This window comes from Rhea pennata, chromosome 1 (assembly GCF_028389875.1).
Source record: "Rhea pennata isolate bPtePen1 chromosome 1, bPtePen1.pri, whole genome shotgun sequence".
Classification (NCBI taxonomy): Eukaryota; Metazoa; Chordata; class Aves; order Rheiformes; family Rheidae; genus Rhea; species Rhea pennata.
In genome coordinates, this window is record NC_084663.1 from 48,777,201 (window position 1) to 48,921,379 (window position 144,179).

Below are 144,179 nucleotides of genomic sequence, written 5' to 3' on the forward strand. Positions count from 1 at the left end.
AGCCTGCCTGCCAGAGCGATAGTACTGCATTCTAACTGGGGAGCGCTCTAAGATTTCCTAAGCTGTGCAGAATTACAAGTTTCCAAAAAAGACATGCCTTTCCTATTACTGCGTGAACTCTCAAGCACAGCTATATAGCTTCCTAAAGTTATATCTGCATTTGAAGAAATATTAAGACCCACCAAAATCTTTATTCTCTGAGCTAAGGAGTAACACTCTTCCCACAGGTCTTGTTACCAATCTTACCACATACTAAAATGTTCCATTTTCATCAGTGTCTTGTTACACTTCTTTTCACACCTACCTGCAATGGCAATGATCCCCATGACTTCCATCCAGTTCCGCATACCAGTATGTAGCAGTCTTCCTGATATACTGCCTTTGGACTGTCTGTTGCCAGCTGAAGCTTATCTCATTTGAACCTCTTTCCTCCCCTTAAATCCTCCCTCATGATTTTTTTTTCTCCACTGCTGCTGACAACTACACCCTTTCCTCTCTTTCAGACTCTCACACTTCATATAATCTTTGACCCCTTCTCCCTCAGTTTCCACCCTACATATGAGTCCTTGCAAAGTATTGGCCAGATACGGTTGGGGTTTTGTTTTGCTTTGTTGTATTACATTTGAGGATATTTTTTTTTTTAACATTTAAAAAGCATGCCTCTTTATCAAAATTTTAAGGCAATGAATTGCTTACATACTGATAATTCTGGTACCAGGTAGTGTAACTTTGTCCATTCTAATTCTGATTATACAGATGCCAATGCCCTTCAAGCAGCTCAAGAGTTCAAAGTTCATTCTTATCCTGTCAAATAGGGCAAATTGCACTCCCCATCAGCCTGTGAGGTCAGTTCAATCTTTCATTTTACTTAAAGTAATAAGTTGAAATTCCTTATACTTCAAGGTCAGCATACTGCAGAGCAGCTGCAAAGCTTGTAAGCAATTCCTTCAGTTCATTCATGCTAGCTCAAATACTTCTCTTAGTCTCTTTTCATAGCACACTTTTTAACTTTTCTTTTCAAGGTTGTGCTAAAAGCTCTCAGTAAGATCGTATCTTACCATTTATTTACAATGCACATACACAGTGCAATGACTTCTCCATAGCTTTTAGAAAGGATCTCTGAGACAGATGTAAGTTTGCTGTTTTCAAAGATTGCACAGAAAAGATTTAAGACCAAGGCTAGGATAGAAATCCAAGTCTGCCAGCCTAGAGGCTCCAGAACACCAACAAGATTATTTTAGCTGTAGTCATCAGCACTCAGACTGGGATCCTCAATTAATCAGTCCTCTGAGAATAAATTTTAGGCCTCTACTTACTCACGTTCTTCTCACCACTGACTAAATCTTGCTTGTGTGTCACTAGTGAAAATGCAAATATAATCCACAACAAGTCCACTATAGTCCTCTGTCTTTGCTTTCTGGGCTGTAAATGGTGTATTATACAGCTTCCTCGTCACTGCTGCTTTTCCCGGCTCTGTGTGCTTTATCACTGCATCTGTTCTCTCCCACTAGACCTGAGTTTGCTCCCAACTGATAAACATCATGAAAGGTTTTCTGGGATTTAGCACCTCCTCAAGAGCCAACCTCGGGGAAATCAACAGCTGAAAGAAAGAGATACCCATGCAACTGTATGGGGATGTTTTAGCAGAAGACCACCTGTACTCAACTTTTGGTTAGTCACTGCCCCCTTTTTTGAGCCAAAGGGTTGTATAATCACGCACATCTACGCAAATATTATACGTAAAAGGTCTATAATAGGTCTATTTCATTTCAATAGCTCTCCTTCTTGTGGTTTTGGCTGGAACGAAGTCTGATGATGGACACATCTAGTTTTAGATAGAAGAGATTTATCAAACACCCTTGCATGGAAAGTGTATGTTGTACATCATCCAGTTGGATACGCCTCTAATTTTCTCTTCAGTTCCAAATCTAAAATAGTTTTAGAGGTCAGAGTAGTGTCTACTGTTTTTTCACAGCTGCAAAGAAGTCACTGACATGGTAGAGGAAACAATTTTCACAGATGTCTCCATGCTAATATGAAAAAATACAAAAAAAAAAAAAAAAAAAAAAGGCCAAAAACTCATGATTAACTTACTTTAACTGTTTCCCTCCTGGAGCCTGTGCCTGTGTACACAGCAGGGTATGATGGGGTGTGGGGGGAAGGGGTGACAGTGCTATGTATAAAGTGATGGGTACTTGTAGAAAGTCAGCATTTTTCCCATATGGAAAGAGAATCCCCAGGAACTAGGTTCACAGAGTGAGCAGGTGATTGGTGGATGAAAAGGTACAGATATATAGTCTCAAAGATGTCTGTGCTGATGTTTGTGAGGGAAGACTGGCTTCAAGAAGATCAGTTTGTTTCCCAGGGACTGGAAATTTTGTTTTTCTTTTATAAAAAAATCTGTAGTTCAGAGGTCCAGGAGGTTTTCTAGGGTGTTAGTGGAGTAACGTATTATTCCTAGGACTTGTCAAGTACTGTGACAGGTGACTCATAAATCACAAGTCTCCAAACAACCACTGAAAGCATTGGGCATTAGTTTAAATTGACAGACTTGAGTGCTTGCGTGCCTCTGTGCCTGAGATGGAGATTGACACAAGTTCATGCAGCCATTCACATTCGTAAGTCAGGAGACACTTGATTGCTTTAAACATTCAATCTGAGAGGCTGGAATGATTTGAGTGACCTGTCGTCACTTTTAAAGTCCCTAATGGCTTACCTCAATTCAATCCACCATGTTCACCACTTCATTGGATGTGATGTCCTTTCATCACAGTCAGTCTCTGCTGCGCAGTTGCACAATTTTCAAGTAAGCATTTCCAGTTTTCTCTTATGCTGATCCTCATCTTTGGGAAGAGCTTCCAATAATTATACATAAAAAATCGACATCATTCTCCTTCCTCCTAGAAATTTACCTCTTCTTCCAAGCCAGTTGAAATATTAAGAATTAGTTTATTTGTGTCCTGAAACCACTACACATGACATTAACAGGTAAGGTATCCTTATTTCTTTCCTATAAATATTTTTTTCCTATACTATAAATATATTGGTGCAGGGAGTGCATTTTTGGTCTCTGTGTGTTGTGCCTAATAGAGCCAAGTCCTCGTCCAGCACCAGGCTTTCAGGCATAGAAGTATGCATACCAATGAAGATAAGCATGCTTTTTGCTGTTTGTGAGAGTAGAAGGAACATATTCTTCTACATTTGTTGAATACAGAGCTGCAGAATATATCAATATAGCAAAAGATATTAATTTAAATTTAGTGTAGTTTGGGGGGTTTTCCCCCTCTCTCGGAGAATGGAACTGTCTGGAGTTTAAATTTGTTCCATTTACCCAGTATCTGTTAATGTCTTGCCAACAATAGAATAAAGGATGGAAGAGTCTATTTTTCATCTTTCAGGTGCAACAAAATTGCTCTCCAACAAGTAAAAATACAGAAATTCACCTCAGTTTCTTCCCTAGCAGGCAGATCATTAAGCTTCCTGACAGGAGAAAGCAGCCTGTTAAATGTTGCTCAGCAGCATGCCAGAGCTTCAAAGAGATAGTACTTTCTTTCTCAGGGGGGTCTTATTCTTAAAGTATGCACTCATTAAAAAAAAGAATTTGACACAATGAACTCCTGAGGCTTCAGAGTTAGTGTCTACTAAAAATGTAAACAAAATCTATCTACTGGCGTTTTCAATCAATTAAATCAGTACATGTACTATTGAGAACATGTGAGCTGATCCTAAAAAATAATAACCTTACAATGGTCCTTGCATCTATTAAGTTCAAAGGAAAAAACAACACATCACCAACAAAAAAACCCCCTACAAACTCCAAGTTGACTAATGAACAAGTGCACAAAAACTCATCTGTTAACAATATCAGCTTATAAAATCAACTAGTTTAATGCATGTGAAAATATGTAGGAGGGATCACACACCAGCAGAGCTATTTAGATTAGAAAAACTTGTGCTTCAAGCAGAGAAGTTTTTGATCTATGATTAAAAAAATATTGGCCATAATTTGACTTCTTTTGTTAATAGCTCTCATCTCAGCTAACACATTGTTATCCTCTCTCTTGTTCTTTTTAGACATAGCACAAAATCAGATCCAAGCCTTAGTCCAAACTTTGGGAACGTCATATCCAAATACAGACTGTGCAACTTCATCATTTCTGATTATTTGGTTTTTTAGGTTTGGGCTTTAGTTTTTATTAACTATAAGTATTTCTGGTTTTACTGAAGTTCCTGTCCAACTCTGTTATGTCCATTTTAGAGTAGTGACTGAGGACCTCTATGCTAATTCAGCCTGTCTTCTCTCTTAGTCTTCTGTTGGATCTGTTGTACTCTCATTGAATTTTACTTCACTGATTTTATCTCATCTTCTCATTCACCACAGGAACAAATTTATGGATTTCTTACACAGCTATATTTACTTCACTTGTGTAACTTTTGTACTGACATCCTGAAAATTCGCATTAGATATGAATCATTAAGAATGATCTTCGTCATTCATAGGACGAAGGACAAGTCATCCTTACTCAGACCTCTCATTTCCTGTTTTCCTCTTTGTCAGCTCACCAGTAAAAATGGCACTAAAGGAAGTCTTCCAAATCATTCCACTTTTGTGGTCTTCTCTTTGCCAAGTATCAAGGCATAACTCTTGGATGGTGCCAAATATATGTAAGTTGTCCAAGTCGTTTTCTATCCAACAATTAAGAGATTTTGAAGCAGATCTGCATGAAGTTTCTCAAAGGATAAACACACAAAATGTCTCTGAACTATTCATACAGTCATGCACAAACACCTTTTTCTCTTTGGCTATACCTGGTCTGAAAGTTGGACAATATACCACAGGTATCCAAACATGAGACTGGAATGTCATCTCCCTGAGAATGAAATGGTTGAAATGACTTCTGTGACTGGAACCAATATACAGTTCCACCAGTTGGGTTGTGGTCACTAAGTCATTTGACTTTAAGAAGCAGCATGGTATATTTCAACCAAGGTCAAGCATAGACACTTAAGCAAACCCTAAAGATATTGACCAAAATTCCATCTTACTACAGAATACTATGAGATGTCACGGTGAAGCTAGAAGAAAAGTCATTTGAACCATGTCTTTCCTTTGCATCAGCCCTTATATCCTCTTTTTCAGCACCACTCTCTAGGACCTAGAGTTGGATTTGTACCGCTATATATAATTGTCCTTTTCTTTGAAGTTTAAGTAAAAACTTTCAAGCCTTCCATCACTTTGTTTTTAACCTCATATTGTCCTTCCTGAACAAGACATCAGTTTAAATACTGGATTCAGCAGATCCTGAATTATTTTTCCCTTTGGAAGAGTAAGTAGCATATTAGTGCCAAACAAAAAGTGATAAAAGGACTGCTTCCCAGATGGCATTGTAAAACTAAAAGCTTTGTTTTGTCTAAAACGAGTTTGCCAAATCCACCAGCTGCACCTAATGAAGACAGTATTGCAGCATCAGTCTTCTTGAACCTGTATCTTCCAAGGTGGAAAGGATTTACCTTTCCTTCCTTACTGCTTCAGGCTGTTTTTGTTTTTATTTTCTGCTTTTTTTTTTTGTCTGTTAGGATCCATGCTGATGGAAAGAAAGTTTTTTCCTCTGAGTTACATTATACCACAGAGATATAAAATGATAGCCAATGTGTGCAGTCATCTGAGCATTAGTAGACTCATTGCTAAAACTTTGGGAATATGAAGATATTAAAATATGTAAATAAGTATCAGTGGAAAATTATCTATAATATCCATACAAATCTGATAATAGAATTTGAAATCCTCTCCATATTAATGGTGCATAGCAAATTGAACATACCCAAAATAGTCATATTGAAAATTAATGAATAACTATGCATACATATTTTCAAGGTAGTTTTGAAGTCTCTCAAACATAAAAAGGTACTAGCCAGAAGTGAACTCCTACTTTCTCTCATTTGTGAATAGTATATCCAAGTATTAAGCAGAAAGTTCCAGCTTGTGATGATTAAAGTTTTTAAATAATTTCACTTCAACTATTTTTGTTCATTTTCTTATGTTCCAAGCTTGGGGACAACATTTCAGTAATTATGAATCTAGACTTAATTTCTATTTTGTGTTATACAGATTGACTTGTAAAAGTTGTTATTACGGCTGTACAAAGTACAAAGGTATGACTCCTGTGTGAGACAGATGCTTATAAAACCTTTGAGCAAAAAATCAAGGTCAATGTTACTGCTTCAGTAGGAAATTTCATTTTGAATGGCTTTCTTCCTTCTAATACTTCCCAACAGCAAGTTGTTACAGAATATAAGTAAACCACAGTCAATAAAGAAACAAAAAGTACTTTGCAAAACACCCTAATCACAGAGCATTATTCTCTATTGATAAGTTTAAAGTATGCCTGAAAAGGGTAAGTATTTAGTGTCATAAACATCATCAAAACATCATCATAAACATCCTCAAAAGGGGATTCTCATTTTTAGCTGTGACAGATTCATCTTTAACAGATTTTAAGATTAAGAGAATTAGAAATGAAAGTAAAAAATGTATCATCTGGCTTCAGCTGCTATTGTAATGGTCAAAATAACATTCTATATTTTCTTTTCAGTTGGAGGATCATGTCTTCTCTTTTGATTTAAAAATATAATATTTTACTACGTCACACAATCTGTTTCAATTTCTATGTACAAGGCACAGTTTTCTTCACATCACTTCAGGTCAAACACAATAGTTGCTCAGTGATAAAGCTGCAAAATTAAACTACTAGAAATGGATTGTGACTTGGAACATGGAACAGGAAAAAGGAAAGCAGGAGCTCAAGGAAATGCCACATTTGCTGAAGTGCAGCATCTAGCAGAAGGTTATGCCATGTATCTAACTTCTGGAAGAACATAGGATATAGAAGAAACCAAACCAGAGTATGTCAACATATGAGAAGTACGCATACACCAGCAACCTCTTAACTTTCTCTAAAGCTCATGGACTCACTTCAGTGTGAAATGGATCAGCTCCATGAATTTAGTGTGAAATGGATCAGTTCCATAATTGTTGGAAAGATTTCAGGGTAGATATTTGAAAGGTACTTAATTGGTGACCCTCTCATCTCTTTCTGACTCTCTCACTTCCTTTCCAAGTCCCAGAGAACTATAATTTCACTGAGATATTAATTTCTGACCTTTTTTTTCTCTTATTAATGTTCTTCCTTTAATAACTGTGTTGACTATTCCATCATGCCACACTGATATATCCGCAGATATATCATTTCCATAGCACGTTCCTGAATGAGAACCTTAGGGAGCAGAATAAACAAACAAAATCTTTGCAGAGACAAGATGCAGTCCATGATACTTCCCAGTGCATCACATGTGCAAGAATATGTGGCTGGTCATGCCCTGTGGATGGTCCTTCCACTTGCAGGTGTCATACCTTTCTCCATTTTCTCAAGAGGGTGATGATTCAGGATGATTCACGTGTTGCCCTCTGGCTTTCCCCTTGTCTCTGATTACTGCTTAAAAACGCTCAGTTCCACGTCTTGAAATTCATTTATGTCCACTACAATCAAGATTTATGGAAGCAGTTTTCATTCCTTTGATGAATAACTTTTCACTGGCCAAGATCAGAGTGTAAGGTTTAGTAATGATGGCTTATTCTTTATTTTCCAGAGAGCAAATTTTGTTCCTTCTGCTATTCTCTGAGGAAAATCTGCAGAAATGGATGTACAATTCATAGGCATAGGGGTGCTTAGTAAAACAGAGAACATTTAAGAAATATTCAACAACTGACATAGAAATCAGACCTCTTCCTACTTTCCTACTAAAATATGTTTTATCAATGCAACATGTTCAGTTTGTTCATATTAGATTTAGATTACTTGAAATTTCTGGTTACAAAATAGCACAGTTACGCTAAAAGGTCTAACAAATCCAAAATATAAATAGAATGATCCTCTAGCTGTAGGAAAATTAAGATGTCTGTGTTTTTTTGTGGTTTATAGGTGAAGGTCAATTCTGAGGAAGAAGTTATTGTACATAGCAGAAAATTTTGTGTATCTTTTGACTGTGATCCCCTGTATGAGTTTAGTAACCACAGGGACTGCCTGCAAACAGTTCTTTCAGCTGAAATACCTCCATTTGTTGATGATTTGTGTTGTCAAGTCAAAGAGTTGCAGGATGAAGTCAGCAGACTGTGAAACGTGCGAGAAAGTGAGCAGGAGACAGACAGGGTGTTCTTAGAAACTGTACTGCTCCTGGAGTCCCTATCCCCTGCAGCAAGGGATTTGCTGGAGGACTCTGTGAAGAGTGAAATAGTACAGCACAGCACTGTTGATGAAGGCTGGAAACTAGTAGCTTCTCGAACAAAAAGAAGAAAGGCCCCTAATCCTCCTGTAGACCTGGAGTTACAGTTGAAGAACAGGTATAGTGCTCTCCAGGATGAGGAGAACCCGGACCTGGCCTCAAGGGAAGCAACTGGGCTGCCTGAGCCTGTGCCTTGCATGACCACTCGGAAGAGGCGACGAGTGGTTGTAGTGGGTGATTCCATGCTGAGGGGGACAGAGGTGCCTATCTGCCGACCTGACCCCTCCTCTAGAGAGGTTTGCTGCCTGCCGGGGGCTCATTCTGGATGTCATCTCCAAACATATGGAAGAAAAGAAAGTGATCAGGAGTAGCCAGCACGGATTCAACAAGGGGAAACTGTGCTTAACCAATCTGATAGCCTTCTGTGATGGAATGACTGGCTGCGTAGATGAGGGCAGAGCAGTGGATGTTGTGTACCTTGACTTCAGCAAGGCTTTTGACACTGTCTCCCATAACATCCTCCTAGAGAAGCTCAGCAAGTGTGGGTTAGACGAGAGGGCAGTGAGGTGGATTGAGAACTGGCAGAAAGGCAGAGCTCAGAGGGTTGTCATCACTGGCATGCGTCCAGTTGGAGGCCTGTGGCTAGTGGTGTTCCCCAGGGCTCAGTACTGGGTCCCATCCTGTTCAACTTATCCATCAGCAACCTGGATGAGGGGACAGAGTGCCTCCTCAGCAAGTTTGCTGATGATACCAAGCTGGGAGGAGTGGCTAATACACCTGAGGCCCATGCTGACATTCAGAGAGACCTGGACAGGCTGGAGAGTTGGGTAGAGAGGAACCTCCTGAGGTTCAACAAGGGCAAGTGCAGAGTTCTGCACCTAGGGAGAAATAACCTTAGGCACCAGTACAGGCTGGGGGCTGACTTTCTGGAGAGCAGCTCTGCAGAGAAAGACCTGGGAGTACTGATGGATGATAAGTTAACCATGAGCCAGCAATGTGCCCTTGTGGCCAAGAAAGCCAGTGGTATCCTGGGGTGCATTACGAGGACTGTTGCCAGTAGGTTGAGGGAGGTGATCCTGCTCCTCTACTCAGCCCTGGGGAGGCCTTGTCTCAAGTACTGTGTGCAGTTTTGGGCTCCCCACTACAAGAGAGACATGGAGCTACTGCAGAGAGTCCAGTGTAGGGCTACGGGGATGATCAGAGGGCTGGAGCACCTGCCCTGTAACGAACGGCTGCAAGAGCTGGGCCTTCTCTCAGAAGAGAAGACTGAGGGGAAAATCTTACCAATGTGTACAAGTACCTGAAGGGAGGGTGTCAAGGGGATGGGGATAAACTCTTTTCAGTTGTCCCATGTGACAGGACAAGAGGCAATGGGCAAAAAATTGAAGCACAGGAAGTTCCTGAACGTGAGGGGGAATTTCTTCCCCGTGAGAGTGACAGAGCACTGGCACAGGTTGCCCAGAAAGGTTGTGGAGTCTCCTTCTCTGGAATTCAAGGTTTGCGTGGATGCAATTCTGTCTAACATGCTTACATAACAGGTGACCCTGCTTGAGCAGGGAGGTTGGACTAGATGATCTCCAGAGGTCCCTTCCAACCTTACTGATTCTATGATTCTATGATTCATTTCATTTGAAGGTCTAGCATTAAATTCTGCTTGGCTATCCATGGATGTTCCTAGAGAGATTGCTGTAAAAATACTGGAGTTAATTTATGCTGTGGCAGATGAGTACAGATGCAGTCCCTGGTGTCTGTGATCTAAGATGAAATCATGAAATAAAGCCATCCTGTAGCTTCAGCCTTAACAGTGTCTGATTTAAAGCTAGTACTACCATCTAGTGGGCTAAGAAAAAATTGACTACTACTAATAAACACATAGTCAGATTGTCAGAATTTAAGTATTGAGATTTAGGAAATAAAATGAACCTGGCACAAATTTTTTATTAATGGTGACATACTTCATCTACACTCAATTCTTGTATAGATTCTTCCTAACAATTTGTTATGCTCTGTGTTCTGGTCCTTTAACTCTGTTAGTTTTGCAGTGGCCTATACATCTGCATAGAATTGTTTAACTTTGGTTTAGAGTCCTTATTCTCTTTCTTTTCCAAAATCTGTATCACAGGCCTTAACTCCTCATTCTTATTGTACTGTAGCCCAAGTGGAAGCACAGCAGATTGAGTCTTCCTTTCAAATTCATAACGGGTATTTTGTATTTTTATAATTTTTTCAGCTATTTTAGATTGTCTCACCTGTGGGCAGCTTTACAGCTCTTGGTTATGTAGTATGTTAGTCTTAAGAATGACTTAATTCTTGCAGTATGGACTGTTTAGTACACTATGCACTGTAAAATGGAATAAGAACAGGCTATTTCCAACTATTTATCTTACTTTTTATGTGACTTTGGGTAATCAATTTTATCAGAATGTTCCTCTATTCTCCTATCTGTGAAAAATTGATGAAAACATTTGCAATGATTTTTATGAGAAATCAGAATTAAGCTTTGATAACAATTCTTCACAAAAGTTTCCATTTTCAATGACCTCTTCCTTTGTTCCCTTTTAAAAGATATTTATATTTCTGTACAAAAAGCACTACATAAACATTATTCAGCACCTACAGTGTTAGTGACTGATAATTAGTTTTATACTTCTAAGTGTCAGATAGTATCTTTCAAAGATAACGGCAGTATTTCATCAACATTTCTGCACGCTATCCAATATTCTTGTCTGATCTTTCGCTTCTGTCTTACTGGTAGAGAATCACCTATCTCAGGAAGACTGTGCTGTTTCAGTAAAAGGATTTATGCGCAAAAAGCATGACTAAAACTCTCATTCAGAGCCCATCTCTGTTTACTCAGCTTGTGGAACCTGAAAGGACTTTGCATTCTTGAGTATCTTCAATGTACCAGCAGTGCCTGAGGATTTCTCAGACAGGCAAACTTTAAACCAGTTTGTTTAAACTTCCCAGGGCAAATCTTACCTCATGCTAATTGACATCTGTTCACTTTCAGATGGAACAAGGACAATTCACAAATGGCTATGTATCTTCCTCTGTACAGCTTATGCAGTGGTTAATAATGAACATCTCGCATGTGTTTTGAGGTTTTATGGGACTTTTCTCAGTAGTCATAAAGTAGCAGTCAAATATAACACTTAAATGTAGAGGAGAGACAAGATTAAAAATCATCTGAAAGAATACTATTGCAGAAGTCAACAAAACAACTGTGAACATTTGGATTATTGCTATTAGATAGTATTTGAATTGTTTGGCAGTAACAAGGAGGAGGGAGACACAGCTTGTCCAATAAAAGACTTAAAAACTACTCATCTTCTTTACTCAAATGAAATCCAAGCTTATCATACACAAAATAAAGGAGTTTAATAAAAAACAAAATCTGTAGGTTGGCAATCCTCTGTGTTGAACTGCAAATTTTATTTTTGCTAGAGCAGGTTTTACAGGCTTCAGTTTTTGAGTACCACTGTTGAAGGGACTGTAAAAACAAATCAGTTAACAGTACTCTTGGCCTCAAACAGTAATATAAGTCCCTAATAGCAGGCTTTTTCATGCATCATACATAAGTTATCCTACAATATCTATGTTCTGGTCATAACCCGTCACTTAGTGGGTCTAGGATCTAAAAACTATGTTCTTTGCCTTTTATGGCTGTGTGCTTGCCTAGGGGAGAGCAAGGGTGACATCAAGTGGTCTATTTAGTTATCTGTACAAACAGACTAAACAGACCAATCCCACAGTGAACCGAGATCTCTCAGAGCCCTCTGAGAGATCAAATGATGCCTGTCAATGGTTAGATCAGTTTGAGATTGGATGATTTCCAACATGGGTTCCAGACTGCATCTTTTAATAAATCATTTCCAATTTTCCATACATACAAATTTAGGATTAAGAAACAGAGAGAGAGAGTAAATAATAAGAGGCTAACGGAACTTTTTGAAAAATGACTTTTTATCAGAAGAAATAATAATGTTCCTTGCAAAATTCACCAGCTTCCCAAAAGTGGATGCTCAAGCCTGAACTGTCAGTGATCTAGGAGTTCTGTGGATGTGCCACTTATATTATATACAAAAAATATTATATAAATATATAATTGTATCTATAATATACTATATAAACTCCTTCCCAGTTTTGCAGCTAAAAAAAAAAAGCTATTTTCTTTGTTTCTTCCATTTTCTTGTAGGTTTTGAGTATTTGGATCAGGGCAGGTGTTATGTACAAGCATGAAGAGGACGTTCTTTCAGAACTTATTTCAGCTTACATCACTTATATTAAATCTCCTAACCAATATAATACAATATTATAGAAGGTAACTTGAGCATTCATTCCATATTCACAGAACTGCTAGAACTGGGGACACTTTATCGAGAAGAGATATATAGTGAATATATACCTAAAACTCATTGGCCACATCTATTCTACACTTCATTTTGGGAACAGAAATAAGCATAGCATTTCTCTTGATTTACCTGCCTTCCAGCCCTGTATGTGACTCATAGATAGCCTTCAGCACCTCTAAGACCATTCGGGCATTTTCTGGCATAGACAACAGCCATACGTGTGGGGTCTTCTATGTTCTGGAGGGCACCTTCCAGCAGCTGTGTTTTAGGGCAAGCTAGCTGTAGATTTTCATGATCCACAAAAGACAGAGCAGATATTATACAGATGAGGCAGGATCTTAAGTACTAAGTCACTTAGTACATAAGACTTAGACCTATGGTTTTGGAGTTATACTGAAGCCTACTTTTTCACTGTGATGTAACAGAGTTCCACTCAGACATTACAGATACAAGAACTACTGCTGTTACCTTCCCTTTCAGAGAAAGAAAAGAGAGAGAGAAAAAGACAGAGGAAGAATTTGGCCTTTATATCTTAAACAGCTTTTCAAAAATTTGACAGAGATGCTGTAATAGGAAAATAAGGACAAAATACAAGTCTTTACAAATAGGTTAATAAATTACTTAAGAAAAAGGAAGACAAACTGATTGCAGAGCGTGAGTCCCTTCTATTATTCCTGTTTATATCTCCAGTTCTATAATTTCAGGATAAGAATCTCTGACAAGTGGACTGACTCCAACTCTCCTCAATATAATACTGTAGATTAATTAATTCATGAAGATTTGACAGTGTTTCTACATCCATTCAGCACCAATCTGGCCTGCATTTACTTTATCAAAATCTTGTCCGATCATATGACATTCTGATAAACTTCTGATGTCAGGACTGACAAAAAGCACTTTTAGTAAGATCTGTAAAACAAAAGCTCCAACTAAAAAAGCAGATTATGCATGCAGCTTCATGCATCATTTCTATCTGCCAATGGCAATGCAAAGAGTATTATGAGCCAGATCCACAAAATTATGTCTGTGTCCAAACTACTTGGTGGTATCGCTAGCCTGATTTAGGCAGGTAGGACACCAATAAAATGAGGAGGGGTCATGGGGTGAAGTAGTATCTTCTATTAAACCAGCTGATGTCACTAGAAGAAACAGATGATCATGAGCCTTTCTTCTGACTGAACATCGTGTAAAGATTTAGGCATCCTAAGAACAGAAGCCAGAAAACAATAAGCTCAGTGGGCAAATGTCTGTGCTATAAAGTTCATGTAAGTGTCTTCTCTCTGATCCCTTTGGGGTGTCAGCAGGTGCCAATTTCAAGATGATGGTTTACAACACAACTCTAGATCTTTCCCCTTCATATGAAACCCAGCAGAAGAAGACATACCCCTCCTCTTTTCACAATGCAATTCATTGGCGAGATCTCTTGTCCAGCATGAGGGAGACCTAGGTCCCATTTCTTCTGGTGCCTGGGGAGACCTGAAGGTGAATGTCAAAGACCCCACAACAATGCTTTGGCAAGAAGAATATCCTTAGCTATACAGGAGAAACAGGGCTCCAAGTCTGCTCTCACAAATGCTTGAGTATTCTACATTTAGCATTCAATAGGGCTTGAGCAGAAGTCAGGCCACTCCCACCCTTGTCCCTACGCCACAGATTGATGCTTTCTCTGCTCCAATAATTACTTAATTACTGCCACATGGAGAAGTTTCAACAGATGGTCTGGAGCTGAATAAATTTTATTCCTGTAGGCCAAGCATTCAATGAAACTTGGACCCCACATCCTAATGAGCCCTCTAGCAGCTGAGCGTATGGAGCTGGCAATAAGCCCTGAGCTTTTTATTGGATGCTAACTTTTGTGGGTGCTTCCTGTGAATGCCTATCAAGACTGTGGATAAAGGGGTCCCTGGAGCTGGAGAGCAGCTGAGCAAGAGTTTTAAGAATCTAAGTTTTATATCTACATACCTATAAGGCAGTTAGATAGTACATAGGTACCTACGTCCTGTTATTGACCTGTTAACAGCTAAGGCGTGGGCATACTTGCACCTTAAAAGCAGCTGACAGTATTTAAGATAACTCCTTTATACCAATGAATATGTAAGGATTGTCCCATATCTGATCCTGCCATTTTTTCAAGTTTTTCTATATTCCTTCCTTGCCCTCCTGAACAAAGCAGGAAGTATATTAATAAATTTTAAACCCTAAGAAGTCATTATGATCATCTGGTCTGACTGGCTGTATAAAATATGTCAAGGTACCTGACCCAATGATTTCTACAAAGAAAGCCACAGGCCAGAGACAGGCATGTAATGTGGGACAGATTGGATCTAAGGAACAGCATAGCAATACATCAGAAGAAACTGACAGGATAAACAAGGCTGTGGGAGGCTAGCCCAAGCTGTCAGAGTAATCCTGTGTGGCAGTTAAAACAGTAACATTTATTTCAAGACTACCTTAAATATCATAGCTATCCACAAGCAACTTCCAGGGATGAAAATGAAATTCATCTTACATGCAATGACAATAACCATATCAAAAAAGACTGAGTTACCATAACACTTTTTAAATATGTTTAAATTGGACTGTGATATAGAGAAAAAGAGGGGGAAAGGATTTGATATGAATACTTGTTGGATGCAATGATCAGCATATTCTATCTCTGTACCATTATCAGGGTTACACAAGATATGAATGAAATCAACTCAGCATGATCTGAAAAGCACTGTGTAACAGCTAGGAACTGAATTTATGTAATATAGCCAAGGGATGCATTTATATAATAAATAAGGGATAATTTACATACTACAACCAAGGGAAAAGAAGCTTAATTTTAGCAGACTGTGTGTAGTAAATGGGCTCAGTAATTGAGACCAAAATATGACAAAACAGCATTACTCTGTAACGTGGAATAACTTAAAAAAAGGAAACCAAAAATAACAAAACAACCAATAATGACAAAAAGCTCAGGACAGGACAAGAAGTCTTAATGCACTCAAAACAATGGAAGAATTAAAAAGTGAATACATTAATAAGCTGTTTGTGTATTTTTACAGATTAAAAAGGCACATAAATCCACACCGAACTGTCTTGAGATTTTCATCTAAAGTAGGATTACTTTTTGCTTCTGTTGAAATGTTTCAATCCATTTTATTTCTGACTTTTCATATATTCTCTAAACACTCAGACAAGAATGAAGGTGTAGGATACTGTGAAGTAAGTCGTAAGCTCAGGAACTGGGTTGAGTAAAAGACAATTCCACTCTGGGAACTTTGAAATTTTTCATTTTCTTCACCAGTTTGTTGAAAATAGGACATTTCAATTACCTACATGAAAACATGACGCCAAAATCTCTCTTCTCTTCTGTAGCTGGTGCATATCTGGATCCCCACAGCACACTCTGAGAAAGCCCTTCCCAATGCTAAAACATATGGTGAGAATATTTGGCCCTGTCAAACAAACTTCTGCAGATGCTGCTTCCATGAGGGACGAGGGGCATCATGCCCAGAGAAGAACAAGTACGTCATTGTAGTGAGCTGAGTTTTCTTTGGCGGAGCGATTGTTACTGCAGACTCAAGACGGAAATTGGCTGGAAGTCAAGGATGATGCTGGGTCATGCTGGACCGGCTGCAGCTCAAGGCACTGGGCTGGCAGCAGCACATATGCCTCAGCAGGCAGCTAAAGCAGCTGCCGGAATGGGGCTTGATCCAGTGACCAGCTGGTCTCATGGCATGGAGGCAGTAGAGATGTGGAGACAAACTGTCTTCCCTGTGGCAGGGATGTTAATCCTGGACAGAGGTGGGGTAGACAGCCTAACCTCACATGTTTCACGATCTCCTGCATCCATTATCAAGACTTGTGACTTTTAACAAGATTTTGTCCGGTAGGTGTCTAATGTTCGTAATGTTAGCGTTATTTAAAATGTAACATTTGGGGCAGTGTAACGTATGGGCTGAAGAAAGGCAGCTGCACTCCTGCTGTTGGTGCATCCTCTGTCCGATGGGGATGAGAGGTCCCTTTGGAGCCCTTCCCCGCCTGGAACCTGGCCCAAGTCCTGCATCAGGCAACCATCCACCAGTGGGGAGGTCAGCATCCACACGAGGGCGGCAGGGACAGCTAAATGCAAATAAATCTGTCCAGAAAGCCCATTTTCATCGAAAAACTCTCTCTGTAGGAAATTAAAGGAGAAAAACAGAAACATACAAACTTTCATGGCCTGTTATTAGTTCAAACACTTGTGTTAATAAGAAACTCAGTTTCAGTTGTTGTCATTTCTGTGCAAAGTACCCTTTCCAGATAACCATGATCTAATGAAAGATAAACCATCCAGATGCTTTTGTATAATGAAATAAAACGTAAGAGGAACTTTTGATTCTACAAACACTGTAACAACAACAACAGATAGTTGGCAGAGGAACTTAAGAATCATTGAAAATCTTCAAAAGGAGGAAAACAAATCCAGTAGGGTCAGTCTGAAGTATTTGAAATCCAAAGCAATCACCTGAAATGTGCTTTTCATAATATAGATTTTGCTGGTTCATCTTTTCACATCCTGCTTAGAGCTATCCACATAAGTAATGCATGCATTAGCTAGCTAGAGATACATATGCAGTCATATGTATAAATGCGTTTTATGTAAATTGTCTGCACCGTACAGCTTGACTTTTGTGTCTTTGATCGGCTGATAATCTCTAAGTATATGGATTTCAGTAGGCCAAATAATTTTATTTCTTCTGGGAGTACTTTTGGCAAGTTTTCCATGAGTAGGAAATGAGTTGGAAAACACTGATGAAACTTCAAAGCAACAGCTTAAGGTGATCTTTCATTTCATGAATTTCAGACTGTCTCTGCTGTTTAAAAACATGCTGAGTTCTTCCTCCTTAATGGACTTTAATTTAAACTATGAACAGGAGGAATTTATGAAAATTGCATGAGATGTGTGAAAGATCCTGCCAGTTCAAAATACAGAGCATTTTCCAACTTACAAAGATGCTAAAGGAAGTATTAAAACCTGAAATGCTGTACTACTACTGTATTCATTTGTGCAAATAAATGGACATTGAATCCTTTTAAATCTCAGAGTCATATTGCTGGGGGGGGGCATTGTTCATTTGTTTGATTGCTTTCTTTTTAAATTTTGTTTCAGTTTTGTTATACATCTCCATTCTTTTCCATGTCACTTTCTTAGCAAAGAGTTTGCTCTCCTGCAAAGCACCTTTGTGACAAGAAAGTTCTGAGCTCTACTAATGCTCTCAGATAACCCTCACATGGCTACCATAAATTAGGGACACTGCGACGGTTGCTGTAATTCATGATAGGAAGGGGAGCATTCTACCCAAAAATCCAAAGGGCACAAATGCAGTCTTTTCCAGGGCTTAAATTCTAAGACAAGGTGAGACACAAGCAGATATAACTACAGGGAAAATGAAGAGCATTCTCAGTAGCTGGCTCTTTAAAAACATTTTAAAAGGTCACTTGAATTCAGAGCTGAAAGATACGTGGAGAGCATTTAACTGCACCTTCCTCTTGGAGTAATCGATCCAGTTATTAATTGTCCAGTCATTAAGTGGAGCTGTGCAAACAGTTTTACACATCAAGCAGGGCCAGGATATATTTGACTTCCTGAACATTCTTTCCAATTACATTTCTATCACATTTAGTGTAATCATTATTCTTAAAACTGTCTGCTTCCTTTTCAGAAATGACTGTCACTTCACAGCAAAAGCGCTACTGAGAATCACAGAAGAGAAGGCTGCATTTATGTAACTGTTTTAATTTTTGGCTAACCACCTACAAAGCGACACATCAGGCTTTGAACTAATTGGTGGTCACAGAATACATAAAGTGTATGTATGTATGTATGTATATTATTTTATATACATAATAAGTATGTATTTATAATGTATGTAATATATAGTCCTATTTCAAGCAAAAGACAAATCCAAAGAAAGTTTTAAAAATGAACAGTTAAGAAACTACAAAAATATGAATTGTTTTAATATTTGTTCACTTGATGACGGCAGTCTAGAAGCAAAAATAAGGACACCACTGCAGCTCTGAGAGAACAATCCTTTTTTTCAGGGCACTGTAAGAACACGGGATCTATTGACCTGGAACAAGAAGCAAGAAAAACAAGTCCAGTGGCACTGCCCCCAGCAGCAGTTACACGCTGATGTTTCAGGAGAAGTGGGAGGCTTGAAGCTAGCACACAACAGTGAGTTTGCCAGCTACACAGCACCATGGGGACAGGGACGGATTTAGTCTTCAGCTCAGATGTTACCTTGCTATGTCCAGTCTGTACAGCTGCTTCTCTTGCATGGTAAGATACGGTTTCTCACAACCCCTATCAGACCATGTACCGTTTCTGCCTACAGCCATCCGGAGATGGAGGAAGTGTACTCTTCGAGATCCGATTACCCTTCTCATCAGTTCACAAAAAAAGGACAGATAAAGCAAGAAGGAAACGGAAGCCTTAGGTAAGAGACAAAAGGCAGGTTAATTATTCTCTGTTTAAAATGGTATTGGTAAGAAAGAAAGAGAGGAAGTGAAATCAGATCTTGAAAGCAGAACCTGCTTCTGTGTCCCCTCAGCAAAGGAGAATGAATGGGTCCAGGAGAGGAAAGATACCGCATCTGTCAATATTTGGTTTAACAAGAGAAACAACAACAAAACAAAACCCCTACACACTGTGGAAACAAGTGTTATTCCTCAGGCACATTTTGACAGGATTTAGTAGCATTTTTGTTAACAGACAATAGCATTGAGGAAGCAATGCACTCCGAACACCCCCTCATGGAGAAATGGGCTCAGAATATGACCTCAAACTCTGTGAATGGGAGATAGCAGTAACTTCAACTTCTAACTTTGGGATAAGAACTGACTCTATGGGTTAGTCCACCCTTGGACACAAGCCATGAGACAAGGCCAGAGACATGGATTCCAGCCTTCACCTTTTTCCATGATCATGATTCTACCGTAAGTGCTATTGAACCCATCTCCAGTCCTTAAAGCACAGGGTATTATCACACTTTTACAAACGGAGAGAATAAGATGCTGACTAGACTAGCTGGTGAGGCCAGATCTATTGACTATTAGGGATGGGGACTAAACACACATCTCCAGATTTCTTCATGAAATGTGCCTTCACTCATCAAATTACTTAATTAAAAGACTATCCCTATATGAAAAAGAAGAAAAACTTGCTTTTCAGAAATGGTTCAGATGTGGCTCAGAACAGAGGAAATTAGCTTCCATGTTACTACTGCTTCTAATTCTAGTATCACAATGTCTGAATGCCCCCCAAAATCAATCTCCTCTTTTGTTAAATACTTATCAACAAATGTTTTTCCAGCTGAAGCTGTACATAGGCATGGAATCTTGCAAGACACTGCTGAAAAACAGCCCAATTTGGTCAGTATTAAATCCCTTCTTAAGCCTGCCATAAGTAACAGCTAAAAAAATCTACGTTCCCTAACCTCTTTCAGAGTATGGGATGTTACCAGTAATAAGGTCTCATGGTGAACAGTGTTGGCTTAAGAAGAGGATTAGGAACCACTGACTTGTCAGTTATAAACTCCAATTTGCTGAGGACTCCATTAAAGGAACCATTTTCAAGGCAAGCTATTGTAGGTTTGTACAATTAAGGCTGTAATCAACAGTAAGCCAGGTTTACTCATCTCTTACTGCTCAACTGGGAACACCAACCAGGTGAGTGTGTCCTTAGCTGACTGGAACAAATACTTTTGCCTGTGAAACCAATTATTATATTTCTATTGAAAGACTTTGAAAATAAAATGATCATAGGGTATCACATTAGTTTAAAAATGTTATGACGTATTAATGCTTCTCTGAACTTTTCACTCCTTTTAAAAGCAGCTCAGAGAAAAAAGAAAAGCAGCTTCCAGAGCATTTCAATAGTGCATTAAGTTATGTATTCTACATCCTAGAGGTGAAACATTTTTAGCATTTATGGGAGCTCTGGGGTTCCACTCCTCAGACTGAGCTGGCTATTAATACATGACAGAAAGCATCTGTGATCAACTGCTCTGAGGGCTTAAGACTTGAAGCATCCAAAAAGCCTATGCATAATCTTTCACTCACATGGCTGATTGACCACACCACGCTTAAGTCAATGTGATGTACATGCTGTAATGTGACAGATCCAAAATATATAATGTACTATACATATTATGTGATCTTAATTAGAAGAATGAGGGTCTTTTACATGACAATTTTCTTTCAGAGAAAGGCATAGGGCATCAAGGAATATTAATGTTAGCATCAGTTATCATAAAACATACAGACAAGACTTACTTTAAGGCTTGTGAATATGAAGTACACATTAAGAATAGGATTATGCTATTGCTAATGGGAAAATGATTGCCATTCCAACTTTCTTCTAAACTGGGGCATCACTATAAACTCAGCTTGTTAGAGAGAGAATAACAGTCTGATCTTATGTCGGAAAATGCCTGGGCCATTTCTATTAAGCTTCATCTAAATTCATAAGCAAACCAGAATAGTGCAGGATTGCACCCACGCAGCTGGCTGAAAATTAGGCTGTTAACACGCTTTTCTGAGTCATGCAGACCTCATCACATTGTGGTCTATACCCATGAGTGTTCTCACCCCACGTTATTTTTTGCTGGAGCACTGGATCAAAGCTGTCTAACTGTCCACTTCTGTCAGCATGGGAATACATCTGGTTCACACTTGGTTTCAAGAAGGACATTATTTTCACCACTTTGTTCTTACTTTGAATACTATGATTACTCTTTCCTAACGGTCAGTAAGACTGGCACCTACCAGTTAGCAGTTTTTCTCCCTTGGTACAGTGTCTGCAATAAAGGTATCAAGCTCATAAGCAGTAAAATAATGTAAGTGGTGTCTAAAAGAACTCTGATTGGATGAAGAGAGGGGGAGGGGGGAGAGGTGTTATCACAATACCTGGCAAAAGCAAGCACCTTGCCAGCCTGGCTCAGAGCAGTGCATGGAAGAAGATGCTGTGCTCTCCAAAGCTTGGCCTGATGAAAGCTCCTGGGAGGTGTCTGCCACTCAGACTAGGCAGTCAGTCATCTCATCCTGCCGTGGGGACGTATCCCTGCTGCACAACCCGCCTTTCTCAGTTAGCCGCTTCCTTTGGGAGCCAGGTGTGTCTTCTGTTGGGAGAGCTTTGCATTAGAGATCTGATACCACACTACTGAGCAACCAAATGACTTTCCTTGTTCATTTCCCTAACGGAGGGGAAGTCACAACATGGGAACATAGGTGTGAGACACTGTGATCTGGAAAATGATTTTCAGTGATAGATGTCCCTTATACCTCAAGTGTGCTGACTCAATGTTTTTCCCAAATGTGGGTAAAACAGCCACATAATTTGCATTTCTGTTTGAGTACACAGGAGGATTCGCTCTTTCCTCAAAGAAACTAGAAAATACTGTTGTCGCATGATCAGATAGTAGACTCCACATACTGTAATGGTAGTGGAAGAACACGGAGATGCAATCCCCTTAGCTCACCTAGTAAATCTTTCCCTGTTCTCACATGGTCAAAACACATGGTCTGAAACACAAGACGTTGCTTCCAGAAACAGACCATAACAACAATTTCCATTATTGGCTAAAGTAACAGCTGAGGGGAATGGACATTCACATCCTAGGACATAATGAGGATTCACAGTGAATTGAGGTGAATTTTGTCAGGTTTGGGCTAAATCCTTCATCTGTAATCAACTCAAATCACTTGAAACAGAATGAGTGCTTGTTATTTGCCTCCCTACTATTACAAATACAGTTTACAATGTTATTTTCACTACAGTCCATCTCAATGCACAGCCTTGGGTTGTGGAATAACAGCAGAAATTGCCCTGAAAAAGTCATTGATGTAATTCAAAATCTACCAGAAATAAAATGGGAAAAAATTAATTTTGTCAAACTCAGTGATCAAGTGAGCAGGGGGCAATGCCACTCGTGTGTCTGGCAATGGCCTGTGAGAGCCACAACATTCTCTGCAGAGAAAAATGCAATTCTGAACAGCATGTTATATGATTTTAACGTCCAGAATTATACATTGCAATGGGCTGCATCTTGTCCTAGTGATAATCCCCATGAGTCCAGTGTTATTCGGATATTTCAGTCTTCCGAATTCATTTTCCTTCAAATGGATTGCTCAGTAGTAATGATTATTCAGGAGAAAAGTGGCAGACAGGGTCAGGCAGCAGTAGAATGAAAAGTGAAAACTTGAAAGGTGCTGGATGAATATTTATGCAGAGCAATCTTCGCTCTCACATTATGGTGCATAATGGGATCAGCAAAGCTAACGGAATTCACGCTGCGTGAACTTCCTCTGTGAGAACTTAGTTTAATCTGTACGTAAGACTGACAACCCGTGAACACAGAGAAAATGTTCAATGACATGTAAAAACTTGATTGAAATAATGTTTCTGACTATATCCATCTTCTGGCAATGACAGAATAAACACCATTTTTCCAGGCAGATTTTAAATCCACAAGCCGCTTTTTTGAAATGACATCCAAACATTGCTGTAGCAGACTTTGTTCTTTTGTTTCACTGCTGATTTGGTACGTCCTACTGGCAACTGAAAAGCATCTACAGCATCTATCATTCTTGTAATGAGGACAAGAATTTCAGAACAGCCTGACACTGACCATCGCTGAAGAGCTGATGGCTACGAAGAGCAGCTGGGCAAAACTTCTGCTCCGATACTGCGAGATCTTTCAGGGAATACTTTTCATTACATAATGAATGGCTTCTGACTGACTTGGTACTATCTGTATTATTTTTCAAGATTTTCATTTGAAGTGTGCAAAAACTGACTTCAGTGCACACTGACAGTGAAATCTATCCCTGTGCTGTAGGTACAGTACAAGACCTGTAAATCAGTTTACTCGTTTTGGGGCTGCAAGTTTATTGTGCAGAGGACTCCATTTCATTCACTCTTCGTATTTTTTGTGAGGAGGTTGCTAGAAAGTCCAAGAAGCTACTATGAATCATAGTTATGCATGAACCTCCAAATTACTCGTTAATTGGAAAAATGAATTCGGAAGACTGAAATATCAGACTAATACTGGACTCCTTGGGATTATCACTAGGACAAGATGTAGCCCATTGTAGCTTGCTTATCAAAATCAGGTTTTAAGATTTCTAAAATATATTGATGTTTTTACTGCTTTAAGTCTCAATTTAAATACTGGGAGACCAGTTTCCCCTGGCATATTTTAGCATTTCCTTTTCTGTCCTCAGGGCTCTGTTTCATCAAGGTACTTCACTGCATGCTTAGCATACGTCTAATCCCTTTGAATTCAAGGATATATGAAAAAGTGCTTTATGGAATTTAGCCCTATGCAAGAAACTTGGGAAAAAAAAACACACAAGTTATTCGAAGTACTTTAACCCTTCAAAATTATTCTGTTTCAGTATTATTCATGACTTTATGTCTGATCTTTTCAAAACCTGCAAATCCATTATTATTCAATAGTGAGTAACAACCTATCAGGAATACATTAACCTTAGTCATAATATTGTGTGACTTTATTAAATATACAAAGAAACCTCAAAAAATACTGAATTCAGCCCAAGCTATCCATCGTAATTAGCCCTTCTGCGGCTGATTTGTTCAAGATGCTACATACTAACTGTGTGTACAGTAGTTATTTTAAACAGGCACATCAGTCATGTTCCTTTCACCATCTGGGCAGGTTTAAAGTCTATGTTCACAGGCATCAGAAAGCAAAACTGCGATCATACAAGAGGCAGAAGTCTGCAAAACCACTCATGGCAGTAGCAATTGTAACTAAAATAGCTTTTTAACGTAGAAGTTTTTGTGTGGAAATCTTCTTTGAAAAGTACTGTTCATAGTGTTTTTCTCTTTTCCCCCTCAAGACAGCTGGTTTCGAGCACTCTGTCACTAATTCAGGCTTCAAAGCAACAGCGTTTTAACACCCTGACCGCACTGCTCGCCCTCGCTCCACGCGCCATCACCTCAACGCTGTGTCCCACTACGGCCGCAGATCCCTACGCAGCGAAGCGCCTCCCCACGTGTGCTCGGCCACGCTAAAAATAGCCCCGGCCCCCTAACAACTGCCTTCCGATTGGCTGCCCGCGCCGCCCTACCAGCCTATGGCAGCGGCGGCGCTCAGCGGCGGCGGGGCTCCTCGTCGCGCTGGCGGCTCTGGTCAGAACAAAGCGGCCGGCGCTGACAAAGGAGCCGCCGCTGCTGCTGGAGGGGTGAATCACCCGTCAGGAGAGGCGCGGCAAGGCGAGGCGTGCGCACCGAGCTAGGGGCTTTTTACGCAGCGCAGGGGCAGTTGTAAGCTTGTTCGCAGGTGCGGTGGAGCGTGCGAAACTCCTCTGGCAAGTGTTGGCAACTGTTGGAGTGCTGTCACTTCCCTAAAACTTAAAAGCTCTCCTTTAAGGGGCGTACGTGCCGCTATAGCTGCAGAGGTGCCGTCCGCATGACGCAGCAGTTCCACCACCGGACCGGGAGCGGATACCCCGCGGTGGAGCCGTCCGGTTCCGCTCCGCTCCAGTCCGGCCCAACCCGACCCTCTGGGGGCCGCTGTGGCCCCACCGTACGTGGCGGCGGCGGGTGGGCGGGGCGCTGGGCGTCACGCGCTGGCAACGGCTGGGAGCGTCTGCCAGGAGGCTGAGGTGGAGTAGCGGCTGTGTAAGCGGGTCGGCTGCCTTCATAGCCATCATCTTTTATTTAACCCCCGCTCCTCCCAGCCTTCCCCGAAGAGAAGCAGAACTGTGTGTATTACCTATTGCTTTTACGATGGACACAGCACTCTCTGAGCGTGTAGTATTTGCACGTATGCTTTCCAGTAACTGTCCAAGCCTTTGAAGATATGTTACGAGTGGAATGTGTTTATGTATGATGCAAGGCTGTATGTTCATGTGTGTATTGAGGTGCCAGTCCCTGCATGTTGCCCATTCTTTGATTATTCATTTCTTTTTTTTTAATCTTGTCTAACCAAACATGAAGGAGCTCTTTAAATAATTAGCATTTTACATATCTCTTAAGAAAAGAAACAACCAACTTATATATCAATCGAGAATACCCACCCAGAAGACAAGTGCTATCATTCTGTCTTATGCTTGGCAATAACTTTGAACAAAGAGAAATCTCGGCCCTGATTCATCAAGCAAAACACTTGAATGTCTGCTGAAGTTCTTTGTCATATCAAAGCTTCAGGTGTGCCTGGAACTTAGTTTCCCTATAATGAAGATACATCTGTTTCATTGGGACACTCTGTGGAAGGTTACAGAATACAATCTTTGCCCTAGAAGATTTTGTATCTGAACCTGTATCTGTATCTGACCGGGATCCTTCACACACTTAAATGTGTGCTTATCTTTGCTACAGTGGAATTAGTTATGTCCAGAATGTTAAGCACATTGTACTATTTTTTTTGCAGGATTTCTTTCCATACTGATAGTTTAAAGCAGCAAAGATACTTTCGTGTAAATTTAACCCCTTTACAAATACTTATGACTATTCATTTTCAAGCTATTTTCAGATTATTTTGCAGATTCTAAACACAGTTCCTGGCATTCTGTGTATGCAACAGTGCCTGTGCTGACAAATTTGTATTTTAGGGAAACAACAGGTAGTTAAAAGGTCTATAATGGACTAGAGATGTAATTTTTTTAATGGAATTCTCAAGAATCAATGTTAAAACAATTACATTGGAGGATTTGGCAAGTGCCTCCAAATCTAATTTCAGATAAAGTATTTATTCAATATATAATAAATGTCTCAAATATTTTCACTGAAGAAAGGTACAATTTTTATATGTAACTGCAATTATATGCTTGTATATTACATACATACATACATACACATAAGATTTGACTGATATCTGATGACTCATTAAGTGTGCTGGGGGGTTTGAGAAAACAAGCAAATTCTGATCTGCAGGATGTCTTATTTAAGCTCTAAGTAACACCTCTGAAACTGTTAAAAGATCTCAGGATTCCAAGAGTGTTTTGACTCCGTCATAATTTTTTTCTAGACCTGCTTTTCCTTGGGTTCCATGAGGATTAGGCATCAGAGAGATGTGAGTCCAAGTTTACTGAAGATAAGAACTGTAAAGAAGTGAAAATTTTCTTGTGAAGAAATTTGCATGTTCAAATTTGCATCGAGTCTGCTCCTTTATTCATAATGGCAGGAAGAGGTAACCTGTTCTGTGTTCTTATCTAGTTTAAGTTACACTTTGAAATGTCTAAAAATTTTTATTTCACGTTCTTTTACATCAAGCACAGGTAGACATTGGTATATCAACGAGCTATTCCTTATTTTGTCCATATAAGCTGTCTGTGTCAATTTGTAATTTACGTATTAATTGCTTGCAATTTTTTATAGCAGAAAAGTTTACAACTCACAATTCAAAAGATTTCTTAATTATGAAAGAAAAGAACCTCCTGTCAAAGAACATAGCCCATAACTATCTACCACCAAGTGCTAAAACATGTGAAATGAATGTTAATTGCTGGGAATAGAAGGAAGCTGATTTCATGGTATGGCTGTGTGAGGCTTTTAGCATGAAGAAGGAATGTATTCTGTTAGCTTCAAATGCAACAGTATTTTCTGAATGGTGATGACATTCATGAGAAATAGCATCATAAGTCTGGCACAGTTGATTCAAAGATGATGCAAGTTACATACAGAGACACCATTCTCTGTGTGGGTTCTAGATACTTCCTGAGGGCTTGTGTCACCCCATGAAACCAATGGGACTTTTCCAGTGTGCACACAGTAACCTTTCCTGTCTCTGGGCAGCAGAACAATTTTTGTGTTTTTTAACCAGCCCACCATCTGATCATAGCCTTATCCCCTCCTGTGTCATCACCTCACTGAGCAAGAATGAAGGAGTTAAGGCCTTTTAGCAGGATAAGGGTTCATGTTTCTCTCAATTTAACTGAAATATTTTTCATGCAAATTGTAAATGGGAAGGTTCTTTAGATTGGCTGTGTTGCTCTATAGGAAAGTGTGTCTGGTTTTGGTTTTGCTGTGTGCAGCTGCAAATATCTCCAAGTTTAAGAAAGTGTAATAGCTTGGAAATATGTGTCTAAAGGCATTTATATTGACATTTAGTATGACAGCTCCAGACTTTGTATATTCACTTCTTCCAGATTTATCATGACCTGAGATAACTTTTTGTATTATTCCTTCATCAAGAACATCCTCAGCTTGTATTATTATTACAGTTTGCTTATCAAACTTTTAACTGTTTTATTTATTTACCGCTTAGTCATGGCCTTATTTCTGATAATCTCAATTTTTGTTACACATTTTACTTTCGTTTTTCATTTGCTTCATCTTAAACACTGCTTCTTGTAATGTGGGGTATGCCTTCAGTCTCTGTCTTCTATAATTCTTGAAAAACCAATTTATGGTAATATTTCTTGCTGCACATGCTCTGTTATATAAGTATTTTTTTTTGTTGTTGTTGATTAAGATGCATGTTTTTTAAGGGCATCTGTTCAGGGACTGAGCTATAATTTCTTTTCTTGCAATATTTTATGTAATATTTTTCTAAGATGCCTGGATTATGTTTTCTTTTCCTTTTTGCTCAGCCGATGCCTTTGGGCTGGGGACTTCAATTATCTTGCTGTCTCTAAGACACTTACATAATTAGGTGGTTTTCATTTTCATTCTAAATTTGGTGAGTATAACTGAAACACTGGAAAGTGCATCAGCTTCAATATGAAGAAATTCAGTCATTGAGAGAAACTACACCTAGAAGAGAGACGTGCTTGAAAAGAGTCTCTTAATAATCAATAAATGAAAGTAAAAATAAATAGAAATGGGGAGAATTGAGTTTACTGTCGCTTTTCCAGTCCATTGCTTTAAATGATACACTCTTGTAGCTTTGATGATCCCCAAAAATAGGGTGTTCCAAGGAAAATTTATAGATGTGTTTCTAATAGTTAAACATATTTCTCCAAAGATTGAACAATAGAGGGCTGAAAGGACACATGTTTTATAGTTTAGTAATTTTTGATGTTCAGCATTTTAAAGATAGCTTCTTTATTTGTTTTTCCTAGTTCTAGCACTGCCCTGATTATGCACATTTGTGTTTGTATGCATACATACCTTTAATTTTCATTATCTATTTAACTAGATGTTGTATTTTCCCTTTCAAGGTTCAGGAAATGGGACTGGGAGATATTACAGGATTAAAATTACTTTGAAGCAAGAGAACTTTCTTTCTTACATGCTATTCCCTTCACACCTGTTACTCTTTCAAGCAAGCAGTGATAGTAAATGAAAGTAGAGAATACTTTTCAGCTGCAGTGCTCTGAAAACCCTGCCCAGTTCTTTTGAGTGTTATTTGGTATTTAGTCCCTATGACTACCCTTTCTTCAAAAACAGAAGTCTAAAAATTAGCTGCTGAGATCTATTGAGCTCAACAGTTACACTCCTGCTAACTATAAAGGGAACAGATTAGGCCTTTTTTCCAGCTTTATTAGGAAACCTTTTCCCTAAATCCAGCAAAGTGACCTGAGGCTCAGTACTTCTAAAATAAGGTCATTTTGTAAATCTTCTAAACATGAATTCAGAAGCCTGTTCTCCAGCTCTTCACTGTGGAAATGTTAGTCTTAATTTCTGCTGTGAAAAAGTGTTGAAATACTACAAAGTCAGGGATTCTAGAATTTAAAATATGTATGTGTGCTCCAGGGAAGATCTGTAATGCTATGAGTAAAATGCGTTTTTCAGGCCTCTGGAGTGTGATTGTGTCATACATATATGTATGAAGCATTATCTGTGCAGCCTTACAGTGTAGGACATGTGACTGGAGTTGTAGTGACTTCTCCGGAGCAGTCAAGTAAATGTACTTTCAAGATACGTATATGTGTGCTTTCCATGGAAAGCCTATTTTGAAGTCTGTGGAATTTTGTTGTCTGCAATGGCTTTCAGATTAGAGCCCAGACAAAAAATGTCTTCAAGCAGTTAGAAGTCCTGTTTCAGTCAAAAGCTTCACATACAGTCATGTCACCAGCATCAGTGGGTGTTCAGGCAACCGTTTAAGTTCTTTGGTGAATAACCAATCTGTCTTGCTGGAATGTCAGTTTAAGTGCTACTGTGAGATATTAACATTTGACAGAGTGGTGTGGCATGAATACTTTGAATTTTAATATTTAATACTAAACTAATAAAAGAGCTATGTAACATCTACAAAACAGGTATGTTTTGGGGCTCATCCTTAACGTACTACACATTTCCTGGAGCATGGTGAATTGTGTATGTGTGCCTGCATGCTTGTGGATATAACAAGGAATTTGATCATAGAGGAAATTGGGACAGCCAGTCCTTTAAAATGGTTCTCTTCCCTTCTGTGAGCATTAGACATGGAATTGAGACTTTAAGAACATGTTTTGTGAATATAGTGATTCTTAAGCTATAATTCACATCCACAGTTATGATGATAAAAATATGGAAGGAAGAGCAAAGCCTGCAGTTTAGAGCGTAAATCAATCTCCAGATACATGGAAGCATCAGAGTGAATGCCTATCCTGGTGGTCATGAATGCCTGGCTTCTAAAGGCTCTTTAAATCCTCATGTTACAGGAGAAAGAATTAAATGGGTCCGGGGTCTAATTTTGTAAAACAGTTCCTATTTTCCTAGAGTTTTCCAGAATCGTTAATGAACGTTGGGCTATATAGAGGGACGAAGCATCAGAAATTTGAGCCGGCAGGAGTAGAGCTGTGCTTCTCCAGCTACACTTCATATGGCTATGGCATGTGGGCCATAGCTAATCTGTGGAATTTCTGTTAAACAACAAAATTGGTAATGTTTTCACTTAGAAGTTATGAGATCAGGCTACATGGCAATCCATGAGAAACTTAAAGGACTGCTGATTGTTCCTTGGCTCCAAAACTTGAGGAGCTAGTTTGAAGAGCTAAGGTCCTGTGTGATTATTCAAGACCCTAACCATATTTATGTCAGGCTACATTTCATATCAGAAATGAAATAACCACAATCGAATGTTTCTCTAGTTTTTCCAGAAGATGTATTTTGCAATTGTTTTTGTTCCGTTTTTCAACATTCAGTGAACAACCATTACTGGCAGAGTGCCAAAAAGTCGTCAGTAATAATTCCTATCTGAGAAGGGAGAAGATTCATTATTGATCAAGACTTTATCTCCTCAAATGGAGGTTATTATTTTCACTGGAGTCAGGAGTCATACTGCTTTGATGAGGAATAAACTTGGACCTTATCCAGATATTGATATTTCTGAAGTGATGATCTGGCTCTAAAACTGGCCATAATGATGAACAGCTCCACTATACAGATGTTATTTCATGTGCCTGTCATTAGTAATGCTTACAGCTTTTGAATGCCTTAAACACAAGAGCCTAGTGGTTTTAGGCTTAATAGATTTTTTATGTGAGAGACCCTTCATCCTTTAAAATAATGTTGTGAGTGGATTGCTTACTATTCACAATCATATAAGAAAGTTACTGTTCTTAAAGTTAGGATTTTTTTAGTTACTGCTTGTGCAGAATTTGCTGCCTTGGGGAAATGTGCAATATTGGAGTATTTTTATATAAAGAGATAATCTGCATTGGCTTTCTCCACATTAGTTCAGAATTTAATATTAAGATCAAAATAACAAATGTCCTCGTCTGAAAAATTCCTAATTTTTCATAAATCTCTCTATACAGCTCATTTATCAACATTATAGGCTAGTAAGAATATCTACTTCTTCTCTGAGTAATCCAGTTTTGATGGTCCAAAGTTACTTTTCCATCCACTGAAATGACTTCTAAGAAAGTGAAAATGTCGCTGAAATACACAGTGAGTAATGGAGTCTGGATCTGATGTAGTGTTTCTGACTGCCAAACAGTGTGTCTCTTCTACTACATATTCTTTGACAGGTTGTCTAGCGCTGAAAGAACATTCAGATACTCGCAGAACTCAGGCAGCTGAGAAGGATAATTCTCTTCCTCAAACTCTAGTAGTTCTCTCCTCTTTTTTTTACTCACATCTTCTGTTCTACACCTCCAGAGCAGTAAGATTATCAGGAGAAACCTCTCAAAAGAGTAGAGATGATATGTAGGTTGGCCTTTCACAGTCCAATCAATATCATAGAATATCACAATATTTAAACTGAGACTCTTGATAAAAACTGCCTTGATTGGAATGCAACATAAGCAAGGCCAAAATGATGTTGGTCAGACAACAGATGTGATTTGAAAGCTAAGATTTTTTCCCTTTTTCTATGTGGGCACATATCCTACCATGAAAAAGTTGTGGGATAATATTCCTTTCACATTGTTTAGGAGACATTTCATTTTCTTTTAGTTAAAAACTTGACTACTTCATGAATTGATCGTTTCAGGTGAAATGCTTCTCACTGACTTTGGATATCTGCTTTATGGAGGCCTATTCTAGGTGACAGTTATCTTGTTTTGGTGTACATATTTAAGTCAAATAAGATTTGCTATTGCAGGGAGTCATATTAATAAGCTGAATCTCATCTTTCACAGCTAGTGCAAAATATGATTGCATTCCTCGTTTTATACGATTTACCAGGAACACTTTTCTTTCTTTTTGATTCTCATAAATCTGTTTGTGATGAACAAGCCTGTTCAAGGGTTTGTTCTTCAAGCTCATTAATAAAAAGGTTGGCTCACATTGTTCTAAAGCTACTACTGTTTTATCCATCTGGCTTCAGTTCTCTCCTTGTTTTGTAAAGATCTTTTCAAACCCTCTTATTGGAAGAAGTCTTTTTTATTTCCCATTAAGTTCAACTAAATATAACTAATTATAGGATGTTTATTAATACTTTCAGCATTTAAACAACAAAATGTCTAGCTATACTCCTATCTACAATCTCAATGTTTTTATGTATTTTTCATTCATCTTACATATATTTTGGTGGTAATAGTAATAGCCTGGAGTGTGTTTTACTATTTGTTACATATTCAAGCATATTTCTAAAGTCAACTGGCAGAGTCATCACATAACAATATTTTTGCTATTTACTACATTTTATTTGGCATGAGGAACAAAAACCCCAGACATATTTCTAACTTTAAATCCCTTGTTTAAAGCATTTTATGTGTAGTATGCATTCTATATACCTTTTGGCCTGATTGATAGTATTTTCATGTTTATTTTTCTTTCCTTATGTTAAATTAAGATAAATTAATCCAACTTAAAACTGTTCAGTAAGAACATGTATTAATCTTTGTATTTAGATGCATAATAATGAGACTTCTTTCATCTTTTTTGGCTTTATTTTTGCTTATCTAGAAGTACTGTAGTATTTTTTACATGCTTAATGAAATCTAACCAAAATGAATTTCTACAATGCCTTGCTTCCTTGAGTTTTGCACTTCACACACTGCAGAAATTAGAATACAGAAAAAATAGAAATCTAATACCAACAAGATAAAACTAGCACAATTCAAAAGAAGATTATTACATTGCTGAGCTGTCACAAGTCCAACAAAAAAAAATGAAGTGACTCATCTTTTTTCATATGCACTGCCTGCATCAAACATACATACATAATTATTTATTTGTGTGGTTCTGATTCTTTAGCCAACTGTTGCTACTTTATAATGTGGTTTAACCACTTAAGGATTTTGTTCAAAGTGTTCATTTATAGTATTATCATTGAACCACAAAAAAGCATTCTAGGCTCAAATATAATTAAGTTGCATGCAAGTGTTGTCTGTTATTAAATCTTACTTTGTATGAGTACATCAGTTCAAAGACAGCTGTCCTGCTAAGATAAGATAAAATATTCAGTGAACAAGGAGTGCTTTCTACTAGAAGGCGTATTCCTTATGAAAACACTGTATTCTTCACAAAAGTAGAACAAATACATAAACCCCAAGAAAAATTAATATATTATTGTTACTTATTTTGACTTTAGAAGTAATTGGACTTAGACCTTTAGTAACTTAGATCATTAGACCCTTTCTTAAGAGAGGAGCTAAGATTAAATATCAGTGTGCTTTTGAAAGTTTTATTTCAGTGATTTTATGATCAAAATCTATAAAAATCCAGAATATACAAAGGTTGTGGTAAGGAAGAATAGTGTTACAAAACTTTTGAATACTCGTTGTCATTGATTTAAAAAATTTGATGTGTTGCTCCCCAGGTGAAAACTCTGAAATAAGAAAGATTTTCTGTTCTGGAAGTGTAAACACACTCTTGTAGAGATATATATATATATATATATATATATATATATATATATATATAGATATATATATGTAGATATGTGTGTGTGTGTGTGTGTGTATGTATGTATATATATATATATTTCAATCCTCAAGCTGTGCAATGTTTAACACTTTTACCTCATAGAACTTAAGTTTAGGGCTGAACAAATAGTATTCATGCTAATTTAGCTCTTTCTGATTGGGAGTTTTTTTTGTGGTTGGGCAGTGTGTTAGTGGCACATACTTACTGAAGTTATTTGGGTAAATTTGAATTTTCAACCAGTGAGTTGTTTAAAAACTGATTGCTCTGACTATCCACTCTACTCTATTAAATATTTACTTAGGTTCAATCTATTAAATCTAATTAATCAGCCTCAATTCAAAATGCCTAGTGTCTACCAGCACACATGAGAGGAGGCCTTACTTTTTTTTAACTGTCATCAGAAGGTGGTTTGGCAAATCATACCACACTGACGCTTCAGAATCTTTGTTTGAAAGAAAATGAGGAAATGAAGTAAACCCAGTACAAACAGACTTTTTTTTTTGTCATGTCAATGACAAACCAAGAAAACTACTTTTAAAATATAACCACTTCCAGAGATGTACAAAAGTCAAACCAATGAAGATAGTAGGAGTAAAAGTAACTGTAAACAAGAGACTTGCTGACTGGTGTCATTCTTGTGTCTGTCTTGGCAAATGCCTGTAGGAAAGCCTCATAGTGACTCATTTATAGAACTGTTTTTTCCCCCCTTTTTTTTTTCTTCCCCATAAATCTGTTGAAAAATGAACTCAAAGAGAATGAAAAGGCTGACATTGCAGGTTGACTTTCTGTAGTATACTTTTAGCTGAGAAAATGCAACTGTTGAGTCTGAGTTTCCCCCTCAGTTAAAAAAGGGAAAAAATAAGCACTCAGCTGAGGGACCAGAGCTAGTTCAACCTGGAGTAGAGACAGCTTTGGGATGGCCCTAGCAGCAGCCTCCCAGTGCTATCAAGAAGACAGAACCAGGCCCTTCAGAGTGAGACAAGGAGCCTAAGTTGAAACAACAGAGATTTAGATGGGATGTAAGGAAAAACTTTGCTGTCAGGAGAGACAAGGGGTGGAGCAGGTTGCTCAGAGAGCCTATGCCATCTCCATCCATCAAGGTTTTCCAGACCCAACTGGATAAATCCCTGAGCAACCTGGTCTAATTTCATAGCTGAACCTTCCTTCTTAGAGCAGGGGTTTGGACGAGGGACTTCCTGAAAGTTCCTTCCAATCTGAATTAGTCTATAATCCTATTTTGTTGAACGTTTGACCATCCAAGCCAAATGTAATGTTGAAGTTGTTAGAACTCGGCTGATGTCAGTGGAGTCCCTTGTCTCATGGAGTCATTAAAGAGTTAGAGAAGTAAGTTACATTGTTGCTATAAATACATTTAAGACAGTACACTGTTGGAAGATACTCCTACAGCAGTTAGTCTCGTAAAGAACTAATTATTAGAAAGTCTCTTTTCACATCATTACAAATGTGTGACATTACAATATGACTGTGTTTTCACATCTTTTCCATTGTTTTCTCTACTTTTTGTGTGTCTAAGTTAAAATCTGAAGTGTATCCCCCAAATTTCACTGTGTGAGTTTCATGAGCTTTTTTGTATAAATGCAGAGCTTGTAACTGTTTTTTTTCTTTTTTTTTTGATCCTTGCACTTGCAATACCATTATTCTCTTGGAGACCAAGTGAAGTAGCTCTTTGAACATATTCTATATCTTAATATTTCTTTATTTCTGTTTTTCTATCAGTTTGTTTACTAATCTCTATTTAGCATTGCTAAGGTAATGAGTTTGCTACCAACCCTAAAGTAGATCAAAAAGAAAGCAGAGCTCTTGATGACTTTTATGAATTAAATTTCTCCTCTCAAATCCCTGATTTTCCATCCAAAATTTTTTGTTCCTCCACAATGCAGAACTCATCCCCTGATCACTGGAAAAAATAAAATAAAATCACAGGTTAGAAAGCTAAATCAGTTCACTAATGCTAATATTTTTCGAGAGCTTGTTTTTCTCCAGATAGCGTGATATCTTATTTTTGTATTCTGCCCTTGAATTTCCATATGAGAGACCTGATATGTGCAGCTTAGCAAACAAAGATGCTAGCAACACAAACAAGCTGCAAGGATCAGACTTCCAAGGAAGAAACACGGGATGCACTCTGAAGTCAAAATCAAAGTGACAGCTCAACTATGAATAGTCCATTCCCACCTACAGAGAGGTGAGAGTTTTCTGAGGAGAGACTGTGCAATCTAACAAGATCAGCTTCACGTACATAGTGACAGCTGAAGTGTAGCAGATATAACCTGGGCAAAAAAAAAGATGTAAATGTTTAATACCAGCGTTCTTTTCAGGCACAATTTCTTGTGTCACGGGAGGAGGAAAGGAAGACTTTCTAGTTGGCTTGTTTTCCTCAAAGATGTATCACCCTTGAGTTTTAGTACAATGCAGTGAATGATGGATCACCATTTTGAGAACCTGAAGAAGTGAAACTGAGTCCTGTTTTGTGAACAACTCTGTATTATGCAGGACAGTTAGCATTTTACCTTGCCTGTCTTCTGTTGCCTCTCTTACGCTTTGCTTGTTCAGTTATATGGCAATATCTTCAGGAGAGAGATGGAGTCTGGCTGTGCATTTGTTGAGATTAATGTTTGAAAATCATACTTCGTCTATTTAAAAAACCTCTAAAGATACAAAGACAGCCGCTGTTCTCTACAGCTTGGTAGATTTTAACAATACTTGAATGGCTTAGTTCCTAATCAATGCAAATATATTCCCATCGTAAGTAAACCATGCTAATTGAAATAAACAATCGAGGTAAACCATGTTAATTAAACCATGTTAATAACTAGATAGAAACCAAATACTTAGGAAGGATGAATCTAAAACAGTTAAAATGTTTTTGTATAATAGCTGAAAAGCTGATCTTTGCATAGTCAGTTCTCTTTTCAGTCTGTTCACAGGAAACACTTTTGTTTATAGCACCATCAAAATGCTATGCTAGAACAAGGCTTTTCTGGGAGTTACTTGTGTTAAATCTGCAGGAATTTGCTTCAATTAGTGCAGAAAGCACAGAAAAAAGACATTTGGAACTTACCTATTCCATATCTAGTAATAAAGTAAATGTATGCATACTTTTTCTCATACACCCAAAATGTATATTTTCTATGTGTGCCTTAGGGCTAGCTGCTGCAATTGCAATATTGTTTTTGTTTTTTTTCTTCTTTTTTTGGAGGGGAGGGGGGGAAATCTAACTTCTTTCTTTCATTCCTGCTATTACCGAGAAATATTTGGGGCTTGCTGTCGTACTAGGATTCAACTGCTGTTGCAGGAAAAGCTCCTCCATAAAGTAACCACTGGAAGGTGACCTGAAGCCTAGAGGAATACATCTGTGCCTGCTCCTGAATTAATATTTGGAGGGCATACTACTGATTTTGTCAGTGCCTTCAGGCTCAATGCCTGCTGCTTTCTTGCTCGTTTGGAGGATTAGCATCTTAAGAGATTCTTTGGGACACATGCTCCTTAACATGTATGTTGAAGGTCAAAAATTTGTCTGCTGTGCTTCCTCTCCATAGTCCAGTGCAGTTTTTTTTTCCATAGACCACCTTCAAATTCAGCAGGAAGAGGGGAAACTTTTCAAGAGTCTGCTGGTCTCAACGACCCTCCAAAGGCATGTCTGAAGGTATCATGTCTGTATGCATCTCATCACACACACTGGTTCCAGTCCCAGAACTCGCCTTCGAGGTGGTGTCCAAGAAGCCTGGTGGAGTTGTCAATAGACGGAGCTGTGTTGTTTAGATGTCAGAAGTAGTTGATGTTGGGACTCTCTCTGAATCCTGATACGTAGTTGAGAGGGTGTCACCCCACATTTTCTGAGCTGAAGTGTTTTCTTTACAGGAAAAAGGGGAGAAAAAATACTTTGAACTGAGATACAGATCTCATTTCTCTCACACTTAGGTTATTCGTTTGCAAGGAAGATTAGAGTCCAGGATTTGGGATCTTGATTTTGAGAGGAATACCTCTTGAACAAGCTGATATGCACGGTTAGAAAGAGCTATACGGGAGGCCAAGGGATAAGAGAGAATATTAGAACTATAAATATTAGCTCCAAGTCTTAGCTTTAGAGTTTAATTTAAGGCTTAAAGAAAAGTCAGAGTTTTTTTACTGAATAGGAATATTAGATTTAGGACTATTTCGTATTAGAAGTTATGTTTTGCTAAAAGAATTTTAAGAGGAGAAAAAAGTTAAATTGACAGAAAAGCTTACCATTTTCTATGCACATTTCTAAAAACTACGCAGTGTTCAACAATTGGATCAGCCATGAAAACTGAGTTTTCTTACACTGAGTGTCTGCCACAAGCTGAGTTACTTCTTCCTGTCTTCCGATGGTTTAACCATTTTGTGAGTTGTTTGTTTTGCCTTCCCTTTAAAAATCCATCCATACTTCATCATAATATAAATATGGTTAAATTATTTGCTTTCTCTGCGGAGCACTGATAGACTAAGCTAGAGAGTTTAGTCTTAAAAATATTTGTCTTCTTTCCCTTGAAACTCATACAAAGAAGAAGAGAGAGCCATTCAGGTTAGAAGCGAATGGCACAGATGTCTGATCTAAATTGGTTGTGGCCAAGAACATGAGGCAATGAAACTGAGACTGGAAGTTGATGGTACTGGAAGGAAATGCTGGTCTTCAAGGCTGGAACTTCCTGAGAAGGGTGGACTGGTAATTTGGTAGAAAATCAAATGCTGTTGAGAGTCAGTGGTAAAAAAGAAACAGAGATCACACAGATCAGGTTCTGGTGAAAAAAAAAGTGAAGATAAGCTTAAAATTGGTAAAATAATGACAATTGAAACTGAATTAAAGTCTCATTATATAAATTTGCTTATTTGTTGTGAGCTTGAAGTTTTTTTATGTGTGTTAATGAACTATTTATGTTCATTTAAGGTAAGCATAACCCCCATCTGCTGCTACACACATGCGCGCATGTATGTGCGTGCACATACACGCACACACACATATTTACACTTTGAAAGAGCAATATTTGTGTTTTCAAACCATAGACAGGTGTGTTATCTTTCAGCTACTCACTTTTATCAGTCAAACTGTAAAACATGAAATGGTCTTCCCCTAGTATATCATATAGCTTTCTTGTTAGTGAAGAAATACTGTAAGTAGCAGCAGTGGTAGGAGAGCTATAGAACAGTGATTTAACAAAAGCACCCTTTTTGTTTTCATTGTGTGTTGTAGAAGGCTAGTAACATCTCCAAAATGGAATATAATAAAAAACATTGTGTAAAAATCATTAGAAGTACAAATTAAAGAGGAACTTAAATGGTTTTAAAAGATTTAAAAGGAGAAGAAATACCATTGCACTATTTTAATAAAGTCAGATAAGATACAGTGACTAATAGAGATACAAATGTCATGAACTTTTCTGGCTGCAGAAATCTAATGAGCAGCTCAGAAGCAGTTGATGTAATGTGTTTTTTTTGTTCACGTTAATAAAGACCTCATTTATTTTACTACTAGGATTTTATTCATAGACTCAAATATGCTATTTGTTTTGACTTTTTTGCACATGCTTTGGTTGCCAAAGAGTTTTCTCAAATGTTTCATTCTTCCAGAGGAAGAAAGAAGTCTTTAGAAAAAAAAATCAGGATTCTCTCAGTGCCTGTATTTAAAATATCTTGGAAGACTAGAACTTCAAAGTTGGAAACTTAAGATGTCACAGTAATTCTTTCACCAGAATTTAGTCATTTGTAGTATATGATGATGGTGTTCCCAGTTGAAAATTTCTAGCTTACTAATTTACTTTCAGTTACTTTCTTAAAAATTGCTTTAATCCATTTTGTTTAGTGCATTAGCCTTGAAATAAGGAGTTGAAGAATATGTGATCGATTTCTGTGCCACCAATATTTGTGTTTTGCCTATAATACCTAACCCTTTTAATTATTTGCCACCATTCTCTAGTGTTTATTTCCAGAAATTGATTAAGTCAGCGGTTTACAAGCAGAATTTTTTATTTAAAAAGGAACACTATAAAGTACATTTTTAGCTAATGACTATCTGAAAGACTTTTTACACCCTGGCTGTTTTGAAAAAGAGTGGAATCAGGCCCATCCACTGCCCATAATCACATAATTGCTGGGGAAATTTAAACAAGGGACGAACTCTTTTCAGTTGTCCCATGTGACAGGACAAGAGGCAATGGGCAGAAATTGAAGCACAGGAAGTTCCGCCTGACCGTAAGGGGGAATTTCTTCACTGTGTGAGTGACAGAGCACTGGCACAGGTCGCCCAGAGAGGCTGTGGAGTCTCCTTCTCTGGAGCCCACCTGGATGCAACCCTGTCTACCATGCTGTAGGTGACCCTGCTTGGTCACGGAGGTTGGACTAGATGATCTCCATAGGTCCCTTCCATCCTTACCAATTCTGTGATTCTGTGACAGGCACAAAGATCCTTTGAAATATCTTAATGTACTGGCATGCTTTATATGTTACTAAAGTTGTATACGGAATTAACGCCATACCTGTACATGCACAATTTTAAAATGATAACATTGGATAGCTTTCTTATTGTGATTATTGTGATTGCAGTTGTTGCTCAGTTGTCAGAAAAATGTATGTTTTGCTTGTAATATCATTCATTGCAACCTTGACAGCTAGATTCAGGATTGCTTGCTCCATGTAATTTTAAAGTTCCAAAGTGTATTACCGCATTTGATTAATATAAAGGTAGAGCAACTAACCTTTAAATCCTCCCCAGAGATTTTAGGAAGTTGGTGTTACTAAATATAAAGTAGTTTTAATCATAATTTTTCAAGTTTAACTGTAATACATAACTACACACGTGTGTATCACGGAGGGGTGATGTACGAGGAGATACCAAGAGAATTATGTTTATTTAGTCTCAAGAAAAGAAAATTAAGAGAGGAGATATAATTGCTGTGTTCAGCTGCTGCATGGGAAGGGTAGGAGAACATGGAGCCAGATTGTCATTGAGGGTGCACAGAGGTAGCATGAGAGGCAATGGTCACAAGCTGGAACACAGAAAATGACTGATGTAGGCCTCTACGTGGCGAGAGGCAGGTGTGCCTTTGCCTGTGGGGCCGCTTGGGAGGCATCGAAGGGCATCGCCACGGAGGGCTCTGCCTATGGAGCACACATGCCGGCCCAATTCCGCACCTATATATCGAGCTCGAAGCCTCTCGATAGGCCCCGAAATGGCTGCTTCTCGTCAGGCAAGCGTAGCTTTTGGTGTGGGGCCCATGGCGCTGTGGGGAGGCGTCGCAGGCTATGGACATTGAGCGTTGTTTGCGTGGTGGGGCCTTGAGGAGTCTTAATTTCCCGACGCATCGCTGGGGCAACACATGCGCAGCCGCCGATGGCTCTCGGTGTGCATGGCTGCGTGTGGATGTGGAGAGGCCTGGAGGGCTGTGGATTTGGCGGCCGACTTGGAGGGCTGCCTATGTGTAGGTGCCGATAGTTGGTGGGCGTGCGGAGACGCATGCCTGCCGCTAGGCGTCGCTCTGCCCTGCGTGGCGAGAGGCAGGTGTGCCTTTGCCTGTGGGGCCGCTTGGGAGGCATCGAAGGGCATCGCCACAGAGGGCTCTGCCTGTGGAGCGGCACGCATGCCGGCCCAATTCCGCACCTATCGAGAGGCTTCGAGATCAATATGCTGATCTCGAAGCCTCTCGATAGGCCCCGAAACGGCTTCTTCTCGTGAGGCATGCGTAGGTTTTGGTGTGGGGCCGGTGGCGCTGTGGGGAGGCGTCGCAGGCTATGGACATTGAGCGTTGTTTGCGTGGTGGGGCCTTGAGGAGTCTTAATTTCCCGACGCATCGCTGGGGCAACACATGCGCAGCCGCCGATGGCTCTCGGTGTGCATGGCTGCGTGTGGAGGTGGAGAGGCCTGGAGGGCAGTGGATTGGGCCACCGACTTGGAGGGCTGCCTATGTGTAGGTGCCGATAGTTGGTGGGCGTGCGGAGACGCATGCCTGCTGCTATGCGTCGCTCTGCCCTGCGTGGCGAGAGGCAGGTGTGCCTTTGCCTGTGGGGCCGCTTGAGAGGCATCGAAGGGCATCGCCACGGAGGGCTCTGCCTGTGGAGCGGCACGCATGCCGGCCCAATTTCGCACCTATCGAGAGGCTTCGAGATGGATATGCCGATCTCGAAGCCTCTCGATAGGCCCCGAAATGGCTTCTTCTCGTCAGGCATGCGTAGCTTTTGGTGTGGGGCCGGTGGCGCTGTGGGGAGGCGTCGCAGGCTATGGACATTGAGCGTTGTTTGCGTGGTGGGGCCTTGAGGAGTCTTAATTTCCCAACGCATCGCTGGGGCAACACATGCGCAGCCGCCGATGGCTCTCGGTGTGCATGGCTGCGTGTGGATGTGGAGAGGCCTGGAGGGCTGTGGATTTGGCGGCCGACTTGGAGGGCTGCCTATGTGTAGGTGCCGATAGTTGGTAGGCGTGTGGAGACGCATGCCTGCCGCTAGGCGTCTCTCTTTCCCTGCGTGGCGAGAGGCAGGTGTGCCTTTGCCTGTGGGGCCGCTTGGGAGGCATCGAAGGGCATCGCCACGGAGGGCTCTGCCTGTGGAGCGGCACGCATGCCGGCCCAATTCCGCACCTATCGAGAGGCTTCGAGATCGATATGCCGATCTCGAAGCCTCTCGATAGGCCCCGAAACGGCTGCTTCTCGTGAGGCATGCGTAGGTTTTGGTGTGGGGCCGGTGGCGCTGTGGGGAGGCGTCGCAGGCTATGGACATTGAGCGTTGTTTGCGTGGTAGGGCCTTGAGGAGTCTTAATTTCCCGACGCGTCGTTGGGGCAACACATGCACAGCCGCCGATGGCTCTCGGTGTGCATGGCTGCGTGTGGATGTGGAGAGGCCTGGAGGGCTGTGGATTTGGCGGCCGACTTGGAGGGCTGCCTATGTGTAGGTGCCGATAGTTGGCGGGCGTGCGGAGACGCATGCCTGCCGCTAGGCGTCTCTCCGCCTGCGTGGCGAGAGGCAGGTGTGCCTTTGCCTGTGGGGCCGCTTGGGAGGCATCGAAGGGCATCGCCACGGAGGGTTCTGCCTGTGGAGCGGCACGCATGCCGGCCCAATTTCGCACCTATCGAGAGGCTTCGAGATCGATATGCTGATCTCGAAGCCTCTCGATAGGCCCCGAAACGGCTTCTTCTCGTGAGGCATGCGTAGCTTTTGGTGTGGGGCCCGTGGCGCTGTGGGGAGGCGTCGCAGGCTATGGACATTGAGCGTTGTTTGCGTGGTGGGGCCTTGAGGAGTCTTAATTTCCCAACGCATCGCTGGGGCAACACATGCGCAGCCGCCGATGGCTCTCGGTGTGCATGGCTGCGTGTGGAGGTGGAGAGGCCTGGAGGGCTGTGGATTTGGCGGCCGACTTGGAGGGCTGCCTACGTGTAGGTGCCAATAGTTGGTGGGCGTGCGGAGACGCATGCCTGCCGCTAGGCGTCGCTCCGCCTGCGTGGTGAGAGGCAGGTGTGCCTTTGCCTGTGGGGCCGCTTGGGAGGCATCGAAGGGCATCGCCACGGAGGGTTCTGCCTGTGGAGCGGCACGCATGCCGGCCCAATTTCGCAACTATCGAGAGGCTTCGAGATGGATATGCCGATCTCGAAGCCTCTCGATAGGCCCTGAAACGGCTGCTTCTCGTGAGGCATGCGTAGCTTTTGGTGTGGGGCTTGTGGCGCTGTGGGGAGGCGTCGCAGGCTATGGACATTGAGCGTTGTTTGCGTGGAGGGGCCTTGAGGAGTCTTAATTTCCCGACGCATCGCTGGGGCAACATATGCGCAGCCGCCGATGGCTCTCGGTGTGCATGGCTGCGTGTGGATGTGGAGAGGCCTGGAGGGCTGTGGATTTGGCGGCCGACTTGGAGGGCTGCCTATGTGTAGGTGCCGATAGTTGGTGGGCGTGCGGAGACGCATGCCTGCCGCTAGGCGTCGCTCCGCCCTGCGTGGCGAGAGGCAGGTGTGCCTTTGCCTGTGGGGCCGCTTGGGAGGCATCGAAGGGCATCGCCACGGAGGGCTCTGCCTGTGGAGCGGCACGCATGCCGGCCCAATTCCGCACCTATCGAGAGGCTTCGAGATCGATATGCCGATCTCGAAGCCTCTCGATAGGCCCCGAAACGCCTTCTTCTTGTCAGGCATGCGTAGCTTTTGGTGTGGGGCCGGTGGCGCTGTGGGGAGGCGTCGCAGGCCATGGACATTGAGCGTTGTTTGCGTGGTGGGGCCTTGAGGAGTCTTAATTTCCCGACGCATTGCTGGGGCAACACATGCGCAGCCGCCGATGGCTCTCGGTGTGCATGGCTGCGTGTGGAGGTGGAGAGGCCTGGAGGGCTGTGGATTTGGCGGCCGACTTGGAGGGCTGCCTATGTGTAGGTGCCGATAGTTGGCGGGCGTGCGGAGACGCATGCCTGCCGCTAGGCGTCTCTCCGCCTGCGTGGCGAGAGGCAGGTGTGCCTTTGCCTGTGGGGCCGCTTGGGAGGCATCGAAGGGCATCGCCACGGAGGGTTCTGCCTGTGGAGCGGCACGCATGCCGGCCCAATTTCGCACCTATCGAGAGGCTTCGAGATCGATATGCTGATCTCGAAGCCTCTCGATAGGCCCCGAAACGGCTTCTTCTCGTGAGGCATGCGTAGCTTTTGGTGTGGGGCCCGTGGCGCTGTGGGGAGGCGTCGCAGGCTATGGACATTGAGCGTTGTTTGCGTGGTGGGGCCTTGAGGAGTCTTAATTTCCCAACGCATCGCTGGGGCAACACATGCGCAGCCGCCGATGGCTCTCGGTGTGCATGGCTGCGTGTGGAGGTGGAGAGGCCTGGAGGGCTGTGGATTTGGCGGCCGACTTGGAGGGCTGCCTACGTGTAGGTGCCAATAGTTGGTGGGCGTGCGGAGACGCATGCCTGCCGCTAGGCGTCGCTCCGCCTGCGTGGTGAGAGGCAGGTGTGCCTTTGCCTGTGGGGCCGCTTGGGAGGCATCGAAGGGCATCGCCACGGAGGGTTCTGCCTGTGGAGTGGCACGCATGCCGGCCCAATTTCGCAACTATCGAGAGGCTTCGAGATCGATATGCCGATCTCGAAGCCTCTCGATAGGCCCCGAAACGGCTGCTTCTCGTGAGGCATGCGTAGGTTTTGGTGTGGGGCCGGTGGCGCTGTGGGGAGGCGTCGCAGGCTATGGACATTGAGCGTTGTTTGCGTGGTGGGGCCTTGAGGAGTCTTAATTTCCCGACGCATCGCTGGGGCAACACATGCGCAGCCGCCGATGGCTCTCGGTGTGCATGGCTGCGTGTGGATGTGGAGAGGCCTGGAGGGCAGTGGATTTGGCGGCCGACATGGAGGGCTGCCTATGTGTAGGTGCCGATAGTTGGTGGGCGTGCGGAGACGCATGCCTGCTGCTATGCGTCGCTCTGCCCTGCGTGGCGAGAGGCAGGTGTGCCTTTGCCTGTGGGGCCGCTTGGGAGGCATCGAAGGGCATCGCCACGGAGGGTTCTGCCTGTGGAGTGGCACGCATGCCGGCCCAATTTCGCACCTATCGAGAGGCTTCGAGATCGATATGCCGATCTCGAAGCCTCTCGATAGGCCCCGAAACGGCTGCTTCTCGTGAGGCATGCGTAGGTTTTGGTGTGGGGCCGGTGGCGCTGTGGGGAGGCGTCGCAGGCTATGGACATTGAGCGTTGTTTGCGTGGTGGGGCCTTGAGGAGTCTTAATTTCCCGACGCATCGCTGGGGCAACACATGCGCAGCCGCCGATGGCTCTCGGTGTGCATGGCTGCGTGTGGATGTGGAGAGGCCTGGAGGGCAGTGGATTTGGCGGCCGACATGGAGGGCTGCCTACGTGTAGGTGCCGATAGTTGGTGGGCGTGCGGAGATGCATGCCTGCCGCTAGGCGTCGCTCCGCCTGCGTGGCGAGAGGCAGGTGTGCCTTTGCCTGTGGGGCCGCTTGGGAGGCATCGAAGGGCATCGCCACAGAGGGCTCTGCCTGTGGAGCGGCACGCATGCCGGCCCAATTTCGCAACTATCGAGAGGCTTCGAGATCGATATGCCGATCTCGAAGCCTCTCGATAGGCCCCGAAACGGCTGCTTCTCGTGAGGCATGCGTAGGTTTTGGTGTGGGGCCGGTGGCGCTGTGGGGAGGCGTCGCAGGCTATGGACATTGAGCGTTGTTTGCGTGGTGGGGCCTTGAGGAGTCTTAATTTCCCGACGCATCGCTGGGGCAACACATGCGCAGCCGCCGATGGCTCTCGGTGTGCATGGCTGCGTGTGGATGTGGAGAGGCCTGGAGGGCTGTGGATTTGGCGGCCGACTTGGAGGGCTGCCTATGTGTAGGTGCCGATAGTTGGTGGGCGTGCGGAGACGCATGCCTGCCGCTAGGCGTCTCTCCGCCTGTGTGGCAAGAGGCAGGTGTGCCTTTGCCTGTGGGGCCGCTTGGGAGGCATCGAAGGGCATCGCCACAGAGGGCTCTGCCTGTGGAGCGGCACGCATACCGGCCCAATTCCGCACCTATCGAGAGGCTTCGAGATGGATATGCCGATTTCGAAGCCTCTCGATAGGCCCTGAAACGGCTTCTTCTCGTCAGGCATGCGTAGCTTTTTGTGTGGGGCCCGTGGCGCTGTGGGGAGGCGTCGCAGGCTATGGACATTGAGCGTTGTTTGCGTGGTGGGGCCTTGAGGAGTCTTAATTTCCCGACGCATCGCTGGGGCAACACATGCGCAGCCGCCGATGGCTCTCGGTGTGCATGGCTGCGTGTGGAGGTGGAGAGGCCTGGAGGGCTGTGGATTTGGCGGCCGACTTGGAGGGCTGCCTATGTGTAGGTGCCGATATTTGGTGGGCGTGCGGAGATGCATGCCTGCCGCTAGGCGTCGCTCCGCCTGCGTGGCGAGAGGCAGGTGTGCCTTTGCCTGTGGGGCCGCTTGGGAGGCATCGAAGGGCATCGCCACAGAGGGCTCTGCCTGTGGAGCGGCACGCATGCCGGCCCAATTCCGCAGCTATCGAGAGGCTTCGAGATCGATATGCCAATCTCGAAACCTCTCGATAGGCCCCGAAACGGCTGCTTCTCGTGAGGCATGCGTAGCTTTTGGTGTGGGGCCCGTGGCGCTGTGGGGAGGCGTCGCAGGCTATGGACATTGAGCGTTGTTTGCGTGGTGGGGCCTTGAGGAGTCTTAATTTCCCGACGCATCGCTGGGGCAACACATGCGCAGCCGCCGATGGCTCTCGGTGTGCATGGCTGCGTGTGGATGTGGAGAGGCCTGGAGGGCTGTGGATTTGGCGGCCAACTTGGAGGGCTGCCTATGTGTAGGTGCCTATAGTTGGTGGGCGTGCGGAGACGCATGCCTGCCGCTAGGCGTCGCTCCGCCTGCGTGGCGAGAGGCAGGTGTGCCTTTGCCTGTGGGGCCTCTTGGGAGGCATCGAAGGGCATCGCCACGGAGGGCTCTGCCTGTGGAGCGGCACGCATGCCGGCCCAATTCCGCACCTATCGAGAGGCTTCGAGATCGATATGCCGATCTCGAAACCTCTCGATAGGCCCCGAAACGGCTGCTTCTCGTGAGGCATGCGTAGGTTTTGGTGTGGGGCCGGTGGCGCTGTGGGGAGGCGTCGCAGGCTATGGACATTGAGCGTTGTTTGCGTGGTGGGGCCTTGAGGAGTCTTAATTTCCCGACGCATCGCTGGGGCAACACATGCGCAACCGCCGATGGCTCTCGGTGTGCATGGCTGCGTGTGGAGGTGGAGAGGCCTGGAGGGCTGTGGATTTGGCGGCCGACTTGGAGGGCTGCCTATGTGTAGGTGCCGATAGTTGGTGGGCGTGCGGAGACGCATGCCTGCCGCTAGGCGTCGCTCTGCCCTGCATGGCGAGAGGCAGGTGTGCCTTTGCCTGTGGGGCCGCTTGGGAGGCATCGAAGGGCATCGCCACGGAGGGCTCTGCCTGTGGAGCGGCACGCATGCCGGCCCGATTCCGCACCTATCGAGAGGCTTCGAGATCGATATGCCGATCTCGAAACCTCTCGATAGGCCCCGAAACGGCTGCTTCTCGTGAGGCATGCGTAGGTTTTGGTGTGGGGCCGGTGGCGCTGTGGGGAGGCGTCGCAGGCTATGGACATTGAGCGTTGTTTGCGTGGTGGGGCCTTGAGGAGTCTTAATTTCCCGACGCATCGCTGGGGCAACACATGCGCAGCCGCCGATGGCTCTCGGTGTGCATGGCTGCGTGTGGAGGTGGAGAGGCCTGGAGGGCTGTGGATTTGGCGGCCGACTTGGAGGGCTGCCTATGTGTAGGTGCCGATAGTTGGTGGGCGTGCGGAGACGCATGCCTGCCGCTAGGCGTTGCTCCGCCTGCGTGGCGAGAGGCAGGTGTGCCTTTGCCTGTGGGGCCGCTTGAGAGGCATCAAAGGGCATCGCCACGGAGGGCTCTGCCTGTGGAGCGGCACGCATGCCGGCCCAATTCCGCACCTATCGAGAGGCTTCGAGATCGATATGCCGATCTCGAAACCTCTCGATAGGCCCCGAAACGGCTGCTTCTCGTGAGGCATGCGTAGCTTTTGGTGTGGGGCCCGTGGCGCTGTGGGGAGGCGTCGCAGGCTATGGACATTGAGCGTTGTTTGCGTGGTGGGGCCTTGAGGAGTCTTAATTTCCCGACGCATCGCTGGGGCAACACATGCGCAGCCGCCGATGGCTCTCGGTGTGCATGGCTGCGTGTGGAGGTGGAGAGGCCTGGAGGGCTGTGGATTTGGCGGCCGACTTGGAGGGCTGCCTATGTGTAGGTGCCGATAGTTGGTGGGCGTGCGGAGACGCATGCCTGCCGCTAGGCGTCGCTCCGCCTGCGTGGCGAGAGGCAGGTGTGCCTTTGCCTGTGGGGCCGCTTGGGAGGCATCGAAGGGCATCGCCACGGAGGGCTCTGCCTGTGGAGCGGCACGCATGCCGGCCCGATTCCGCACCTATCGAGAGGCTTCGAGATGGATAGATCGAGCTCGAAGCCTCTCAATAAGCCCCGAAACAGCTTCTTCTCGTCAGGCATGCGTAGCTTTTGGTGTGGGGCCGGTGGCGCTGTGGGGAGGCGTCGCAGGCTATGGACATTGAGCGTTGTTTGCGTGGTGGGGCCTTGAGGAGTCTTAATTTCCCGACGCATCGCTGGGGCAACAGATGCGCAGCCGCCGATGGCTCTCGGTGTGCATGGCTGCGTGTGGATGTGGAGAGGCCTGGAGGGCTGTGGATTTGGCGGCCGACTTGGAGGGCTGCCTATGTGTAGGTGCCGATAGTTGGTGGGCGTGCGGAGACGCATGCCTGCCGCTAGGCGTCGCTCCGCCTGCGTGGCGAGAGGCAGGTGTGCCTTTGCCTGTGGGGCCGCTTGAGAGGCATCGAAGGGCATCGCCATGGAGGGCTCTGCCTGTGGAGCGGCACGCATGCCGGCCCAATTCCGCACCTATCGAGAGGCTTCGAGATGGATAGATCGAGCTCGAGTCCTCTCGATAGGCCCCGAAACGGCTTCTTCTCGTCAGGCATGCGTAGCTTTTGGTGTGGGGCCCGTGGCGCTGTGGGGAGGCGTCGCAGGCTATGGACATTGAGCGTTGTTTGTGTGGTGGGGCCTTGAGGAGTCTTAATTTCCCGACGCATCGCTGGGGCAACACATGCGCAGCCGCCGATGGCTCTCGGTGTGCATGGCTGCGTGTGGATGTGGAGAGGCCTGGAGGGCTGTGGATTTGGCGGCCGACTTGGAGGGCTGCCTATGTGTAGGTGCCGATAGTTGGTGGGCGTGCGGAGACGCATGCCTGCCGCTAGGCGTCGCTCCGCCTGCGTGGCGAGAGGCAGGTGTGCCTTTGCCTGTGGGGCCGCTTGAGAGGCATCGAAGGGCATCGCCACGGAGGGCTCTGCCTGTGGAGCGGCACGCATGCCGGCCCAATTCCGCACCTATCGAGAGGCTTCGAGATGGATAGATCGAGCTCGAAGCCTCTCGATAGGCCCCGAAACGGCTGCTTCTCGTGAGGCATGCGTAGGTTTTGGTGTGGGGCCGGTGGCGCTGTGGGGAGGCGTCGCAGGCTATGGACATTGAGCGTTGTTTGCGTGGTGGGGCCTTGAGGAGTCTTAATTTCCCAACGCATCGCTGGGGCAACACATGCGCAGCCGCCGATGGCTCTCGGTGTGCATGGCTGCGTGTGGAGGTGGAGAGGCCTGGAGGGCTGTGGATTTGGCGGCCGACTTGGAGGGCTGCCTATGTGTAGGTGCCGATAGTTGGTGGGCGTGCGGAGACGCATGCCTGCCGCTAGGCGTCGCTCCGCCTGCGTGGCGAGAGGCAGGTGTGCCTTTGCCTGTGGGGCCGCTTGGGAGGCATCGAAGGGCATCGCCACGGAGGGCTCTGCCTGTGGAGCGGCACGCATGCCGGCCCGATTCCGCACCTATCGAGAGGCTTCGAGATGGATAGATCGAGCTCGAAGCCTCTCAATAAGCCCCGAAACAGCTTCTTCTCGTCAGGCATGCGTAGCTTTTGGTGTGGGGCCGGTGGCGCTGTGGGGAGGCGTCGCAGGCTATGGACATTGAGCGTTGTTTGCGTGGTGGGGCCTTGAGGAGTCTTAATTTCCCGACGCATCGCTGGGGCAACACATGCGCAGCCGCCGATGGCTCTCGGTGTGCATGGCTGCGTGTGGATGTGGAGAGGCCTGGAGGGCTGTGGATTTGGCGGCCGACTTGGAGGGCTGCCTATGTGTAGGTGCCGATAGTTGGTGGGCGTGCGGAGACGCATGCCTGCCGCTAGGCGTCGCTCCGCCTGCGTGGCGAGAGGCAGGTGTGCCTTTGCCTGTGGGGCCGCTTGGGAGGCATCGAAGGGCATCGCCACGGAGGGCTCTGCCTGTGGAGCGGCACGCATGCCGGCCCAATTCCGCACCTATCGAGAGGCTTCGAGATGGATAGATCGAGCTCGAGTCCTCTCGATAGGCCCCGAAACGGCTTCTTCTCGTGAGGCATGCGTAGCTTTTGGTGTGGGGCCCGTGGCGCTGTGGGGAGGCGTCGCAGGCTATGGACATTGAGCGTTGTTTGCGTGGTGGGGCCTTGAGGAGTCTTAATTTCCCGACGCATCGCTGGGGCAACACATGCGCAGCCGCCGATGGCTCTCGGTGTGCATGGCTGCGTGTGGAGGTGGAGAGGCCTGGAGGGCTGTGGATTTGGCGGCCGACTTGGAGGGCTGCCTATGTGTAGGTGCCGATAGTTGGTGGGCGTGCGGAGACGCATGCCTGCCGCTAGGCGTCGCTCCGCCTGCGTGGCGAGAGGCAGGTGTGCCTTTGCCTGTGGGGCCGCTTGAGATGCATCGAAGGGCATCGCCACGGAGGGCTCTGCCTGTGGAGCGGCACGCATGCCGGCCCAATTCCGCACCTATCGAGAGGCTTCGAAATGGATAGATCGAGCTCGAAGCCTCTCGATAGGCCCCGAAACGGCTGCTTCTCGTGAGGCATGCGTAGCTTTTGGTGTGGGGCCCGTGGCGCTGTGGGGAGGCGTCGCAGGCTATGGACATTGAGCGTTGTTTGCGTGGTGGGGCCTTGAGGAGTCTTAATTTCCCAACGCATCGCTGGGGCAACACATGCGCAGCCGCCAATGGCTCTCGGTGTGCATGGCTGCGTGTGGAGGTGGAGAGGCCTGGAGGGCTGTGGATTTGGCGGCCGACTTGGAGGGCTGCCTATGTGTAGGTGCCGATAGTTGGTGGGCATGCGGAGACGCATGCCTGCCGCTAGGCGTCGCTCCGCCTGCGTGGCGAGAGGCCGGTGTGCCTTTGCCTGTGGGGCCGCTTGGGAGGCATCGAAGGGCATCGCCACGGAGGGCTCTGCCTGTGGAGCGGCACGCATGCCGGCCCGATTCCGCACCTATCGAGAGGCTTCGAGATCGATATGCCGATCTCGAAGCCTCTCGATAGGCCCCGAAACGGCTGCTTCTCGTGAGGCATGCGTAGCTTTTGGTGTGGGGCCTGTGGCGCTGTGGGGAGGCGTCGCAGGCTATGGACATTGAGCGTTGTTTGCGTGGTGGGGCCTTGAGGAGTCTTAATTTCCCGACGCATCGCTGGGGCAACACATGCGCAGCCGCCGATGGCTCTCGGTGTGCATGGCTGCGTGTGGAGGTGGAGAGGCCTGGAGGGCTGTGGATTTGGCGGCCGACTTGGAGGGCTGCCTATGTGTAGGTGCCGATAGTTGGTGGGCGTGCGGAGACGCATGCCTGCCGCTAGGCGTCGCTCCGCCTGCGTGGCGAGAGGCAGGTGTGCCTTTGCCTGTGGGGCCGCTTGGGAGGCATCGAAGGGCATCGCCATGGGGGGCTTCACCACAGTACTCTAGATCAGGCCTCCCCACGGCTGACTAGAGGGGCAAGATCATCTCTCTTGACCTGCTGCACCCCAGGAGACCATTGGCCTTCTTGGCCACAAGGGCACATTGCTGACTCATGGTCAACTTGTCATCCACCTGCACTCCCAGGTTCCCTGTAGTGCTGCTCTGCAGAAGGTCAGCTCCAGCTTCTACTGGTGCATAGGGTTATTTTTCCCTAGGCGCAGGACTCTGCACTTGCCCTTGTTGAACCTCAGGAGGTTCCTCTCTGCCCAGCTCTCCAGCCTGTCCAGCTCTGTCTGAATGGTAGCACAGCCCTCAGGTGTATCAGCCACTCCTCCCAGCTTGGTATCATCAGCAAACTTGCTGAGGAGGCACCCTCTGCATTCGTTCAGGTAATTGATGAAGAAGTTGAACAGGATGGTAGCCAGTACTGAGCCCTGGGGGACACCACTAGCCACAGGACTCCAACTAGACTCCATGTCACTGACAACAACCCTCTGAGCTCTGCCTTTCAGCCAGTTCTCAATCCACCTCACTGTGCACTCATCAAACCCACACTTCCTGAGCTTCTCTAGAGGATGTTCTGGGAGACAGTGTCGAAAGCCTTGCTCAAGTCAAGGTACACAACGTCCACTGCTCTCTCCTCATCTACCCAGCCGGTCATTCCATCATAGAAGGCTATTTGTTGCTATATGTCATTCATTGCTATGTCATTGCTGCCATAGCATACGAGTGGTTAAACCTTTATCATGCTGTAAACTAGTATTGTTCCAAAAGCTACCACAGCTCTGCAAATATAAGCTATAGTATAATATATTTCACATATATTAGGCATGACATTCCTGGTGAATGAGACACAAAAATAAAAGAGAACACCAAATTCAGACCTTGCAGAGCTTAACTCCTTAGTAACTGCCAGCACTCAAACTTAGTAAGGGTCACTAAAGTGGCTGGAGGCTGAAGCACATAACCAACCAACTCACATTTGTTGCTACCTCTTGAGTAGGCCTGACTACTTTTGCAGAGAAGCTAGTTGAATAGAAAGCATGAGTATTTCTTGAGAACTCCAGGCTAATGTGATCGTTGTTAGGAATCATGACTATTTCTGCAGCTGTTGATTACAGTCCACGTTCTAGTTAAGCTGAATACTCGCAACGCTGCACACATTATGATACTTCTTCCACAGCATTCTCTAGCCAGACCTTGGGAAATTCTTCACTGAACTACTGATGACTTAATGGTTCAAGTACAGCACTGGCAAATTAAACCTGTTTTATGATAGCTAATTTACTAAATCTTTGCCTTTCTGGAAGACATCACTGATAAAAGAATTTCCACTTGTTTTAAAACACATACAAGGCACTTTTTTGTAGAAAATAATAACCCTTCTCTGCCTAGATGTACTAAACAGCCTTCCAGCTGAAAGAGGAGTCTTATCAGCCCAGATTCTTAATATATAGGTTCCATTTCCAGCTCTACCATATACTTCTTGATATTCTTCAGTTGATTACTGTATGTCGTTTCATTACTCATTGTTTTGTATGGACAATGAAAAGAATGATTATCTTTTCCCCTTGCTTCCTGACTCTTTTCCCTTTTCTGGTTGTACTGAGGACTCTCTGTAGCAGAGATCTCCTGTAATAGATGTCTGACGATCACCTGTTACGAATAACCTGGTTTTACCTCAGGTCTGTATTGTAGTTTTTAGTGATTAAGGGTTTGAAACACCACCTTTAGCTTTTATAAATGAAAGCATAATCTACTAACCCTCAGAGATACTAGATATCATCAGTACCTGGGAAATACGTCTAGATTTCCTATGGCCCAGTGAATGTGAGCTAAAAGTTTATTGTACTGCAGTCCGACTCTTCTCCCTGAAGAAATCGATATGTCTATGTTCCTGACATAGTGACATTTTTTTTCTTTTTCATATTGAGCCCAGAGTATACAGAATATGAACAGTATCTTTTTCAGTCTTGAAAGGTCTTTTAAGACATCCAGAGACAAAAATCATATTATTCACAGTGGTCTTGGTGTCTGTTAGTGTGAGGAAAAAAAATCTGTATAATGCCAGCTATCAACACTACTGCAAGAAATTAAGAGAAAGGAAACGCTGTGTATGAGGCTTATTGAATTGCAGACTGCTTTTTCAGCAATCAATCAGAGCTGTACACGGATGCAAATCAGATGCTTACATAATGCGGTTATGCAAGGAGTGTGACAAAGAGCTGGAGTGATTAAGATACTCTTTATGTGTTCATACTGTGATGTCCTTTCACTTCGAAGAAAGCACTGACAAATTAACTACTTGAAACGGACCATTCCGAAACTACTCCGAATCAAACACATCTCTGTGCCCTATTGACTTTTCATCTATTTTTCGCTGGGCTGCTTTGTGGAGTGCAGTGAGAATGAGCAACCTCCTTTCAGTGTCGTGTCTTGGGACAGCAGTGTAATCTCAGATGCACATGCACATGCATGTGCAGAATGTCACATGGCTGAGATTAGGATGTGGTCTTCAGCTAGCATACTGATGAAAATCCAGTTTCTAATTTAAGATATGTATTGTGCATCACTCCACATCCTGACTAACCTAAGTTACTGCATTTGTGCGTGTTTTTGCAGTTGCTGGTTTTTAATAGATCCGTGTGAGGAGCTGGATCAGAATCTAATTTTCATTATTTTAGTTACTGCTGGTGTACATATATGTACACTACACCCTTCTAATATTGGTTTAAAAGTCCAAATTTGTTTCTTCTTGTTTGTGTTCTTCCACTGTTACCCTTTGCAAAAGTTCTCTGGCAGATGTTTAGAAAAAAGAGTAGTAAAAGCTATTTGTTGGAAGTTGATTTAGAACTGATAAATAGGATATCCATAATGAAAACTATTTGTAGAGTTTTATGTATCTGTGTCAAACTACAACGCAAATATACAGTGTGAATTTGTACATTTTAAATACTGAATGGTATCAATGAACCGTTTGTGAACAATCAGAAGATGAAAGATTGATGATAAATACTGTATATCTAATACAGTCACAAATTAGAGATATAAAGATATCTCCCAGTAACATTTGTCATTTCTATCCAACATACATAAGTGTCAAAGCTAGTTCAAAAAGCCTTAATCATTTTGAACTGCTGATTGTCTCCAAGTTGTGTGGATTAATCTCACCATAGCATAACATAAAGCATGTGACATTGCAAGGGATTAGATTCAGATAAAGCTAGTAGTGAAATGAAATAGACTCATCTTGAATTATCAGTTATACAGCTGCAGGGAATAAGATGCATTTGCTGCTTTGTGATAGTAGCAGGAACATTATAAAATTCAATAATCTGAATTTTGGGGAACAAAAAGTACTCAAAACACTTACGTGCTAAAAAGGATGTATGTAAAGATTTTTGCAGATTTGCAGATTTTTTAGAGTTCCTTTAGAACATACCTTCCCAAAAGAAATTTTCACAGCAATATGAAGTCGCTACACAAACTAAAGGAGAATAACTAAGGCCAAGTCATATGCAAGATCAATTCCATAGGTGAGATTTAAAGAAGAAGATGTCTCAGTCATTTTCCGAAGATTTCTCAGTCATTACATTGTTTCTGTTAATCCATGTTTCTCCTGGAGAGAGTGCAGAGTTCTTGCTGCAAAGAGCAATGAAGAAATCACTGGTAGCTGCACCTAAAAAGAAAAGGAAACAGAAGGAGGAAAACAAAAGAGATAAAATGGATGAAAGAGTACCAGATATATTTCCTCATCTTATGTGTGTTTATACTATCTATGGGCATGGTGCAGCATTACTGTTATTTGTATCATACCTGCAAGTTTCAGCAGAGATCCTGCTCTGCTGGCCATTACACAAGCACATAGTTAGAAATGAGGCTCTCTATATAAAATATTCTAAGTACTCAAGACAAAAAGGGTCAGGAAGAAAAGTAGGTGTCTGACATATTTTAGATTCTGTTTTTGACTGTGGTACTGACCCTAAACCTGACTATAGGCCAGGAACAGTATATTTTAAATGTTTGTTTATATATAAAATGGCTCACCCAAAGTCAGAAATAAGATCAACAGCAGACTCAGAAGTAGAATCTGGGTCACCTGGAAAACGAGTTTATTTCCTTATCCTAGGGGTAACATACATATAGTGTGGTAAAAGATTAGCTGAATGAAAACCTCTTCCATTGCTCTTCCTTGCAACTGCTTAGTGATATTAATTATATTTTCACATCGTGTGACTACTCATATTTACAAACACTGTATGCAGAAACTGTCTTCCTGGGGAATGTAGTTTCTGCCCAATAGAACTACCATGTAAAGTGGTGCAAAAACATAAGAAATGACAAATAAGAATTTCTTGATGCCAGCTGTCAGCACTTATGTCAAATGTATCATCTAACTCATAATGCCATAAATTAAAGGGGAAAAAAAACACTGATGTGGATCAAATTATGTCACTCAAGCTTGCTGCTATTGAAGTGAAACTTGGATCAAACACAGTCAAAATCAAAGAAGTAAAGACATTTCACCCTCCTCTGAGGTTCCTTCCCAGTAAAAATCACAGATCCAAGTGAATCTGGGCATTTAAAGTACAATATCTGCCTCTTTTCATATGTAATAAAATGTGAAGACTTGATTTGCTTTATGTGATAAAGGCAGCATGTTCAATAGCGAGGTGCCTCAATGCAAGGTACTACTCTGCTAAGTGTAACTATTTGTTTTGGTATGCAACTGTGAGATTACAAATATTTTCATGTCTGTTGTGTGGGTGAAAACTTAGTACCTGACTTCCTGGGATATATTGGAAAAACTACAAAAGGTTTCTATGTGCATTGGCTGGAAATGGAAGCTAATAAATAGGGCATAGGAAAAAAAAAACTGTTTTCTGCATTGCTTTTGCAATGCTGCTTTCCTCTGATTTGGAAAAGAGAATTTGCCCTGACTGGAATTTCTGATTTTTCCAGTCCTCGTTTTGTTTTCCGTTTGGGAAATCAAGATGCAATATTTTGCTTGTGATTTCACTTTGTTAAGTCAAATTAAACACAAAAGAAGCTTTTGATTTAAAATCAGTCTGTGTGTGCCTAAACAGGTTCAGCATCAGGCTTCGTGAGCCAAGAAGTTACCACACAGACTGGGATTATGGAAGATTTTTCAAAGTAGTCTGTGGGAACAGTATTTTCTAAGTGATATCCTTTGCAGGATATAACCTGCCATTTATGCATTGTGTTATGAATCTTCTATCAATGAGAGATCAATGATTGGTAGAGTATTTTTCTGTTGGTCTGTTTTTCAGGATAATTTTTCACCCTAAAAATAGATTATATCTTTTTTAATTTTCCTCATAACTTTAAGAATGTCATAAAATTTCATAAAATATTTTAATGTGATTTTCTGTTTGTATTACCATTTCTGTCCCCAAAATGAGTTTATAACAAGATAGAAATGAGAACTGACAATGGCATAAAATTAATTCATTCCCATCCCCAAGCCTCCGATTGTAATGGGAATGGAAGACAGCAGTGTGTTTACTCATTCAGGCTGTGATGAGAATGAGAAGTTGTGCATAGGCAGCTCCATTTGCTTCTAGTCTTGTGCTTTGAAATGTGTTGTGTCGTGAAAATCTCAAACAACAGCTACTTCATAGAGCTTTTGCTACTTGACCATCTTTTTAACCAAAACGTTCAGCAGAAATCCAATTTTCTTTTCGTTTGGGTTTGATCCTTTAAGGAACAGGCTAAATACTTGTAAAAGTAATGAAAGTAAAAAATCATAGAATTGGTAAGGTTGGAAGTGACCTCTGGAGATCATCTAGTCTAACCTCGCTGATCAAGCAGGGTCACCTAGATCGTGTTAGACAGGGTTGCATCCAGGCGGGCCTCAAATATCTCTAGAGAAGGAAACTCCGCAACCTCTCTGGGCAACCTGTGCCAGTGCTCTGTCACTCTCACAGGGAAGAAATTCCCCCTCACATTCAGGCGGAACTTCCTGTGCTTCCATTTCTGCCCATTGCCTCTTGTCCTGTCACATGGGACAACTGAAAAGAGTTTGTCCCCGTCCCCTTCACACCCCTCCTTCAGGTACTTGTACACATTGATGAGATCCCCCCTCAGTCTTCCCTTCCCCAGGCTGAAGAGGCCCAGCTCTTGCAGCCGTTCCTCACAGGGCAGATGCTCCAGCCCTCTGATCATCTCCATAGGCCTATGCTGGACTCTCTGCAGTAGCTCCATGTCTTTTTTGTAGTGGGGAGCCCAGAACTGGACACAGTACTCGAGATGAGGCCTCAGCAGGGCTGAGTAGATGGACAGGATCACCTCCCTCGACCTGCTGGCAACACTCTTCCTAATGCCTAATGTACAGGAAAAAAAAAAAAAAAAGAAAAAAAACAGAACATGGGAATCATTCAGAAACAACGTGTAAAACTTCCCCATCTTCTTGCCAGTGTAATACTAGCAAAGATGCAGAGTGGTCTTCTTCATGTTAATAATAGCCAAAGCTGGATTTGAAAGAAGTCCACTCTTGGGTCGTTGTACGGACCCAAGGATTCACAAAAGGATCGAATAAGGATTGTTGTATTCCTGCATCATCTCCAATTGATTAAATTCCTTCTTGAAAATTTCCCTATGTGCCCACCTGCACGTTTGGAGCAAACTTATGTTGCCAATTTACAACTAATACAGCTAATTCTGAAGTGTTGTCTTAGACTTTTTTTTCCTGGGCCATCGTTACTGCATGCATCAATATTTAGTGATAGTCAACAGTCCACATATGTCAGCTCTGTTCCCTTTACAAATTCTAGTTTTCTATGCTCTTTATTGAAAAGCGTTACATAAAATAAGTCAATAAAAAGATGTATGATAATAAGTATATATGCCTCAGGCTTCATAGTTTTAAAATGTCATGCTTACACAGAAAGTATTGTTTGTTAGAAGTCAGCAGTCTCAATAAAGCGTTACAGCTTTGTTTACTCAAGGGCACACAATAAGCTCTCAGCTCAGAGCCAAACGCTCCTTTGCTTAAACCCATAATGCTGTTGGTCTGCCTTTCACCTCAGGGACATTGTTTCTGCACATATTCTCTGTAAAGTTGCACCTCATGCCAGCCTCCAAACAAAACTATTTTGTGAATCAAAAGCACAGCCATTTCATAACTTTGGCCTTTTAATAATAAGCCTTTGAATGACATATTTCTGTTGCTCAGGGGAGCACAGTAAGCACAGTGATGTGAAACAGTGAGAGTGATGGAAGCACTCTGGAATACCCCCGTTTTCTGAAATGCAGAAACCTGCATAAAGGGCAGTGGAAGCTCTAGAGTTTGTTGCAGGCAGAGTGAATTGTCTGGCAGAATTGTAATAAGGGAGCTGTGCAAGGAAGGATGTTCACATGTGGATGGGAGACAAGAGAGAGGGGGTGGGAAACAGAGGTCAGCCAAGCAAGTTTCATTCTTTCTCTTCCCCCTTCCTATTTTCAGGTTAAAATATAAGTACCAGCAGTAAAAGAGCAGATGAGAAAAAGCACTGTTTTCTGCCTTTTTAAACTCCTTCAGTTCAATTCTCTGTATTGGATTATCTCTGCCCTGCCTGTTCTGATAATCTCTTCAGTCAAGTCAAAAGTCAGCTGGGATTTCAGAAAGTTTTGGTGGAAAACATTTTGTATCATTCACATAACTCCAACTGAAACATGTTCCAGGACAGTTTTGGCACTTCTGCCTTTAGTTCCAGGAACTGTAAAAAGGCATATGACAATTAAAAAATTAGGGAGAGTTATCCGAACTTTCTGAACCTCAGATGATGTTTATTTTGGGTCCAGACCAAGTTTTGGGCAAAGATACAGAGAATTCTTATTTTGTAAGAACTGTTTTTATGCTTCCTGTAATTTGGATCCTTAGAGTTATTTTGCATCTGCATTACGGTAGATGTGTATATAAAATAAATATCAGGTTATAAATTTTGGCAACATTGATCATGGTTTACATTTGCAGATAATTAGTAGTTTCATCATTATCATAATTACACTTTTATTCTGTTAACTACTAGAGGAATTATTTAGGAATTTTACGCTTAATTTTTTTAAGATTCAAAAATAATTGAGTCTGTTCCTCTGATAAAATTGGAAAGGCAGGGAAAAGCCTGTACTAATACTCGACTGGATTATATAGTGAGAGAAGCAGTTACATGACTGTACATCATATTCCTTGAGGACATGACAGCTGGTCAGTTAACTCATGGATGACCACTTCCTTGGGAATACTTCACAATTATGTTTTAGGAGCACATCTTTGCCTGTTTGGTTAAACCTCTATCATTTTCTTGCTTCACTTTTGTCTCTTTGGTACAAGTTTTCCCTAATAGTATCTTCTTTTTAGTGTTGAGTGTGAGAAGGAATATCCTGTCATGTAAAATCAAGCAGGTGGCGCAGAACCCTGTGCCAGAGCAGTTTCACAGAGCAGCAGTCGTACAGTGGTCACCTTTCCTCCAAGTAAGTTAAGGGCATGCTACAACCCCTGCTCTTGCATAGTCCACACCTTTCAGCACATTGTCTCTTATTCCCTCTGAAAGGTCAGTATTTAGCTTTTTTATTCCTGTCTAGCTACAGCCTCTTCTTCTGGGTTATAATTAAGGCTGACTCACACATTTAATGATGTGTTAATTTGCCTATACTCCTTTCTTACTAGAAAACAGAGGCTTGGTTCTGCTGTTTGCTAGCTGAGTCTCATCACCATTTCTCCTTTCTTTTCTTCTTTTTTTTTTTAACTTGTGATCTCACTAATTGTTCCAAGTAGTACTGAGATGCCTGTGCAATCATGGGGGACTACAAATACCCAGTTAGAAAGAGGCCCTTCCCCACTGAGATGAGTGTTTAATGCCCATTTTGTAGTGCTGTTGAGTTTGGCATTGTGCGCACAGGCATAGCAAGAGACAGTGCCTGCCCAATACACATACAGTGCAAGCAGATGTACAAAACAGAAGAAACCCAGAAGGAGATAAACAAATGAACTGATTCACACTATCGCAGAACAGAATAGTATTTGTTCGTTTATTTTTCTCATTTTGAGAGATTCTCATTTAATTCCTGTCTTCCAGTATCTAAAACTGAGTCTGAAGTGTAAGTCAGGGGATCCCAAACTGTGCTACAGGTGCCATTAATGGTACTCAAAGTTTATTCAAGTGGACGCTTTTCTTCCACAGGTCTGTATGGCTGAGAACTGCTCTCTCATTGCCACCAAGACCTGTTATATTGAAGTGCAAAGTAACTGAGCAAGATAATAGTATCTTGTATGCAAACAGATAAACTCGGGTTCCCCAGACTAGGCAGTCAAAAAGCAGAAATATTTTGGGCAGTGTCAAAACTACTAAAGAAACTGTTCCTCATTTTGAAAGAGGATGTCTCACTAAATCAGACCAAAAGCTGAGGCAACACAGTATCCTAGCAGTAATGGGGTGCATGGCAAATGCTTAAAGAAGAACAAGGAAAGAGTATGCTTGCCTGTTGCCTCAGAGTGCTCTCCCAGGCCCCAGCGTTTTGCAGTTCAAGAGCTTTCTGTCTTTATATTCCCAAGACTTGCTACTGCCAAATAAATGGCAAGATATACTGCTGTGAATTTAGGTGGAGAACTTGGAGCAGGATTTAGCTACCTTTGCAGCAGAGATGGGAGAATGGTTCATGGGAACACTCACTTCAGTGCAAAGATAGCCAGCTTAGGCAGACTTTCCAGTGAAACTTTTTCATTTCAGTGAAGCTGATGATATTTGTGTTATGTTTGAGGATCCCTTCTATTCATAAGCACATCCTCTAGGGATTTGGCAGTACTCTGTTCTTTAAAACTGTAGGTAGACTAGGGAGCAAGCTATGTTGAGGACAGTATTTTTTATTCCTCTGTAATTCAGTAAGACAGAAATATATTTGTTCCAGTTGAGATGGGCGTGATTTCTTTCTATGACCTGGTAATCTATTCTTGAGCTCAACTCTCGTGCAACAAGAACACTGAAGAAGTATTTTGTACACCAGAGTGTGAAAGTAACTGTAAGTAATGAAGGCATGCATTAAATGTACACTGTGCTTCACCATCTTTTGAAAAGCTCTGGCTTTGCTCAGCAAGGTCCTGGCAGATACAATGTTAATCTGTCAATTTCATGCAGACTGATGAGGATAAGAAGAGGTTAAAAAAGACAGCACGATGCTGTGCTAATCTGGAATCTTTCCATAAAACATAAACCTAATTCCTCCACCTGATACGAGGACCAAAGCTTGACTGTGTGTGTCATAGCTCACTGGGTGACATTTTGGAAAAAGTAGCTACTCTGCTCCTGACAGTGATTTTTCAAAAACAATTTACACTTTATCTCTGTGAAACCGAGAGATCACACATGCAGCAACACACTGTCAGGTATCAAGAGCAAAGCAATAGCTGGCCTAGCTCCCAAGGTCTGTCTCCTAGTTTTATTATTACTGACAATGGAGCCAGCCATTAAAGGGCAATGTAAGACCAATTTGTAGATGTACTAGTTTTTGCACACTAGCTGAGTTTACTGGGTCAAGATTTCCTTTAGAGCGATGATAGTATCAAACAACTTCTGGCATAAATTTGCAAAGGGGTTACCCAGTTTTGTTTGTCGTTTGAAGCTCCAGAAATGTCTTATAAACAGCAGGATGAAAGTCAACTGCAGTAACAAAACCCGTAGTTATATACAAAACATAGCAAGAAGCAGTGTCTCAAGAAAACTCTACTTTTTAGCAACTAGAGCAAAAACCTAACACGAACATATGAAGTGGGTACAAGACGTGTTATTGGAATATAGTATCACATTTTCTATCCTCCTCAAAGAAGGCCACACATACTGCCTGTGGATGAGAAACAGCTGGGGAGTAGTCTTTATCAGCCTGAAACGTATACTGGCAATCTTCAGAGCAAGCTATATTTTGCAAATTACACTACTTGTACTGCCAAGTGGAAAGATGTTTTATGTGAAGAGTTCAATAATGAAAGAATTTGGAAATAAAAAGAGCCATTCTTAGCTCATTTTCCCCTGATATGGGAATATAAATAGTTTTTAAGAATAGTTGATGACTATCTGTACTGAAAAATTGGTAGCTGAGAAGCTTTACATAGTACTATTGGAAGCAGCAGCAAACTTTGACTTGCATCATCTCTCTGCACTGTCTTCTATCAACTCATCTGAATATAAAATTCTGTGAGTCGTCTTCTATCATTCCAATAATTTTTTTCCACAATTCATTCATATTATAAGTCTCCATACTTAGTGCTCATTGCAACTTCCCAATTACTTTCATGGTCATGTATAACATTTTTGCTTCTAAAGATTTAAAATTAGTCTGTAATCCTAATCCTAAATAACCATGATCATCAGCAGAGAAAATGGGTGTCCTTTAAAATGTTCAGTATAGATGTATTCAGTGCTGTGCTTGATGTAACTTCAGAACCCATTTTAGTCTCATGTTTTTGGTGGATGAACGCACATGTTTGAAGTAGCAGAGCTTTAATGTTGGTCTTTGTTGCAAACTAGGTGAAGAATATGCAACTAGGATGAATATATAAAAGGAAGCCCTACTAAACCACTCTGTACAAACAGCTTAGATCATACTGCTATATCTTCAGTAGGTTCTTCCCAGTTAGAGATGAGTTGTGTCATTTGGAGTTCAAGGAGAAAGATATCTCTGCATGTCAGGGTAGCTGCTTTTCCTATATATGGAAATGGGAAGAATGTAAGGTGAAAAGTGGCTGGCACGTTTTTCTTCCTAAGCCTATCAATTACTTGTCACTTTTTAATAGCAATGGCTTTAAAATAATGCTCGCAAATACACAGATAGAGAGTGGTCGTGACTGCAAATGATAGAGACTTTCTGACATATGGAAGGTTTATAGAAAAGAGGTCTGGGTAAGCTTTGTGCTTCCCCTCTGGTATTGCCCAAAGCTGAGGAGTCTGTGAAGGGGATATGGAGCAGTTAAGGAATGTTTGTGAAGGGGTAGAGATAGGAAGTACCTTAGTCAAGTACTAATAGACATTTTAATAATGGATTAAAAGGATGTCATCATTTTCCCCATGCTTCTGTAGACTTTTTCCTTTTAATTTTGCACAGTGTTTTTAATTTCTTCTTTCTCCCGTATTGATTTTATTCTTTGTCTTCTCCTTTCCATCCTATTAGCTTCTGACTAGACAAGAAACTTCTGGTTTTATTTGAGTATGAGTCAGAATCCATCCAGGAAAGCAGCTTACTGATAGCCCTAGGCTTTTGGCAATTTCGTAGTACCCATTGTATAGAACCTGTTTTAAAGTACAGTGTGGCTTTAAAAACATACTAGGTCTAAAATCTAGGTCACCACACTGAAGGACAGATAGAAGGTTTGTTCATTTTCTGGTGAAAAATCATTTTTACTGGTTGACTTGATTTGGAAAGGAAAATAAGTTAAAATATGTAGTATAGATAATCATGCAGTTTGAGTTCAGGAGTGGTTTCTCAGCATTAGTCATAGTATTGTTTAAATGCTGTGGATGAGAATGATTAAGGCAAATAATTGATAACCTGTTTAGAATGCTGTTTCTTTAGCCCAGTGTTCTCCAAGGATACAGTCAGGTGCATAGTAAGGAATTGCTGATAGTTCTCACCTATCTGAGTGCCTGGAAACCATGAAGACAGGACTGTATGCAGGAAGTCGTTGTATGAGCTACAGTGCGTAACTGCTTTGAAGCATCGTACATGTTTGTGTTTACATAACCTGGAATTTCCTGAGAGACACTGAGTCCCTCAACAATTTTTTCATCATTCTGAAAAATGATCAGATTTACAGCTTGCTTTGTTTGCTTTTTTAACATTTGTGTAATATTCATTCTTTGGTAGCCAGTCTTTTGCACATGCATGTAAACAGAAACATACATTTGCAAACATGTTTGTTGATAGTGGATATACACAGGCATATTTAAACACTCTACACATATGCACACACATACATGTTAGTATTACAAGATAGAATTGCATATTGTGAACTACTTTCTATAGTTTCTGGTTTTAAAAACAGTAAAACAAATATTCATTCAACAATATGTCATTGCTTTTGTTATGCATGTGTATAGGAATAAAACAATGGTAAGCAAGTCAGAATAGTTTGAAATAAATCTAATTTTCTGTTGCTGTGTAAGATAAGGCTCTACCATACTAAAACACTTGAACCTAAGAGCTCCAGGAGACTTACAAAGCAAGAGTGTTATTCTTTCCAGCACTGAAGATGATAGTGTTCTAGATAGAAATTTCACTGTGCTGCATAATTTGAAACAACCCTGAAGCTGTTTTAAACTCATTCCAAAATATCTTCTGCATACCCTTGAGAGTAAAGCAGAAACTGGGTAGGAGTTCAGATGTTTCAGGGAAACAAGAAAAGGTAGTGAAGCCGTAGTCTAGTTGAAAATTCAGTCTGGCATATCAAAAGCTGTCTTTAGTTCTCTGAATGCAGTCTCAAATTTTGCTGATGTTTAGGAGAAACTAGGGCCAACCTGAGCCCTGAGAATGGGCATCTGAACAAGAAATTAGAGTCAACATTGCAGAGGCCAAATATAAAATTCTGCAAAAGATTCAGTGAAGTTGACTACAATCTGGCCAAAAACCGGACAGAGAAAGAAACGAAAACACCATTTAAAACATCTCCACTTTTGGATCCACATTTTTAATTAGCTTTACAGAACGAAATACTGACTCAAAAGAAAAATATGCCCACAAAAAGTTATTTAAAAATTAGTAGAATAAAAACTCACACAAATACCTAGCACTTCGATAAACACCCCTCCTAGAAATTAAAATCCTATGCTCGAAGCACTCAGAATTAAGAGGTTTGTTTCACCATACTGTCAAAGATGTCTCTGTGGCCAGAGTAAACAGAAAGTTTATCACAAAGTCCTTGAAGAATATCTGTCACAACGCTAGACTCCCTTTGTAGTCAAAGGAAAGGAAAAGACCTTTCTACGTTCTCTCATCTCAAAGTAGATCCCTATGATAGTTCAAATATTAATCATTTTCTAAGATTACCTGTTTCTCTCAATTTTCTATGTGTGAAGCTCAGAAGCAGACATCTGAATCATAGGTGGTGAGACTTGCATGAGTTTAGTCTCGCCAAGACCATCTTGGCAAGTCAAATAGCCTCAATGGGAAAATCTGTAATTATATTGAAATGGAATTTTAGGATAACAGCACTGAAGATAGTGATGTGCTGATGCATAGAGTTAATAAAGTTAACAAAAGTTTTATGAATATAGTTAGTAAATGACTGTTTTTAAATTAATAGCCTGAATATATCTCTAACTCTGATGTAGCCTGAAAGAGGTTGACGTAGCCTAAAATTTACTATCTGAAATGTCAAGATTGTTACTTTCAGTTGCTTTCATAAATTATTTCCCTGAGTTTAAATAAAATCTTTCATTGCCTTCATAACTGACTCTCTTTTTTTCATGTATACCTATAAAGTCTATTTTTATAGGTAAAATTCATATGAAAATGTCTCAGTTCTTTGAAGTTCCTTTGTGCAAACCATATGAATTTAGGCTGTGCTTTGATAGGAGTTTCTCCAAGTTTATTAATTTTGATTTTTGAATCTAATCCTCTGATTCTGAATCATCAGATTGACAGAAAGAGACAGATCCAAGCTTCAAAATGAAGTCAGAATGCCATGTCCAAAGTAAATTAAAACAGAAGTGGAAAAAAAAACATAAATTATAGCCACAAGTATGACTTAGCTGACTCAGCTTAGTTTGATTTTAGATCCTTCATACTTCCTTAAGCTTTTTGTAGTTTGATTTCCTTTCTATTGCCAAAAAAAGAAATTAAAACAATCGTGTTTCCACATAAAGTCTTATCCCAACTCTATAATGTGAGATTTATGTAATATATCGTATAAACCAGTAGTCAGTAGTCAGTGTACCTTGTCCACAGATTACTGGCCCAAACCACTGACAATACCACTTTGTCATGATCTTTCTACTTGAAAAATGTTTAATTTTCATTTCATAGATATAAACATGTATAATATCTCCTGCACTAATAAAAAATGAAGTTTATTTTTTATTGACACACCTCCCAGTTCTGGGAGTACCTTTGCTATGATTTTATCACATGTGAGTACCGCTCTCATACCACCACTTCCACAGGTAATAACCCAAGTGCACAGGCTGGAAGGGTTTATTGCTGACACGTTCTGGCTGTATGTGCGGTCTGGCCAGTCATAGGATAAGGATTAAGGGGATGTGCTGGGGAGCACATCCAGTCCACAGTGTAGACATTGCCTGATCCTGCTGGATCTTCTGCTTTAGGCATGTAGGTGATTTTTTGGATCAGTCTCTAGATCTCTGCATAGAGGATGCAGAGCCACAGAAGTTGCTTCTATTATATTGCATGGGCTATGACTACCCGAGACAGTATTTCAGCTGTGAAGTGTGAACAGGTATCAGGCTGTGGTGAATTTCGTATGTCTTAGAGATAAAATGGTATTTCAGACACTAGCTATGACTGTATGACTGACTATGGATTATAAATCCCACAGTGTACATCACTTGTGGGAAGTTTTAAAAGACATAGCTGGAAACAACATGAGTTAATTTGAGGTAATTGAATTAGTTCATTAATAAAAAAGAAGGAAAGACATGTGACCCGTATTGATTTTTTCCTCTTTGAATATATTGGCTGCTATTCGAATAAATAGAAGAAAATGGAAGTAGAAGTTTTTGGGAAACTAAAAGTGAGAGCAGCACACAAGGACAGCAGCAATAAACAAGGTACTGACAAGTATAATATAGGTACTTTTAGAATTTGCACATACAGTTGCACTCCTGAAAGCTTAGTGAAGTAGTCTCAACTCAAAGCCACAACTCTTCTGTTTTCAGTTGATCAACACTTGTGAATATATCCTATTTTTAATGTAGCATACTGAATTAGATCTCCCTGGTTGGGTCTGTGCTGCCAAGTAGGTGCATTTTGAATTCTGGCCTGTGATTTTGAAACATGCTGGAACATACTGAAGCACTGGGAGCTGCGAAATTTTTGAAGGAGATGGGAGTGCATGAGGGTATGCTGCAATCAAGATGCACATATATAGGCCTGGACTGAATTTTATGCTCTGTGATATAAGGATGGTTATTGTATCATATCAGAGTAAGGAATTTTCACTCCTGCAGTCCATAATAAGAGAAAACTAAACTTATGCAAATACTTTTGGATGTTATTTAATTCTGCAACTAGAGTTTGAAAAAACATATCCATGCTTCTGTATTCAAAATATAATGTGATCAGACCACTTTAAGTTAAATTGATATGACAAGCTATCCTGATGGAAATGGTCTGTAATCTGAATTATCTAGCCCTGACAACTTGGTTTCTGTAATGCAAGGAGTTCTGTGACTAGCTGGCTGAATTTGAATGACAGATCCCAGTTTCTTCCTACTGATTGATATTTTCTGCAATGCAATTACTGATGTCATGAAAACTTAGCTAAAAATGCAGTTTCTGATGATGTTTGATAAGGATTGCATGTTCTGCTGATTCATTCTAAAATGTGTTTTAAAAACCCTTATGTTGCCCTCCTCCTTTCTTGTCATCTTCCTGTTTATCCCATTTGTGAATTACATACTGTCTTTTCAAGTAGGATTCACCTGATTAGCCAGCTAGAAGTTAATCATCTAGTCTAAATGAGAGTCAATGGAGAAAGACAGGAATTTCCTGAGAGTGATCCACCTTATCCTAAAATAGGTATCTTAGCCAGATTGAGGTGAATTGCACCCTGAAAGTGGGCCACCCATCTCTCTGTAGAGGGAACACAGATACCTAGCTCGGACTGGATGCCCAACGACTAGATGGGTAAAGATAGGTGAATTCTGTCTTTAGAATGGAACATTTTTGGCAAGAAATGCATGGTCACAGCTTTAGGTTTCCAAATATTTTAGTAGATGCCCATGGGATTTCCCAGCACCCTCCTCCTGCCAAAAAAAGAATGAAAATCCCAGATCCACACATACAAACATTTTTTGGTTTCTACCAATAATGTTCTGTTGACATCTTCCAGATCTATTTTGAGTATCTTGGAAGACCTGGCTCTTTATGTCTAGATGCCTAAATAGGACATTGTGACCTTGGGGCTGTTCAAGACCTCTTGCAACTACTAAGAATTACAATTGTTAAACATTCATTTTGGCACTTCCAGTGGCTTCTTATGATAATAAATTTGATTTTCATTAAAAAAAAAAAAGATTTTTGGTTCAAGAATCCCTTCTTACTATCTTTGCCCTACACACACATACTTAAAATTCATTCTGGTTGAAAAAACAGAATTCTTGAGTAGAACATCAATTTTTAAAAATTTTTTTGGTAGCAAGCTTTTTGAGCACATGTTCATGTTCAACTGCATTAGCGAAGCTGCTTTTAGCCATCATTGGCCAAACACTCTAACTTCACTAATTATCTAGCAACGTCGAACTTCTTTCTGGGAATGACATTCTCCACTGGCTATGTTTAGGCAGAACACAGCCACTTTTCACTGCCTTAGAGATGTGAAACAGTCAGAGAGAAATGAGGAATCTGTTTACAACATGTGAACAATGTCTGCAAGAATTATGATGAAGAATGGTGGTTTATCTCTGATTAGTTGAGGAAGGTATGATTTCTTCAGATTTATGAAGATATGGATTCTCCAGATTCTCTGCTCTTCTGCAGTAATGTTATAACTGACGTTTGCTAATCATTTTCAGGGTTGCTTCCTTCTAGATTCTTGAAATAAATTTTAGAAATTAACATAATTAATCTTCTCTAAAAGAGGATGCTGATAGTGTGCATCAAAACATTCGTTTTGAAACAATTTTTTCTCATCCCCAAAAGTTACAAACATATTGCTTAGTTATGTCTTCCTTATTTTGTGGAGAACATCATTTAATTCTTCCTTAAACAGAAACCTCTGCTGGAGTGAGAAACATGAGTTACCAAAACCAACAGTAGATAATAATAAACATGTTTAATCTCAGTCATTATGAACTAGTAAAAACCACAAATATGTGCTTGTTTGCTACTAATTGCCTTTATGCCATCACAGACTCTGAGCAGTGAGAATCTCTTCCAACATTTCTTGGGACCTCCAAGCTGGATGGCAGCCACAGCTCTGAAAAATGCTGAGGAGAACATAGAGGATGGGAATTCACTTTCAAAACACTTCTGTTCTAATATACTGATCCTGAGAACTAGAGGTCTCATTACAGGACTTCATTAAGGGACTTGCACACCAAAACTGCACTGCAGTAGATTTGAATATTACAGTTCCAGATTTCTTACCCTTTACCTTCCCTCTAGGTGCCTTCATGGCTAACTTCAAAGCTTCCAAGGCAGTCAAAATTCCATTTTCTACAGGACCATAAGTGCTCTGCTTGGACTTTTCAGCATTTGACTTCCTTCCAAACTTGAAGGGACTCCAGCAACATGGCATTCTCAGTATGAATCCACTGAGGGGATTAATCTTCTGTGTATCTACACACATCCACAGTAAATCGACAAAATGTGCCTCTTCATAAAAGGTAGTGGCAGCTACTCACCATTGCAAATCACTTCTAATGCTACAGCTTAGTGGAGGCTAGCCAGGATTTGGGGCTTGGGTTGGTCATCTCCTCAGTCTAACAAAGTTCACAGTTGTTGCTTCTGAAGTAATCATCTTTACCATCATGCTACAAGCACTTTTGGATAGAGGAAACTCTCCAATTTCTCTTCCGAAGACACTACAGCCAAGACTTCAGGAGATAATAAGCAAGCAGTTCAGAGAAGCTAAGTCTGCTGCTTGGATATTGGGCTACTCATTTGTAAGTGAGGCAGCCTGTGTTCTGAGCTTCACGTTTTAAAGTCAACAACCATTAGAGAAAATACAGAAGTCCTGGGATCAAAATCTGGGACCTGGTCAGAACCATAACCACTAGTCTAAGGTCAGTCTACTACCACAGCTTTTGTTCTTTTTTGATTTCTGCATAGTTCTGTAGCTTCAGCAGATGGTCTGGAGGGCATTTCCCCAAAACAGGGAAAAGTAAGATAGACTTTCCTGCCTGGTGGCTGACATATTTCAGCGAGAAAATATGCTTTGGAGAGCTCCTTCGTGCATGTCCTAGCCATCTGATTATATAAAGATGGATGGAAGGAACTGAAGGTCCATATATCAGAAGGGATTTCTGTGCCCAGGATCCCAAAGGATGGCAGGATCTCTCTGAAACCCTGATTCAGGCATTGAGAGATGTAGCAAAGCATCTGAGTTAGGTGCTACAGTCTATGCAAACAGATAGATCTTTTGCTGAATTTAGTTTTTGAACCCTGATTCCAAAAATTGATCAGTGTGAGACAACATAAAGATGAAGCCTCATGGGCTGTAGTGTGGCTCTGGCCATGTGGTCCATTCCAGATCCATTCCAAGATGTTACAGACGAAATTTAAAACTACGGTGTTTTTCTCTGGGAGTTTTTCCTTGTGAATGACACCTTGCCTCAACACACCTTTAAAATATTTTTTTCCTCAATTAGAGTGGCAAAGTGCTTAAGGAAAGAAAGAAGAATAACGAAAAAAAAACAGAGTAACGATTTTAGATTGGAGAAAACGTTTGACAAAGTCTGAATGTTATGAAAATAGATATCCAGCTTGACTACAACCAAAATGAAGAGATGAAGCCAGAAGGTGAAAAAGTTCTGTGTTTGTCATCATGACTCTTCTGCAAAGATCCTGAAAAAAGAAAATATTGAAAGCTACAGTTAACCAAATTAAAACTGAAGTTGCCTTCAGAGAGCAGCACTGCTATTTTTTATATGTAAGCATTGTGTGCTTTGGTTTGGGCTTTTTGTAGAACTAAAAAGTACTGAGAGTCTCACAGCGTATTGCACAGATGAAATCCTGACAGCAAAACAATTCTTGAACCATAAATCTAAATTCGTGATATTGGACCATTCTTTGGTCTGGATTCTGTATTCATTCATTCACTGAAGAATTACATTTGATTTAAACAGGATGTCTTGTCAGCTGTTCCCCCTGAGCCCAGAAAAAACTTATGCTTATGATGAGTAATGTATGTACTTGAATCCCCAAGTTGAACAAATACACCCTACATATTTTTTTTCTCAGAAACAGAAATACAATTAGTACTTTTGAGTAGAATTTGTACTTTTGAGGTTGAGCTTGATTTGTGCTATATTGCCCATGTAGAACCCCCTCCCTTTTACCCTCTTTTCATGCATAGAAGCATACCATTACCATGAACACTACAGGCTTAGACACAAACACACATTGTTGATAGATGGATTTTTATTCTAAATAAGCCCTGACCTTAGCTTTCCTTTTGCTGTTGCTACGTGTTTGACCTCAGGCCTGCAGACCCTCCAATATTCATTTCCAAAAGTAGTCATAGGCTTGAGCTCTTAGATACTATGTTCATATACCAAAACTCCCTGCAAGAGTGGCACAAAAGCTAATCTAAATAAATTCAGGATACTTTGGGATTTTTATTGAATGGCTAGAATTTGCTCTTAAACAAGGATTCTTGTTTTGGCACCTGGTTAAAACACTCTCAGATGAATACCTTCAAAAATCCCATAACTTATACTTGATAAGATGTAATTATATTACAATTTATCTCTCTCACATTCGTGTTCCTCCTGCATTTACCATGTCCAAAGGAGCAATCCAAATACTGAGTTATGAAAAATAATTCCAGTGTAGGAATATGGGTAATATGCACAAGGTCAAACAGCACGCAAGACTAATTTGCAACAAGTAAATTGCTTGATGTAATACTTTAGCTTGATAGTCTTTGAGAGGAGGCTTTACATAAGTCAAAGGTCTTTGGAGTAATATGCAAATCAAAATCCTACCACTCTTCCAAATCCTTTTAATCCAGCCATTAATCTGAATAATGACCTAGTTTTTGGAACCTTTACTGTGTTCAGCCACTTAATCACATTACCCAGTTTGCCCTTTGCAAACTTTTAGAAGCAAAATATGTGCAAGTAAATGACACCCTGATAAAATGCAACAGAAGCCTCATTGAACAAATACATTTTTATAGAAGAAAACCTTCTAGCATCTCGTGAAGTGTCATATAGTCTCCCTCTTTACCATAACGCTGTGAGTTTTAGCAGGCAGTAGAACTTTGTCTAATACAAAGGAAAAAGAGCTGGATATCAAATTCTTACACTTAGCTGAGGAAATGATAGGAAACATCAAAGAGAGGAATTCAGAAAAGAAACAAAATGTTCACCAGTGAAGAACCATCTGGACTTTTTCTGAATAACATACACTGTATATTTTATGATTAGTGACATACCTGTTTTTCTGTAAAAATAAACCGTGAATAAAATCACTGGATTCGTGTGAGTTTCAAAATTGTTGAGAAAAAAAAATTATCAACCATAAAAACACACGTTACCTTTTTTTCACTGTTTCTCTTACAGAAAATCTTATGTCGTGCCTATGGAGGGGAAGAACTATTCTACCTTTACTAGAAGACACACTTCATTAATATGAGAACTCTTCAACAAAGAAAGCACAGACAAGCTCAACCACAGCACGTACAACAGCACTAAAATGCTCTCCCCTACCAAGCACAGGTGCATACTGAAGAACTGAAGCTCCCTTAAAATGATTTGCTTGACTAGCACATAGGAATTCTGCACTCTGTGTCAGAAGAAGTGTGTCAGAAGAAGCTTGTCAGAAGAATTTTACACAACAGGTGGTATTTCAGGAATATAAGGCCCTTTTCTGAGCAATTTTGTTCTAATGCAGGATAGTTAGGATTAAAAAAAAAAGACATGAAGAAAATGTGGCACTGCTGTTTTGGTCATGATGGGTTAGGTTTCAAAATGGGAATATTTTTCACTAACCACGTGTGCACAAAGGACAGAGAGACAATTACAGTGAGTGATGTTCATCTGACTACATACTGATGTCTACAAGAAAGACTTCTACGTCTAAGTTAAGCCTACGCTCCTTGTATAGCCAGACATTTTAGGGAATGATTCATCTCATTTTAATATAGACATAAAAAATACGTCAGGTAGGCCTGAGATACAATCGTTTTCACTTCCTGGTTGATGTAAAACATGCAGAAATGAGACTGACTATCATACACTTTCCATATAATTCCACTGATGAGATAATTAGATCTCTGTCTTATTGTCAAATATCTGATTGTCAAAAGTGTTTAGGACTCTTTCAGAAAAACTGGTAGAGCAATGTTTTTGTTTATTTAATTTTATTTTATTTTACTTGTGAAAGAAATTTAAGCCAAACACACATTAAAAAAAATAAATAAACTTTTCTATCTTGTATTTTTCATAGCCACCTTGTGTTAGAAGGTTAAACTATTCTAGAATTTAAATAGTGTTTTTAGCTGTTATGGCTCAGAGATAATATTGGAAGGTAAGAAAAAAGGAAAGAGCTGCAGCTGCATGTAGTGGGTATAAAAAACACAGACAGTAATGTATGCATTTTATCTTTATCACAAAAGCTGAAAGCATTTGTTTATTCTGTGAGGTCTAAAAGACTATGGCAAGTACAATGCATGCTCTAATAACTAGGCACAACAACCCTGAATTGAGTGTATCATTACTGGGAAATTTGTATTTTTACGAAAGCAGAAAATAGTAACAGTAAAATAAATGAATGTTCAGAATAGTTTGGATCAGAACAATAGATTTCAGAAGGGAGGAAATTGAGCCTTTTATAGAAAAGTAATGCAGGTCTATGAAAATTAGGCTAAAAGGCTTTCAAATATAATAGAGTGATAACCTTAGTCTCAGTCTTTTAAAGCACCCCACAGAAATCTATAGAAGTGATATAATTCCCCATTAAATTGCATAGGCTGGTGCAAAAACTTTTGAAAGGTGAACATTTTCTATATTCCCTCAGACTTTCCTCTAAAGAATGGTTGCTTCAGCTCATAAATTTCCTTCTTATTTTTATATATTCTTAGCCTCTATTATTTCAAAATAGATGTCAGTATGTAATACAATTGCAGTTAAATAAGTTTCTGCATTTAATCCCTTGATTGACTTGTTATCAAGTTTTTTTATCTGCTTGCATTACCTTTCATTTTAGGGCTTACACTGTTTTTAAGAACTGTTAGTCTGTTGCACAAGTCTGTTGTGAAATTCAGGTGGATAAAAATATTTAATGAGTATACAGAACTCACTGAAATTACTTAAACAATGATCTTCCTAATTATTCAGAGTAGCTACTTTACATGAGATTTATAATTTCTTTACCATAGTACTTGAGTTACAATTAAGGCAACCACTATTCTTGAATATTTGTGAAATAGCACAGAATCACAGAGAGGTAAGGAAAGGTTGGAAAGGACATTTGGAGATCAGCTGTCCAACCGTTCTGACCAGAGCAGAGTCAACTACAGCAGATTGCTCAGGACTATGTCTAGTCAGGGATAGACAGGGGATATGTCTAGTCCAACGATAGATAGTCGATAACTTATCAGGGCAGCCTGTTCTGGTGTTTGACGACTCTCACAGTGAAAAAGCTCTCTTCTTGCATTTAAGTTGAATTTTCTGTATTTCAGTTTGGGCTCACTGCCTTTTGTCCTCTCACTGGGCACCCCTGAGAAAGACTGTATTCACCTTCTTTATATCCTCCCATCAGATACTTATACACGTTGATAAGATCCCGCTGAACTTTGTCTTCTCCAGGCTGATCAGTCTCAGCTCTCTCAGCCTCTCGCTGTTTGTCAGATACTGCAATTCCTTGGTTATCTTTGTGGCACTGTACTGGACTCGCTCCATTATATCTATATCTCTGATGTACGGGGAAGCTGAGAACTGGACACAGCAGTCCAGCTATGGCCTCACGCATCAGTGCTGAGCTGAGGTGAAGGATCACCTCCCTCAGCTTGCTGGCAATGCTCTTCCTGATGCAGCCCAGGATGCTGTTGGCCCTCTTTGCCTATGGTAGGGGGTGCATTGCTGGCTCATGGTCAGCTTGTCCATCTGGATCCCCAAGGCCTTCTAGGCAGAGCTGCTTCTCAGTTGACCCACACACATCTCTACTGGTGCATGGGTTTTTTCCTCCCCAGGTGCAGGACTTTGCATTTCCCTTTGTTGAACTTCAAGAGATTTCTGTTTACTCATTTCTTTAGCTTGTCAAGGTCTCTCTGAATGCCAGCACAACCATCTGGTACGTCAACCACTCCCATCAGTTTTGCATTTGCAAGCTTACTGAGGGTGTACTCAGTCCCATTGCCTATGTCATTAATGAGGATACTGGCACGAATATTGACCCTTGAGGTACATCACTAATGACTGACCTCCAGCTGAACTTAGTGCTGCTGATCACAACACTTTGAGCCTGGGAATTCAGCCAGTCCAACTCATCATTTACTTATCTAGCCTAACTTCAGCAGTTTGTCAGTGGTGATAAACCCCCTGCTAATTCAAGCTACACCATATCAACTGCCCTCCCCTCTCATGAAGAGAAGATGCATATGTGCTCACATATATGGACATATTTTTATGAGCAGAGCATATGCAGTATCTATAATTAGCATGAAAATATCCTTTCTACTGAATTTATATAGCTAGGTTAATCTAACTTGGTCTTGAAAGGGTCTGTGTATTTTATCAGAGGTCATGTGGATTTTACCACCACTGGTACAAATTTTCCAAATATTTTAATATAAATCGTATGCCTTTAACCATTTGAAGTAAGGTAGTAAATAGAATTTTCTTGGAGAGTAATGTAGGACAACACAATGCTAACATATGAAAATTACATCACGGTAACATTTCAGTCAGTGTAGTAACAAAAGAAAAGGGAAAACAGCTTACTAGTGTGTTCAAGAATGCATTTACCAGTTCTCGTGACTCATCTTTGAGGAAGTCTGTAAGAATTCACCAGTGTTGTTCAGTTCAGAGTCAATACTAAAGAGGAAAAAATGGGATGAGAAATGAAGTCAAGGGAAATGAACAGCTCAATTTTTATCTAGATTATGTTGGTCCCCACACCTGGATGGACATCCCAGTTGGGGGCCTTTATCTGCCTTTATAGTGTCTCTGACTCCCCGCTGATATGAGAGCCGGGTATGCAGTAGCTACCCATTTGGTTCCCACCCCAAACCAGCCCTGGAGTGTCTTCAGATGGGGATTGTAATATGCTCCAGAAGATGTCAAGCAAAAACACGCAACAAAAAGTTTGTCTTTTAACTTTTTGTCATGTCATTTCAAGAGTTTTGACTTGAATCCATGGCAGAAATGCATCTACACTACTCAGTATGATTCTCAGGATGCAAACAGGCAACTGACAGTGCAATTATTTTAATATGCTGATCTTGTGATGGTAATTTTTAATTCTAAAAGAACAAAAATCCCGTACTATTCCTGGAGATTTTAAAAATAGGAGCTCTATCTTCTTAACTGGGAAAAAATAATTTCTGTTAGTATTTTATTTACATTTCCAGACCTCTGTATAGGAATGTTTTTTTTTGTTGTTTGTTTGTTTGTTTTTTGTATGAAATTTTAACATTTTTTCCCTCTGTAGATCAGTTTTCCTGCTTCTGATCCTTCATAAATGGTTCTTCCAGAAGACTCTTGGCCCCATTGTTTCTCTGCATCAGCACCAAGTTCCATCCTTCTCTTGGCTTTGAGTGTAGGTGTGGATGTTGATGAGCCTCTTTTGATAATTTCTTTTTCTTGTTCTAGATACGTATAACTCTCATGTTTTCTTTCAGTATGGTCTGGATTCAGGTCTCCAATGTTCAAACAACCAAAGTACCCAACTAAGAGCATATATTGTCATAGAAAGATTAAGGTTGGATTTAAATTGGAGATCATCTAGTCCAACCTCTAGTCCAGTCATATGCTCAAAGTAGTGTCAGCTTCAAAGATATAGGTTAAGTTGCCTATGGCCTCATCCATAGTCTCTCTCTGAGCAACTGTTCAAGTGCTTAATCACTCTTATTGTGAAGAGGGTTTTTTTCCTTGATTCCACTGGAACTTCCTTTCTTGTGACTGATGACTGTTGCCTCTTGTGTGTTCCCTAAATTAACAGTGGAGGAATATAGGCAATTCTGGAAGGTCATTTAGCATGTGTGAGTTTGCATTCACTTCTTTTACATACGATCTTTCTCCATTGACAAATAAGGAGAATCAGGTGACTGGCATTTAAAGGCTGGCGTTTCACTTCACTGCATGAATCTGGACCTTTGACTTCACTGCTGATTTTTTCTCAGAAAGAGAAATAAATGAGCTATGTATAGGAATTCGGTCACTCGTTAAAATACTATATTACTGACTCTCTGATGCACCTTTTTTTCAGGCTTTATGAAATTAGAGTTCTGTATTCATTCGTTTCTGTCTTTAAATGTTTGCACTCTGTGGATGGCCCCTTTAAAATAACTCTGTAATACAAAAATTTGCTCTAGTAAATAACAAAATATGCTACTGTGAATTTATACAGCACACTGCAGTGTGCATTCCTACCATGAGAATTCTTGGACAGTTGCCTTCCCATGCATCATTAGTGAAATCTAGACTGACAACAAGGCACCTTAAAGTGAAATTGAATGTTGACATGAGTAAGTCTTTTTCTGGATCAGGCCCCAAGTTGTATCCAGTTTCCCCCAGTGTGGCATTTTTAAAATCAACACAGCTACATTTTTATCAGTAATCATGGAGCTCTTGGTTTTCCTTTCTAATCTATCACAGGAGCAAAGGCCTGAAGGAGACTTTAGGGTCACTCAGCCTTTCCCAACCCACACATGCCTCCTCTCAAAAGAGGCTCAGTTATGTTTATATCAACTTTGTTGGGCAGCAGACAAAAACAGAAGTTTCAATCTCCTTACTAACATGCATTCAGACAATAGCAGCAAAATTTCTCCTACAGTGCAGGAGTTTCTGTGTCTCCACATCAGTATTTGTGAATGGAAGTGTCTCTGGCATAAAAAAAAAAAGGTCTGGTTAACAGAGCAGGAGTCAGTCTGCTGCTAATGGATAACAGGAATCCTAGTGCTGTGTGATTCTAATAAAATCCACAGGAACAAGAAATGTGTGCTGGCTCATAATTCAGACAGATATGATTCAGACATAGAAAGAAAAGAAATGGAGAGAGAGGGAATCAATATTGGGAAATCTCATCTATAGCTGCCATCTGCAAGCTCTGAATACTGAGCTTTCTGTAACCTGAAACATTAATCTTGACACTGTGCAGAGGTTGGGGAGGATGAAAAAGGAGCACTAGATAACAGAATGAAACCTTTTAACAATTCTATCAAGCATTGCTTTCACTGTCGCTCACATAGAAGTTGAAAGGACAAGCATAAAGGTGTACAGCCTTTCAATATATACAGCCTTTAAAGTATACTTGTATTGTTCAGGAAAGTTATTTTCTTTGGTCAGCAAAATAAAAACTGAGGGAAATCAAAAGGAAAAAGCAATTATCAGGAACACCCTTTTGAAAATCTAGTATGAAGACATTGGCTATTCCACCAGTGCCAGGAAGATGCACACAGCTGTTTCGTTATAAAGCTTTTTTCTCCGAATGCATACTTTGTGCATACCAACAAAGTAGTATGTGCTTGTGCTTATTCAGCATAGAATGAGCCTTAATAAACCAACTATCTATACAAAGAGTGGGGACAGCCACTGAGGTTTAATATAGAGACAAGATCAAGATATTAAAAATATCCAACTATAAAGTGTGAAGGGGCAACAGAACAAAGTTTATTATCATCTAAAACTCTTTCTATGGTGAATGTCATTCACTCACTGGAAGAAAAAGAGAAAAATAGGTGTTGGCTAATTTGAATTGCCATGTGTTTGATTCAGTTTTGATTTAATCAAGACTGTCTGTTTTTTATATGCACATGCTTCAAATTTTGATAAATGTTCCTCTGGCTATCAGCTATGAATGGTAGAATAGTTACGACAAACTTTGATTTTGTTTGAATGCTTATTATAATTCCTATTTATACCCTGATCAAATAAATCCCACTGGAAGTTAGCCAAGGGGCAGAGCTTAAGCAAATGAAAGTAAATCAATAGATGGTTTTCATGACATTCAAAGGTTGAACATTTGTGGAGCAAAGTATTTAGCCTATAATGAAGGAGAAAGGAGCAAAAGAGAAGACCAAACTATTTGAACAGTTCTGAGGCTGCAAACCTGTCCTCTGCTGTCTTCAAGTCAGTCATTAGCACTGGACATTAGCTCACACAATGTAAACAAGCAAGGGCATGATTAATTAGGAGTTCTTGGTTAAATATTTTCTTGGGAATGAGATAAATATTTGAGCATTGTTATCCATAGCTGAAGGAGCTGTTCCATTACTCAGTTCCATCAAATGTTCTGCAGAAGTTACAAAATCATTGCAAAAATTGAGTATAGATCATAATGTTCTGACTGGAATATAAATTAGTCCTCTAGTTTGTGCAGGCAGCATAAACTATAAACTAGTCCTCTAGTTTGTGCAGGCAGCATAAACCTGTAGCATTAACCCTGTAGGGGTCTGTGGGTTCATTTTCTATTTATAAGTGTCCATAAGCTAATAAGCAAGCAATAGTAATACGTGCTCCCCAGAGGAAAGCTTAAAGTACTTCCTCAGCTAAAATTTTTACTATCATAAATTAAAGTCTACACTGGTAAGAGCTCTAGGGTTGTTTGGCCCCCAAATTCATGTTAATCACAGAAATCCCTGTAGAAATGTCAACATTTTGATATTTCTACTTTGGACCTGATACTTTAGAGCTGGATAACAAACATCTGTTCTGTCACTGGAAAATACCCATATTCTTGAGGAGTTAGAGGTTGCACCATATGAAGAGAGCCTTTTTCAAAGGTAACTTAAAGTGGTCTCTGTTGTGACAGGCACCATACAAGTCCACACAAAGCTATGTAGGCTTAGTACTCGAAAGAACTTTGTGTGCGAGAAGCTGGGTTGACTTCTTGTACCAGACGGGATAGAGATACAAAAGGAGATAAAGGGTGAGATTCATTTCAGCTGATTTCAGACATCTACATTGTAGATGTCATTCAACATGAGAGAAGTAGACCTTTTATGGCATTATTCATCAGATGTGGTTTTGGACGTATGTTTTAAGATGAGAAAAATTTCCCTCTAATACCTATTTCTTGCTGGGAATCTTGGTGAATAGCTCATATGGCAACAGCACGGTAGGTGTCTACACTTGGTCCGATGAATCTTCAGCCTTGTTGCAATCTCTTCCCCTTGCATAGACAAGAGGACCCTGTGCCCCTGCCACAGGCTACCTGTCTTTGGCAGACCTGCAGAAGGAGGCTTTGCCTGCATAGCGAATCTGAAAGCTTCATGCACCTTTCCTGACTTCCCTGAGCTATCAAGTCACTGGTGTCTTTGAGCATCCAGCCAATCGGGGACAAGTTGTTCACCAGAACACAAAATTCTTTCTGTTCTTGCAGTGACTTAATTCACACAGACCAGGGAATAAAACACAAATTAACTAAGACAGTAAAGTCCAATAGTGATAGCAAAGCAATCCCTCATGTCCTCATTTCCCAAGCACCTAAGACTCTGTCATTGTTTGTCCTGTAGTAGTACTATGGGGGCCTTATTGAGACTGAAAAAGTGGATTGATAGGGATATGGTTAATCTTTAAAGGAAAGGCTATATCTATGTGAATTTGTGAACTATGGTAGAATTCTTCTAACAGTATCTTTTCCTACACTCAAAGAGAAATACCTTCATATGGTAACATAAAATGCTTTTGTTAATTTTTTGATTACATGCGGCATACAAGAAAAACAAAATCAATTAAAAAATGAGCATTAACAAGTATGTAAAAGAAGAGATAAAATTATTATTATACTGAGTCAATCATATTTACAGTCTAAAATCTTTTTATGAATAGATATTGCCCTGTTTCATTCAGTATATATCCACAAATATAAGGAGGCATGAAATTTAAAATAAAGATGGATTAAAAATGCCTGCTTTGTGTAGAATGTATTATAAATTTGGTCATATGTCTCACTTTATGCGTATCAATAGAAGAGGCTATCCACATGAACATACTTAAACACCTGGTTAAACTATAAATCCCTCAAGGACAGAACAGAACAGCAATGGTGCATGAGTGCCATTCTAGGCCTGACAATAATACAGTGAGAGATGGAGAAATGTTTCTAATCCTAAATTTATTTGATAGAAAAAAAATACAGTTTCATGTCATCTAAAATAATATATGATTTTGGTTTTGATCTGATTGAAGAAAAAAATAAAGTTAACTTTTTAAAGAAATCAGTAGCTTTATTCGGATATGGTATATATAAAATATTTTAATTGTTTGGTTTAAAACAAAATCTCCAAATGAAACTTCAGCAAAATATGACTTTTCACTTTCTAATAAACCTTTTCTTGATTTTTTTTTCTGTTTTCCAGTTTCATCATCAAAATGTCGAGCAGCTCTCCCAGCTAGATTTCTGTGCTGCCGCGTGCTGTCACAAACATGTTTCTTTGAAAGTTTTAAAACAACACTTCAGGCTTGCTTATCCACTGTCAGGCTGAAGTCCACTATGTAGGGGAAGAAAGGTATTAAATACAGAACAAAATTACCAGTGCTGTAAAATAGTATTTCTCGCTGTGCCAATGTTTTCTCTGACCTTTGGGACAGTGCTGTGATGTCAGTGCTCTGCAGCTTTGCCCTATTTTCTGCAGTGCTTACACTGGGCTAGATCTGATGGAAATAAACATCTTACATAACAGTCCGGCTGTGCACTCAGCTTTTTACTTGTCTATTTTTATTTTATTTTTGGCTTTTCTTTTCTGAAGGAGATTTTCCCAGCATGAATTCCGCACATACAATTAATGTTTGCCAAATTTCATCTTTAAAATCTGTTAGGGTTTATAAGAAGATTAAGAGACAGAGCCGATGTGCTTCATCACCCTTCCCCTGTAATCACACAGCTTTGTACTAGCAGAGAGAGCAAGAAGCAGGTTAAAATTGCAATAATTCCCTTGAAAGGAGAACTAAAATAGAAAATGGGGAATGTGAGACTTTGTACTAGTGGGATTATTTAAACCAAACCCTTTCAGGAAAGAACAAAGATCAGATACAGACTATACTCACAGATAAAAGAAATGTTCTGATTTGATAGCTTTTGCTGTTATGTTAGTAGCAAAGGCAAGGATGAGCAGTTTTACTCAGTAGAGTCTTGGATACTTTATTTTCTTGTTTCATGTATTTGTTTTGACTGAATATGTACCATGTATGTATACAGACAAGGACTGGATAGGCAAGCTTCCTAAAGAGCAAAGGAGAAAATAGGAATAGAGAAATATTTTTAACAAAAACGAACACATTAATATGTGCGTATATACCAAGAAAAAATGCCAAAATATCTACAGTAAATTGACATTATCTAAATTAAATACATGAAAGGTTTTAAAACTGGTAAAGTTTGAAGAGAAAATTTTCCAAAGCTGTCAGAATTACTTGGTTTTCCAGCTAAAATCACAGGTTATACTGTCAGCCTTTGCTTTTCAAAATCACTGAATTGTTTAAAAATAAAGACATTCAAAAAACAATACACTTTGTCTTCTGTTTTTCCAGCCCTGTGATTTTAAGTAGCCACATTTACTCCAAAACACAGAGGCAGTTGAAAAGCTTATTTAGAAGAAAATGAGAAAGGAAACTGAAATTTATCACAGTCATCCAGCACTCAAGCCAAGTTTTTCAGAAAAATACTATATTTCATGTGACTTGCAATGAAAAAAGATTAGAGGTTGTTCACACTGTCCTAATCTCTACTTGAGGCTCATTAGTGCAGTCACTCTTCTCCCTGTAAACCTCGTATTACTACTGAAGGAAGCTTCTCTAAGAGGTCTCTCACGTATCCTTGCTAATACACATTCCACTAGTGTATCTTCCACTTTCTGTCTTGTAGTTATCTACTAGAGCCCTATACGGTGCATTAAATAGAAAATCTCTATTCTGGACCATCAATTATAATCACAAAAGAGATGAAGAATCATGTGGTGATAACTTTAAAACTTAAGTAGTCAAACAGGCTTTTTTCACTGTAAGTGCTGTTTAAAAGAATGAGTAAGTAGTGGCAAAACAAAAGTAGACATTTGTACACCAGATTTCCTGATTTCCTAAATTCCTAAACCTAGCTAAACTGCACAGGAGAAGAGAGCATATGATACATTTTAAAGATCAAGCTTCGTCTCTTATTTCTCTTGCTCTGTTTAAAGTTCCCGTCGCTTGTTGCAGCTGCGTGTTCAGGCATTTGTCAGGCTTCGTTCTCTTATCAGGGGAGTTTTATCAGGAATAATTTCTGGAGGAACTGGCCCAGTCTTTGTCCCCAAAAAAGAATGATCGTATGATCATAGACTCATTGCTTCAGTATTCACTCCCCTGCCATTCTGTCTCCCTAACAGGACTTCTCATGTCATTTCAAGTTACAGCACCTGAGGTACTGTGGCTCTCCCCAGCCACTGGGCTGGCTCTTAACATTGTTCAGCCTGTCTTAGACTCAAGAATTTTGTCTCTTGTCCTGCCTTTCCTCATTCCCTGTTTCCTTTTTAGGAATTTTCATTGCCACTGCTGACAGATGCTGCTTCACACATCCCTTAGACCTGTCCAGTTTGGTTCTTTCCATAGGGTAATTTATGGTACCAGCTCCTCTCTCTCTTGTATCAGTTTCACCCACAGTATCTGCACTGGCGTTAATGGGAGCATCTGATCAGATAAGCAACATGGTAGAGTGAAAGATCAAGCCTACCATTTCCAACTCAAAAGTTGTAAACTCTCCATATTAGAAAAGAAATAACTGACATGCCACAGTGGTAATGAAATAGCCACTTTTCTTATTTTAATAATTAAATACCATCTAAACTTACAAGCAAAACTAGCTTCGTGCTACATAACTATCTGAGCATAAGCCTAACAACAGAATTCACCCACCCTCTTTGGGTTTGGAAAGATCCTGTTTCTGACTATCTGCCATGCAGTAAACTTCAGACTACAGGATGAAGCAAGTTCATCTCCTCCATTGGCCAATCTACTGCATAAACAAACGTATAATCAATTTACAGCATGCAAGACAGGTTTTTTCAAGCACTGTAGAGCTAACCAGCTTTAGCAGGAGGACATGCTGTTATGTTTAATGGACCTCTTAAATATTTACTTCTCTCTGGAAATAGCACCTCTTCAACTCAACATTTTGTTTAAAGATATAAGCTTTTCAATAATCATTGTTTTACCAGTATCGTTCCTGCCTTAGGAAAAACTATTCAAGGTATAATTTAACCTAAAGCCCTCACAATATCAAATTATTTTGGTTCTCTTTTTAAGACAAACATCCTCTACTTCTTGCCATCTTTCCTATCTTTCTTTTTCTCTTTACATTATCATGTCAGAAACATTAGGAATCTTACTCTAAAGGGAAACTTTACCCGACTTCTAAATTATTGCCCAGTTTTTGAGCTAAATCAAACCAGCAATTTGGAAATGCAGATATAAGTTAACATTTACATCATCCAACTTGCTTTCATATTACTTACATTTTTGATGCCCAAAAAGCATGAAAGTACATATTTTAAGGTAGTTTTTAGAGAATTTACTCCGTGGATCTAATACCCATAAAGCAAGAGCAGTCTAGTTGGAGGAAGAGAATGTGTTTACTACATTGGATGTAAGCCATACTGCAAATCTTAATATTGCTGGATGATGTTAAATTGAACACCAGCACATCACATCAGTTGAGAATATCCCGTTGCACTTAGAGTTGGCAAAGACACTTACTTCTTAAATCGTCCCAAAGGAACAGCATTAGTGAAGGGTCCCCAAAATATATAAAATTAAATTAAGTCTAAGAAGTGAAAGAGAATTCATTGTCTGTCAAGATAAACTTGCTCCATGCTTTATTATTGATCAGAATCTTCCCAGACTACTGGCATTGTTTATAGACTAGATTTGAAATCACAAAGAAAATGTATTCTAGCCTATCTGGTGACAATATTTGGTTGTAAAGAATGTTGTTGGCACAGTGAAACAGCCAAGTACTGCCAAAAGCAGTCTGCGTAGGAACTACTTTTAAGAAGATTTGATTCCCTGGTGAGAGTGAATTTTAACAGTAAATTTCTGGAAGAGTATTTAGCTAAACTTGACAAGTCCATGCTGTGGGGGAATTGATCTCACATTTGAGCTGTGAGGATACAATGACTTTTGATTCTCTGCATCTGTGTGCCCTTGATCATAGGCTTGGTTTCATTTCTCAGAATATCCTTCTGAAAGACAATTAGCTGAAATAGGAGCTGCTCCTGAGTCTTCAAAGTAGGAACAGGGGAAAAAAAAACACCTGGTAATGGTGCTTATGGAATCAAAACCCCATTTGCAGTTATATTGCCTCCCTTGCAAGCCTTGATTTCTGTTCCAGCTCTGAGCCTCACTTTTGCAATCAGATTCCCCTTGGGCTTGCATTCCGTTAAGAGTCACAAATAAGAAGTGACAATGCGTCAGGACTGTAATTCCGGAATTGCTGGTTTAGAAGGAACAAGTGCAGCAAGCCAGTAAAAGATTGTCATTGTCCCAGACGGCAACTGAAGAAGCATCCTGGAAGCAGGAAGTGCAACCTCCACCTATATGATGTGTATTAGAGCTAAAAATGCACTGGTTACAGAATTCAAGAAGTCAAAAAATGGGGACACAATCATTTCTATATGAAGTGGAAATGGAAGCACTTCGTTAAACCATTTGTGCAAACTTTCTCATGTGTGAATGTTGCCCTCTGGCTACTGCTACACCATGGTCCCTTCAGGTCATGAATTAAAGTGAAGCTTCACAAAACGCACATGTAGGAACTTTGAGGAAAGACCCACACCTTGAAATCTATGAATCTAAACTACTGCTGTGTTATGCAAGGTTTAAATTAAATAGATACAACTGTCCTTTGCAAAACCTTTTAGTTCCAAGTGACACCCAAGCAAAAGATTGCTGTGCTGTTTGTATAGGAAGAGCTCTAAGAACACGGAGGAACAGAAAAAATTAATTTCTCATTAAAAAGGAAAGGTGATTTTTGAACTTTTTTGCTAACCACAAAGTATAATTACTTCATGTGAATAAGAAAAAGTGAGGTCTTAAATGTCTTAAGGCAGCACATTAATATAATCAGAAATCTAAAATTTAAATTTGACCAAAAGAGAAAATTCATGATCTGAAGTGATTTTTTTAAAATTAAAGCATCATTAAAACGTCTTCATGAGAAAGTTTCTGATTGATCCCCCTCAAAAAAAGACTTAGAATACAACTGTGTTAAAATATTTTGATTTTTCAAAACTGATCACTATTGACAATTCTTCCTTTCTTATGTGCACTAAACCTCACACAAGCATTGCAGTAGTCTGGTCAAACATTCTGTTAGCATTGATTGAAATCAGCACTGCTTCTATAGAACAAATGTCCCATTCCTCCAGAAACAACAAAAATACCAGTTCAATCTCATAAATCGTGGTCAGCCTCATTCAGTCCCTTATGGGCTGATCCATCCCTGGAGTATAGGAACTCTCATATGAAGGATAGGTTCCTGTGAGACAACATCATTTCTTCCAGTACTCATCCATAAGATGTCCATGCTGCTTGGTTCCTGGGAAGAGAACTTCAAAATTCTAAGAGTCCTAAACATTTTCTAAGAATTATCTAAGAGACAAATGTGAGAAAAAAATGACATCAAAAAGCAAAAGGAGAGAAATAAAGCTCTGGTGCACAAAAATGCAAATTGATACCACAGCTCCACTGGAAATCAGTGGCAGACAAAGAGGTTCAGTAGCTTTGAAATTCAAACTTCACCAGCTAGTGCATGAAAATAAACCTCCTCCTTTATTCCATCTATGCACAGCAATATGGTCATCAAAGATGAGAGACAGGGAAAAATCAGTGAGGCTTAATAATGCCACATTTCTAACAAAATGAATAAGCAGATACAATTCATGAACTCTTAAAGGTAAGTCTGAGATTTAGTCAAAGTTATAAAAAAATGAATGTGGTAAACGTACACCCATATTATTACAAGCCAGGTTGCCCGAGAATTTATGAGCTGTGAGGAATTCATAAACGTTGGACATCATTGCCTTTTCCTCTTAAAATTGATACATACCATGTATGATTTATGAGCAACACTGGTTAAAAACTGGATGCCAAATTGAATTTGTTCCTTAAGCCAATTTTATGTACTTGTATAAAAATGGCAAACACAAGATTTAATGTCAAAAAGGAAATGATAAACCAACCGAAAGTATTAACAAGATTTAATGCATCACCTATCACTTCTCCAATTACTGCTCAAGAGAGGAGAAAACCACTGAGTAAATGGGGGATGCTCTCAGGTCTCAAACTTCAACAGCACAGTTTTCCTTCCAGAACTTCAGGACATGTAAGCCAGATGCAAAAACATGTTTACAGCAGTTTCCTAGAGAGGAATATGGTGTCAGTGCTTGAGGTCACTACAAAATACCTTCTCTTTTCTCTTTTACCCAACTAATACATGGGTAAAATAAAAACATAGCCAGGTCAATGACTATGACTGTGGGACCATGTGGATCTTGTAGACAGTTCAGGTGCAGCTATCTCCTGTACATAAGGTTATTTTCTTAACAGATCTGGACCTTGTGGACAATTGAAATCCCTGTCTAGGGAAGAAAATGAGTGAGCAAAGGCTTTTGAGCCTATATATCTTGTTAATCTTGGACTAGCTTCCTACCTACCTGACTTCTAATCTACAGTGCGGTAGCAGGTCACTTAAAAGTCATCATCATCTGCTACATGCGTACCCTGTCCCGAGTTCCCCTTCTTCTCAGTTTTCCAAAGTGTTAGATGTGTGTCTTGTAGTTTTCAGTTTAAAGTATAAAGGCTTTGGTATGCTGCTCAGGAAACCTGTTCAAATGAGGCTAGGAAGACTTCCATACTGCAGAAAAGCAACACAGTCCCAAAGTCCTGCCAATCAGACCCAAGGAAAGAATATTTCCTACATCCATTTCTCATGCTTTAGCTCCAATGTATTAGCAGAACACACACTCTCAAGAGATTTTAATGAATTTCAAAACCTCAGTACAACACACGCATAGCTAACACATATGTAACACTTCATAGGAAGACAGGAAAAAAAATATGCCCTAGATAAAACACATCAACCCCAATTGTTGCCTGTATTCAGTGGGGGATAGTTTATGTCAGTCAATTAAAATAGGATTCATCAGACTAAAGGTAGATGTCTGCTTGTATGGGCAGTGGACAGAAACAAGAATTTACAGGGTGAAATTCATCTCTTCATAAAGTAGATACATAAAATGGGTTGGAGTTTTGTACCCTAAAAGTGTTTAGTTCTCTCTATTGACTGGAAAAGAGATCTAAGGTAACTAGTGTTGAGGTACACACTCACATTGTGTACTAGAGTTAAATAAGCCAAATCCCATGATTAAGATGTAGAAAAGATTTTATTGGCTTGAACTGGAATTACTAGCTTTTTTCTTCCAATAAATTTTCTGGCTTTTTTTCTTTCCACTATGAGTGACAGACAGAACAGTTAAATTTCCTGAGCACATATATATTTTTGTTTTATTCACTCCAGCAATGCTGAAAAAAAGACTTCTAACTGAAAAGCAATGAAAAGTGATAATTGCAAATAGTATTTACTACCTATGATTTGAGTCTAGATTGAAGTGTTAGAAATATAGAACTAAATTTTATTGAGTGAAGAAGTGATATTACTTATTATAATATATATGATTATCATGTGATTATTTTGAAAGTATCTTATAATGCCAGGGTATTTTCTCTACGCTCATTGTCAGGCAAATGCTTAAAGCTGTTATTTGAAGTTTCCCACAGACATCACTTAAAGCTCTTTTCAGCACCAAATACGAGCACAAGCCTGAACAAGCTGCACTTAAATATTCATTCTCATAATCCTTCTACTGGTATTTTGAAATGTCTTGTTGCTTGCATAATCTGTAAGGCAAATTTCTTCCTTAATAAAACAGTGGCATATTTCACAGAAATTCTGTTTACTGTGTTACTGCCTACATTAGGCTGGGCAAAGATGATTTCTGACCTATAGAAACAGAAGATGAATATACTGTGTCGGACACAATTCCTGCTGTCACCCATCACTCTAAACAAATCTGACTTTTCATCTGAGCTCGATGATGGTACCACACAGCAGTGGGGCTGCCACAGCATCATGTAACCTACAGTGAACCTCATCTCAATCTTGTGCCAATCAGGGACTACTCAGAGTCACCTTTCTTCCCTCTTCATTAATCCACCACTTCTCTTAGCCTCATTCTTTCTCATTCCTGAATTTCTGCTGCATTGCTGTACTGGGAGACAAGGCCAGTAATGGAACTGCCAAATACCAGCCACTTACTATTTGCAGGCAAGCAGAAGTCAGTGTAGTCACAGTGGGATATGGAGAGCAGAAAGTGCTCTTTTATCACAGGTCACTATCTGCTGTGGCTGGGACTGAGAAGAGCCAGCTTTCCTATAAACGGCCTCTCTACAACCTTGCGCAAGTCATTTAGGGCCAAATCTCATAACCAGCTTTAGTGCCTAAAACGAAATTGCTGCAGAATTAAATCATAACTTTGAAAATAAACATCATAGCTGCTACCTAATTTTGGATGTGCCTGAGCTCGTTTGGGCCTCCCTTTTTTGAAGTTTGAAACTCTCTAAGCACAGATAAATGCTCATGCACAGCTCTGGTACTGGCTTCTGAATGGCAGAAGGGCTCAGCCCTTCCTCATGCCTGGTTATGGCTTTTCCTCTGCTGTTTCACCCAGAGGGTATGTTCAGTGCGCTAAATACAAACACAGCAGGACTGAGATCCTTGCAAATTGCAGTTACGGTATCTACTTTGGCAAATACTGAGAGACTCCTTGAAGTAGAGATCAGAAGCCAGGGCCTCTTCCCTTGGGCAAGTGCCCATTCACTAGACTGGTGAGCTGCATACTCTTTTTTCTTTGTTCATAGAAATCTTGAATATTTTGCAGCACGGTGACCTGGCTTCAAAGGGAAGGAGAAATACATGTCTCCTCCTCTACTCCCCCATCACCCAATCTGTCCTGCTGACTACAGCTTTCCTGAGGCAGAGGAGAAATGTGATTTTGAATTCCCCTAGGGAAGAGGGAATTCTGCATCTGTGCTCCACACTTCCCAAATGAATTTTGTTATATAGAAAGGCATATGCCATTCCTACACCAGCTTTTCCCTAGAAGAATGAGTGAGCTTGAGTCTACTCGTTTTTTTTTTAACATTAATAAAAGAAAAGCAGGTGCTTAATTTCAAGTGCTGCCAGTGTTCACAGTGGAGCCTACATGGATGAGGGCACGTGAGAGAGAGGGCGAGACTTATCGCTTAGGCTCGGTGCTAAGTAGCTGACTTCAGCTAACCCCCTCCTCAGTGTGACAGCCTCAGGCAGCTCCGCTTCTAAGGTATTTAAGTCTCCCATTGTGATAGGACCTTTAAAAGACTTAAAAACCCCAACGTTGTGGATATACTCTAAGTATTCAGTCCCTCTCTCACAGGCACTATTTTTTTTTCCAGAGGGCTGGAGCATCTGCCCTACAAGGAACAGCAGCGAGATCTGGGCCTCATCTCGAGCACTGTGTCCAGTTCTGTGCTCCCCACTACAAGAAAGACATGGAGCTACTGCAAAGAGTCCAACATAGGGCTACAAAGGTGATCCGAGGGCTGGAGCACCTGCCCTATGAGGAACGGCTGCGAGAGCTGGGCCTGCTTAGCCTGGGGAAGAGAAGACTGAGGGGGGATCTCATCAATGTGTACAAGTACCTGAAGGAGGGGTGTGAAGGGGACGGGGACAAACTCTTTTCAGTTGTCCCATGTGACAGGACAAGAGGCAATGGGCAGAAATGGAAGCACAGGAAGTTCCGCCTGAACATGAGGGGGAATTTCTTCCCTGTGAGAGTGACAGAGCACTAGCACAGGTTGCCCAGAGAGGTTGTGGAGTCTCCTTCTCTGGAGATCTTCAAGGCCCGCCTGGATGCAACCCTGTCTAACATGCTCTAGATGACCCTGCTGAGCAGGGAGGTTGGACTAGATGATCTCCAGAGGTCCCTTCCAACCTTACTGATTCTATGATTCTGCTGCTTGATCTTTTTACCTATAGTAAGGAAAGAATCCAGACTTGTCTCATATCTACTAGCAAAGAAGATGGAATAGAAAAAAGAAGCTGCCTATATTTTTTAAAAAAATATATATATACTACCAGTGTTTCCTGCCTGTGGACACAACTGAAACAAAATTCTTTGTTGTCAGACATCTGTGTACCTATACGGATATTGTACTTTGTGTTCCTGTTCCTCATGTAAAAAAAAGGGCTCCTCGTACTTTCTTTTTCCTCATCTGAGTATATACTTCAGCTGCTGCAAACTTTCTGACTAGGGGCTATCTTTTCTTTTTTCTTGGTATCTCATACAAATTGTCTACCAGTCTTCCTGGAATGCTTCAGTGGCCTTGCAATAGAAATAATAAATAATATTCTATGTCACTCTGAGGTGTGTTCAAATATTGCTCAGAAGCACTGATACTTTCAACTTTTCCTGAGAAATTTAAATACATTCATTAAATGAATATTCCTTTTTCTGCAAAATGATTTTCTTGTTCCCAAGATGCTGTTTTCGATTTTAGGCTTTTGCCCATGATACATTTTCTCAGCCGTGTATTTGGTTTTCTGAATCATAAAGCTAAGCTTTGCTAGGACAGCTGAGAGATTTAGATCTACTGCATTAGCTGAGTGTGATAGTAGTAAATATCTCTGACTTACTGGATGAAGTATGTTCAGCTGAAGCACAAGCTTTCTAGATTTTTTTTTAACACCACAGTGAAAGATGCTGTGAACAGTAGAAATTAAATCAATACTCTATCTTTTGCAGTCTAAGAAAAGATGGGGTTTGTGCCTTATAAATAGGATTTTATAAATACATACACTTCTTCCCCTTTATTGAAATATGATTCTGGGCCATTCTTCACTGACTGGCCTTTTCTATATCTTTACTGACTTGTCTAGGTTAGGATTGAAAGCATAATGCTATTAAATGTTAGCTGGCACATGCTAACACACAGTTTGGAGGTCTAGTGCTAGCAAAGCAGTCTGCCTTTATTATATACTTTATTATATATACATTGGTTGCCTTAAAGCTTAAAAGCATCTAAACTTAGTTTGATTAATTCAATAATTGTTTAAGGCAATCAATTCTGTTTACAATAGAACTTCAACACAGTGAAATAAAATTCACTAGAATGAGACTTTATCCCTGTTAAGGGCATTAGGAGTATTCTCACAACCTAACTTTAAGCATCTAAGCTAGGTAGCCAGAGTTTGAACCAGAAACACTTCTCTGTGGCCCCAGTAAGGAGCAGCCAGTGATTACATTACTGCTGTGTTTCACATCACATATGTCACATTTTGTGCTTTTGAAACAGACTTCCCTGTCATCTCACGTATCCATGGTGTAGTCTCCATCGTGGTGTGGTCTTGGAGTACCCAAACTAGAATCCTGTTGAATGAAACTAAATCGGAAAATACACTCCAGCCACATCCCTTCCACCCACGAACTGCTACTGGATGTTCAGTCCATGAGACAAAACTGCCCTAAGTAGAACCCCTGTAATACACAGCACGGACATTGGTTCCTCTGTGTCTCTTTTTCACTCTCTAGATTGACATCCATGCTCCTATTACACCATGTTACTTGAAAATGTAAAGATAATCTCTGTTATATGAAGAGTATAGGCCTGAATCTCAGCTACTGTAAGTCCAAGTCACTCCCTTGACATCAGTGAAGCTGCATTGATTTATATCACTTAAGGATTAGAGAGTCTAGTGAAATGATTTTGCATAAACTTGAAAAATATGTCAGGAAAAAGACTTTACAGACACATAATTGTGGGCTACTTAATTCTTTTAGAACCAACAAGTACTCCATAGGAATTATGAAGATTATTTCCCTCTGGAGCAATGTATGTTTGGGGCCACAGTCCTGCCATTTGCAGCAGGCCATTGGGTGACAGTAGCAACCTCATGGCCCAGCTTAACCACATGTAAACAGAAGGGGCATGAGAAGCTTCGAGTTTCTAGAAAATGCCAGTTAAAAGGCATTCAAGAGGACCAGGACTTGAAAGCAGGATAGCAGTGTCATCTTCTTAGTCAAACCAAATTACTTGACATGTTACCAGAAAAACATAGTTTGACATGTTATTTGCTGGGTACTACTGTATAACCATACCGCTGATTCTGATAAGTGTTTTTGGTTTTGTCTTAGCCATTTCTTACTCTTCAGATGGCTGAAGAGTAATTCCAATGAAAGCCACAAAATGGGTGCACATCGTCTGCTCAAAATCCTTCACTATTTTACTACTACTTTCATAGTAACTGCAGGGCTTCTTTCTAACGCGAAATAATGAATCCTTCAGGACTTAGATACTGAAAGTAATAAAATAAAACACAACAAAGCCGTGTACTGAAGAATGAAGACAAAAGGTTATCTAAAAAGCTTACTCAATAAAGTAGAGCAAGGTTTTGGCCTTGCTAGAAGACCTTGGCTTCTTAAATCCACATGTTGTACTTTATTTAATTTTACTATCAGACCAACTGAATACAGGCTCTCAGTTGGCCTCTGGGTGCACAGTTTTAACTCAAACACTATTCCAAATGTAATTCAATGTAACCACCAGATTTCATAAAGAAGCACTACTCAGTTTTTGACAACAATAAAATGAAAGGAAATCAAATACATTTCACTTGCTTTTGATATTATTCATTATTGTTATTATTAGTGAATGGCTTGAGGCTCTGGAATGAACTCAAAAGGATTCATATTCTCCTTGTCAGTGGCAAATGTCTTTGTATGTCATATAAGTGGCCTTTAAACTCCTTACACTTCCCATGGAAGTAGGACTTGGATTCTCCTGAACCCCTGTCATCTTGTTTTGGAGATCAAAGTGGGTGATTACAGTACAGCTCTGGCTTTAAAATATGTTACTTGTTTGTATTACAACACCACCAAGATAAAACCTACAGTGTCAGACTCAGTAAATGCACATGATAAGAGACAGTCCTTTCCCCTGGAGGACATACCATCTAAGTAAATACATTCATTTTGTATTGTAGAAGTCAGCACAGAATTCCCCTGAGGCTAAGCGCAAAATAGTCTAAATTACAATTATTGTGAATTGTTAAATAAAACAGCGCTGGATGAATATGGAGTGTCACTATGACTCAGGTATCTTTTGTAAGGCTTCTTTTTAATTTTTCTCTTCTCGCACACCACCAGCATTTTCCAAGACACTGAAATATGCCTGGTGCAGCCTATTAGTGCTGGAGAATGAAATGTGCATTTACTCTTAAGCATTATTTCTTTTACAAATATGGGTTTGCTACCAGTTATGTGACAGGGTAGACATTAAATACTAACAATTTTCCCTCTATATTTCCTAAATTTGAACCTGAACTGGTTAGATCCTTGTCAGTCACTGTGAGGGGCTTGCATCACTAAAGTGCTGGAAAGTACTTTGGAATGGGTAAACACGTAAACCGTATAAATCTAAAGCTGCTGCTGTCCATCAACTTCACCAGTAAGAGTAGACTCATTTATTGACCTTTCATGCTGTGTTCCATATTCCGGCCAACTAATGCTAGCCAAAATTTTCAATTAGGAATGCAGAGCATCTGAAGAAAAGGCTGTTTCTTTTCACTTACATTTCTTCCTCATTTATTTTTATATTTATGCAAGGGCTCTGGAGCTCTGCAAAGACTGCATAATGCCCCGTTAATTTACAGCCCTCATTTTTATTGGGTTACTATGAATTCCAGTTTGTAAATGAGTGTTGCTATGTCACAAAAAGACATGTGTGTACATCTTGTGTGCAGGGCTGATTTTTTATGAAAGTAAGTGCTAGGATGAGGTGCTAGAATGCTAATAGCATATTTGTAAGTTATATAGCAGCAGAACTGACAAGCAAACAGGTTCTGGCATGCCATTTCAGACTATTTTGTCACAAAATTAGCTTTGTGAAAATGTTGGGGGGGGGACTTTTTATTGTTGTTTTTCTTCCTTCTTCTTCTTTTTTTTTTTTTTTTACTAGAGAGTTCTAAATTGAAATTCGTTATGTTAAAGTTTTGAGTTCTAATGAATCCAAAACTCTTTTTCCTATTTTACTATTTATAAATTTTTCTTAATGTGGAGGATTTTTACTGGGGAGAGGGGGGAAAGGGAGGCTCCAAACTCAAAATATAAAGTGTTTGATGTACTTAGTTTGCTAATCATTTGTTATTAATTTCTGTTTTCATTTTACCTGATTTCAGTCAGTCACTAGCCTTTTTTTCTTTAGTCTTTTTTTTCCTTTTTCCTTTCTCTTCTGAAGGTGCTATTACTTTCTTCTTGTGTAATACATGATTCCTGGTCCCTAAGCAACCACCAACTTTCAGGCAAATGATTAATTCATTTTTATCCATTATAATGAGGTCCAGCCCAGAGTCACCTTGTACTGGGAAAATAAGACAGACAGGCATTTCATAGGCATTTTAGCCTGGAGACAGGATGAGCACAGAAGATGGCAAAAAGCCAGTCACCTCAGCTGTGTTAGACAGATCTCTGGGGTCACTGAGGACTTGTATCCACTTGCTTATTCTCTCTTTAAATTGCTAAGAACACATAGGGAATTATTTGGAAATGTTGTAAATGAAGACACAGCAGCCACCATAATTAAATTCTGTTTCAGAGCAAGAAGCAGAGCCCAATGTAATGTCTCTATCCTCCTCTTGAAGATTCCTAGAAATCTCATGTTGCCTTTGAGAGGGCTCTGATGACTCCATTGGTCACCTTGATCTCTTTCCATTATATTTCTCCCTATTCACTAGACCATGCTACTTATTCCAAAAGATAGCGGGACCAATTTGATTTTGCACGAGCTAAATGTTTGATTTTATTCAGGTCTGGGCAAAGGATTCAAAGCTGGCTGTCTTGTGTCATTTTACTGAATACTGGTCAAGCACAAAGCTAAAAGTGAAATAGCAGACTTAACAGTTCTGTTCTATAAAACCATCAATTGCCATAATATTAATAAAGTTGCCTGAAGCTGTACTTCAGTAACAGCCCAGTTTCAGCAGCAAACTGGCTTAAGAGTTTTACTAGCATCCGCTCCCCCTTGTTACTGACTCCTGCCCCTCACCCATTACGGAAGGGGTGGAAGGAATGGTCTATGGGGCCATGCTGAAAGTCACAGAACTGATTAAAAGAAGAACCCTTCCCAAAATAACCCCTTTTTTTCCGGTGAGCCCTCCACAAGTGCCGTGCCGCAGCTACTGCTGGGCCATTGGTGATCAATGAAGCGGTGGCAGGAATGAGAGGCTCAGATGAGGGGAGTGAACTAGACAAGAACTTCTTCGTCTGACTTTTCCTCCCTTGTCTGTGTGTCATGGTACTACACCCACGAGATTGCTGAACTGTGCCTAATGAAATAAAATGCTATGCATGTATATATATAAAAAAAAAAGCACATCTAGTATATTATCTGGGAGGTTAGTAAATTAACAAAAAAGAATTTATGACAACTTCCATGAAAAATAAAAATCTGTATAGAAGCAAAGTCTAAACCTCTTCAGGGCATGTTATCAGTATTTCATGAGTGTGATAAAAAGGAACCATTTAGCAGCTCAGTGTTAAATTTCTGCCTGATAACATATATCTGTAGTGAGCTATGGAAGAAATAGCTTGGTCTCTGACTCTGCAAAGTCTTTTAAGGAGTTCAGAAATTATGTGTGTGAAAGGAAAGAAGCACTTGAATAAAATTCAAACAGAAAATGTAGTGTTTAAAGTTACTGAATGGAGGGTTACATTGCATAAAAATTCTTTGGTAATGACTTTTTAAAAAGATACTCTTTTCAATAGCTTTTTGGCAAAGGGTGTATAGAATGTGCTAAGAAATATTATAAACATCTCTAAGATTAACCAAATGAAATGTGTCTGGGACTTGAGTATTTCCCTGCAGAAAGAAAAGATTAAGCAACGTGCTTTCAGGTTTAACAAAGTGCTGAAGAGAAGTGATGAAAAAAATGAGGAAAAATTTATTCCATCAGAAAATGCAATTTAATTGAAATGGAAATATTTTGAGTGAATACATCAGTACTGGTGAAAAACTCTAGGGTAAATCTTTGCAAGGAACTGTTCTGATAACAAAAAAGATCCTTTATTTTATTTTCTAACTAATTTGGTTTAGATTTTTCAGTCATATTAGTATATTATCTTGTATAAAATATACCACAATATTTTATATATTATATAAATAAAGACTGCTTTTTCCTACTAAAATAAATGCATCAATAATCCTGAATTTATTTCTGAGTCTCATAGTCTGCTAGAAATTTCTGATCAGAAATAAAGCATTTACTAAAACAATGCAAATTTCCCACAGAACTGTATTTTTTTTACTTCCGCCATTTTTGATTCCACACTCAGTCTTTCAGTTAGTACTGAGTGACATGCTCTCCAGGATGAAGCGTGCTGTTTTTTTACAGTAAATGATTCTTTGAAGAACCTACCTAACCACATTAAAAGGCCTTTCCATCATCAATAAATATTTGGTAGTGGGGAAAGAAAAAGGACTCAGACAGCTGCGATCTCTATTTGCCTGGGAACATAATTAAACAAACACGTTGCTCATGACAGTGGATGGATTAACAGCCTTTCAGCTTGAATGTATAATGTCTGAAGAGATGCTCTGCCATAAAAAATTCACCTCACCAGCCTCATAAGGTGACCTGGAAAATTACCCTAAGGGTTAAAGGAGTTGGTCAGTTTTAATCCCATCGCAAACTGTCCTCTCTGCCTTACTAGCAGGACTACTAGGGTGAGTATGTGATGGGAACACCTGGCCTCCAGCAACTGCCTGAAAGCAGCAGCTCGTTTCGTACAGATTACTAGAAACTCGCAGGTATTTGACTGCAGCAATGCTGAGTTGCTGCCAGCCAAGTGCAGTCAGAGCGGTTACTTCAAGCCCGGAATCATAAAATTTCCCAAAGGAAAACTCTGCCAAAGAGGAACAGCATTCTTAGTAGTTTGCTTGGGATTTTTTTGCCATCTCAATGTTTTTTTCATAGCCTGTCCTTAATTTACATTTCTTAAAAGCCTATTTCACAAATACACTGCATCTGCAGCGATGAGTGAAAATGCCTCATTTGTTACTGAGACTGGATTGTGGGATCCCATATAGCAAAAATGCTAATGAAGAACAAATACTTCCTTATTTCCTGAGGGCGAACTTAATCATGGACGTGTAGCACTTCTAAGCACATCAGCACCTGCAGTACAATAAAGAGAAGGCTGTGGCATCCAATATTGTCTCCTAATCAGTCATGCAGAGGTGTTTCCATTGCAGGGAAATAACGTTTACCAAAGTCAATGAACTATATTGTGATTAGAACTGAACAGATTATGTTTATATACTTCATTTGGTATGTGTGTGTGTATGTATATATATGTATGTATGTATGTATGTATATAAAAAATCAACTGATCTCTCTCTGTGTCTTTATATATATATATATATATATATACACATACATACATATATCAAAAATGCACACAAATTCTTTTTATTCAGTGTTAATTTTTCACAATAGTATGATTGATATATAACTAGTTCATGAAAAGATCTTCAAAACCTTGAACTGGTTTCTGCCAGAATGAAAAGTACCTTTTACTGAAATAATACAACTTTAACTTTTATGTCCAGCAAGAAGTTCTATAAGGTTCGCTGTAGTTGAGTTTTTCATGCTTGAAAGGTTATTGTGGTTGTTAAAGACTTTTTTTTTTTAAACAGGAGGATGGAAATTATAAGAAATTCTAAATAGAGGTGAAGTAGGTGGTAGGTGAGAAGTAATCAGGTAAACTTCAACAAAGGTGGTTTAAGCCACAGTATTTTCTTTTGCAATTGTTTATAACTGTATATAATTGGTATATACAGAGTTAGCTGTAGAAGCTCATTAACCTGCCAGACTTTCACTCTGTAAGTTTTATTTGCCTGTGTGCTTACACACTGAAATTTTTATTAATATAGCTTGACTGGTAAGGACATAGTTTCAGCACTATAAATGTGCTTACGCCAGTACAGTTTATTGCCCTCCCAGTATAGGAATGTGTTATAGCAATATATATGTACAGACACATAGTGATGGTCGCACGTCTCTATACCACTGTAACCCTGCCCACACTAGGATGGGCTGTTTCATCTCTATCACTATAGTAACAGCAATGTAATTTTTGTGCATAGATAAACCCTATCTGGTTCTTTTTGTAAGAAGACGGTGAGGAGAATGAGAAAATACCAGCAACCTAAAGTGCTGTCCACGAGGCAAAATTGAGACCAGTCTGTTAATTAATAACTGATGAATGATGGAAGACAAGTGGATTCAATCTATGCCTTTGGCAGATTCCTTAATTCATGTGTGCACTCCATATGTGAGGGGATGTGACTGTTTTCCAAACCTCCACTGCATCCAACCCATGAACAGCAAACCATAAAAATAATATTCCACTAGAGGGGCTAAGCATGTACAAGTGGAAAATAAAAATTTGTGATGTGGTAAATGACTTGTCCAGAGGCAGCTGCAGTGGCATGTGGACATGGGAGAGGACTGCGCAGCGTGCGGTTGCAGTTGCAGAGCGTGGACCACGTACTCTGTGCGTAGCAGTGCTGTGAGGAGAATGAACGGCCTCGTTTCTCATCAGCTGTCTATGCTGGGACCTATGCTGGTCGGTCACAGCATGGGAAGTCCATCAGAAGTTCAATGGTAACTACATTTGGCTTCTATTTTGCTGATCGGAAGACACAAGAAAATAGACTAACATGCTTTCATTTTCCTCAGAACAGATGCTATCAAAATGTTACAAAAGATGTTACAAAATAGTGAAGCAGAAAAGAACACAGCAGAAATAATAATCAGAAAATAACGGAGGGTTTTTTCCAAAGTAATGTCTTTTAAATATGTATTTCTTGTCTTATTCATATTTGTTTAGTAACATGAATTATGCTGACAATTACTGCTTATATCAAAGGACTCCATCTGAAAGTAACACCTTTTGTATAATGCCCTTAAGCTCTGGTTGCCTAAAGATTTATGTATATATTTTACTTAATGAACCCTGAGCCTTATTCCTAGTTAAGCTGAGGTCTTCTTACATGATTTTAATGAAGGTAAATGCACTTGATGACTACTTTTGGATGAATCCTGCTATGAGACCATTTTAGAGAATCCACAGAATAAAACAGCCATAGACCCACTGAATAGCACATTGATTTCATCTGTGCCATTCACGATGTATTGTGTTAGGATTGTGCGTGCGCCTGTGCACGTGAGTACTTATATGTATTCATCTCTTCGCAGAATCAGGTTAGTGTTGTATCTCTGACCTCTGACTATAAATGGCTGAACCTAAATGAGAGCTCCTGGCAATTACATCCCCAATCCTTTACATTAAACGTTGTATAATGAGTTGTTGCTCCCCTTCCTTAATTATTAGGGATTGTTATTGTCTCTGGGTTGTATGCTTAGAAAATTAGTTTTTATTCTGAAATCTATTATGTATGGTCACTGCATTTAGCATGAAAAGCCCTGGTAGTCTGTTGAGTATGGATTATCTCTTTCAGTGCCCAGATAACTATGAATGCTGGAGCTAATGCTCCCCATCTGTGACCCTTTGCAAAACATTGAATACACCTTTTCATTTCCATTTCCAGTAGAGTTAAGCACATTGTGGGAGAGATTACACTAAATATATTATCAAGACCAAACCATTAACCAAATGTCAGTCAGATGTGCCAGTGAACAAAGAGGGAATCCAGAGACGCATGTGTTTAATAGACTTTGAACTTTCAAGTCGATAGCTTCTTTGACTCTTCCATTCATCAATATAGCAAATTCTATTTTTTCCAAACAAGGCTTAGATGTGACAGCTCAATATTTGTATGTGATCAGAATTGTAATTATTTTAATTTGAATGTTAATTAATTTATTTGTTAATTGCCTCTTGGGCCTGTGCCCCATCTGGCCAGGTTTCATGTCTTTTAATAATATTTTATCTGTAGTCTGTTGATGAATGTAAAATGTGTTTATACACTTTGATATAATAGTGCTTAATAACTGGAGCTGTTGCCCTTCAGAATTCCTGAGGCAGACTGCCAGATATTTGTGAATCTGTTAGTTTCGTTACCTGTATCTGCATCTCTGTTATTCTTTGCATATACAGCTTGAAAATTTGGATCAAGAAATTTTCTCACATATACTAATACACACAGCTTTCATATTCAGATTATTACATTGTACTGTTTCCACATACATTTAGATAAAGCAAAATGTATGTGTGTTAGTTTAGATAAAATTCAGTACAAAGATAATGAACTTTTGAGCAGAACAGTCTAAACTGTGCACACACAGATGACTTTTAAATTAACTGGAACCACTCAGGGGAAGTTCTGGAGTCATTGTGAGAAGCTCAATAGAAACATCTAGGTACAGCACTGGCAAAATAAACCAAAAAAAAAAAAAAAAGATCATTTAAGCCTACCATTCTCAAATTGCAAAGTGGAAATGGGATTCAGCCCACTAACCTCAGCAATTTAAAAGTTAGGCATCTAGTATAAGATATTTACTGAGCCTCTTTCTACATTCAATACAGAGAGAGTATAACATCTGAAGGACGGTCTAACTAGCTAAAGAAAGTCTAAAGGAAGTGAGGTTAAATACCCTTCCAAGGTGTTATCTTTTCCACTGGCTGTAGAAAGAGGTAAGGCAACTACTTCAGACTGGACATCTGGCTTGCTAATAGAAAAAGTTAAGCTGTGGAGGATGTTACTGCCTCTATGCCTTCCTCTCAGCTGTTAACATTGCTTTTTTTTTTTTTTTTTTTTTATTTTTTTTTTCCTTGCTTAAAGAGTTTGTGGCTCAGTAATTGGTTCTTGGTGGGTACAAACACATATGAGTGAGGTCTCTACATGGCTGTTACGAACACTGCACTTCTCAGGTTTTTCATGACGGAAACAGTAGCTCTCTTTGTGCAGGAAGTCAGGAGTTTGTTATCATCAGCCACATCAGTCTGAATCCTCCTGGTTGAGTAGCACATTGCCACAGTAAGTCAGCACCACTTTCCTTTGTCAGATGCCATTCCTTTTCCATCCAACTTTTCCACCCCTCCCCCCTCTGTTTAATTGCTGGAAAACCTGAGGGCTGGCTTCTATTTAAGTTGGTGACTTTTAGTGGTGATGGTTATGTTCCTAATTCCTAATCTGATTTGATCAGTTGACCTAACAGTAATTCAAAAATGTGGTACGCAATTTAATAAACAGGAGAGACAATGCTGTCAGTGTAAGACTATATTAATAGAGACACTTCCCGTCACAAAATCTACTAATAATATTACAGATTCATTTTGCTAAATTTAATTCCTCAGTAAAAGTTTCATTCAGAATCTGTTGGAGTTCCTTCCACCAATGGCAAAGGTTTCTGGATGGGGCCATAACAAGGAACACAGAGTTTAGTACTCACCAGTTTACATTTTAACTATATCCTGTTAAGAAGAAGCATTGTAAAATTTTGAATTGGGTGCTTAATAATTGGAAACAAGTTTAGAGGAAAAAAGGAATTTTCACAGGAACTAAGGCAACATCAGAAACAGCTTTTAAATACTATTTTCTCAACTTTTACTGAAAGTGAACTTTTTGATTTCTGTCTTGTACATTCCCAGTGCAAAAGAAAAGATTTTAATGAAAAAAATACTTTTTTTTAATCTTAACTATCTTTAGCTGCTAACAAATGTGATTTGAAGCTCTTCACTTTTATCCATAAAAGTGTGAATGTACTACACGAACATAAGAAGTAGTACACCTCGTACATTTAAATCTAATGCAAATAAACCCAGTGCCTTGTGAATATTGACAAAGCTAGAATTTCCATACTAAAAGATCAGACTATTTGTTCTAGTTAAGCTGTAAAAACTATTACACAGTACAGAGGTTAGCATTGTTCTTCAAGCTGGTAACGGTTGGTTTGTCTTCAAAAGGTTCTTCGTGCAGCCTATTAGGATTGATAAATATACAACTTGGCAAATTCCATCTAGACATTTTCAATAAATTGTAGAACCCATGCAAATACTAATGTGAATTTCAAGTTATTGTACCTTTTAATGTCCTCTGAGAAGGAACACCAGGCTGTCCATTTGCATATATTTCGTTTATTTGTACAAGCTATTAAAAGTACCTGCATGTCGGGTTTAAAGTTACAGTGTAACCAAAAGAAAAAAAAAATCTCAAGGAAGAGAGAGGAATTCTATGGAGTTATGGGATGGGGGTGCATTTATGATAAGTATTCTGTAACTAGATACAGATCCTAACCAGGAGAGGAAAATTTTCATGCTATGTTTAGAATATCATTCCCATTATCTTTTGCATACTGACAATTCTTGGGTAGATAGAACAATGGAATTCTAATACAAACAGAAAAAAAGATAAAAAGATACAGGACAGCAAAAAAAAAAAAAAAAAGGCTTATTTTGCTTTCTCTGCAGTGGACTTTGATTGCTGACTTCAAAAACAACTTAATCAGCTCTGAAGTAGTTCCAGAATGGTCTCATAGTAAATTTAAGATAGAAATAAGTTTAAATTAGAAGTATGGCTCACAAGGGTGAGCTGTGCTTGGATAATCTAGTACTAATGTAAACAAGAACAGCTTCTTAATAGGTCGAATATCAGGTTGCTTTTTAGATCCTTCTTGTAGCATGGCTGAACAAACATGTTTCCTTTCATCCTGAGCAGAAGGCCCTGGAGATTCAGGTTCACCATTTGGTATGTCGTTGTCAATTATTCTTTTTGAAGGCCAGGATTAATAAAAGTTTTGAGCCTAAACACTGACTACTTTTGCAAATCCTAGATCCCTTTTATTCACACCCCAAATCCTATTCATCAAGAGCAACCGTGCCTTTGTTGTTATGAATTTTAAGCGAACTCATCCTCCCTTTGGAAGTAAGACTACAAGTGGTACATGAAAAATGATTCTTCTTAAGCACAAAAGCAGACTAACTTTGAAAAATTCAGCTGAGCTTTATGGCTACCACAATTGTCTTTTCACACATGGCTGTGAATGAGTTTTGAGGGAAATGTATTCTGCCTCATCAGCACTGTGAATGACACACTGGATTTCTCATTTTTTCCTGCCAGAATATATTTAGTGTTTCACTCAAGAAAATTAATATCATTGTCTTGACTTCACATGTGAAATAGTTTTTATATCAGGTCTCTTGTATTACACTATTTTTATAGTTGGAGTCATTGAAACCTTTGGTCTTCTAAAAACTAGTAATTCATCTTCTGAGCCATTATAAAATAATATGCAAATATTTTGACAGTATATGTGGTAGCCTTGAAATGCTTATGTTATTCAACAGAAATGCTGTTTCATTGAAAGACTCATTTCCAGTATGCACTATTTATTGTTAATCATTGATATGGATGTTCTCACACTTTAACAATATTGATTATTCAGGAAACAAAGGTAACACTACATAACACGAGATGACAGATTGGACATGATGAATTATCATAGCAAAATATATGTGATACAGCCAAAAAGGATAGGTCACAAGTATGTCATAAATTCAAATTTGGCCACAAATGAACTGCTTGGCATATTGTTTTTTACATTTGCACAAATGAGAATCAAGTTGCTGAAAATCTGTAGACTAACAGGACAGTATTTGTGATGAGTAATTCAGCTGCTCTGTTAACATGGGATCTGGCTAATGTATCAGCTGAAAAAAAATGGAAATGTTTTGCATCTGTTGACAAGAGGTATGTGCAAGTTGAAAAAAAAAAAAAAAAAAAAAAAAAAAAAAAAAAAGCAGAGGACATTACTGTTGTGACTTAGTTAGGGTCCAAGTGTGTAAGTGTAACACCCTGGGAAAAGCTTAACACGTATTTCCAACACATATCTGTTGGATTTATTAATACTCGTCTGAGCACCATTCCTCTCATAAACTCCACATGAGCAAGAAAAGAGTCAGGTGGTGTTGTGCAGCTGTTGGTGTCTCTAATCTGCACTCTGCTGCAAGCTCTTAAACAATTAGCTTAATTTTTGTAATTAGTTTTGATCTGTGGTTTGGGGTCTGCAGAATATTAGGAGCTGTTTCAACAGGCATCCATGAAAGGGGTAAGCTGTGCTGTAGCTGGAACATATGACTGAATTAATTTTCCCTCAGAACACCTGGAATCAATATTATCAGCCAAAAACATGTTGTGTCCTGCATTTTTTCCATTATCTCTAAATTGTGCTTTATGAACCCTGGGTGGTATAATGTTGAATATTGTGACGGGAAAAATAGTTTGCTGGGTTGACATGATGCTGTACACACAGGACTCTTTCACAGAGTTAGGAAGCTTTATGCATTCACGCATTTGTTTAGTTTATTGAATGTATATGCATTGTGGTGATACTGAATTAAACTCTAGCTCCTAGTGAATAACATTCCAACAAATTTTTCTAATCAATGAAAGTAAATTGGATCAAAAGCTCATGTACTAGAAGTAGATATAAGGTATCACAGGAAGGGTAGACTCTTCAGAAATAAAGAAAGAAAACAGAACAATTTATGAGTTATTAGATACATGTACCAGCACATTAATAATTCACCTGTGTCTATCGATTTTGTACACCAAAGCTACCTTTGCATGAACTGTGACCTAGCCAACAGGTATCATTCCTCAATTTGTAGCATTGGCCTAAAATGAAAAGGTGGTTAGTGCTTTATATATAGCAGAGCTTCTATATTCACAGATATCAAGAATGTGTTATAATTCCAGTCCAGGAAATGTATTCACATGGCTAAATTATTCCATGTGTATTAACTCTAGAATAGAATGTATATTCTCTTTGTTTTTTTGTTTATTTTCTTTTTTTTTAACAAAGACACTTCTGAAAAAGGCCGAAATATGATATTTAGTTTCCAATTTTCTGGCAGCCCAAGAATCAGGTCAAAAGCAAGGGAAATTGTTTGGAAAATGGAGGATTTCATTTTCAAATTCTTTTTTAATTCTGTAATTTCAAATCTGGCAAGGTAAGGAAATACAGGCAGCTTTGTATGTCAAGAGTTATTTAGTGCAAAATTTGCATTTTTGTCACTTTTGATGCAAATGGAACCCTTGTCTGGGAGACCCAAAGCTCTCCCAGAATCTATATACCCATATACCTATTGATTTATCTCAACAGGCTCTGTTTCCAACCTACAGCAGCAGGTACTTGGTAAAGGATCGCAGACATAGCAACATCCAAAAGTTAGGTGCCCAGTGCCAGATTTAGCATTTGAAGGCCTGAATGAAAGATTTCCTTTATCTTATATGTGTGGGGGTGAAAGCGGGCTCCTGAACTGAAATTTTTGACATTCATTATTCCAGTGCTAAAATTTTAAATCAGCCCCGCCCCCCAAAAAAAAAAAAAAAAGAAAAAGAAAAAAGTAACTATGAGTACACAGTTGGCCAACAAGTCTTCGTCCACCTTAGAGAAATAGGATATTGCTATCAAGCATATACGCACCTTGACTGCACTATGTGAAGATTACTCTATTTATACAGGATAAGAGTTCTCTGCCTTCATATTTAAGAATATCCCCATTATTGAGAATAAGGATATGAATATTAGAGCAGATTTCAGATGCTGCTATCCATCTGTCATCACAGAAAACAGGCCAACAGGATGGCAGCAATCTGTCAAAAGAGTCACTCATATTTCAGAGGTGTGCATAAACTTACAGTAGTGCTCAGGGACTTAATTTTAGGGGACAAATCTACAAATGAGGCTTTCTGTCAAAGGCCTCAAAGTAACAAAAAATATGTCCAGCACCTGTATCATTTTGTACCTTTGGACCTACAGAACCCTGCTGGGTTGCCCACACAGCATCCCACAGTGCCCATGTACGCTGTCCATTTCAGAAGAGAACTCGAGATGACACATCAGGAAGAGAAGAAACAGTACCAACAGAGAAATGCAGTTTTCATACAAGCACTGATCATTATACAAATGTTTAAAAAGTGCTAAATCCTCTCTCCTGTGGATATTGAAAGATTTTTTGCCCATTTGTAGTACATAAAATTAATCTACTTTGTCACTAATTGATCAATAATTTGTCACTGAGTTAGCTGTAATATCCAAATCACTGGTTTAAATAAAAACTATTCCAGCTATCACATTAAAACAAGCATGTCCAAACACTTCCTGAGTTTTCTTAGGCCAGAAGCAGAAATAGTGCAGTAAAAGCAATTTGCATTGTTGCATGAACCTGAAGTTCTGCCAGCTCCTTGGAAAACATTTATCTTCGCAACCTCTCATCTTGATACAAGCACCTGGCCTTGTGGGTGCGTACGCAAGGTCACTTCCAGACTCTTTGTTGTTTACTCGGCAAGAGTGGATCAGTAGACTGAAGTACTGAGCACTGAGATCCCTTCAGCTGTATGCAGATTTTATGCTGGACTGCTTTTAGTTTGGCTCCCTGGAATGAATATCCTGTTGTGTGTGTGGTTCAAAACTGTCCGAAAGACCAACTATTGATTTGGACCCTTGTGTCCCCAACAGGGGTTGGAGTGCACTTAGTGGGTACCTGTGGTGAAGCAACCACATTATTTTCCTCTGAAGGGAATTGAAACTGTTCTGTGAGTTAAACCAAAATACTAGTGTAGACACAGCCAGAGAGAACTGTGTGTGCTCTCTTTTACATTTTCTTGCTTTCTTCTTCCTGCTCTTTCCCTTACCACTCATCCATTTTTTTCTTTCTCTTTGTCTACTTTTTCTGTCCTTCCCCTGCTTTCTGAAGACAGAAGAAAGTGATACTATCCCTCTGTATAAGCAGTCTGCAACTAGTGTCTTTTAATAGAGTGGATGGTGATCAAGAGGGGCACAAAGGTTCCAACATATCATGCCATTTTTGCAAAGTCCTACACAACATGAAAATAACAAATTGTAATTACTATTAGGAATTATTTTGGAGTATGTTATGCCTCTTTCTTGTGTATCGCATGTTTTAGCACACCGATGAAAACATCTCCTTTATAATCTCTGTCACATGTTAGTGTATGCCCTCCCTTTCATTCCCTGTCCCTAGCTTTCACTGCCAGTTTTAGGAGACCAGCCATTTAGGGTTGCATTCTGCAAGCCTTGTTTGGAGGGCGTCCTTAGAAGCATCTCTCAAAACACAGCAGAGACTTCCTTGATGTGTCTGAAAAATGCAAAATATTAAGATGGATTTGTATATGTCCTGAACTGATATTATCAAATAATGCTCTCTGCTTTTAAAATGCAAAGGCTTTCTGTGGTGGTATGTTTTCTGAACATCATGGCAGCACAAAAATAAATAGACGAAAAATAAAACAAAAAAAACCTTATTTGAAATCAATTAACATAAGATCTAAAAACATTCAACACCCTTTCAAAATGAATTTCCAAATCTACATTGCACTAATTAGTCCTACAGAAATACAACAATAGACTTACATGTACTTGTCTATCTCTGTCTCACCCAATAGAAATGATAAACTAATGCTGTAGAGAAATAAAGGATTTGCAATTGTTTGGAACGCATTTGATGAGTGCATGCAATAAAAAAAATTGTTGGTGTTTACACTGAGTCCCTCTACCTTTTAAAGAGCTATATAATGTTATATGTTGGAAATGAGTTACTTGTTTTGTAAGGCTACAGGGAGATTTTTGAGTCTCTAATGATGGATATATCAAGCCTACTTTTAGTTAGGTTTTGAATGTGGAGAGCTATTTACAAGTAGAAATCATAGTAAGTCTTCATTAAAATATATTTTTGTGTGCTTTAATATGTCAGACATGTTTACCTGTAAGTTAACCATGAACCGGACCAGGGTTAGAGTGTGCCTGTTCCCCCGTTACCCTTTATTTCACCTGTACTGTAGTGAATTTCCTTCTAATCAGATTGAAATTACTGTTTTTTGAATTATTTCTAAGGCAGCCCCTTACTTTTACGGCATGTTTTCCTGTGGGATATCCCCATATATATCAGCAATATACAGCCTTAACGATGCCTGCCATCGGCAGGCCATCCCACAGGAGGACCTTGTGAACGTTCTCCATGGTGCAGGCCCACTGTCGCCTCTCAGAGATGCAACCTCACAACTGTCATCAGCTCCAGCCACATTTCCAGAGCCCTAACAAGAGGGCTGGAGACTGCTGCTATCCACATCCTACTCACTGTACCTTGATGACAGGTTTGCACATTGGCCTCCATGTCAACAGTGTGCTACTAATTTCCAGCTACAAGGTTCAGGAATCCATTCACATGGCCTAGTTCCAGGAGTTGGTATGGAGCGCAGAGAAGTGGTACCTATTTTTCTGGGCCTAGCCTGATTCAGAAATGCCTCAGTATCATCCTCTGGGAATTTGGTACACCAGACCAGTATGGGAATAAATCAGCAGTTCATTATTGGCAAGCATCTTCTTCTGTTGTGACTGAGAAATTTTGCAAAACATTCCTGGGTTTGTCACTGCCCATGACATCCTGGCTATCACTACCAAGCTCTGAAAAAGCAGCATGTCCAACTACACTGAGACTATTAATGGAGCTGTTCGTGGCTCCTGCGATTATTAAAGATGTAAAGGTACATTGCATACGTATGAACATCAGCTGCAGGGGATATATGCGTAAAACCAACACATTATAAGAATGTGTCACATTCCCCTTGTGGCAAGCAAGCACCCTCTCCGAACTCTCTTGTTCTTTCCGTCATGACATGCTGACATCCATGACGGAAAGGTACCTATCTTTAGATACCTTTATGGTCATTAGCCTCTGCTCCCTCTGGTGTATGTGATGATGTCCTGAGAAGCACAGAACCTGACAGAAGTTCAGCAGTATCCCCATGTCCTGTCACTGTGTGAAAGGGAATGAGTCCCTAAGCGAGCCTGTGCACCCTCGCTCCCACACCTCGAGCAATATCCTGTCATCAAAGCACTGCTTACTGCTCACTGGAGACACACAGTCAGTAGTAGCCTTCCAGCCTTAGCTTGGGGGGTTGCTTCCTTGTAATAAGGATATTTTCACAAAATGCCCCAGAGGCTAGTTGTGGTTCAGATATGTAAACTGAGCTGTCTCCCTCCTTTCAAGTCTCCCTGTACTTCTATACACTTGACCCGGTCTCTGATCATCTCTCCAGTCAAAGCTATATATTGTTACTAGCAAGACCGTGAGTTGAGTCTGCATCTTGCAAATATTTACGAGGATCTTAAATGTCTTCTGATGCCCAGGTAACTTGCCTCTGGAGAGCTGACACAACAGAGAAATTAGCCATTAAATGAAATATAATTACCTTCTTTTGCAGTTCCCAGAACAGGGATTTTCTGAGGAAACAGCTAAAGAGTGGAAGAGGAGAATGGGCAACATCACAGCGAGCCCAGAGCTTGGGGCAGTCACTGTACGGACTCCCAGAGCAGCACAAAACCATTCTGTCTCCTCTCTGCCTCCTGTAGGTGAAGTGCTGACCTGGCTCCTCATGTTGTTTCAATTCCTTCAAACCAGTGCAACTGCAGCTTCCATCGCCTGTCAAGTATGAAAACTGAAGTTGAGAGTAGGCTTTTGTCCGAAACTGGCTCGTCCTGAATTTCCCATTTGATTTCTGAATAGCTTAATGAAGAAAAATTCAGAAAGATACCATAGGGTAATTCTGGGGAGTAAAGCTGCGACAAAATAACATGTGTGACTCACAGATTGCAGAAGGAGGTTTATTTTTTTTCTAGGTTGTTGTCTGGGCTCTGAATTCCACAGAATAACAACACAAAAGAGCAATGAAGTAAACTGGGTATTGCAGACTTTCTGATTTACCACCAAACAGCTCTTTTAAAAGTCTTCATGTTGCTAAAGCTATTGTTGCTACAGTGGCATAGAAATGCTGTACTATAGAAATAAATCAGTCCCTGTGAAAACAGATCAAAATTCTGGATTCCAAAAACAAAAGGATAGCTTACTATTAGTAAGCTAACATGCTTCAAGAAAAAAAAAAAAAAAAACTTTTATGGATTCTTGACCTACATTTGAGTCAAAGGCTACTTTTCAACAACTTTTAAATCTTTTTCAGCTTTATTCTAGAAAGGTGTTGCAGTGATAAGAGGCTTGACTGCTGGAGCACATCTGCTATTTTAGTTTCTAAAAGGCTGTGATTGCAGAATGCTACATATTTGACAGAAATTTCTGTTTTAACTGGTGAAAACATTCTTAATCTAGAGAACAAGCAGCTCTTTTTCTGTCCTGGAAGTGCTGCTATATACTAAGAAATTACTTGAAATTAAGATCACATAGCTGTCTGACCACTTTAATTACAGCACGTTTTTTCTCTTTGGATCAGTTGCACATTGTTCCTTGTTTTTCTCCCATCCTCTTTACTGAGACTTTCTCACTGGATCCAGCTTTTTTGTTTTTTCTCTTTGAATGCTGTGTGTTAGTTGCTTTTCATATTTCCATTTTTAATGTGTGTGAATCCAACACTCTGGAAATGAAATGGTAGCATATACCTGTACACTGCAAAAATTCAAGCAGAAGAAATTATTTTTCCATGCTCTAGGTTAAATCTGAATGAGCTATTTTCTCTGATGTGAAAGTGTGACTCATTCATTCTTTTTTGGACTTTTTCAGTATGACTCTTCAGAGTCACTTTGAATTTATCACCACTCCTGGATATTCCATATGTAATATTAATCCTTGAATCCTTTGCTGGCCAGGAAGTGACTTACTCGGAGTCACAGAGCAAATTAATTATTAAGCTGCGAATAAAATGCAATAATCCAAGGTCACTAACTCTTTTAGCTGCATTGTGAATCTTGTGTTAACAGCTAGTTCTTAAAAGTCCCTGGTCCTCAAATCACGTAAATGTGTAACAAAATAGATTCATGGGAGTCTCAACCTTCATTCAATAAGAAGCCACCTCAGGAAACAGAAGTGAAAGAGCCAGACATCCTAGTATATTTTCTGATGCATTTATTAATGCCATTTAAAATCAGTTTCATTATTTTGGAGAATGTGACACATGTTTAGGAACGAGGGGCTTGACAATTCTGTCTGTGCTGATTTGGATTGCTTCTACTTTTGAGGCCTTCAGTGTTTGGTGGCCAGTCCTTCCACTTCTAATTAAAATCTGTATCTATTACAGGAACTGTGGGAAAAATCAAGACAAATTCTCACTCTTAAAAATTTTCTGTTTGAATTTGGTGACAGTGTTTTCCTGCAAATTTTTCATATGAGTGGGGCTTTTTTAATGCTTGATGATGATTTATGAAGCCACAAAACCATTCCGCACAAACTTGTTCAAGCACCATAGCAATAACTAGTATAATTAGCACATTTGAGGTCAGTAGAAACTGCAAAACAAACAGACATCAGTCACTGAAGCAATAGATTGATTTTACAGTGTGCACTCCAAGGGCTTTTATCAATATTACATGCTAGTGCTTTTGCACTATGTCATTCTCCAGTCTGCTCTTTGATAGGTGAACGTCAATAGAAAGGATAATTTCTGAAGTTAGAGCTTTTTGTCAACTACAAATAACATGCTACTATTACTAGATGGTATTTGCCAGTCAAAGGAGTACAGGCAAGCATGGAGAAATTGAAAATATTAATGACAGAATGACACAGATTAGTCCCGATTAAGTAATTAATTTATCCCTTTATTGGCCTTTTTTTTTTTTGGGGGGGGGGGGTTGAAGGCATCGTCCTTTCACATACTGTCTTCACTCGCTCCCAGAGGAATAGGCAAATAGAGAGATTACATATATTTTAAATATATAGATAATTTCCTCAACTTACTCTCAAACCTGCAAAATGTTTCTTTGAGTATTCTAGCTATGATCCAGCAAAGAGATAACAAATATTTCTTACTTTGAATAACTGAGTAACTTCCTCTAGTGGCAGTAATAAGTTTAGCCAAATCCAAATAAAAATTGAGATACCTAAAACAAAAAATCGTTCTGCATTGAATTTTAAGATAATTAAGTTTTTTATATGTTAACATTAGAAGAAAGGGAGAAACTGGATTGGAGGTCTTATGTAGAATATCAACATTTTCATGTCTTACGTTGCTTAAATACACTATCAGTAAAAACACAGAAGAGGGTTCTCCACTAATACAAATATTCATAATTTCTTTGATACCTTTGGGTATCAAACTGACAAATTATCTCAGGTGAGGAACATGTCGCTTTTTAGCCAGAATTATGCTCCAGATGGATATGAAGAAAGCTGTCCTAAAATTCGGACAATACATGCTGAGATCTTTCCTGAAGTGAAATCAACTTCAAGCAAGTGCAAGATGAACAGAACAGTCCATTAAAAATCTTTAAATCAAACTGAAATAAGTAAAAGCCTGTCTTTGCAACAACGAACTTTTAAATTAGTCTTCATCGCAGAGAATTCTTCATAGCAGGCTGTGATTTTCTTGTATTTTTTCAAAAACATGAAGAGATATTTTTATATATCATGGAGTTGGCTTTAATATAGATAATAATGTTGTATAAATTATTTTTGAGTCTATGAATTATAGAAGCATCTCATCCCTTTCCATAAAAATAAAAAAATTAAAGCAAAATCTACAGTCTTAATGAATGAAGACCTAGTTAGTATATCTTATTTAAGACAGGCCAGCAATACTCAAAGCACGGTATTTACCAACTGGTTGAGCCAAAGGATTATTCTTGAGAGAATGTTTTCCCCTTCATAGTAGAACTGATTAGAAGTAAAAATAATATTTAGAACAACCTTTTGCACAGCACAGCAAGAAGACGGCTTTCACATGATAACTGTTTTAAAACTGTTTTAAAAAAAACGGTTGCTTCTGTCACTGGGGACCAGGATTGTGGGAGGGTAGCAGCAGCTTCTTGAAGTAAGGCCATTAGTCCTCTTCAGGGTGATCTGTGATACTCAGCAAACCCCAAGAATGCTTTGGGCTGGTCTAAACTTTACCCTTCATATAAAAGATCTGATCTGGGAGTTATTTGGGGGTTCTTGAGTTAATTTGTTAATTGGTAGCTAGTCCACAGAGGTTATCCAGATGGTGGGCTGTCACTGCTGCTGCTTGTGTTGGCCAGGTTTGATCCTTCATCCTGTTCCGTTCGTACCGCCAGGGCATCTATGGCTTATAGTATCACCCTGAGCGGTCTGGTGGGTTGATACATTTACACATTTATTTGCAGGTTACACATTTATTTGCAGGTTAGCTCCATCAGTGAAAGCCTGGCCCCGGATGAGGGCCACCGTCACCAGCTTGTGACTTGTGAAGTTGTCATTGCTGTTTGTTCTGCTAGGCGTGAAATTTCAAATCTTTTGGAGAAGATGGCCATTGTGACAGGCTCTGTGGCTGAATATCAGTCAGGAAACCAAAGGATGAAAATAGGGTGCAACAGAAATCTGAAGACAGAAAATCTGAGGTAAGTAGGGACATACCCAAAGAAAGAAGATAATCTACCTTGTGGGTGCAGGACAGGTAGTTGATGGAGGATTGGAAGTGAAATAACTTCCATGTCACTCAAGTGAGTAACTTGTCTCAAGCTGAAAAGGTAACATCATTTATCCAGGTTGAAGGAAAAATGTGAATGAATCTTGACTATAAGATAATTCTTTTGGTCCCATGAATTTTTGGACTTTTAACCAACTATTCCTTAAGATTTAAGGATTTCCTTTCTTCTATTATATTGTTTTTTGTTTAAAATGTGAAGAAAATTCTTCCAACACTTTTTAAAGGAAAGCAATTGTAATACATACCTTGCACACCTTGATGTGAGCACCTCCTGATGTCTAGGATATATAAAAATAAACTCATGTTTTTGGGATATGGAATTCAAATCTTATTAAAGTTGTGCTTTATTATAAATCATTTCTCTTCTGTCAGTTCATTCTTCTCACTTTCTCAAGTCTGATGGGGCCAGTAAAATGCTTCCAAAGGAAAATAGAGTATAAAAAGAAAATAACTTAAAAGTATGAAAGCATGATATCTTTACTGCCTTCTTCCTTATCCCTCCTCCTAAATCAAGAAACAAAAGCAAACATTCATTTTAGGAAAAAAAAAAGGTGTTGTTTATGATCAAAGTCTACAGAGAAACACTTGGGCCATATGTCTAGATAGTGGCATATGGCTCATCGTTGTCTATCAGAGAGCCTTCTAGATAATAAAGCACATAATTCCTGCAGTGTGACATCTTGCATCTTGAGGATAGATCATTAAAGAATAGGCATAGACCAGATAACTTGTCACAGCTCAGTAATGGAGAAATAGAATGTTTAGATGAATAGATGATTAGAGACTGTGAGCTGGATAAAATAATAAATTTAAGCAAACTGAAGTATCTTTGGTATGTCTGCCAGCCTAAATTTTCCCTATTTGACCTTCAAGTACTTAGAGTTATGTGTCTACATATGGGCACAAATGACAAAATCTGAACAATTTGGTGTCTGTTTTTTATTAAAACCTAAAGAGGATCCATAATCAAGGATTTCTCTTGGGAGAGGTTCGCTTTAACACCTACCTGGCACATGCTGTAGGTGCTGGACCCCACAAAATGCAGTTGTCGTTACTTTGTCTTAAGGTGCAGCCATTTGAGGAGAAGGCAGTAAAGCCCAAAGTGAGGATGGTCAACCTGTGGATCTTGAACTGCTACTCAACTTCCCAGTATTTATGGAGGGGTCTACGTCCCGTGACTGGACTGGACTGGCATGGGGCTGGTGAGAAGCCCGCATCCCAGCTGTGGGTGGAAGTGAGCTATTGCCAGCAGGATTTCACAATGAAGGTGCTCAGCTCTTTGAAGGAAGACCCTGGGCACCGCTTCTGAGGGGTATGCTGGAGATCCTGAGTGAAGTGTTTCCCTGAAGCTTGGATAAGTTGAAAGGAAGGGAAGGGTTTCAGACATGTTTCTCAGGTTTGTGCCTGAACAGTTAGTTACTATTAATTCCTAGCTCTAGGCAGCTCAATATGTGGGTTCAACTGGTTTGCCACTCTGAGTCACCTAATTCTCCCTCTGTAAGGACTACAGGCATCTAATTTTGCATCTTCAGCTAGGAGCCAGTTGTTAAACACTAGACAGTAAAGTGCTTAAGTCAGAGACACCTCAATCCCATGCTTGTTGTGGTCAGTGGGAAGAGAAGTCTTATCCTTCAGTCCCTGTGGGACAGACCAATAGTTTAGCCATGCAACTCAAATCACAACTACATAAAGATCACTCCTGCAAAGCTTGTTGTAGACTAAAAGTAGAGACTAACCTTAAATTTGCTTCACCAAATTTGAGCAGCAGTAGGCTTTTTATTGTTTTTATATCAGTCTCACATTTTTATGGGTAACTTGGTTGTATAAGTTATTCAAAAAAAAAGGAAAGAAAGATGAGATAACCCTATACCTGACTGATTTGTATGTTTACTTTAAATTTTTAAGACATTGAAAATATCATGATTATTCTGTTTAACTCAGGAGTATTCTGATTTAAAACATTTCTACCAGGAATTCTGTGAAGAACCTGCAAAGATTTGGTCCCTATCAGTAAACTCTAGACCTGCGCTGTCATGCTGTCTGTAGCAGCTTGACTAAACTTTTGCCTTATTATTGTTGTCTTTTATACTGGAATGATGTTTTCTGTTGTTCATTTCTCCATACAGGGAGAGAAATGAACCTCCCAGCCTATTTGCATCCACTAGTAATAAAGCTACATTTTAATGAGAAAATGAATATTTCAACTTTACATTTGAGCCAGCAATATATCATTTCTGACAGCTGTGCTTTTTATCCACTGTTACTCTGTCTGAAACAGTTTCAGTGATAGCAGCCAGAATCCTCCTCTCTTTGCAGCTTTTCCAAAAAAAGGCAAAATGAAATAGATGTCTCTATAGATGTCATGGTGTTATTTAGAGTCTTTTCTTTTTCATAGGATCATGCCAACAAACAAAAGAAAAAACTCCCACCTTTATCTTTTATGATCCCAAACACTTTCTCAGGAATATCAACTATTTCTCTCCCTATTTCTTCAAAATCACATTGCTTCTCCTTCCTTTTTAATTTATCCTCTTTAACTTCTTATATGCAGTACAAAAAAATTTATCTCTACATTAGAATTTTTAAAAACAAAGAAGTGTCATTTGACTGTTCTACAAGGTTTTAAAACTAATGGTCCAACTCACAGGGAGTAAAAGAACAGTGATTCATATCTTTCTTTGTAAGCAACATCACCCAAAGGGCATTATGCAGCTCTGGTTTTGATAGAGTTTTTCTTTTTTTTTCTTCAGGCAGAATGACTCCAGAGAGACCAAACATAGCAGAGATCAGTTGAGCTTTCTTCTTTTCCATTCCAGTTTTGCACAGCAAAGGGATCTGTTGGTTTTATTTGCCATTTATTTATGCTTTACGCAAGCGTGTTTTGGAAAATATTGGTCAACCCAGTAGGTGCTTCTGGCATTGGTGGCTCAATGTAAATGTGCTGTTTCCCCTGTTTGAGATTATGAGGCAAGGTCATGTGTGAAATAAGCAACGACATTGAGAGTTTTATCCTGTTCTCCTTGCAGCTTGTGAGAATTTTGTTGCTGAGAGCTGGCTGTGATGGTACACAGATCAGGCGTTAACATGTCGTTTGTTGACTTTTAGCCAAATCTAAAAGGTGCTGTAACTCTGGGCAAGTCCAAAACTGCAGTCTTGAAAACCCCCACTTATTTGCACCTGCTTTTGTGTTTGCCTAAAGCCCTGAGACACTTTTTCAAGTGAATACAGCTGGATCTCTCAGCGCCCCAAGAACAGTAATAGTCTGCATAGGACCAAATACATCACCCCAGCTAATCAAATCAGAGCAGGGCATGTGAAGCCTATGTTCAGCTCCTCTGCCCAGCAGATCTTCTTGGAGCAGACTGGAAGTGTGTGGGCAGCCTTCCTTGCCAAAAGGCAGCTCCAATTCTCCTCTCCTTTAAGACATAGCCAAAGAAGAGGGTGGAGATGACTTTTTTTCCATATGATACTTGTATTGTTAAAGTACCTTCTCAGCAAGTGGATGTCCCAGCTTTAGGCTCTTTTTTTTTTTTTTTTCTGGGCAGGAGATTTAAACCTCTTTTCCCAATATTTCAGGTGAGTGCCATAATCAGTAAGCTTGGAAAGCAACTAAGATAGTAGTCAGACTTTGGAAGGGGAGGACCTGTGTTTGACATCTTTTCCCAAACTGTGATATAAATGAGATAGTAGTTGGATAACATAAACATCACTCCTCTTCCCCTGTTTGAAAACAGAGTAAGCGAACCTGGCTCAATTTCTCTAGAGAAACATTGTAGGCTCCCATTCTTGGGAAGCTCCTTCAGGCTGGGTCTCCAACTGGGCTGAAGCCTGAGAACCAGGAGCAAGGCATCTGTGCCTAAGGAGCAACTGTGTTTAAGAACACCATCTTGTAACCCATGGTGAAGCCTCAGCAGTATTTCCTGTAGGGTAGCGAAAGACAGCTTCCTGCTCTGGGACTCAGGGAGTTTGTTCTAGGTAGCATTTCAAGAGGCTCATCAAGCGTATTAAGAGCTTGTATGTATGTAATGTGGGGTCCTGAATTCTCCACTGATGCCAGACCAGTAAAAACTAGGTTTCACACTGATTAATAAAGTATGTAGACAGCAGGGTGAAAGGTTGCCTATAGCTCCTTTCCCTACTAGTGCCACCTACTTTGCTGTATGCCCACATGTAGCTGGAGAGTCCCTTTTACCGTAACAGCAGACACATCATGCCCTGGTAACCCTAAAAGCCAAAATGTCCTGATAGATTCAGGTCCTTTTTCCTATAGCCCAAGATATGCATGGATTTGATAAACTTTTTTTTTGGCTAAAGTTTTGCACATTAATAGTGCAGACCTCATCACCAAGTATTGGTCACAATATCCTGTTTGCAACTGCAGATATCTCTGACATAAGTAGTTTGTAATTACCTTTATTCTCCATGGTAAATATATGAAAGCAGTGACACTTACATTATTACCATGCAATTGGAGAAAATGTTTGAAACCAATGTGCTACTGATTTTTCCCCTTACTCCTCAAAGGTATTTATCTAGTTCATAGCAGTCACCAGGTGAGTCTTATGTATGGAAAAAGGGGACAGTGATGAGTATTTTACCAATTATTTTAAAAAGTATCAACAAACAACCTACTGTTCATTAGCTGAGAAATTAAGCTTTATATTTCAAGAATGGTACAGTTCACTTTAGATACTGTTGACCTAGATTTCTATTTCTATATTGAATTGCTTGTAGTGAGTAATGCACATTCTATTTATGGGATCATTATTAAATTAGGGCTTACATAGTTTAAATCCCTTTGCACTAGATTCACAAGGAAGACTCAGGAACTCTGTCTCTCAGTCAGATTACCAAGCTTTGGTTAAGATTCACAGCAGTGAAAGTCTGGAGTAGCTTTCCGAAAGAAATAACTATTTGTAAGATGCAGACAGAGCTGGTTATGAAATGGAAACTCATGGCACAGTTGCTTGTGGCAGCATGTGCATTGTCCAAATGGTCCTTTTTGATCTTATTTGTAAATTTTCTTTCTTATTCCTACTTAAGAAGAATTAAATGACTCACTTGACCTACTCTGGACTTTCACTTTCAGGTGAAATGTATGCTACCTTTAAGTGCATCTTTTCCACTTCTGATCTACCCAGCTAGATCATTGTGGACTGTAGGTTTTCAATATCCCTTGTTACTTTATATACAACCCACCCTAGGGTCTGAATAGGAACTGTGAAGATCATCACTAATGCGAATGTCCCAGTGATCAATTCAGTGTATACAGCTTTCCACCTTCTTCTAAATAGTGTAATTGGTGTAGCAGCTGGCACTGCAAAGAAGAAGGACAATTTCTAGAAGAGCTCTTGGAAATAATGGGACTTAGGTACTTAATTTAGCTGGAAAAATTCATTAAGAAAAAAAAAACCAAACCTTAAAAATCTACCTAGAAGTGTTATTTTCAGATGTGACATAGGCGTATTGAAAGTCTATCACTTTGGCTCTGAAGGCAGAACCAAACACAATGAAACAGACAACTGACATAGATTTACCAAACTAATTTAGTGGAGTGGTAACCACAAAGCAGTGGAACTAACATGAAATGTGCTGGCCCTTGCTCGGTTTTATTTCCTTTTCTTTCTTCCACCCAGTTTCTCTTGTTTGTCTGAAAGTTCTCTGTGGCAGGGGCTGTGTTTCCTGTTTGTGTGGTACAGCACTTGACATTATGGGGCCCCAATCTCCATTTAAGTTCTTGTGCTGAATCATCATGTATGCAAGTAAAGGCCATACATAAAATACCAGTACCTGAACGACATATTTGCTATGCTAGCTTTGTCTGTCACTTCAAATCCACTCTCACTTTCAGTCTTGCTACTCAATGTCACCTTTAGGGTTAAGTGCGTTTTTCCTGCAGCTATGCAGCGATTTCACTGCATTGACACACTTTGGATACAAAACAGTGCAAGAAGCAGATTTAGAACATTTCCCCTAGAAGAGTAGTGAATAAATTGATATCCTTTTGGAACCTTTTTCAAGAATACATCCACATCCATGAAGGAATTAGTTAAAATGAATAATAAGGGGCCTCTAACTCTATCAGGAAGAATAGGGTCAACCTTAAGTGTCTTGTGCTCCAGGTGAAATCTGATTGCCCTGACTTGTACAATGGACTAAGCACAAGGATTTTAATTTTTATTGCTGTTCTGGTTGCTATTATTCATGAAATTTTTAGGGCTGCCACTTAAACTAAGAATGCTACTAAATACACTAACTGCAGGCAGAAATTTTGTTAATGTACTGAACATATGCACTTAAAAGCAGCCCATTTTTTTGCCAACATTAAATCCTTAGACACTTTTATAAGTATGACCAATAATAACAAAAGTATCAATAATAATCATAGAATCATAGAATCAGTAAGGTTGGAAGGGACCTCTGGAGATCATCTAGTCCAACCTCCCTGCTCAGCAGGGTCACCTAGAGCATGTCAGACAGGGTTGCATCCAGGCGGGCCTTGAAGATCTCCAGAGAAGGAAACTCTGTAACCTCTCCGGGCAACCTGGTCCAGTGCTCCGTCACTCTCACAGGGAAGAAATTCCCCCTCACGTTCCTGTGGTTCCATTTTTGCCCATTGCCTCTTGTCCTGTCACATGGGACAACTGAAAAGAGTTTGTCCCCGTCCCCTTCACACCCCTCCTTCAGGTACTTGTACACATTGATAAGATCCCCCCTCAGTCTTCTCTTCCCCAGGCTGAAGAGGCCCAGCTCTCGCAGCCGTTCCTCACAGGGCAGGTGCTCCAGCTCTCTGATCATCTTTGTAGCCCTATTCTGGACTCTCTGCAGTACCTCCATGTCTTTTTTGTAGTGGGGAGCCTAGAACTGGACACAGTGCTCGAGACGAGGCCTCCCCAGGGCTGAGTAGAGGGGCAGGATCACCTCCCTCGACCTGCTGGCAACACTCTTCCATATGCACCCCAGGAGACCATCGGCTTTCTTGGCCTTCTTGGCACATTGCTGGCTCATGGTCAACTTGTCATCCACCAGCACTCCCAGGTCTTTCTCTGCAGAGCTGCTCTCCAGCAGGTCAGCCCCCAGCCTGTACTGGTGCCTAGGGTTATTTTTCCCTAGGTGCAGGACTCTGCACTTGCCCTTGTTGAACCTCATGAGGTTCCTCTCTGCCCAACTCTCCAGCCTGTCCAGGTCTCTCTGAATGTCAGCATGGCCCTCGGGTGTATTAGCCACTCCTCCCAGCTTGGTATCATCAGCAAACTTGCTGAGGAGGCACTCTGTCCCCTCATCCAGGTCTTTGATGAAGAAGTCGAACAGGATGGAACCCAGTACTGAGCCCTGGGGGACACCACTAGCCACAGGCCTCCAACCAGACTCCATGCCACTGATGACAACCCTCTGAGCTATACCTTTCAGACAGTTCTAAATCTACCTCACTGTCCACTTGTCTAACCCACGCTTCCTGAGCTTCTCTAGGAGGATGTTATGGGAGACAGTGTCAAAAGCCTTGCTGAAGTCAAAGGACACAACATCCGCTGCTCTGCCCTCATCTACCCAGCCAGTCATTCCATCTTAGAAGGGTATCAGATTGGTTAAGCAGGATTTCCCCTTGCTGAATCCATGCTGGCTACTCCTGATCACCTTCTTCTCCTTTATATGTCCAGAATGAGCAGTTCCATCACCTTTCCAGGGATGGAGGTGAGGCTGATGGGCCTATAGTTTCCTGGGTCCTCCTTTTTGCCCTTCTTGAAGACTGGAGTGACACTGGCTTTCTTCCAGTCCTCAGGCACCTCTCCAGTTCTCCAGGACCTTTCAAAGATGATGGAGAGCGGCCTGGCAACAACATCTGCCAGCTCCCTCAGTACCCGTGGGTGCATCCCATCCGGGCCCGTGGATTTGTGGATGTCTAGCCTGCCCAGCAGGTCTCTAATCTTTTCCTCCTCAACCAGAGGAAAGTCTTCCCTTCTCTGGACTTTCTCCCTCACATCCAGGCTGCAGGATTCTTGAGGGCTGCCCTTAGCAGTGAAGACTGAATCAAAGAAGGCATTCAGTACTTCTGCCTTCTCTGTATCCCTTGTCACCAGGACCCCCGCCCCATTCAGTAGCAGGCCCACATTTTCCCTAGTCCTCCTCTTGCTGTTGATGTATTTGAAGAAGCCCTTCCTGTTGTCCTTAACGTCCCTTGCCAGACTCAATTCCAGCTGGGCCTTAGCCTTCCTTGCCGCATCTCTACATGCTCTGGCTGCATTCCTATAATTCTCCCAAGTAGCCTGTCCCCTCTTCCACATTCTGTGTACTTTCTTCTTCTGTCTGAATTTGGCCAAGAGCTCCTTGCTCACCCATGCAAGTCTCCTGCCCCCTTTGCTGCACTTCTTACTCATAGGGATACATCGTTCTTGAGCTTGGAGGAAGTGATGTTTGAATAGTAGCCAGCTCTCCTGGACCCCCCTTCCTTCTAGGGCCTTAACCCATGAGATTCCTCCAATTAGGTCTCTGAAGAGCCCAAAGTCCGCTCTCCTGAAGTCCACGGTTGCAATCCTGCTTGTTGCCTTACTTCTTCCCTGCCAGATCCTGACCTCCACCATCTCGTGGTCACTGCAGCCAACACTATCCCCAACCTTCACATCTCTAACCAATTATAATGATAATAATGATAATAATAGCATCAGTTTTCTGTCAAAAAAATCCATTTCATCAACACACAACAGTTTGCAGAAACATGCATCCTAAGACCTTTTTTTGAAAGCTAGGAAGGTTTGCACTGAAACATCTAAGACAACACAAATGTATGACAGGATGGATTGAAAATAAGCACTCTGCTACCATTCAGCTCCTTCATCATTGTCATGTGTATGTTTCAGCACTGTTTTTTTCTGATTGATCAGGCTTTTTGTAACATGTACAGGCAGAAGTGACTTGGCTGATGGCATTCTTACCCTGACACATTAAGTCTTCAGAGATCTCAGATAGGATATCTTTGGCCTACTTTAAAGGGAGCTGAATGTCTAATTCAATTTAGATTCAATAGAGGTCCAAGGGATAAATGTATTGGAAATGAAACACCAGCCTGCACTGGAAAAACCCAATACCTAATGTACAAATATATTCCAATACACTTTCAAACTTCACACAGTTATTGGAATTGTGATGTGAAATATCTTCATACAGTATTCTGTCTAATACCAGTTTTAGAACAGGGAACAAAAAATGAGTCCAGCATTTTGTCTTTGCCTCTGGACGCAATAGTGTTCTTGCATTCTAATGTGTATTTTAAAAATACGGAGAAAGATACTAAGGCAAAACTCCAAAGAAAGCTCCATGAACATGGTTAGAACAACACTTAAAGGTCAGCTCACTTCAGTTTGGAGCAGCTGAAGTCCAGATAAACCATTCTCAAATTGTACATTGTTTCTGTAAGCGATAGCAAAAGGCTGAGGAAGGATGTGACAGCTTCAGCGAGGTCTGCAGGCTAAAGCCTTGCTGCCTGGCAGAGCCCACATCTGCAGCTGACGGTAGGGTCCAATTCAGCTTTCGCTGCTGGAGTAACTCCAAAGTTAGGTTTTTCATCTGAGATATTTTCTCTCTTGAAAAAAATGTAATCACAGTAAAGATAAAATAGAGTGTTTGTGTGCATTTTTGCATTTGTGTGATGCATGCAACTGCTAGGATCTTTTGAAAGATTAGATACCAAATAAATAAATTTTGCCTTTTTAAAATTTCACACTTAATTTAAACCCATAAATTTCTATTTAATATACTTTGTTCAGTATGTGAACTGTAAACAGTTTATATAATAATGGGTCTTCTGAAGGCAAAATACTGTTTCTGAATAGACTGGCATGATGATTGTGTGATATGTGTATATATATATATATATATATATATATACACAAAGTGGTTAACAAAATAAGCACTTTGCTATCAAAATATTATCCAGCATTATCTGCTGCAAAAGGCAATCTTTCTCTTTGCTTGTTCTTTATGTTATGAATTAATACCAAAATATTAGTAGATACATCAAAAAACACAGGTATATTCTGCAACTCAAGAGTATGTTAAATGCATTATTTTGTATTTTTGAAAAGGAATAGTTTTACACTGATAAATACTGTTCATGCTAAAAAGATGTTTTCTAAAATATTGCTTCACAAATGAAAAAAATGAGGACATACATAATAATTGTAGCCAAATAATTAAATCTGTGGCATAAACTTAGAAAAGCCATAAAAGTCATAGATAAAACAGGACATGCTTTTAACTGCAGAATTTCCTGACTTCTTGGTTTCTAGCTCATCCTTAATGCTATCTAACTGCTGTTCCACCCTGTGAATTGAATTTTCTTTTAATTTGAGCAGATCATATATTCATTTCTGAGCTCTCTATCTTCATCAGTCAATGCATTATGCCAGGCAGCTTCATCTCCTCCTGAAAGATAACCCTGGATTATGTCATGGCTCAATTCCGCATTGCCCCTAAAGAGATAATGAATTCGCACATGTAAGAGGATCATTTACCAATGGGAGTGGGCTGCTGCTTTAAGCATATCATTTCCATCTGCCACGGAATGGTTCCATTTGCAAAAATCCATCTCCTGGAGGATTTCTGAGCTCCTGTAAGCACGCTGCCGGCAAAGTGTGTTGTCTGGCAGGGAAGAAAGAAAGAAGGGATCGCGTTGTGGCTGCCTCCAGAAAGTTGAGGTCGCAGGGACAGGTTTGCTACTCTTCACGCCAAAGCTGGAGAGAGCAGCGAAGATGGGGTGAGCAGGATCTTCCTCCCCATATCAAGGGGCTGTGGCTCAGCTGCACTGAGCAGAGGACAGCACCCGTGTGCCAGTGGTGCACGGTGTAAGCACTGGCAGAGCTAGGGCCACTTCTGAAAGGGCTTAGTCCCAACTAGGAAAAACTTTAGATGCTGAAACAAGCTCAGCTGTGAATGAACCTCTTTTAAACAGCATTAGGATTCAATTTAATGGCTGCCAGAAAAGGACTAAGCCAGTATCCCATTTGTGTGTACTTCATGAGCTGTAAACAACAGCGTCACATTTGTTCCAGTGAAAAATGATGCACTTCGAGTTACTTTACTTGTTTGGAGTGGAGTTTGGCAGTAAGCAGATACCTGAGAAAGTGCTCCGTGGGGCCTCCCTGGGTGGGCTGGCCACAGCTGCACACCGGTACAGATCACTGGAAGCCTGTGGTTGCTACAGGCATCAATAACCAAGGTAACATAGACCTTGCATGTTACATCAGTTCTCATATGCCAGTAAGACCAAACTAAGCACAAGGCAAAAGGAATGAGAGCAATGTCTGGTTGTCTTATTGGCAAAGTGTAAATGAGAGGTTTGTTAAAGAGGATACTTGTCGTCGAGTGTCACCCACCAGGCCAAAATTGCATCCCTTCCTATCCCAGTGCTGGCCTCCTCAGCCAGGGGAGGCATGTGGCAGTGCTGAGTTTCCAAGAGTTGGTTGGTGCCTCTCTGAGTGGTCTAGGAGCTGTTTAGGAGAGCTACCTGACCTCCACAGAGGAGCTGCCAGAGCAGCTGCGTATGTGTTGAGGGGTTTGCTAACCCCTGAACATTGTAGGTTAAGTAAAGTCTAAAGTAACTCACTGGGACCTGCCATTTCTCTATATTCTAAGGATTGTAGAGAGAACAATGACTCACTCAGCTCATTTGAAATCCTATACTTTATTTGCTATAGAATTAGACTTCCACTGACCTGTAGTCTGCCCCTTAGGTGTAACTTGCCATTGCACTGATACCTTCCCTGGCTCCGCCACTTGCACGGGTTGTAACAGGATATTCAGGGTCTGGTACGATCCTTATCTTGGTGACATCTACACATTCTTGCAATCTGAGGAGGACAAGGCATTTCTATTTAATGCAAATTACTGATTATGGGCAAAATATCTGATCTGGATGTTTTGTTGCTCATTTTGGAGGGAAAAGAATATATATTTCCCAAGATCCACCTTTGCTGTGATGTTTTCATATATTATCTCACTGGTTAGTGTACCGTGTGTCATAGTGCAATCATATCAGCTGTCATAAAGGAAAAAGATAATATGACAAAATGTGTCTTGAGGAAGCTTGACAGGATGAAACTTTCAAAAATAAACATGATTACCGGTCAACACCCACTGGTCATAATGACTTTGGGCCTACCTCCCTTAATCGCTGACCAGCAATAGTTTTCTGATTTGGGGTTGGCTGCCACAGGCAGAACATGTATGACTATTAAGCCATTATACGACACATTTCAGGCTGGCAGAGAGCCTTACAGAGATATTGCACATATTCCATGCAGTTTTAAACAGGGTTTTTTGATTATTTCTTCTGGTTCTTGTGGGTAATATTCATAAAATATATGAATTTACTGGGACAGCTTTTTCTTTTTGAAATGTGTGAACCAATCACTGAATTCTTTGAAATTGCATTATTCTAAAAAAAGTATTCATAAATCTTGATGATGCAATTTATTTTTCTGAAGATCTATATTTTATAACAGACAGTTTAAATTTGCACCTGAGACCATAATAGTTTCCATCAAATGAGAATGGATAACAAATAGAATGGATGGACTCTCATTAAGCATAAAATTACTCAACAAGAACCATTCTGAATCAATTAATCATAATGTAACAGAACTCTCATTTTCTGGCATTCTCAAAATCAAAAGTAACTATTTGCATCATTTTTCATTGTAACAAATGTGATTACTATTGTTTACAGCTGATGAAATACATAATTTTAGTCATTCAAATTAAAAAATGGCTCTTTTGTTTGTTTGTTTGTTTCCTGGGAGTCATTAAATTGAATTCTAAGGTTGTCTCACAACAACACCTTTCTATCCTACAGCCTCTTCACTATACACTTTCTAAGAAAATGTACAAAAAGAAATAGAATTCTCAATTTACATGGCATAACATGATACTATGAGAAGTAGTTTAAAATAAGGTTTGGATCCCGTTCCATTTCAGAGAAATATCATCATCCTTTCTATTTATCATACACCGTGTCACTATTATAAATGTAATTTTTATTTGCATTATATATTATTTTGTTGTCATGATGCTTCGGATTAGTCTCCAAATTGTTTAATTTAGCATTTGAATCAAGACAATGTAAATTTTTGACCACTGAATGTGCCAGCTAACATGACTGCAGATTATTCAAGGACAGACAGATACATTCCCCATGAAACATCAGCTATGGGATTGGATGAGACTGCCTTGATACCAGTGAAAGGGCATGTGTTTTACTTGCACTGATTTGCCCACGAAGGAATACTGATCTTATGATTAGGGTAGGCTGAAAAATAATAATTCCTGTTTATTTTCCCATGGAAACAAATTTCTCCAAAGCCTGTTTTGAAGAGACTTTTCTTCATATTGCTGAAGACTCTGATTAAACTAGAATTTTGAAAGACAAAATATAAAGAGGAAAAAAGGAGTATAAAGAAGAGAAAGGCTTAAAGAAAGAGTATACTAAAGATAGCAATTCATTTCAAATGGTATTAAAAAAATCTGATTTTCACCAGTCCAACTTATGGCACTCATTGTAATAAATCAAATGTAGTGAACATCACAACCCACCCCCTCATGCCTGACACACAAGTGGCTGAGACAGCTTAAGGTAACACCGAATGCAGATCTGAATTTTCTGACTAAAACATGAGTTTAGTACGCTAAGCACTTAACACATCTCTAACTTTGGAGAACTTTGGCTTGTGAGGTAGTTTTAATGCAAATTTCCTAAATGAATCTCTCTATGCCAGCTACAGTGCTCTGTTTCAATAAATGAGCCAGGCCAGTCCTTTTAATGGCTGCTAGTTTTGTTTTAGAGAAATATATAAGGATACCATACCAGTTACATTACTCAGTGCTTGCCTGTATACTGTTTGCCTGTATACTTCAGGAAATGTGAGAGAAACTTTATTTGCTTATCTAAAGCAGTCAGCAAAGGCTATTTTTCTTTTTTCTTGTATGACTCATGCAATAATTCAATTTACATATTTAAATCAAATTAATTGTCTGTCTCTTGCTAACTCTGTTGACTTGTTCTGTTATGATGTATGCTGTTTGGTTTCATTTGTTCCCCAAATCTAATACTGCCTTTCCCTTGTACTGTCTGTGAGTATGCATTAGGCTAATATTTGGTGCCTTTCATTACCTCCATAGTTTATCATAAGAGGGGATCTCTTGCATCACAGTCAATTTTACTGCAATTTATGAAATCTACAGAATATGCACTTTACTCAGACTGGATTAGGCTGGGTTATGGCTTCTCTTTACCTCTGCTGGCTGCTTTAACAGAAACCATACCAACTCCTGACTAGCCAAAATACAGACTTGGACAAGGATGCTTTTGTGCCCTCTATGATATTGGTTTTTGGATAAACACTTTAGTACTTTTGAAACTGGCCAAAGGAGCAAAAACATATAAAACTAAGCGCCCCTAAATCTGAGAAGGTATGGTAAAGAAATTCTGAGAGGTACAGGAAGTTAAAATTAAGTCAAGTACTTACAATGTTCTTTCATCAGCACAAAGTTCTTGATTTGGAAGGCCTTGAGGTAGATGGTTAATTACTTACTGAATCAGGGTCAGAATGCATGTGCATGAACCTTTGGTAATTTAATGGAGCAAAAGTCTAGAGGAGATATGTTGCTAGCTTTGACATGCATTTGAAACTTTCACAAATTGAATAAGGTAATTCTCGCATCAGTGAGGAGTACCAAAATTTCATGGCTACAGCCCACAGGTTGTCAATATTTTTTTTTTGAAAAAATGCTTCTCTTCCACCTTTAGTTCTTCCAAAGTTGGGCTATTTATGGGAGGGTAATGTAGGCAGCTTACCTGCAGGGCGGGCAGGTGTAGGTTTATAAAGCATAGAGCAATTAGCTGCCATTTATCATTCCCCTGCAGTTCTTTCCAGACATCACGTTTAGAGGGAAGGAGGAGATAGAGAATTAAAAAAAAAAAAAAAAAAAAAAAAAAAAAACTCTCCCCACTTCACTGTAGCCTCCACGATCTAAGACGCTCATCCCAAGTGTCCAGTAACTGCACTGAAGAGAGCAGCTTGCCTACTCCTGGGACATCCTTCGCACAAGCACAAGGCCACGGGAAAGGCTTTAATTCCCACAGTGGCCATCACGGAGGCGGCAGGAACCAGGCAAGAGACAGGGAGAGGTTCTCATGCCAGGGAATCGGTGCTTATCCACTTTGCAAAGAGCTCTATTCCTGCATGGGTAAACCTATCATGCTGATGGACCATGGCAGGTTACCAGAGAACTTGCTTTCAAGGAATAGTCATTTTAAAGGAGTGCAGGTTTTTCTGAGATTACAGCTATATGCATCAAGAGTACAGCAATCCTCTATAGATAAGAACTGTTGTCCCTTTCTTAGTAAGTGAGTAGATGCGTGAAAGTTGTTGGCTGAAAACCCCAGTACACACAAGTCTCCTGGCTCCCATCACCAGTGATGAAGCTGCAGTGCTACCTCACATCAGTGGGCATCACCTTGATCAGAAAGGAGGAGCAAAGGAAAGGGAGACTGGCTTAGGTGCAACTCTGAGACTGCTTAGTTCAGTAGGGGTTTTGTCATGGAGTCCAAGGGGATTTCATCCCTGGAAAGGCTGGTTAGGTCATGCTCGAAGCTCAGCTGATAACTCAGGCTCCAACAGGGTCTTACACTGATTAGCAGAAGATTCAATTTCACCCTGATTAAAAGAGAGCAGATGAAGAGGATGCTGAATAATCCTACAGGCATCTATCAACTCTTGGACAAACATTCTCTTTAATCTGTTGTGGTGTACAACACATGCACTGGATTTAGACTCTCCTGACATTTTTTTATGAAGTGCTCTTTCCCAGAATCTCCCAGACTCCTCTCTTTTATAGTGACATTGTCCCAAGTGCAAAAGGAAAGCAACCTTACTGCTGCTGTGCATTAGAAGCTATATTTATTTGTTTACCTAATCCAGCCAGCTTGATTTCCCTTTTTAAATTTCATACAAGAAATGGGGAAGATATGCTCTTAGTAATGACCAACTAGATTTTCAGGAATGTAAGCCAGAAATGTTAGTCATAAAAAATTACACTTTTTCCAGTATTATTTAATACTGATCATATGTTACTATATTGAGTCATATACAAATTTAATTAAAAGAGATATTATCTTTCTCTTGCTGAAGACACCACTCAGAAATGAGAATGACGATATTTCTGTTTTGTGAATAACTGTTCAAAGAATTAATTCACATCGAATGTTGGCTATCCTGGGGTTGCCTGAAGGAGTTGAACTCAAATGCAGAATAGCATCCATGTGTGTTTACGCATTTCTCATTCCTAATATAGCCACTGCTGCAAGAAAATTGCTGAAGTACCTTTGAGCTAAGATACATCTGACAACTTCCAAGGGATATATTATATATATCAGTTTAAGGAACACTTTATTAAACATAGAGCTGCTCTTTAAAAAGTGGAACTGATTATGTACAGAGTGTGGTGGCCAGCTTCAATGTATGAGCAGGATGTTCTCGTACAACATTAACATTGACATAAACTCAAGTACTTTTGAAGATTTCTATCAAATAAGTATTTTAAGATATTTTGGCAAAGATGAGCTTATAGATAAAAGAATACATAAATAATAAATGTATAGATTGCACAAGGCATAGAGAAATATTTTCTGATAGAAGAGGAGACCACTGAGAAAAAAAAAACAATTATAAATATGCTTTTAAAAGAATTCCCTCAAAGTCTCTTTGACTTTTTATACTTATCATCACAGTGGCTAGTGAAAAGCATGAGGGAAAGACAAATTTAGCACCCTTCCGTCTTTTTTATTAGATACAGGTAGCCTTCCTGCATGTCGTAATAAAATACTAAGAGCTGGACTTTCAACCTAACAACTGGAAAGCTACAGGAAATTTTGAAAACCGTTCCTAGTTTCTTCCATTTCAGTCATTTCTTTAGTTTACCAGTTCTCTTATCAGAAGAAACATAAGACTAAGGCATACTTCCAAATAATAACTACTCACATAGTCTGTAACATCAGAAAAAGTAACGTTCACTGGTTCCATGCAGGAAATCTCCCTCAGGTAGATGTTTGAGTACTGTTTGGCAGTGTTTTATTTTTTTCTTTTTTGTCCTTCTTCAACTTTTCCCTTTAACAGTGGACTTTTTTCTTCATGACCTTCTTACTGAACTACCTGATAGGTTTGTCATGTAAGAGCAGCTTAGCCCAATGCAAGATGCCAGAATATTTTGGAGACTTAAGCCTGGGAGGAGAATAGAACTCACCTCTCGGCTTTATGCAAGCAAATTCACCTTCTTCAGAGCTTCTCAGACACCCTCTTGCGAATACATCAGTGTTATTCCTTAATGGATCCTATCATTGTGTTTCTCTTTTAATGTTTTCCAGGTGGGAAAAGAATAGAAACCTCTTTTATGAGGTATCTTCTCAGCTGGAAAAGGAGAACAGGTATACAAACATTATAAAACATTAGTCAGTCACCCACATGGTGCTTCCTATAGGGAGGCCCAAAGCAGCTGGCGTCTGAGGGCCTGAGGGAGACTTTCAGCTGGTTACACTGGGGACCTTCTGTGGTACGATTTCCCAAATATTTGCAGATTCAGTGAAGCTATTCATTGGAGTCCTTCTTATTTACTTGTCCAAAGCTAGCAAAGCATATTTGCAGGAACAAGCTGCTGCTAGTTGGAGCATGGAGACCATCGGGGTGGGTGGAGCAGGTTATGCAAGGTGCTGGGCTGGGCCAGCGGCAGCAGGGACCGAGGTCGCCCTGCACCACGTGGGAGGGAGCCGGGGTTCGGAGCAGCAGCGCCGTGGGTGTGCAGCCCACAGCAGGCTCTCCTTTCTGTGCTATGGGTCAATTCAGCAATTGTCTTCTCCATCTCGCTCTCTTTTTTGATTTTAATTTAATACAGAGCGTGAAATTTTGGCTCAAAGTCAATAGGATTTTTACCATTGAATTCAGTGTGGCAAGAATTTCATCCAAAGCCCTCATGCCTCACTGAGGACAATAACACAAAGAACATTATTTTGGAACAAAAGAAGGCACCATATTTGCGAGCTGCTTTGTTTATTGTGTTTAGGGGCTTCACGACGTAGTCACCCACCCACTTCTTTATTACATATTAGCTTGGCATTTGAAAGTTTTATAAGCTACAATATAACAATAATTAAAAGTTTGTATGCAATTTCCAAGGCTGGTTTTCATTCCTTGGGGAGTATTAATTCTGGTTTAATTTGTTTTTCATCTTCATTGTGCAACAAGATCTGTTTTTAAAAGGAGGATCAAACTGATACTGAAATACACATACATGTCTTGGCAGGCATTTCTTGAGGACTGCAGCCCATGGGTCTTGGACTTCAAACAACAAATGTGCAGAGCTCACACGAACTTGAAGCTGCCCTTTTATTTGTGACATCCATAAACATTTATGATGCTTGATTTTCATCCCAGTTGTTACTCTGTGACTTTTAATAGTGTCTATTTATATTGTGAAATCATGACAACTGTGTTGTTTTCCCGTAATGCCACAGGTCAAGGGTCTGCTACAGCAAATGCTAACACATGTGAAAATCTTAACTCATATGAATAATCAGATCAGTCTTAACAGGGAACTGTTTTTAGGGTCAAGTTCCTAATATTTTGACATAATTCCTGAAATGTTTTGTAGATAAGAGTCATTGACTTTCATATGTCAATAAAATGCTATGAGCATTGAGAAGAAAAATATAGGAATATGTTTGGGTTATCAAATTTTAAATACATTTTTACTTATTAGTTTTCTTTTCCGTGGAACAAGTAGTCTGGAGGAACACTTGCTCAGACGTGTTCAAATGGAATTAGTGTTAACAATTTGTATAAGTCAGTATGCATAATATTTCTCTGCCTTTAGCCTATATATAATGATATATTTGGAGAACTCAGTGTTTTTTCCTTGCTTCATCTTATGGGAAAGAATGATAGAATTAATTATTATTATATCTATGATGTATTACATTTTATAATTTATATTGTTTATAGATGATTGCTATGATGAAACAGGCAAATGTATAGAAGAGGATACTTTTTATCATAATAAATATAAAAATTCAGGCTTTCTATGATACATTTTTCCTATTTTTAAGACAATAGCTGACAGTAATGCCTCTGTAGTGCCTGGGCTGCAAAAGTAAATAAAATAGAGACACAAAATTCCAAATATCCGAAGCATACACAAACTTGAAGGTATTCAGAATAAGCAGCCTGCCTTAAAGAGAGAGTTTCCTAGTTCTCACTTGAGATACTACAGTCATACTTAGAAAGGTTTTTGTGACTGTACTAATCCAGTATTTCTTGTCGTTTGCACAGATTTCAACTGTGTTAGAATACAATTCTTGTAAAAACTTGTTTCAGAAACAAATTGGCTTTCTGCTTTTTGTTGGAATATATTCAAGGGCTTACCATGTTGCATTCTCAACTGCATTTGAAAAAAGAAAAACGTATTCTATGCATGTGATGACTCTCACTGTTAAGTTAGAGAGAAGCTTTCTATAGAAAGCTATTTTTTTATATAAATGTGGGAAAGTTTCAGAAGAGCTAGAGTCCAGATGAAAATCTATGAATTTCAGTATCTTTTCATTTGTAAACACGTACTGGTTATTTTCTTTATTTTACCTTACTGAAATTCCCTACTTGAAACATTTCCTTGAGTAACAGTACCACAAAACTCTCAAAAGACCTGCAGTTCAGATGTCACAGTCTTCTTGGTTGTAAAAGGAATACATTTTCCATTAAGATGAAGTCATGTGCACGGTCTGTCCAGTGACATGCAATGTCATTTAAGACATTCCATCATTCCCTGCTTGAGCACTCTTCTCTAATCTGATGAGGTACCCAGGGAAGAGACAATGATAGCCAAGGCATTAAAATGTAATCAAGATATGCAAATTCATATCTAACTGTGATTTGCTTGGAAAGCGAAATTAATCTAGGCATGGTCAAATAAACAGTGTGTAATACGGATAATTAATCACCAAATTAGCAGCTGTAGTCCCATGAGAAGATTATGCAAATGAAAGAGGCCCCCATCTACAGTCCCAATCAGACTACTTAATACTAAACTCTAAACAAAACACAGCCCCTGGGAGCGCACCATAGAACAACTAAGCAAGTCAAACTTTGTGGGTCATCCTCCAAATTCTACAGACACGTTTTGTAATACTTTGTTTTTTTCCAGTTCATGGAAAGGGATTTATCTTCTCACAGACATCTCAGGCTTATGGAACAACCTAAGCCCTTGAAATGTCATAATCTTGTTTTACCACAAGTCTAAACTTCCATTCACATAATTTAAGCCAGGAATTAAAAGAGATAAGGACTAAGGGGGTAAATTCTTAGCTCCAGGACCCAGCCCATGTAACAAGGAGGGATATTGCACAGATCCTTAAAGGAAGGAGCTCCAAACACATTTTGTGTGTCTTCTGTACCTTTAAGTGTTGACTCCAGCAGCTTCAATTATTGCTTTATACAGACATTTCAATTGCAGATCAGTTAAGTCTCTGGAAATGGAATTTTCCCATATTTCCAAATGTAAATTTTCCTGAAAATGTTTCTTATTCTATTTTATAAATCTAATCAAAACATTTAGTTTCAGTAGGTTTAATATTAATCTGAGCCAACCTGTTTCACAAGAATGTCTCATATGGACTAGGGTGGAGTATGGCATTACCTGTCCCATGATACAACATAGTCCTCCCTGAGGCTGTGCATTGCAATAAAGCCACCACCCAACCTGGAATATATAAAACATAGTCCAGCTGAGAAATGTGACCCACAGGAGAACGTAGCTGCTCAGAGTATGAAGCACAGCAGCCTTGAGACAGCTCAGTAGCTCAGATATATTCAGATTAACACCGACTTGACCAAGAGTATGTTAACTTTTCTGAATAAAGGTTTTCCTTTAAAAACAAAATATTGACAGTGCGGTCTCAAGTTATTCTTGCAGGTTACATTTATGTCGTTGGGGCAGGAGGTTAGGATTCCTTACACCCACTCCTAGCCCTATACACCAGGCTGGACAGTTGTGCCATTACTCTGTACCTTCCTAGCTATGCTACAACTATATCATTGGCCAATCTGTTCTCTATTGCAACTGGTTTAAATCCGGAAGAATCCTTTTTGTAAGTGAGCATATATTGCCACTTAGAAAGGGAACCAGACTAGTTATGCAAAGAACAGCAACTGAGCAGCCAGGAGTATTACCTTTCATGTAACTGTTTGTTGTAGTTGAGCACAATGTAATTCCAAACGAAATAAGAAACCTGCAATAAGGACACAAGGGAGCCTCTGTGCTGAGCTAAAGTAGCTTGACTGCTAAAACAGTGATATTGACAGTATTTTCTTAAATTATTATTAGGAAGATAATGTCATCCAGTGCATCTTATCAGTGTGTTCAGGGAAAAGGACTCTCTCCAGGGAAACATTTTAATTAAGATAAAATTGTTAGATTGCTCTGAAGTTCTTGGATTGATAGTCTTTGTCACATTATTATTTTTCTGCTAATAGTGTCTATAAGTAAAAAGAAACAAACAAACCGTAATTACTTATGTGAAGAATCATAACTGCCTTGCCAAACTGTACAAGTAGGAGTTAGTTGTTTCGTTTTTTTTTTCATATAGCATAAATGTCAACAGGAACGAAAACACACCAAGAGGAACGCCTGTCTCACAGTCTGATTACTGATTCTGAACCTGATTACTAATGCACATTGAACATTTTTATCCTTCCAAAGCTCCCACTTTACATTAATAAAGCATCAACACTGGTTGGAAAAGATTGGACCTGATGTCATATTTGGAAACTAATTTAATAGGAAATTAGATAGTGACAAAGTGGTGATGATTTATTTGTAATGGCAGATGCCTTGTTAGTTATGACTTATTTTGATGACCTTCCCAGTCCTGTGGTATTTTCCCTCTTTCTACACCCCTTCCTCTAAAAAATTTTGTACACTCCAAGAAGAGCATTAGCAAATACTGCTTCTCAGGTGCCCAGTCCTGCAAAACTTTAGTCACGTATGTTAGATTCCTTAATTTCAGTGGTCTTGCTTATGTACGTATGAGTACATGACAGGCCCCTGGATCATTATTACAGATTTCTGTGTATTCCTCATCGGATGCTTATTATCAAGTATCCTGAGGCAACAAAAGAAATTTTGTTCTTTTTGGTTCATTTTTTTCTGTTGAATTACTTGGATTTTCAGATTGCTTGTGAAAGTGACATTTTGTTTTGCCTGAAATGCATTTAATATCTCCTTGGCTATCAAGAGAATTAAGAATGCCATGCTTGAGTCATCGTTTAAAGTACACAGGTTTTGATATTTTGGATTTCTTCTTCTAAAGAAATCAAGTTAATGATTGGTTGTTCAGTCTGAGAGTCCGGGAAAACAGCCTAGAGAATAAAACACAATCTCTGTTAAGCAGAAAGAACAACAACAAAGACAACAAAAATCTAGTGTCTTTCTTCCAGGAACCAGGCTAGCAGACTCTCAGGTAAGCACGGTCAGAACGAATCTGCTTCTCTTCACCAATGATGTCCCCAACTCTCTCAAGAGACAGGAATTTCAGGCACTGCAAATGACAGAAGTAGCAGCTTCTGATGTCGAACAATGTGAGGATCTTTACAGACCACTCTTAAAAATAAGTGTATTCTTTACTGATGGCTTTCATCATTTTTCCCATCTGATCTCTGTTGTCAAGAGATTCAGACATACAGCTTACCGTAACATTTTACAGGACCCCCCCCAACAAAAAAAGCATTTTAAACTCATATTTAAAAAAAATATATATATATTTGAAGTGTGATTCTCCTGGATCTTTCTCAGTTGTGTTTTATATTTAGCAATCCAAACAATTTTACAGTCTTGAGCAACCCAGGACTAAAATAAGTTCTCTGAAATTCAGACTGGTTCTTATTTTGATTGCAAAAGCAATTTGGGCAAACAATTTAAAACACTTATGAGAGAATCTCCCATCATAGGAGGCAGCTCTTTTTTGTAGTAGCCCCAAATCTTTTTTTTTTTTTTAATGAGGTTGTTTTTATCAAGCAATTCATTTTTCATTATTCATTGACAGTTTCTTATAGGTATGCTTAGCTGAAAAATGTCAAGACTCATTAAGAATACAAACCAGTTACCACAGGATTACAGACTCTATCCCACCATGTTAACTTTATGCAACCTAACTTTATGGTTCCTGCTTCCAAGGGTAGAATTCAGACCACCGGCCCAAAATTTCTCTAGGTTGTGGAGAATGTCTCACCACAGCTTTTAGCCTGCACACTCAACGTTTCCCTGGCTTCGTGCAGTTCCCTGTGAGGACAACTGGTCACTCCACATGCCAGTCAGAGGAAGCTTGATGCAATATTAAATATGTTCCTCCCTCAGGTGCTGCTGGTTATAGACATTGACGTGCCTTGATCTCAGAGTCCAGAGTGCCACCTGGCTTTGGAGATTAACTACCTACTACTTGAGAAAGAAAGGCGCAGCCTGCAGCTAGGAGATGAGGAGAAAAATGATATGTCTTAAGTTTTGTCTCTGTAGCACATTTAGTTCCTTGCCAAATGCTGCAGGGAACTGAATCCACCTATTTTTGTTTGTTCCCCAGAACGGCTCCTGAAAGTAGGATCGTAAGTTCTTCCTTTAAAAGATGAAATATAGACAGTGCTTCCTTGAGGTAAGTTAAATTTATGTCTTGAAGGCAGGAGCCCAGGATTCTTTCTAACCTCTCCTAGCCCTGTGCACCAGACTGGACAGTTGTGTTCTCTCCTGCACTCACAGTTTCAACATTAGCTCAATTGGTTAGAGCATGGTGCTATTAATGCCAAGGTTGTGGGTTCAGTCCCTGTATGGGCCACTCACTTGACGGTTGGACTAGGTGATCTCCAGAGGTCCCTTCCAACCTTACCAATTCTATGATTCTATAAATGATGTCCCTTCCCCATGTCCTAATGCTGGAGGATAACAGAGAACCAACCCCCAGTTTTCCTCTACTTTGGAAAATGTTTACACCATTATAGGAACGGACATCACGTGCTATGTCTATTAAGGAAACAGCAACTGCATTTTGTATGAAGCCTGATCACCTCAGGTTGAGGTCTCAGAGCATTTTGAGTGGAACTCCTGAAAAGGTCTGGGCTTTGCTTGCTGGCATAGATAGGTTATGAGATGCTGGTTGGTCTCTGACTTTTTGGCAGAGTTTCAAAACTTAAATGTTTTTGGTTGAAATATTTTGTTTTGAAAGTTGGGGTTTCACTGCTTGGCTTTGCAGATAACTAATCAAACCTTGTCAACAAACGATGACCCTTTCACAGAATCTTCTAAAAAATCTGTGGAAAAATGATTACTTTGAGGTATTTACATCCTTAATGCCCTGAACAGAAGCATATTTTTAGTTCAGCTTGTCTGAGAACACAGACCTACCTTTTTAAAAAGTGCTTGTACCTGTACTTGTTTGCCAAAACCTGAGTTTCAAACTCCTTTTTCTTGGGAAACTATTGATGATTGCATCACTTACTTTCTTTGAGGAATTGTTTCAATAGGTCTAATTATTTGTCAGGAGGTCTAGTAATTTATCAGCGGTCCTTTTTCCCATTGAGATTGCCTAGGGTTCACCCACTTCACTGCTCTAGCCCATTCCTTTGCAGTCAAAGAAACCCCACTAGCAGCAATAGGGAGCAGGAGCACCGTTTGCATAGAGGTGAGTTGCACGGACCATGCTTCCATGCAGCAGAGAATTCATTCTGCAGGAGCAGAAGCACAGTCTGTGCCCTGTTCCTCATGGCAAGCATAAACTGAGGCCACCATGGTCTCTTGCTACACAGGAGGTAGCAGATCATTTATGGAAGAACTACTCAGCAGGGACAGTTCATACAAACCTAGCCAAGCTATTTAGATTGCTGTAGAAAAGGTCTACTGGCTCCTTTGTATGGATTGCTGTGGCCTTTTTAAAACTACTGATTATTAAATCCTGTTCCATAAATAATATTTCCAAGTAGAAATCTAGTTCTTTCAGTTTTTCCTTTGCAATAGAAATAAATAAATATTTATCACATTTTCCTGAGATCCAGGGTGTAGAAAGTATGATGGCTATGGGAAAAGTATCATTCCAAAGTGCATTTTTCCAAGGACTTTTTATTAAAATCAATTTACTACCTGAAACCAAACACAAACCTTCCTCTGGCAATTTGATACATAAATAGTTTTTAAATTTGAAGATATTGAAAATAATCTCATCATTCTTTGTCACTACAGAAAATGGAGCAACATAAAATAAGGAGAAATGTCTGCAGCACAAATCCTAGCTGAAAGAAAAAAAAAAAAGAAATCACTCAAAATCAGTATAATATAAAACTAGTCATGCCAGACTTGAAAGCCAAATTGGTCTGCAGAGCAGGCTGAACATTAGCACCTTCCTTTTAAACTACAGCTACTTTCTTACAGATAGCGAGACCATTAGCGAGCTGCCAAAATATATTTTCCATTTAATTTCAATATTGAAAAACTCTAGACATGACAAAATTTGAGCTATCAATGGAATATGAGGAAAATAGGAACTCAAGGCTCTAATGCTATTTTTTCTCTCTACAAACTCCATAATCTTGTCTAATTTGAATAATTACAAGCCTCAAAGGGCTGACAGGGTTCACGTATGTAAATTGCCGAGTTATCTGCTGCATCTGTGATCAGTTGAAGCCTTTAAAGGCACACCACTTCGAGTTAAAACTTACTCATAAATTTGGTAAGAGAATTATTTGACAATCTCTTTCAATTTGATCTTTATTTTAAAAGGTAAGATATTTTCTAAACATACTTTTATTTTTTGATAGCTTTTAAAAATCTCATCTGCAGTTAATTCATCTCTCTCCCTCTCTCTCACAGCCTGTTTGTGTGGATTTAATTGCTTATCTTATGAAGTCATCATACAGCTCTTTTTATCCTTTCAGCCAGATGTATTAGAAAGCTCAATCTATTAAATTAAAATGTAACATCTTTCCTTCCCCCAAATATCCTTGATCAGCACATACCACTCAGCAACCAAAAGACAGCATTCAATATGAGTTTTATATGGGGGAGAATAGCAGAACCAGCTTCAGATTTCCTAGAGCTCAAACCAATTTGATGATTGTATTAATCCTTCACATTCCTAGTAGCCAAAAGATCTGACCAAGTTTCAGTTCCTTTTGTGCAGAATCCTAGAGAAATATAGATAAGGATATGAATCTAAGGAATTTGCCTTATATACAAGAAATGTCTCTCTGAGTGGAAAAAAAAAAAAAAAAAAAAAAAAAGTGTCTGCAAAGCCCTGGGGAGAAATACTGTTTGTGTGCATGTTTTCTTGAAGTAAGTTACCATGCTATTGAGTCAGCTCTAAGACTTCTTGCAAACAGTGGGAGGACTCCAGTTGCCCTCAGCAGCCTGTGGGTTTCTCTTTTGCATGTGCATGTGCAAGTTGCAGTCCAACAAGGAGCAGCTGTACAGACCACCACTTATCTCAGAAGCGTTTGCCGTATAGCATGTTACTTAGCACAGAAGGCCAAGCAGCAGTTTTGTCCTACTCTAAATCCACAGCAGACCTTCTTATGGAAGACCTGTGTGTGCAGTTCCAGCTAAATGCTGCACCGAGCAGTGTTGAGGGTCACAATATGAGACTGACTCCTCAGCTTTCTTTAAAAGGGTGAAAATGGTTGTGCGAGAGCTTCCCACACCAAAGGATGATAGTCAGCTAAGCTCACATTACTAGTACTAGCAGATCTGCCAGGGCCCTGTAATGTTTATCCAATCATCTTTCCCCAATACTTATTACATATTCTTTTATTATATCCTGCAGAAAAGCCAAGTAGGGGTGGGAGGTTGAACTGAGAAAGGGAAAAAGCTTATCTACAAATTATTCTGGGACTTTTCACGTGAAGCTGTTTTGGGAAAGGAAGGTTTGACTCAGAATGGGCTGTGGGAATAAATCTACTGATCTCTGAGATTTCTGCAGCTTCTAGAGGATCAGTAGGAGGCCAGAAGCACCTACAGAGAGGCTCTGTCTCCCTGGTTTGGCTTTTTCAGAGGCATCTTCCTGTCCCCTCCAACTAGTGCTTTAGCAATACTATAACAATACTCCCAGGGTTTTTGCAACCACCTCTGCTGAGAAAGGATACTCACTAGAGGAAACTGGGGATTAAGTGTACAACCCTTCTTCCCGGGCGGCGTGATTGTCAGCAACAAAGCCTGAGTTTGAATTTGAAAGGGTCACTACCAGAGCATCACCTTTTGCCCTCCCACCAGATTGAGGGAAACTGAGACAAACATTTCCAAAGGTAACTGAAGTCTTGTTTCGTTCTGACAAATGGTTTAACAGACAATATGCTAGTTAAATGCAGAAAAGAAAACCCTAATCAGGTACATAAACAGGTTATTTTTATAAGCAATTCTTAAACCAGGGATGTAATAATAATGTCACAAATAATAATCTTTTTCTGCTGAGGAGGTAGTTGTTAGGCCAAGGGGTTGTGCCCTACCACTCTCTGAAATTTCACTCATACATTGGGATGACTAAATCTAGAATCATTAGTAGCAAGGTACAGTTTATGGTGGCCTTAACCAGTGCTGCAATGTGACTAGTTTCCATTAGCTGTTCTTCATCTATGTCCCCAACACCATATTCTCTGCTAGTTGCTCTAGTAGCTGTCCCAAATGTTCTTGCTATTTTAGCTCTTAGCAACTTAGGAAAACAGTGAGAAGGAAACTGCAATAGCCAGTGTTTGTCTCCTTTCTGTTATGCTGGAGTTAATAGGAATATTTGGGGCATGTGTTGGACTTTGGAGATCTCTGAATCTGATTCTACAGATCAGATTAAAAAAAAAAGAAGAAGAAGAAGAAGAAGAAGAAAGAGAATGCAAAACTCATTGCAGGGAATATATGTTTATGACGGTTGCCGTAAGACACACGCCCCATATATTCCTATTAACTCCAGCATAACAGAAAGGAGACAAACACTGGCTATTGCAGTGTTTTCTTCTCAGTGTTTTCCTAGTTTACTAAGTATCTGTAGAATCAGATTCATAGATCTCCAAAGTCCAACTTGAGCTATGCAAGTGATAAGGCAGACTGGACATAAAATTGATGTAGTTTAGCACTTTCTAGCTTCAAAGCACTTGACAAATTTTAAAATCTAAATTTTTGGCACTTCAAACATCAGGAATGCTGGAAGAGTTGTACCACTTGAGTGGTAGCAGATGGTAGTGTTAAGTTTGCAGATCAAACTGAACTAGCAGTGAACCTGGTGCCAGAAACACAGGGAAAACAGGACAGATCCAGCAGAGACAGTTCTGTTACCAGCTCAGCAGATGAGTCATTGTGTGATCCAGAGAGAC

General features: G+C 40.2%; 1 long non-coding RNA gene across 2 annotated transcripts; it reads left to right on the forward strand.

The window, feature by feature from the left end:
* Positions 1-24,822: 24,822 nt before the first annotated feature.
* On the forward strand, positions 24,823-83,626 carry LOC134136409 (uncharacterized). 2 transcript variants are annotated; one of them, XR_009957502.1, is made up of 4 exons: positions 24,823-25,394; positions 26,660-26,821; positions 73,606-73,883; positions 82,566-83,626. It is a non-coding gene; the product is annotated as an uncharacterized LOC134136409 (long non-coding RNA). The 2 variants fall into 2 exon arrangements; XR_009957501.1 differs by lacking the exon at positions 82,566-83,626 and having other exon boundaries at positions 73,606-74,466.
* The last annotated feature ends 60,553 nt before the right edge of the window (positions 83,627-144,179 follow it).